Source organism: Haliotis cracherodii, unplaced genomic scaffold (assembly GCF_022045235.1).
Source record: "Haliotis cracherodii isolate W230 unplaced genomic scaffold, xgHalCrac1.p SCAF_10, whole genome shotgun sequence".
In the NCBI taxonomy this organism is placed as follows: domain Eukaryota; kingdom Metazoa; phylum Mollusca; class Gastropoda; order Lepetellida; family Haliotidae; genus Haliotis; species Haliotis cracherodii.
The window spans coordinates 46,518,333-46,662,511 of record NW_027266265.1 but is presented as its reverse complement, the minus strand read 5'-3'; the positions used below and the strand labels follow the sequence as shown (position 1 = coordinate 46,662,511).

The 144,179-nt window shown below is 41.3% G+C and overlaps 4 protein-coding genes across 4 annotated transcripts in view; 3 read left to right on the top strand and 1 right to left on the bottom strand.

Moving 5' to 3' along the window:
• Positions 1 to 50,824, top strand: part of LOC139451625 (metabotropic glutamate receptor 7-like) — a 63,250-nt gene extending 12,426 nt beyond the window's left edge. Inside the window, exon 2 of the mRNA XM_071232970.1 lies at positions 49,988 to 50,824. Coding sequence (XP_071089071.1) covers positions 49,988 to 50,629 — 642 coding nt within the window. The 3' untranslated portion in view covers positions 50,630 to 50,824. The remainder of the gene's footprint in view (positions 1 to 49,987) is intronic.
• Positions 50,825 to 69,934: 19,110 nt separating this feature from the next.
• Positions 69,935 to 70,747, top strand: LOC139451609 (uncharacterized). The gene is made up of 2 exons (XM_071232969.1): positions 69,935 to 69,984; positions 70,321 to 70,747. Exons 1-2 carry the CDS (start codon positions 69,935 to 69,937, stop codon positions 70,745 to 70,747), a joined length of 477 nt encoding a protein of 158 aa, XP_071089070.1.
• Positions 70,748 to 80,608: 9,861 nt separating this feature from the next.
• Positions 80,609 to 89,861, bottom strand: LOC139454453 (NADH dehydrogenase [ubiquinone] flavoprotein 2, mitochondrial-like). Its single transcript, XM_071236164.1, has 9 exons — positions 89,769 to 89,861; positions 88,152 to 88,211; positions 87,815 to 87,877; positions 87,222 to 87,309; positions 86,661 to 86,760; positions 84,436 to 84,539; positions 82,610 to 82,719; positions 81,651 to 81,727; positions 80,609 to 80,851 (listed from the first exon to the last, which is right to left on the bottom strand). Exons 1-9 carry the CDS (start codon positions 89,805 to 89,807, stop codon positions 80,749 to 80,751), a joined length of 744 nt encoding a protein of 247 aa, XP_071092265.1. The 5' UTR covers positions 89,808 to 89,861; the 3' UTR covers positions 80,609 to 80,748.
• A 243-nt stretch (positions 89,862 to 90,104) lies between these two features.
• LOC139454454 (ankyrin repeat, SAM and basic leucine zipper domain-containing protein 1-like) lies at positions 90,105 to 120,732 on the top strand. The gene is made up of 11 exons (XM_071236165.1): positions 90,105 to 90,517; positions 91,644 to 91,768; positions 95,319 to 95,484; positions 99,584 to 99,682; positions 100,380 to 100,573; positions 101,188 to 101,380; positions 106,680 to 106,755; positions 107,701 to 107,712; positions 113,208 to 113,342; positions 114,898 to 114,933; positions 117,439 to 120,732. Exons 1-11 carry the CDS (start codon positions 90,226 to 90,228, stop codon positions 117,719 to 117,721), a joined length of 1,611 nt encoding a protein of 536 aa, XP_071092266.1. The 5' UTR covers positions 90,105 to 90,225; the 3' UTR covers positions 117,722 to 120,732.
• The last annotated feature ends 23,447 nt before the right edge of the window (positions 120,733 to 144,179 follow it).

Sequence of the window (144,179 nt, the reverse complement as noted above, 5' to 3'; positions counted from 1 at the left end):
CGCGTCCAAGATTATTGCGCTAATATAGCGACGCGCCGGCACGTTTGTGTGTGTGGCTACTTGTACTAGTCCGGACTGATGCCGATTTATAGTGCTAGCTCACTGGGATACCATGCCGCAGTTTAACATGAATATCCCACTCAGACATAGTATACTGACTCCGAGCCGACCAGTCCTTGTTTTAGCCCCTTAATGCCGAGCGCCAGGCAGGTTAACAACAAGTACCATCCTTTAACGTCTTTTGGTAAGACTCGGCCGGGGATCGAACCCCGGACCTTCCGCTCACCGTGCGGGCGCTCTACCATTAGACCACAGAGGCGGCCGTTAACTATAAAATCCTTGCCGAACTAGGCTGGAATTTCAGGGCTCGATCGTCGCGCCACTAGTGGCTATTATGTTATGTCCCTTCTATTCCATCTCTCATATCACTTGCATTTGCTTCAAACTAACTGACAGCTCCCAGTCAAGACGATAAGATCGACGATCAAGATATATATTGTAATAAGACTGGTCTCACCTCGCAAAGCGCATCAAATCACGGGAGCACCTTGTGAGTAAGAACAGGGTGGAAACTGGACGTTTATAGTCAAATAACCCCCTTGCCTCGGGAAGATGCTCCCCGATCAGACGCTGTATCCACAAGACCACAAAGTCGGTCCTATTGGGAAAGAGTGCCCTATCTAGTTCCATGTATTTATACAAACTAACCTCGTGTGTCGTGGCTAGACAATGCACTAGCGCTATATCCTTCACCATGCATTGGTCATCCGGGTGTGTGGGTGTCACCTTGGAAGGAGCCAATTGTTTGGGGTGACCAGAACACGAACGTTTCAGAAACGAGCTCAAGCTATTACTGTTAGTGACGAATCGTGTGTGTGAACGCTGGAACATTAATCTACAACCGCCCCGAGAAGCGCGATGGCTTAGTGTTTATATGTAGGAAACGAAACGATGCAATTTTTAAGGTTTTTGAATTTGTCTTGCTTATCCACTGTCTGCGGTCTAAGGGCGCGGTTAGTGTTCTCGGTGATAGTTTGGAGTAACGCGCTACCGCCGCTGTTGTAGGTTGACAGCCTCTGCAGGACACTATAATGCTAAGAGCAGATTTTTGTTCTGAAAAAAGAGTCAGTTTCATTTATTGTTTTTTTTTCTAGCAATATTCTAGCTATATTACGACGATTTGTAGTGATTGACGAGTGAGTGAGTGATTTGGGTTTTACGCCGCTTCTTGCAATATATATTTGTAACGGCAGGGGCAAACACACATTGTACTCGTGGCGAGTACTCGAACCTTGGTCTGTTGCGTGATGAGTCAACGCTTAAACAACTTGGTAACTCGATCGACCATTTCTGACAGAAAGATTTTGTAGTAATTATTAATTTAAAAATTGTCATATAAAAGAAATTGTATGAATGTAATGGCACAGTAAATCGTGCGCCGTTCGAACGGTTTACAGTAACATCGTGTCAAGGCACTCCACAATGGAGTTTTGCAGTAACATCGTGTCAAGGCACTCCACAATGGAGTTTAACAGTAACATCGCGTCAAGGCTTTCCACAATGGAGTTTTACTGTAACATCGTGTCAAGGCACTCAACAATGGAGTTTTACAGTAACAGCGTGTCAGGGCGCTCCACCATGGAGTTTTACAGTAACATCGTGTCAAGGCACTCCACAATGGAGTTTTACAGTAACATCATGTCAAGGCACTCCACAATGGAGTTTTACACGTTGTATCATGCATGGTTTCAAAACCGCGTCTTCGGCGAGCACTGAAACAAATTCTGACGGTGGAATTGTGAAAACACAAAACTTTATTGGTTTTCCGATTCAGTGAACACATCACAGAAATGAAATGTTGCTCTTGCATCTTAAAAATACATACGTCATACATAAGCGGGATTGTGCGTGGTATTGACCCCTATGGTAACAAAGCAAAGTCTGTATCTGACATTGAATAGGGGGCACGGGTGGCCCAGTCTAAGGCTCCGCGTTTCGCTGTGCAGTGTTGCGTCCCTTGGGCACACCAGAAACCTATGATTGTGGGTTCGAATCCCGGTTCGCCCCGATTATGTTTCTAGGTTTTGCAACACCATACCCGTGCTCGTGGGTTTCACCGAAGTGGTAAACGTCTGAGACCTGCATCACTTCGGGCTTTCCTCCCACATTAAGCTGACACGCCGTGATATAACTGGAATACTGTTAAAAGTGGCGTTAAACCAAACTCCCACACTCACTCACTGACATTGAATAGGATTGTAATAACTGTCAGATTATATCACCAAAATCGGCTTCATTGTGTATTCAGAACAAAACCCAGCAGCTAAACCTGCATGGCGTTCCTCGCAATATCTGTACCTGTAAATACGATTTCTTTAAACAGGATCATGTAAAATAGTAGACGCATTCAGCAGCAATGCTGAAATTACAATTCTCAATACTTTTCACCTGTACTGAAAGACCAGGAGGAAACTCCACTACTCACCTTCTAGACTGATTCGGACGAGTAGGTGTCATTGGAACCAGAGTAGACAAACGCATGTGTCAGTGACAACACTTACCGTTGTACCCGTGAATATCAGGCTTAAAATTGATCTTCAGCAACCCATGCTTGTCGTAAAAGACGACTAACGGGATCGGGTGGTCAGGCGCGCTGACTTGATTGATGCATGTTATCGTATCCCACATTGCGTAGATTAATGCTCATTAAAAAACAAACAAACAAACACAGCTTACCATCGAGACCATGGGAGTTATGTGGACGTAAGTAGGTGTCCTTGTGATGGCGGTGGTCTATCCGTAGATAGATAGGTGTCATTACGGCCGCTGTTATCTTTGAAAACAAGGGGGTTAAGTGGACGTAGATAGGGTTAAAGTGACACGGCGTATTTCGAGATAGATCCGAAAGACACACACCAAGTCTTCAGACAGTATGGTGTTTAAAACCTGTCGAAATCAATGTCTCGGACACAATTACTCGAATCAGACCTTAAGCAAGACAGCGGTGGCGGTTGGAGGAGGTAAGCATGTCCTGTAATAAACCGATGTTCTTGTATGTTTACAAGCGCTAATGAACTGTCTCTCAAAATCACGCACTGATTACACTCGCCATCCGGTCCGGAGAGGATGTTGCTGAAACTGGCGCTGGCGTTCCTTGTCATTTGACTTAATAATTACCGGGTTAAATGTAAATTCATTTTTCTGTTAATTTTCTTTTCACGAATACGACTTAATAAGTGGCACACTCATGGCACTGGTGGTATCTACTAGTCGCTTAAGATGCTCGTAATTAATTTGGGATGTGTTTCTTTAAATCTCTAACCAATCGCAAACTGAATATATGAACCCACTGATAGAGACATCAGTTTTATACACACACGTGACTACATACAATTCCACGGGGTGGTGGGCTAGCCTAGTGGTTAAAGCGTTCGCTCGTTACGCCGAAGACCCGGTTCGATTCCCCACATGGGTACAATGTGTGAAGCCCATTTCTGGTGTCCCCCGCCGTGATATTGCTGGAATATTGCTAAAAGCGGCGTAAAACCATACTTACTGAAGCACGTACATTAACGATTTCCCCATGAAGATCCGGGTTACAATTAGTCTTCAGCAGCCCATGCTTTTCATAAGAGGTATCGGGTGGTCAGGCTCGCTGACTTGGTTGATGACTTGGTGGGTCATTTCCCCAATTGCGTAGAATCGATGCTCACGATGTCATTCACTGGATTGTCTGGTCCAGAGTCGACATTTACATATTGTCATCATATGGCTGGAGTATTGCTTTGTGCGGCGTTAAACAAATGAAAATCAACCGTGAAATAACATTTGCCCTTCCAAAGCACCGATTTCGGTGTGCTGGGTCAACAGTGAATCAACGTCACTGTTACGTAACTTGGTTCAGAATAACAACACGTTTGCGACTAGATCCTCTGTCGTATTTCTTTTCCAAAATGTAATGAAATACGCGTGAGCTGGATAATCTGATAATTGATATCGATCAGCGCCGCTGGGTGTACGACGAAACACTGCGAGTGAGCATGGGGGATTCTCTGTTACATTCTATCAACAAGCAAAACATCACAGTCACCGGAAGCAAGTCGTTAACCATAATCTGTTCATGATAAGCAATTACAAATCGGTATTCAATAAAATGGAAGCGACAAAGCCCTTTCCATAACCCCACTAAATATCTGCTGAAATGTACGATTCCAATTAAATCATGAGCATGTGTTTATGAATCACTATCAAATCGTGATGAAACCAGGTGTTCGCGAAAAGATGAGCGTATCCTACCGCACCGGTGGCACTCGTCACAAACACATGCAAAGGCAAGTCAATTTTCACCTGAAAAAAACCTCGTGAACATATAGTACAAGTTAAAATATATGTATGGTGACAAAATGACTCACTCGTGATGTGATAAGGTGGTGGGATAGCCTAGTGGTTAAGGCGTTGGCTTGTCACGCCGAAGAGCCAGGTTTGATTCCCCACATGGGTACAATATGTGAAGCACATTATCCGGTGTCCTCCTCCGTGATATTGCTCGATTTTAAAAGTGGCGTAAAACCGTACTCACTCACTCGTGAGGTGATGTTTGAAACAGGTACTGATGATCTGCATCGATGACCTTTATCGGTATCAAGCGGCCATTTCGATCTCTCTGTTCCCATTTGTACGATACAGTTGAGGTGATGGGGACTCTTTCCGACCACCGGAAACCACTCGAATATCGAAAACGAGGAGGTTATATTTCCAGTGATGACCGTGCCAAACGTTTTATACGATTTCACATTTCAAGAAGAGCAAGTGCCAGTGTGTGAGTGAGTGAGTGAGTGTGGTTTGAAGCCGCCTTGAATACTATTTAAGGTTTATCATAGCGTGTCAGCTTAATGCGGGAGGAAAGCCCGAAGTGATGCAGGTCTCAGACGTTTACCACTTCGGTGAAACCCACAAGCACGGGTATGTCGCTGACAAACCTAGAAACATAATCAGGGCAAACCAGGATTTAAATCCACAATCAAAGGTGTCTGGCTCGCCAAAGCGATTCAGTTGCAGATCCCCAGACGATTGGACCACCCGTGCCCGCACGTGAACGTGCTAGATGTTTTGCATGATGACACATGCTAGAAGTTGTGAACGTGTCGTTTCCAGGTCTTTTGCCAAGTAACTAAAAATGCAGGTGTTTTAAAGTTTAAGTTATAAGGATGAAGATTAGCATCTTATACAATGTGCATGAACCCAAACTAAAGCGTAAAATAAAAGCAACAAACCTTTTTCCATAACCGTAAGAATCCTTTATACATTTGCGACCTGTCACAAACACATGCAAATACAAGTCAAGTGTTGTGACAAAAAGCCACGGGAACATATGGTAAAGGTCAAAATATGGAATAGCATCGTACATCATATGCTCACTAATTCGTCAAACTTGGAAATGTTCTCCACAAGTCTGCCATTAAATGTTTTGACATGCTAGAAAAATGTTTTTTTCCCGTTTTAAAAGGATAGCATTTTTCACAGTCTGTTGCTATTGAAATATCGACCTACAGATCGACCTACCTGTGGTTTGAAGTATTTCGGTCACAAGGAGTCCTATCGACAATTTTACAAATGAAAAATTCGAACGAAAACAGGAAGTTCGGATTTATTCGGAAGTCCAAAGATGGCAGTCTAAAACGGACTATAGAAATAGGCGCACGTGATTCCTTTATAATGGTATTAATAATGTAGTCTTCCGAAAACATCTTATCAACTAAAAAAAATCACATGGGGAATATTCTAGATGTTTTCAATTCATTCCATCATGTCTACGGTATGATAAATATAATCTGAAAAGGTGTAGGGTGTGTAAGTGTGTGTGTGTGTGTGTGTGGAGGGTGTGTGTGTGTATGTGTGTGTGTGTGTGTGTGGGTCTCAAAAACAGAATCGGGCCGTAACAGGATAGTTGGAACAGGGCGACTAGGTGGATAGTGTACAAGCTATATGACCAGAAGGTACCCCCGGTGACCGAGCATTTTTCAGGGGGAAATATTCAACTCCGTCCATGAGATCCCATTACCTCCGCACCATTCTTAACTGTCACAGTCAGGGCTTCCAAATCACCCATGGAATCATCAGGTAAAGGTAATCGTGTCATTGTTTTGCACGCCGCAACCCGTGATCTGGGGCGTGTTGATGGATCTGTGCTTGTTTTCGAGGCGAAAAAGAAAACTGGTGATTTCCACAAGGAGATGTGTTCAAAGACTCGTTGGAACATCAGCTATTACCCATTTTAATCAACTTCAGTGTCATAGTCATGGATAACGCCAGTTAATACAACGTCCGGGAACCAGACACAAGGGCGCCAACCATGAGTAGTCTGAAGGCGACCATACAGAAAAATATGACATTGTCGATTTCAGACCATACGAAACGAAAGTTCATGGAGAACATTCGGCTGAATAAGAAACCAGTAAAGTACAAGACATATGTGCTGGCGGCACAACACGGTCACGTTGTCTTATGTACGCCAGTCAGACATTGTGAGCTTAACCCTGTTGAGCCTATCTTGGCTAACTGTACAGGGTTCATGGCAAGACATAACAAACTCACACATGTCAAAGGGAGGATCAACGCAGTCTTTACTAGCCATCAGCCTTGTTGAACCAGTTGTCATACCTTTGGGTGATAGTACAGATTCATATACATTATCAGCGAAGATAGATGCTACCTCATAAATGCTAAATCATCTGTAGAAAAACAAATACTTCTTGATTCCCAAACCGCAACCTTCCAGTACACATGAACATCGCGTTTCATAGGTTTTAACTATTACATCATATATACGTGCAAATATAATCCAGTACATTTCCTAAATTGTTACCCCATCAACGCACATGTCAATTAAGTACAATAACAGCAATATTTTGAGAACCCCCCCCCAAACTCGGGTGACATTTGCACCTGTGAGAATTGACAGGCTGGTGTTAGGTAGTGAACTCAGGTTATAGGAGGGGCGGTCGGGTGCCTAGTGGTAAAAAGCGTTCGCTCGTGACGCCGAAGACCCGGGTTCGATTCCCGACATGGGTACAATGTGTGAAGCCCATTTCTGGTGTGCCCCGCCGTGATATTGCTGGAATATGGCTAAAAGCGGCGTAAAAACCATACTCACTCACTCACTCACTCACTCAGGTTATAGGCCGTTTCATACAGGCATGCCAACACACGAATATTTATAAGTTTATCATCATTTTACCTGTAAAAGTACGTCTTAAGGATAATCACAGTGTCAGTTAGGATAGGCTAGGTTAGGTCAAGTTGCGTTACTTTGATAAATGCTATTTTCATAGTCCTATGACTTGTATTTATCAAATGAAAAAGGGAAAGCATTTCTCTAGCATTTCCGACATTACTTTAAGGCCTTGAATGTTGTAAACCTGACCAAACAACCTTTAAGAAAGATTCGTATAACGCTCTTTGAATCTTCTGAGAAAGAATGTGCTCTAATGTAATTATTTAAAAGTAAAGACTCATCGGGCATCGTATTTTACCAGTCGATACTTCCCAGACACCGTGAATGATTACATAGATTATTCAGCACTCTGACATCAGTCGTTGACCGTGGATGTGGATGACGTGTGAGGATGTTGGGGATGGTGGTTGAGGCTGAAGCAGAAGCTAAGTACATCAAAGCAGGCGTTATGAAAACTACTTCATAACAGAAAAACCTTTTACGTACCACAGGTCTTGCGCACGTTGATCCGACGTGTGATCACAAATTAAAAGGCAGATTCAAGAAATATTCTTACTTCCGTTAACCACGAGTCAGATCAAAGTACGAAAATTTAGCTATCCATATTATTAAAAGCTTTTGCAGTGAGTCTAATTACAAATGTCCGCGAGTACGCCTTTGTTCTTATGTGTAGGTGCACACGAGAGAAGTTAATTATGAGAGCTCAGAAATATGGCGTAGGCAGAGGAATATTATTTGTTTGTTGTTTAACGCCGCACTCAGCAATATTCCAGCTATATGACGGCGGTCTGTAAATAATGGAGTCTGGACCAGACAATCCAGTGATTAATATCATAAGCATCGATCCACGCAATTGGGATCGATGACAGCGAGCCTGACCACCCGATCCCGTTTGTCGCCTTTTACGACAAGCATAGTAACTTTTTTACGGCAAGTATGGGTTGCTGAAGACCTATTCAACCCCGGTGTCTTCACGGGTCCAGATGAATATTGGGTTCTTTTGACTTCATTTAAGAGCGATCCTTCATTGCTTGAACGACACGGTAATTAGTTTCGCCTATTTCCAATCTACTTCCAGACATTATAATGGAGATTTGTGTGTTTAAGTAATTTATTTTTAATTTATTTTACTTATTTCTAAATTGTTAACTCGCCTCATTTAACCTATTGTATCGATACATGGTCATGCATGTTTGAATTCCTTTTTAAAGATACTCAACTTGTTTGAACAAACCAACCAACTTCGAGTTAAAACGAGTAAGTGAGTTTGGTTTTACGCCGCTTTTACGCGAGTTTACCCCATCGCCCCTAACATAAGAGCATTCTTATCAGCTTCATCTGGGTCGGTCGGGTAGCCTAGTGGTTAAAGTGTTTGCTCGTCACGCCGAAGACCCGGGTTCGATTCCCGACATGGGTACAATGTGTGAAGCCCATTTCTGGTGTCCCCCGCCGTGATATTGCTGGAATATTGCTAAAAGCGGCGTAAAACCATACTCACTCACTCACTCACTCACTCAGCTTCATCTCTCCCAGCGTCTTCCTCTCCATCTTCTCCTGGACTATTCCGCTATATTAGTAATGTGGGTACTAGTAATTTGCCTTTCTGTTGTTTTAAGTAACTATACTGATGTTGGCGTGAAGTGATTATACAGTTGTTTTAGGGAACAACCAAGTAGAGACCGTGTTTCGATAGCGTTGTGTAATCTTCTATTGACATATTGATCAAGATGATAAAACCTTGTGGACAAGAAAAGTGTTATTTCATATTAAATTGCTGGGATTGCCAACTGAACACATCCTTTAAGTCTACATGGCTCAGATTTTCGATTCGACTTTAAATGTAAATAAAAGCGATAAAACCGTTACCATATTCATAAAAAAAACTGCCAAAAGCACATCGATTGTACGATTCCGACTGTATCATGACCATGCTTTGATGAATCACTATGAAATAGTGAAAATACCACGTGTTCGCGAAAAAGTGAGCGTTTCCTGCTCCACTGGTGTCACAAACACATGCATAGGCAAGTCATTTGTTCATCTGAAAGGAAAAACGAGAACATATCGAACAAGTCAAAGTACGGAACTGCATCGGACATCATTTTGGTCAGTGATACGTCAAATTTGGAAATGTCCTCCACATGTCTTCGATAAAACTTTTGGAAAGCTGGACTGAGGCCTTGCATGTTGTTTGGTCAAACAACTTCTCAGCAAGAGTCGTATGACACTCTTTGAATTCTTGGTAGAAATAGCATACTCGATTGTACTTCCAAAGGTGTGAAATGTAGACCTGGAGCTGATGGAATATTGCTCGACATAAAGGGAAAGTTGACTATGGGAAAGTTGAAGTCTGCCCGCTTGTCATACAGTCTTGTGTAGACCAACATTTCACATACTGTATTTTCAGTAAACTTCAGATAAAATTTGATTCCATTTTTGACAAATTTTCCTGAACCTCGGAAGACAGATAAGTAACTATATCTATGGTAAAGTAGACACAATTCATGGATAACAACTTCTCAAATACTGTAAAGGGGGCGTTTTGATAAATACCCTTATACCGTTGTCAAGCAAGACTGGTTTACAGAATGAAAGAAGTTGTTATCCATAAATTGTGTCTACTTTGTCATCCGTCATCTTCTAAGTAATGCCTATCAAACAATATACCTATGGCCACCACGTTTTGTAACAAAAGTCACAAAAGTGTTTTCGACATTTCATCTGAAACCTCTGGATATATAATTAAGCGGAAAACATATGTTTGTGATCCAAGTAAAATTGTCACTAAAATGATCTTTAATACATGTAATTGAAAATGTAATTTTCACCATTTGCTCAGTCACATTATTACCGAAATGGGATAAACAGTAATAATGTGTTGTGTGCAATTGTTGTGTGCAATCGTTGTGTGCAATTGTTGTGTTTTGTGATAGTTATCACACCCTCAACATCTGACCTTTCCGTACTGATATGACTGGTGACAGGTCCATGGTAACTCTGTCTCTCTGGTTTCTGTTCTAGCATACACGTATCTTTGGACCCGGGAAGATCCGGGGTAGAATAGGTCTTCAGCAACCCATGCTTGCCGCAACAGGCGGCTATGCCTGTCGTAGGAGGCGACTAATGGGATCGGGTGGTCAGGCTCGCTGACTTGGTTGATCCCAATTGCGTGGATCGATGCTAATGATATCAATCGCTGGATTGTCTGATGCAGACTCGATTATTTACAGCCCGCCGTCATATAGCTGGAATATTGCTGAGTGCGGCGTTAAACAATAAACCAACCAACCAACATGTATCTTTGAGTAATTTTATAAACAATCTGTAAGGATGTCTGTTTAGCAGATACTTTTGCTATTGCTTTTCCTTGCACGTCTTTGCCGTTGTATTAGCTTTCTGATCTGATGTAATATTCCAGAAAAAATCCCGTGAGCTACATGACCTTCTGGTTCCAGTTTTCTAAATATAGCAGTGTGCTTGTCTTGTCAGATATGATGTGCAGTATAGCATGGTAAGCAGAATCTGTCTCCCCCTCCTTAATCACGTGTTGCGGTACAGTGTCGTATGGATAATTACAACCTTAACGCTGTAGGTACCAGAACAGTGTTTTTAATGTCCCCCGAGTCTTGTTCTCTGTAGCACTCGTATAGTTTAACGACAGCTTTGTAGAACGGGGCCCCGATCGTGTCCCTTTGCGTGCAGATTGATCCTTCTGCTAACTTTGGGAGACTGCTGCCGGTTTCTACAACCGATGTTGATTTACATCCCACAAACTGTGTCCCAGTAGGGAATAGTATTTCAGTTGTAGCATGGTGTAACATATTAATCTGGAAAGGAAACTAATACTACGGTATGATGTTTGATTAAAACACATCTGTGACGTCATTTCATTGTTTGTACACTCCATTATTAACGCGTCAGCGGGGTTCGAACCCGCATCGTTAGATTTGACAAAATGTAATTGTCAATGTCAGCTACTGCGACACATGAAGGCATGATGTGAAATTAACTATTAAATATTTTCATAATTTTGCATAATGCTTAAAAGCACAAAATATATATATATAATGTATATATTTTGTGTTAGAGCAGGTTACCCACAACAATGTACATATTTATAGCAGTTAGATAAACCTTTGACGAGAAAAAACAAATAAGGTAACATAAATATCGCTTGTTCGGGGCTCTATATTTCCTCTGATACCCATCAGCATGTATTAACAATGTTCAAGCGATTCATAAATACTAGTTTAGGACCCAACGAAATTATGAAGAGCCGTGTACTATGCATTGTAAATGTCAGCACGCGACGGACCTTGGCGCACGAGCAACGGCGGCAGAGAACGCCTTACTCGTGCATCACGCAAGGTCGACTCACGCAGTATAAATACAGACAACAAAGAGTTCTGGTTTATTTTTCAAATGTTTTCAACTACAGAATATTTTGTCAAAGTGTGAAAGTGTAGCAGAATTATGTGTGTGCATCGATAAATGATGTCAAAAACACAGCTACGGGTGTGATTCGTTTATTAGATGACGAGTGGTATACCCTTTCTTTCACACCCTGAAATGCACAATAACACTCAATAAGAATCTTGTAAATCATGACAATTAAAATGAGAACATGATGCTTCATCAGGATTACATTATACATATATAGAGGATATGTATACGTCCTAACATGCTAGATCATTAGAATTACATTATACATACATATAGTATATGCATACATCAAATCAAAATACTTCTTAGGTGGTGTAAAACGTGATCAATAGATAAACATCATAATAATAATATATATTTACATGTGGTGATTAGTAAACATACCAGAAGTATGGCCTCTAGGTGTAGGTGACACTTTAGTCTGTCACGACTACATGGTCAGGGCTACAGTGACATCAAAGTACCTATAAATATGGAAGTTATTCTAAATGTACAATAAAACTAGCTTCCTTACACAATGCTCTTGCGCGTGTGGACATTATTATCAAATCAGTGCTATTGTTTATACATATTTACAGATCTGAACACAGCACTACCATAAAACACAATAAATTACTAAACATCCTAAAACTATCATAAGTGTCCACACACTTACAATACATTTAACACATATATGAAAATAGCCTCATAAACATAGTCAAACAACACTCTGTCCAGGAGAATCAGACATTGACTAAATCTCACACACATCATAACAAATACCTTATTTAACATACACCTATTTATATAATCTTATTTATGAAAAGATAGATTTATATATGATTGAGTATTAAATTGGAAACATACCTTGACTTTACAAAATCTTTAAAATGTGCCCACTTGCTGTCGCCTGTCAGTGACTTGTCTGTGTAGTGACTGAGGTGCAAGTGAGGGTTAAAAAGCATGCAAAGCTGACCCTAAGGAAAACAATAGGGTCAACCACTCAACCAGAACATTTGCCCTGACTGACACAAAGGAGCTGATAGGGTAGTGACTGACCCAAGCATAACTAAGTTAAAAGGAATTGTATCAAATCTTCATTAAAATCCCTAAAACCCATACTGCAAACTAATACTAAATACTAATACTAAATACTAATACTAAATACTAATACTAAATACTAATATTAAATACTAATACTAAATACTAATATTAAGCACTAATACTAAATACTAATATTAATAATAATAATACTAATGCTAATACTAACTACAGTATCTATTATTTACACTATATACTAATACTGACACAAATAACTAATGCTAATATTAATACTAATACTAACTACACTATGTATTATATACACTATATACTACTGGTATATTACTGTTTAGTTGACAGTTAAACAAAACCTGTAACTGCCACACACTTCCCCTCCCTGTTTAATGACGTCCTCGTCATTCTTGCTTACCAGCTACCAAGTTGACCAACGCATCCAGTGCCTTCTCTGATCTGCCTGCAAATACACCCTTAGCCATTAGGGAGCTGAGGTACTCTGCACGACCAAGCCAGTCTGATGATGGTGATGATGATGATGGAGATAATGCAGCCATTACATAATCTCCTCTGGTCTGCCATGCTGGTCTTGTTCTCTCTCTGGTAGATCTCCTTGGTGCTGGTATAGGTGGGACTGCGACCTTGGGTTGGGTCTGTGTGTCACCAGGACCGTCTTCAGGAGTCTGTGGTTCGTTCTGTGAAGAGTCTGCATCCTGCTCCATTCCTTGGGCATCAGAGCTGTGGACATCTTCAGCAGCATCTACCACTTCCTCTTCTCCTGTCACGACCTCATCCAGAACAGCACTGTCTTGTGCTTCTCCCTCAGTCGGCCTGTCATCTGGATTATCAGTTGACACTGACGGGTCTGATCGGTCACGAGAAACAACAATGGCGATATCTGTTTCTTCTTCCTGGTCCTGATCTTCGTCAGACAAGGGGCTCCTGTCTTCCTTGGGGGATGGTCCAAGCAGTGTCCTGTCTGAGTGTCTTGGCTTAGGAATCGGTGTCTCCAATGGTAAGGAACTGATGGGCAAAAGCAGATTCCTATGGAGTGTACGGGTTTTTCCATCTCCACGCTCTTTCTCTACAACATAAACTGGAATGCTAGGATTTGGCTGTTTAATTACGATATACACATCCTCCTCCCACTTGTCTGACAGTTTATGTTTCCCATCGAATGCCACCTTTTTCACCAGTACCCTATCTGCTTTTTCCAGTTGTGTTGCTCTCGCTCGGTAGTCGTAGTTTGACTTGTGCCTTGTCTGAGACCTCTTAGCATTGGCAGATGCCAGTTCATAAGCCTGTTGTAGATTGTCCTTGAGGTTCCTGATGTATTTAGACATGGATCTCGACTTCTCTGGCTCAATGTCTAAACCAAATGCCAAGTCTACTGGTAATCTTGGAGCTCTCCCAAACATCAGATAGAATGGTGAATAATTTGTAGCCTCATGCCTGGTGCTGTTGTACGCATGTACCAAAGGTCCAACGTGGCTCTTCCAATCCTTCTTGCTCTCTGGGTCAAGTGTCCCAAGCATGTTGAGAAGTGTCCTGTTGAACCGTTCGCACATGCCATTACCCATGGCATGATAGGGCGTAGTGCGAGACTTCTGCATGTTGGTCAACATACACAGTTCTTTCATAAGAGCTCCTTCAAAGTTGGCACCTTGATCTGAATGAATACGCACAGGTAATCCATAATGTACCACAAAGTTGTGAAAGAATACATCAGCAGTGGTCTTGGCAGTCATATTTCTGGTTGGATACGCCTGTGCATATCTGGTGAAGTGATCGGTGACTACAAGAATATGTTGTTGTCCGCCCTTGGATGGTTCCAGTGTCAAAAAGTCCATACAGACTAATTCCAGAGGTTGTGATGTTTGTACGTTCACTAATGGGGCTCTTCCTGGGGTAGTCTTGCGTCTAGTACACCGTTCACAATTCTGTACATGTCCCTCTATATCCTTTGTCATCCCTGGCCAGTAGAATCTTGCTTTTATCAATGAAGATGTTCGATCTCGACCAGGGTGACCCACATTGTCATGAAGACTATGCAGCGCTCCTTTACGGCATCTTGTTGGTAGCACTAACTGTTCCTGTACCTCTCCATTGTCTTGGATTACTCGGTAGAGCACACCTCTCTTCAGCTTGAAGTGGTCAAAGCTCTTCAATAAAGTAATCATCTCTGTGTTTCCAGTGTAGTCTGTGTAATGTGGTCTTGTCCGATAACTGCTGTCATAATCAATAATCGTAGGGGCTATGTCCAAATCTGTAGGAATGGATGAACTGTTTGTTGGCTGTAAAAGGGCACAAACTCTTGGACATCTGACTGCTTTGGTAACGTGGCCTCTAAGCACCGCACGGCTGTTGGCTGGTATGGTAACTCTGGAACCTTCAGCGTTGTATACTAGTCCAAGTCTCCAGTCATTCTTCTCCAAGTTCTTCTCACATAAAGTAATGGTTCTAAAAGCAAGGTACCAAGGCGTTATTAGGTTGGCATGCTGCAAGAATCTGGCACCATGTCGTACCTTGCAATCCTTCAAGAAGTGGGTAAGCACATTGGTTCCTAATAGCACAGGCACTTTCCCATTGTACTGTGTATCTGGTACCACCAGTAACAAACAAGGAATAGCTTCACTAGTACCAGAACCTATTGCATTGACCTTGACCTCAATGAAACCATCGTAAAGTAATGTTTCGCCATCCGCGCATTCGATATCCAATAGATCTCCTAAGGGCTCAATAGGAATACTTGAGAGATGAGAATTGTAGAAGGACCTAGACACCAAAGATACTGATGCTCCTGTATCCAACAATGATCTGACCTGTGTATCTCCCATATATAAATCAACCTCATTCGTATTCCCAACTAATCCCTCAGGAACTCTGTTCCTGGGCTGTCTTGAAGGACCTATGGCTTGCCCCTGCCCATAGGCCTGCATGAGTTTAAAGTCCTCCCACGACGACTGTGTTCGAGTCTCACTCGGCATCCATACTGGTAATGGCCTCTCTGTCCACATCGCCAACACTCTGGATCAGCTGCTTCACTTCCTGCTCGTTGGGATGAATAAGGCGAATATTCAGAATGGCCTTCTGGTCTTGGGTTAGAATAGTTGGAGGGCTGTCGACTCCTCCACTGGTTATCTCCCCTTGGCACTTGTCGATGGTCCTGGGATGTTCTCCAACTCTGTCCTCTTTGGTTTTTCATGTCGGCCATGTCTGTAGTAAGCTGGTGTAGGATAGTCTTCATATCAGACATTTCTTTCTTCCATTCTGGTTCAGACTCCATGGCTGTCTTGGCGGTACAGGCCTGTTTCCGTTGGCTAGCTGATGTGGCGCTATGTTGATCTGCCTCGATTTCACGTAGTGCTTCCAGTAAGTCCACAAAGTTATGGATGCTGTCAAACTTGTGGCCAGATATATTTTTCAAAGAGGGTTTAAGCCCAGTCCACAGCATATTATGGAGCATCTCATCCCGTGTCTCATACGTGATGGAGTTATCCCTCATGGCCCTTGAAAGAAGTTCCTCTAGTCTACAACTCCATACAGATACATCCTCTTTCTCTTCCTGCCGAGCGCTGTAGAAGAGTGCCATACTGCACTCTCTCCTCTCCACAACACCAAACACGCTTTTGAACTTCCTAAGTAAGTCAGTGGTGCTGGCGTCTGGTTGCATGTGAACGGCAATCTTGGCCGCCTCCCCCTTTAAAGAATCCCTTATAGCTTGGTCCTTAGCTTCAGAGGAATAAACCTTGTTGTTAATGAGACAATCTACATGGTATCTCCAGACTTCATAAGATGTATCTTTGCCGGATTTGTCACCGCTGAAATTTGGAAGTCTGGGGAACTTCTGATACATGTAGGTAGGCATGCCTGATGGTGGCTGTGGAGCTGTAGCTTGGGCTATTCCCTCCTTGGATTCCTTCTCTGATTCGACTGCAGAGTATTCATTCATCCATGTTGCAAAGTCCTCTGGGGTGTCTGCTTTGGGTTTAACACCTAACTTCTTGAAAGCCAGGACAATATTCTTCAATTCATCACCGGTGAGTTCCATCCTTATAAATAAATATTCGTCCAAGACTCAGAATGAATTGTTCACAATGACTATCAGAGTAAACAACTAAAACAAACTGAAAACCATTCTAAGTGTAGAACGGATACAACTGTCGTTTTATAAACGTACAGTGAAAAACAGTTACAACTGTCGTTTTGTTGACACACGGTGTGTATGTGTGTACGGTTTGGGTTTAAATTGGATTAGATGGTTTAATTTTGGTTTAAATTGGTTTAAGTAAATATAGTTGTCGTCCAACTATACAGCAAAGTACATTGTACAGTGTAAGTATAGAACAGTTTAGGTGGAAGCAGTTTCAAAAGTTACCTTTTCTGACCCGATAATACCACCTCTAAATGAACTATCACACAATTACACTGTCACTTAATAACAGCAATTACTTCACCTCACCACCCTCTTGTGGTTAAGGAAGTGTAATACAGTTATACCTGTGACAGCAACACATTGTACTTATTGTATGATAACTGAAACGGAAACACAATCTAAGGTAGGTATTAGTAGTACTAAGTAACTGTATAAGAATAAGTAACTTTAATTACTTAATGTGACTAAGTTACTTCATGGCTAACTACTACAAGGTTAAACTATAAAACATTAATCCTATCAGAAATACATGACCCAAAACAATACTAAATTACTAAATAGCAAATGTTAGTATGCAGGGTGAGTGATTAATACGTGCTTTATTGTCTGTTCAGTTCAGTGTTCTGTCTGTTGTCAATGAAAAAAACAATAAGGAAACCTACTAGCCTATATATAGGTGAAGGTATAAGTGTTTACGTAACTTTAGGGTAAGTTAGGTTTATGTTTCTTTGGAATGAAAGTTAATAATTTATTTACTCTCCCTCACAACACAAGATTCATTCACACTAAACTTGAAACTGAGATTGAATATGCCAGCATGACTATAATAAACCATGGTATACCAAAGCATGAAAACAACAGGAAATATATTTCAAATGGATCAAATTAAATAAACAACACAATCAGTGATCACCGGTATATTTGCAAATCACGACAACACGGCGCGTCAAGGGGATCCCGCGATCTGTGAAAGTGGCCAAGCATCTCGTTTCCACGTACTTACAACGAATAGTCCGAACATATATTTCACGAATGTCACAATCAAGAGTCACTAATCATGCCACGATAAACATGATAACGCGTAGGCCTATATGACAATACGTATTTTAGATAACGTGAAAGGCTGAATTAATCAACTATTCAAGCACTATGGCATCCCGGGCAAATCATCACTGTTCATTCCAACATGTAGACGTCAGATCCACACTCAGTCATCAAGGTCCTCACTGGGGGCTCCATTTTGTAGCAGAATTATGTGTGTGCATCGATAAATGATGTCAAAAACACAGCTACGGGTGTGATTCGTTTATTAGATGACGAGTGGTATACCCTTTCTTTCACACCCTGAAATGCACAATAACACTCAATAAGAATCTTGTAAATCATGACAATTAAAATGAGAACATGATGCTTCATCAGGATTACATTATACATATATAGAGGATATGTATACGTCCTAACATGCTAGATCATTAGAATTACATTATACATACATATAGTATATGCATACATCAAATCAAAATACTTCTTAGGTGGTGTAAAACGTGATCAATAGATAAACATCATAATAATAATATATATTTACATGTGGTGATTAGTAAACATACCAGAAGTATGGCCTCTAGGTGTAGGTGACACTTTAGTCTGTCACGACTACATGGTCAGGGCTACAGTGACATCAAAGTACCTATAAATATGGAAGTTATTCTAAATGTACAATAAAACTAGCTTCCTTACACAATGCTCTTGCGCGTGTGGACATTATTATCAAATCAGTGCTATTGTTTATACATATTTACAGATCTGAACACAGCACTACCATAAAACACAATAAATTACTAAACATCCTAAAACTATCATAAGTGTCCACACACTTACAATACATTTAACACATATATGAAAATAGCCTCATAAACATAGTCAAACAACACTCTGTCCAGGAGAATCAGACATTGACTAAATCTCACACACATCATAACAAATACCTTATTTAACATACACCTATTTATATAATCTTATTTATGAAAAGATAGATTTATATATGATTGAGTATTAAATTGGAAACATACCTTGACTTTACAAAATCTTTAAAATGTGCCCACTTGCTGTCGCCTGTCAGTGACTTGTCTGTGTAGTGACTGAGGTGCAAGTGAGGGTTAAAAAGCATGCAAAGCTGACCCTAAGGAAAACAATAGGGTCAACCACTCAACCAGAACATTTGCCCTGACTGACACAAAGGAGCTGATAGGGTAGTGACTGACCCAAGCATAACTAAGTTAAAAGGAATTGTATCAAATCTTCATTAAAATCCCTAAAACCCATACTGCAAACTAATACTAAATACTAATACTAAATACTAATACTAAATACTAATATTAAATACTAATACTAAATACTAATATTAAGTACTAATACTAAATACTAATATTAATAATAATAATACTAATGCTAATACTAACTACAGTATCTATTATTTACACTATATACTAATACTGACACAAATAACTAATGCTAATATTAATACTAATACTAACTACACTATGTATTATATACACTATATACTACTGGTATATTACTGTTTAGTTGACAGTTAAACAAAACCTGTAACTGCCACAAAAGTAGGGATGAGTTTTAAGTAGGGGAATATCCACTTAACTCTCCATTCCTTAAAAATAATGGGCCTCTGCATCTGCTCCATCATTTTTAAGGAATGGAGAGTTTCTCGGACATTCCCCGCCGCAGCACACGGTACTGATGTGAGGTGAGGTGAAATGGGGTTTAACGTCGCGTCCAAGATTATTGCACTTATATAGCGACGTGCATGTACATGTGTTTGTGTGGACTGATGCTGATTTATAGTGCTAGCCCACTGAGATACCATGCCGCGGTTTAACATGAATACCCCACTCAGAGACAGTATACTGACTCCGAGCCGACCTGTCCTTGTTTTAGCCCCTTAATGTCGAGCGCCAGACAGGGTTAGAACAAGTACCATCTTTTAACGTCTTTTGGTATGACGCGGCCGGGGATCGAACCCCGGACCTTCCGCTCTCCGGGCGGACGCTCTACCACAAGACCACGGAGGCGGTCTGGTAGTGCTGTGAGATGGTTCCTTACAATCCTAGGATTCATTAGTCCTGCGGCATTCTTAATCCCATGCTTGAAGCCCTTTGCTTTTGTTTGTTTGAATTGGCCGTATGAGGCGACTAACGGGATCGGGTGGTCAGACTCGCTGACTGTGTTGATGCATGTCATCGAATCCCAATTGGGAAGATCGATGTTCATGATATAAATCAATGGATTGTCTGGTCCAGGCTCGATTATTTACAGACCGATTACAACGATGTTTCCACGTAATACTACAAACTCCCATCAAAGTCAACACTAATCTTGCCAGTTTCACGGGATCGGGTGGTCAGGCTCGCTGACTTGGTTGATGCATGTCATCATATCCCAATTGTGTGGATCGAAGCTCATGATATCAACCACTGGATGTTCGGGTCTAGACTCGATTATTTACCGACCGCCGTCATAGAGCTGGAATATTGCTGAGTGCGGAGTTAAACAAAAACAAACAAACAAACAAACAAAACTCACCACTCACACAATTTGCATAAAAAAGTAACAACGCTTTGTTATACCTGACAAACACATCACGAGTGCCACGTGGACCTTGTACTAAGATCCTTGGCATTATTTCGAAATGCAAAGATATCAGTCATGTTCGTTACTGCCCTGTGTCCACCAATATCCCCAACCCTGACATCACGGCACTGGTAAAGCAAACATATTTCACTCCAAAGGGGATCTTAATACGTCAACTGTAATTACCGTGTAATACAAACACACCCGTTCTTGTAACCAAGGTCCAATAGTCCCTGAAATAGCCTCAGCCCGTACCTTGACCCTGTGGAATTAAGAGCGCTATTAATAGGAGATTGTAATGAAACCCACGATGCTGAGTGTTCCAGAAGCGTGAGGGACCAGTCTTACCGGTACGCCAATTTGTTGTTGTAATTACTCTCCTGGTGTCACTGGGGGCGTGTTGAGATTGATAGAGTAGCACAATGAATGATGGTGAATGGTATTGTACCACTGCCAATGCCAGTGTACCACAGTAAATGACACTGAACAATGTATCAAAATGTATGAGAGTGTACCACTGTCAGTGTCACTGGGGGCGTGTTGAGATTGATAGTGTAGCACAATGAATGATGTTGAATGGTATTGTACCACTGCCAATGCCAGTGTACCACAGTAAATGACACTGAACAATGTATCAAAATGTATGAGAGTGTACCACTGTCAGTGTCACTGGGGGCGTGTTGAGATTGATAGTGTAGCACAATGAATGATGTTGAATGGTATTGTACCACTGCCAATGCCAGTGTACCACAGTAAATGACACTGAACAATGTATCACAATGTACGAGAGTGTACCACTGTCAGTGTCACTGGGGGCGTGTTGAGATTGATAGTGTAGCACAATGAATGATGGTGTACTGCCGTGAATGGTATTGTACCACTGCCAATGCCAGTGTACCACAGTAAATGACACTGAACAATGTATCACAATGTATGATAGTGTACCACTGTCAGTTGTATGAATGACAGTGTACCACAAGTAACCAGAGTGTACCACCGTCTGTGGCAGTTTACAGTACATATTTAATATCGTTGTACGGCAGTGAATGAGAGTGTACCACTGTCAAGAGTAGTGCACCACAGTAAATAACGATCTAATGTAAGTGTCATGTAAAGAGTTTCAACACCCGTGAACATCCCGGGTTAGAAATATGGTGAGTCGCCTTTTACGACAAACATAGTCGCTTTTTACGACAAGCATAGTTGCCTTTTACGACAAGCATAGTCGCCTTTTACGGCAAGCATGGGTTACTGAAGACCTATTCTACCCCAAATCTTCACGGGTCGAGTGGTGAGTGCTTCCGGTAGGGCATGACATACTTAATGACCCTTTTCGCGAACACCTGGTGACTTCACTGATTGTTGGTGATCCATTCAAATAGTTTTCACCGCTGTTTTGCCTTTGACGCTGTTTCGGCGGATAATAGAGACCATTAAATTATTCCCTTGCGTTGACATTATATATTAAACATACACAGATTATTGTATTCCAAATCCGTAATCACATTGACGCGTAAGTACAAAAGCGTTATTGTATATTTGTAGGCTAGTTTAGTGACGCAAATTCTCAAATTCTCAGAAATGATTAGAAGGGGCAAGTATGAGATAACATCATACATTTCAGATATGTATCTTCATCATGGGGCCAAATGTTGATTGTCCATGTGCGTCTATATTACGTTGTCCCTTTGTTCTTACCCGGCGATCCTGTGTTACGAGCTGGTCTATATTGAAGTGTCTCTTCTGTCTGCTTCTTAACACCGTCATGGAAACAATTTCTCAAAGCACTCATTTTCATTACTTTTCTGTCGAATACAGTGCACTGAAATTCTGATTGTCTTCATCTTACTTATCACATACACGAAACAGTGTTATATTATTTCACCTGATTGTACGTGAGAATTTATAATGAGATCATTGTACAATTTATGGTTAGGCTCTCTGTTTTAGCGCTAGTAACGTTTTTAGTGAATGTGAATTCTTTTGTTATCTAGTGCTTGTGGGTGGTTTGATGATATCCCAAGGTGTAGACAAAGCAGTTCAGATGTTTGTGGTGTCTCCGAAATATAACAAGCATTTCTAGAGCTCTGCCGAAATAATATAACTATTGACCGTTTGTTTACGGGTGAGAGAGTGGAACCAAGGACCAAAGAGGAGAAAATCTAAGAACCAGTGAGACCATATTGAGACATTGAAGACATTTCCTGCCTATGAATACCCGAGAGAAGACGACTGAAACATGACGCACTCACGGAACAGGCCGGAGTGGCGTACCGGGGACCTGTGATGTGTAAACCTTGAATGCACACGGAGTTGACCAGCACAGAGTACTGGATACCCGAGCTGCCCATGAATAGCGTACTAGGCACCTATGATATTCATCCCATGAATCTCACAAAGTGGACCAGCATAGTGAACAGGGTATCTTTGCTACTTTGAATGCACACGTAGTAAACCAGCATAGTTAGCTTGGTATCGATGTTGTCCCCGAATGCTCACGGATAAGACTAGAATGACATTTGGGGTACATTAATGTATTCCAGCTGAAGGAAAAGAAAGTACCTAGTAGCTTCAATATCGGAAACAGGGGACCTATTCTGTCTAGGAGTACATATCGTACATTCAACATCGGAAACAGGGGACCTATTCTGCTCTGGAATACCCATAGTCCATTCAACATCGGAAAAAGGGGACCTATTCTGCTCTTGAATACCCATAGTCCATTTAACATCAGAAAAAGAGGACCTATTCTGCACAGTAGTAGCTATCGTACATTCAACATAAGAAACGGGACCTATTCTGTCCAGGAGTACCCATAGTCCATTCAACATCGGAAACAGGGGACCTATTCTGTCCAGGAGTACCCATAGTAGCTTCAACATCGGAAACAGGGGACCTATTCTGCCCAGGAGTACCCATAGTAGCTTCAACATCGGAAACAGGGGACCTATTCTGCCCAGGAGTACCTATAGTAGCTTCAACATCGAAAACAGGGGACCTATTCTGTCCAGGAGTACCTATAGTAGCTTCAACATCGGAACTTTTCTGCGCAAACTACATGCACAGTGAACTGGGGACCTACATCCCATTCAGTTTATTACGTCGAGTCACACTGATTCAATTCGGTGCTCTAAATGCATCGCAGAGCCAGGTCTTAAAGACAGGCTATTCTGGGACGGACGCCCCGAGCACCGTTCTGCTGTCCATCTGCAGATGCCTCCGTGATGACGTGCACGATGAAGCCTGGAGACTACTTCTCATTGATCAAGGAACAAAAATAAGCCTGAATACGGCGGAAGCACTGCCATCAATCAGGAGCTCTTCAACTACGGCGCTCATAAACATTTTCGTTTAGCTCATAATGTAGTGGGTTATCCTAAAACACGTCGCGAGTCCTGTGGGTTGCACTCATACATATTTAACACTTTCGACTTGTGGGTGGATGAAACAGAAGACTTTAATCATTTTCTTTTTAAAGGATATGAAACGTATTTCAAGCTTGGGCTTTTCACATTATCCCCGAGTGGCGAAGTGATCACGACGTGAGAGACAGCTTCAACCACAAGACCCACCGCCCTCTCTCTAAAGGATATTGAGTGATAATTAATGATGAGCGAATTGTTGTAGCATGCCAAGAAAGTTATCTTTTTAAATCCTCAGGTTACTTTTTTTATATGTCTAAATGGATATTTAAATATCATTGTAGTCTTTCAGTAAAAACAACGCTCGTACAGAAACGACTTATTAACAAACGCAAAACAAATAGACATTGGATTTCGTGTTGGTAGTAGGATATTAAACGGCCGTGAAGGGTTTAGCTTCGGGTGATTCATGGGTACAGTATAGCATACATGCTGGCCCTGAACATCGGAACACATTGACACATGCACCTTGTGGTTAACCTTATATAATGTCCATTGAGTGAGTGAGTTAGTGGGTGAGCGAGCTTTGGACAGTTAATCAGTATATCGGTCTCCTCATAAAATCAGATGTTTTACTCCTCGATTTCTCTCAAGCGTACCTGTTTTCTGCATGTCGAAAACGAACAGAAAAGACAACTTCGGTGTCTTTTATTGTAAAAAATTGGTGTGGGAGTATGCCTGCTAGCCAGAATAAACCATTATTTGTTTTTAAAAAAATGAAAAAAATGAAGCCGATTTGTTTCAGAAAGCTGGCATCGGGCTCAAGAACCCACGTATCCTTCGCATGATTGGGCGGTCAAACAAAGTTAGCTCAAAGTTCACGTGACATGACAGATCTACATGCAGAGCATTATCGCATCGGATTTGATAAGATTGGGTATGTCACGTGGCGATGAGAAACATAATTTTGGGAAAGACTAGAGTGACGCGGGTCTTTCACGTTTAGCCCTTTGGGAATCGAGCAGGGGTACGGTAGTGACAAACTAATGATGATGGATCATTCAATGGAACCGTTAACCCGAACTTATGAAGTACAGCATGAACTTGGTTCTTCAGATTTGTTCAATGATTCAGAGACACGAAAACACACACTTTTTTTTCGCGCATCGTAACATGATCAGTTATGAACTCTGGACACACAAACAGTGCCGCTTAGAAAACTGGGTTTCATAAGTATCCAATACTTTCATGCACACACTCCACTATATAGTGGAGCACGAGTGGCCCAGTCGTCCAAGGCGCCGCAATTAGCTGAGTCCCTTGGGAACGCCAGAAACCCATCATCGTGTGCTCGAATCCCGGTTCGCCCCGATAATGTTCGTAGGTTTGTCAGCACCATACCCGTGGGTTTCACTAAAGTGGTAAACGTCTAAGACCTCAATCACTTCGGGCTTTCCTCCAACATTAAGCTGACACGCCGTGATATAACTGGAATATAGCTCAAAGCGCCATTAAGCCCAACTCACTCACTCACTTACACGTACCAGTACGTCGCTCTCTGTATTGCCAGTCGTCCATCACATACCGGACACATAACGTCACTCATTTATTCATTTTATCCACAAACTGTACCTGTAGGCGCCACCACAGGGGTGAAACACCGACCGCCGGTCATTGACCGCCCAAGTCAGCCACGGTTACACAATATCGGAGTGTAAGAAACTGTAAGGAACCTTATCGATCCTTCAATATTTCATACTGCAGAGTTTAACTGATAATATCGTAATTACACTCTGTTGTATGTTCTCCTGCTAAGATTGGGAACATGTTCAGATTCTAAGGGTATTCTACACACACTGAGACATCTCTGGTTGGAGGGTCCCTGGTAAAGCGCCGCAAGTCGCTGTGAAGTTGTGTCTATGCACCCTGACAGATTCCTCTGGTCGTGAATTGAACCCCTTTGTGATCCTTATTCTGTCCGAACTTTCCGCGATCACTTTGGTTTCACCAGAGTGGTAATCGATCAGCTTCTCGTTGGACTTGACTTCCACATTAAGCTGACACGTGGTAATTGCATACAATACTGTGCCAAGCGACGTTAAACCCAACTCAAAATAGCAGCGTGGACCAAGAGAGCGGGTTGCATAACGAGTTGTCTGACGTCGTCTTCTATACCACGTTTCAAGTATATTTAAAATGACAAATATTTAAAAATTACATTTATGTATTTAACATAAAATACAACCGTGACATTCATAACACGCGTAAATATATGTTAAACACAATTCCAGTTGAAATAAACCTTACCATTATACAAAAAATAGTAAAGTGAAAGATTGGGGTACTATCGTTAACTTAACTTGAATCTATAACGTCGGGGAATAGCCAATCTCAATTATCTGACGAAACAGATTCCATTGAACGTAATGGGGCGGTCGGGTAGCCTAGTGGTTAAAGCGTTCGCTGGTCACGCCGAAGACCCGGGTTCGATTCCCAACATGGGTACAATGTGTGAAGCCTATGTCTGGTGTCCCCCGCCGTGATATTGCTGGAATATTGCTAAAAGCGGCGTAAAACCATACTCACTCACTCATTGAGCGTCAAAAGCAAAATAGCGGTATCACTTCTATGAATTGAGTTCTGAAAATCAGTGATGCGAGCAGGTGCGTAATCATGTCCTGCGAAAACCGGTAAAATACAATTCATTTGTAAATGCTGGGTAGTGTGTGTCGTAATACAAACTGTTATTTCAAAACACCCCCGCCTTTGATTTTAATATCAGTGAATAACATCTGCACTTGTGGCAGTCTTGTAATAACATTGACCCATTCCTACATGGCGATGAGATCGCCTTTTTCAGCAGTTTGTGTTTGTTTGTTGTTTAACGCCGCACTCAGCAATATTCCATCGGCCTTTAAATACTCGGCTCTGGACCAGACAAAGCAGTGATTGACACCATGAGCATCGATCTACGAAACTAGGATATGATGACATGGATCAACCAATTGAGTGAACCTGACCACCCGATCCTGTTAGTCGCCTATTACAACAAGCATAGTCGCCTTTTACGGCAAGCATGGGTTGCTGCAGACCATTTTTGCGGGACATCTTAACAGTAAATCTCTTATGTTTATCTCTTATGTTTAAGTGTGATCTGATTTGACAGCTAGCTTTAAAGTCGTGTCATTCGAATCGCTATGGTAGAGGATGGGTCTTGGGTGTTTATCATCATCATCATCATAAAAAAGAGAAATAGTACACGAGAGTGAGAGTTTGGTTGCTGTTTATAACTTCCATTTATGAGAAACACATTAATAGCAATGTGATTTAAACATCGATATTTGCTAACGGATGTTGTTTGTGTGGTTAACCTGTTTAGTTGAAAAAAAATACAAAAATGATGAGCTTGTCAAAATTACAATCTAATACCATTATTGATATGGCTTATATCCGTTAAGAACATTTTGCTGACGTTGGAACAGATTAAATTCGATATAACCGTTTTATATCATGGAATATTGCTTAAATCATATTGACAACTGATTACCTCGTGAAATTTCGCGCCTGAAAACCGAAGCTGATATATCTAAGTTTTCTAGCAATCAATATTCAGCTGCTGCAGCGAAAAGCCACGATAGGGCGGATTTAGAAAAAAACATACATAATGTCTAAATGAGGAAACTTGATGTTGTTAATCAATCTGCGATGGTTTATCTACATGTACCAAGAGCTTTGTCTTCAGTGCTTCCTGGGGTATGCTCCCAAAATAACAACATGTCCAAATTACTAGTCTATTAAAACAACAACTTTAATGGTCCAGTGGACAGCTAATCCCCTGCTTTTCCCTTTATCCTCAAGTTAACTAGTCTTACAGCATACAGATAACATGTATTTATAACATATGTTAATTATTGGACAGGAGTCATACTGTTTTATATTAACATTGTTACAAGACATATATTTGTATACTCAGCGTCGAGCCGCGATTCGCTGTGCAGAGTTGCGTCCCTTGGGCACGCCAGAAACCTATGATTGTGGGTTCGAATCCCGGTTCGCCCCGATTATGTTTCTAGGTTTGTCAGCATCATGCCCGTGCTCGTGGATTTCACCGAAGTGGTAAACGTCTGAGACCTGCATCACCTCTGGCTTTCCTCCCACATTAAGCTGACACGCCGTGATATAACTGTTATACTGTTAAGAGCGGCGTTAAACCCAACTCACTCACTCATTATCGATAGGTCACGCAGATAATAGGAGATAGAAGTATTAAAAAACCCTTCACATTTTCAGCTTCCAGTTGCATGTTTCAGTTGCATCTGGAATAAACCGTTATATACCCCCCTCGACTGTTATTTTCCCATGTATTTGCCCGTTGGTTGCATTGCGTTCAGGCGTGGGTTTTGAGTCTCTTTTTTCACCACTTTCAATCTTGCACTTTTCACTGGGATTTATTATTTGTCCATTTTTCCGGTTTCATAAACGCATCCAGTTTGACATAGGCATAAACAGCCCGTCCTTTAGTTGTTAATCACGGTGTTAACATACAAGTGTCAAATGTAAACGTGTACCACTGTGCTGAAACCAATGAGGACGGATCGTATTCAAAATCTTAATCAGGGCGGAGCTTGGATTTGAACTCATTATCATCGATCCTCGCACGGCTAAAGAAAACAACTGTTCACAGCGACTGAGCCCTCCATCATACAGAATTGTGAGCGGTGTGACGTCCTAATATTGACTAGCGTGTCGAAAACTCATATTTTTTCATATTCTACTTTTTGAGAATAATTGGTGTTACTTTTTCACATTTTAGTGTACTTTTACAAATTGTTAACATAGTCAGACCTATTGACGCTTGTTGGCATATGTTCATGTTTTCCACCCTATATACCTAGGTAGCCCTTCAAACATGACGCGGGGGCACGGGTGGCCCAGTCGTCTAAGGCGCCGCGATTCGCTGTGCAGAGTTGCGTCCCTTGGGCACGCCAGAAACCTATGATTGTAGGTTCGAATCCCGGTTCACCCCGGTTATGTTTCTAGGTTTGTCAGCACCATACCCGTGCTCGTGGGTTTCGCCGAAGTGGTAAACGTCTGAGACCTGCATCACTTCGGGCTTTCCTCCCACATTAAGCTGACACGCCGCGATATGACTGGAATACTGTTAAAAGCGGCGTTAAACCCAACTCACTCACTCACTCACTCACTCAAACATGACGCTGAGAATACATATCATATCATGTTTTAATCCTTTTAGCGCTACAACCTTGAAATGATCTTAAATTTTAATTTAGTTGTATGTAGTTGTTGTGGGAACAAACCTTCACAGTGGCGTCTTCACGGACATTAGGCCAAAAAGAACAATATGCGTGTTTCTGGCTTCTTGACCATCTCTAATCCGGAGCCAGAGGCTGTCGGGTAGCCTAGTGGTTAAAGCGTTCGCACGCCACGCCGAAGACCCGGGTTCGATTCCCGACATGGGTACAATGTGTGAAGCCCATTTCCGGTGTCCCCGCCGTGACATTGCTGGAATATTTCTAAAACCTTACTCACTCACTAATCTGGGGCCCCTGAACATTAACCACTGTTTTTTCTCGTTGAGCCATACCTTTCATCCTGGTATTGTCCGTATTTTATGTCACTAATGTATTTGTTGCGCTTCATTATGTATTTACTTGTCTATAACTAATAGCCGGTTTTTAATGACATACTGTAAATTACCGTCTTTCAAAAAGCAAAGAAACAAAACCAAAACACTATCTTTGGATGGGGTGAAATAGGAAGCACAGATGTATATTTGTTTGGCCTGTCCTCAAATTGTTTTAACAGGACCATAGCTAGAATATGACCCCGTAGCTGACCCTGACCCCTAGTATACTAGGAGCATATTAGCTTCGCAAGTTTCGCCCTCCAAGTAGACTAACATCTAGTCTCTGAAATGAACATATCGCACAGAAAAAGCAGTTGTTCAATTATCTTAATAAAAATATAATAAAAGGGAGCCCAGAGACTCTCTTCTTTTCCAGATACTGCAGTAACCTAGACTTGCCAAACACTATAGACTTGCATGGGCTGTATTTGATATATATTTGTATCAGGGTCTGTAAGACAGACTACCCTCCAAGCTGCGTTAACTGCTGCCCTTTTTACAGCGGAATTACGCATCATTCTAAATCAGTTTACCTCCTGGTGACCTAACATATTTGTATGTCAGGTAATTCAGCAATTGCAGACTGAGTTTTATTGTAAAGAACGAATCTTAGTGTTATACAACGTTTCTGTATTAGAGACAGGAGAGTGTGTTACAAGTATACGTTGTAGGTCTTTCGTCCACCTGAATGTTTAAATAGAGGACGGATTAAATTCTCTACCCCTTCATTTGGACGTAAAAAACATCTCTTGGAGAAGCCTCAAGGTCTTTTCTCGATTCGTATGTGATAGCCAGGCACTCGTGTGTCTTGATGAACAATAATAGTTCCAGCAAACAGTGTAAACATATCTGATAGTGTATAAACCTCTAATAGTGTATAAACCTCTAATAGTGTATAAACCTCTAATAGTGTATAAACCTCTAATAGTGTATAAACCTCTAGTAGTGTATAAACCTCTAGTAGTGTAAAAACCTCTATTAGTGTATAAACCTCTAATAGTGTATAAACCTCTAGTAGTGTATAAACCTCTAGTAGTGTAAAAACCTCTATTAGTGTATAAACCTCTAATAGTGTATAAACCTCTAGTAGTGTATAAACCTCTAGTAGTGTATAAACCTCTAATAGTGTATACACCTCTGGTAGTGTATAAACCTCTATTAGTGTATAAACCTCTATTAGTGTATAAACCTTTAATAGTGTATAAACATCTAATAGTGTATAAACTTCTAGTATTGTATAAACCTAGAAGTGTAAAAAACTCTTATAGTGTAAAAAGCTCTAAAAGTGTATAAACCTCTGATGGTATATAACTCTCCATGGAAACAAAATTTGCGCGTTAGGCTCAGCCTAGCCTTTACTCCTATATTAATACTAAAATCTAAAAAGCCATGTATCAACGACGTTCACAGCCATACAAGTCATAGCAAAAACATCAGGTGAACTATTGACTTGCCTTTGCATGTGTTTGTGACGGGTGCTCACCATTTCGCGAACACCTGGTACCATCAATATTTGACAATGATTCATAAACACATGATCATGAGTCGGAATTTTACATCTGATTCTGCTTTTAGGAGATATTTCTTAATGTGATGATGGGAAAGGGTTCTGTTGCTTTTATTCATTTACCAGAAAGTGAATAATGTAAACGATGGGGCACACGTGATGGTTCGGTGGTCGCAAATCATACAGGAAATGTTACAGTGAATATGGGGCAGTCGGGTAGCCTTGTGGTTAAAGCGTTCTCTGGTCACGCCGAAGAACCAGGTTCGATTCCTGACATGGATACAATGTGTGAAGCCCATTTCTGGTGTCCACCGCCGTTATATTGCTGGAATATTGCTAAAAGCGGCGTAAAACCACACTCACTCATTCACTACAGTGACTATTTTGTGGTCACTAAGTACCGCAGTTTTCTGCATTTTACAGTCGAGTTTAAGTAGTGCGTTGGTTTAACGTAGCTTTTAACATAATTTTAGTTATACCACGATGTGACCGCTTAACGTGGGAGGAAAGCCAAAACTGACCTAAAGGGTTACCACTTTGTTAAAACCATGAGCATGGATCATTTTCAAAATCTAATCATTTTCATCTATCCTCGCAAAGCCACTGTTCACGGCGACTGGGTCCTCCATCTTACAGAAATGTAAGCGGTGTGACGTCTGAACATTGACAAGCGGGTCGAAAATTTCGTATTTTTTCACATTCCACTTTTTGAGAATAATTGGTGTTACTTACTTTCACAATTTAGTGTACTTTTACACGTTGTGTCTGAAAAGTTTAGAGCAATAATTAGATTATTTACATAGATACTGAGACCAAGGCTGTAGTTAACTTTTTTGACAGGGAGGGCAAATATTTGTACAAGTATCACTTGTCCCCAACTTGATTCAAATAAAACTGTCTTCTATAAAAAAATCCCCCCCCCCCCTCCCCCCCCGCCCACCTTCCCCAACCACCCCCACCCCCATCCCTGCCGCCCCGGCTGGCTACGGCACTGGAGACTGTCCGAACCACTAATATGTGTACCGTGTACGGGTTAAAGTACGAAGTGTGGATTTGGAGAACTACTGAAAAGGACAATTTGAAAATAGTGTTCCACAGCCGGAAGTCATCGAACTGCGTTTGGGAATAACTTGACTGGTTTAGTTGTGTAGCGTCTCCACAGGGAGTTAAAATAAGCCGGATGAAACATCTTTGGTCTTGTCATTACTGAAGGTCGTGCTAGCGGCTCGCTGTTTACAAAGTTGAAAATCTGTCGATGTCGTAAAATGACACGGAATGGTATTATTGAGGCAATGTACATTTCATGTTAACAGGAACAATGCTTTCATTGGATAAGGATTATGATTGACATATCCAACTAAAATAGTTGACATGTCGTTAATCTGGTGGGAAATCGAATGACGTTGACCAGACGCATAAAACGTTCCTTAGGATGCGTCTTCTACAGCGATTCTCTGTGTCGTTGAAAGAGAACAAACTAAACACCATGAACGATTCTGGGACAGACAACCAGTGATTGATAATATCAGGAGGTCTATACATCATATAAAGATATTTCTGATGTAAGCAACGCTCACACCATCGGGGTGCTGTGGCAAGCAATCAACAAAGTCTGGCCACCTGATCAAAGTCAGTTGCCTCATACGACAGCTGGGACCTAGTCTATGTAAATAACTGCAAGTGATCCCATGTTATTTGATGGGGAAACGTGCAGTTTTTGCATTTATGCTTCCATATACCTAAAACATATTAGGCTACTCCCACTAGCGGACTCCTGTGTCCCGACCACCTGAATAGGGGGTGAGTTACTGACGAAACAGGCAGTCTGTGAAGTTATCATTGTTTACTTACTTATTTATAAGAGGGGCGGTCGGGTAGCCTAGTGGTTAAAGCGTTCGCTCGTAACGCCGAAGATCCGGGTTCGATTCCCGACATGGGTACAAGAAGTCCATTTCTGGTGTCCCCGGTCGTGATATTGCTGGAATATTGCTAAAAGCGGCGTAAAACAATATTCACTCCCTATTTATAAGAATTGACGTCAATATAGTTTTGAGTTTTTACGTTACTACCTCAATAAACGCCAAAACGTAAACGCTTTGCATATACCCGCTTTATACAAATGATTGCTTAACAGATCTGAGTCTAACCACAAAGGATGTATATAATCCATGTATTACGAGGGGTTATTGAGCCTCACATGGAAAGACTTGACCTAAAGACATTACAAATATTTTTTCAACATAAACCCCTTCCAGATTAATATGTTTTGCCTATGGTGTGTGGTGGACTTTATCAGTTTCGTAGAAGTCCTTCTCTCGGCTGTCTAAAAAGGCGCCCACAGCTGCTATGACGTCATCATTCGAGTCGAAATTGTTTCCAACTAGAGTTTTTTAATGTTTGGGAGCAGCTGGAAGTCCGACCGAGCCAGATCCGGAGATTGAAGTGGGTGGATTAAGGTGGAGTTGAAAGCTACACTCGTGGATTGTAGATACGGCAATGACTGATTTGTGCACAGGAACACTGCCCTGATGGAACAGACTACCTTTTCTCAGCTTCCCACTTCTCTTAGTCTTTATTTCATCACGTAATTGTTCATCAAAGTGCAGCATGATATGCTCTGTATGTTGTCTGGCCTTTTGGAAGATAGTCCACCATGATGACACCCTCGGCATCCCATTACAAGGATGCCTTAACCTTTTGGTTTGATTTCAGAAGCTTGGGTCCCAAAGAACCGATACTGTTTTCATCGCCAAAGTTTCTGTGATAATTGAATGTAGTCTCTCCTGGAACATGTCTACTATACTAGTCGTATGGCGCTTAGTCATTCGCCGCTCATCACTATATCGTAGTTTATTTCTGATGTCGCAGGTGGTATTCAAGGCTCTGGCACGCCTAAACTCTCCTGCTCACTTCCTTATGGTGGTATAGGAAGGGGCACCCTTCCATCCATCCGTCGTGTTGTACTCATATCTTCATGGATAGATTTTGGGGTTACCTATTCTACAAGATCATTGTACTTTCCTCCAGTTTGCGCATGTCCCGAAGGTCACGACCCCTGCTCAGTTTAATAACCAGTCACAGCGAAACAGTTTCCTCAGATGACCCTGTGGCTACTACTCTATGACATCGTGTATTGTCCAGAATGAAGGATTTCACATTTACGCAATACCTTCATTGTGGTGCTCGGAACACATCAATCAACCCCTTTCAGAACAATACTTCCCATGCTTACAGGCTACAATTTAACCGAATACACAACCAAGCAGCATGTAAGTGACTACGTATTCACTGTTGATGGAAATGGACATTGGTGTTCAAGAGGGGAAGATAATTGCTCGAAATGGATCCAAGAACAGGAAGACCTTCAACTACCACTACTAAGGTAAACGTTGATAAAATACATGATGTGATTATGGATGATCGACGACTCGCCACACGTCACATAGCCAATATAGTAGGCATTTCTTATGAGAGAGTTGAGACAATTCTGAGGAATGATCTGGGCATGACGAGCATGTCAGTACGCTGGTTCCAAGACTTTCTGACTCTTCTGGTTAGAATCGCTCCAGGTTCATCATCTCTCGCGAGACTTTACGTCATTTTGAAGCAGACCCATCTGATTTTGTTGATAAATAACCACGGATGAGTCTTTGGTTTATCACTACCAGACAGCGAATACACAACAGTCAAATCAGTGGAAACATCTGACGTCTCATCCGAAGAAGAAGGCAAAGTTTATTCCATTCTAGGATTCCAGAGGAATCCTACTGGTGGACTACCTCCCGAGAGGCCATACCATTAGTGGCCAACATTCCGCTAATCGGCCTAGGCAACTGCGTGAGAATATCAAGGTTAAACGTCGTGGAAAACTCACTGTAGGTGTTTTGTTCCAAGTATGTCGCCATGGCGACAATGCTTGGCTGTTGCTATGAATTATATGACCATCGGGGGAAAGAAAGTAACAAGCATGTTAGGCATCACCAGTAGGAAGCCCTCCACAGCAGTGGCATCCAGGAGCTCCAGCATTGTTGGCGGAAGTATGTACATAAATCTGAGGGTATTAAGTTGAAAAATATTTGCCAACCAACCCCTTCAACGCAGTCCATCATAGTTAGGCTCAGAACGTTTCAGCCACCCTACGTACCTCCATTAAAGCAAATGAGATTGCAAAGTTAATTCTTAAATTTCAGACATCTTTGATAAAGACCATTAAACAAATACTTCCTCTTTATTGGCTTTATCCTATTTTTTTTCCACAAAACACTTCGATGTCCCAAGTTAACCGAGTATCGGGTCACCGAGTCAAGGTGACCTTTAAAAGCACCCCGCCGTCTCTACGCAGATTTATGACACTGCTGGTATTAACCGTTTATTGGGGCCACATCCCATAGAGCCTGTAAGAGTGTGTAATTAATTTGAGCAAATTGGTTCGCCTATCACTACCTTTTGATGCAGTTAGTTTGGTGTGAGTTGCTGTAATTGTATCTGGGAAACAACATGTACTCTTCGATTACATAACGTTCAGCACATAGCTGATCGAATCCATTAACACAAGAGTGCGGCCCCGGGGCGCTGGTCAATACCAACAGTATTGTCCCAAGACTCTCCGTGATCGTGGGTAGGGTTGTTCCCTTAATAATACAGCCCCGTGTGGTGATGGATCACCACTCAACATATGTAAAACATTTTACTGTAATGGTATTAAATATCAAATCGATTTTTTCGGAATAATGCTGTATTGTATCGGTGACGGTGTTCTGTCATTTCTTCTGAAATGAATTGGGTAATAGCAAGGAATTCGGTTTATCGGTAATCATACCATTTCATATTGTATACATCCACAGTTATCACATACACCTATATAGTCACGTATGTCAGTCATTTGATTAGTCGGCCAAATTTTGCAAAATGTCGTTCTGACGTGACCTGTAATGGGGTGTCTTAAGATCTTTGTTAAGCGGTAGCGAGAACTAAAATCTGATTTAAATGAGATTGACTCTAATGCGTTGCGTGTGTGTGCCTGCGTGCCTGCGTGCGTGCGTGCGTGCGTGCGTGCGTGCGTGCGTGTGTGTGTGTGTGTGGCGCGTGTGCTGTGCGTACGTGCGTGTGCGTGTGTGTGACCAATAATCCACACAACATATCTGACACTACGTTTCACGGTCGCGCGCGCGCGTGTGTGTGTGTGTGTGTGTGCGTGTGTGTGTGTGTGTGTGTGCGTGTGTGTGTGCGTGTGTGCGTGCGTGCGTGCGTGCGTGTGTGCGTGCGTGCGTGCGTGCGTGCGTGCGTGTGTGTGACCAATGATCCACACAATATATCTGACACCAGTTTTAACGCTGCGTTGAATTAGACCTAGTATTTCAGAAAGGATGGCAGAGTCCAAAATGGCGCGCAAGTCTTCAACACCCATCACATGGTTAAACCAGTAGACCCATGATCAGGTTCAATCGGGGTCACAATCAGGGTCAACCTGGAATAACACGCGTACATGCAAACATACCGCCGTTGTCTTAATACAAGTATTGATTATAGATTTATTGGAAACCAGACTCCGCTAAGTCCAATTCAATGCAAGGTAATGTAAAGCGTCGTTCATACGACCACGCTGGGCGATAAATGCAATAAACGCCTCGGTGTTTCAGAGTTATAACCTCTCATTATTGATGATAAATTTACCAGGTATCTGGCGCCCCAAGACGCCGCGTCAGAGGTTCCATTACGCGCAGCAAAGTGTCATTATTTTATTCGGCAACTTGGCAACTATTCTTACATAGATTCATGTGACAGTATAACCTCGACCAGGGCCAGACGCCACCACTCCTTTGCCCGATCGTGTATACGTAATACTAACAGAGAACCCGGGTCCCAACGAACTGATACTTTTTTCATTGCCAAAGTTTCTGTGATAATGGATCATCACCATGTCGTAGATTATTTCTGACGTCGCTGGGCGGTCGGGTAGCCTAGTGGCTAAAGCGTTTGCTCGTCACGCCGAAGACCCGGGTTCGATTCACGACATGGGTACAATGTGTGAAGCCCATTTCTGGTGTCCCCCGCCGTGATATTGCTGGAATATTGCTAAAAGCGGCGTAAAACCATACTCAGTCAGTCTGACGTCGCAGGTGGTAGTCAAGGCTCTCCCTGTCACGCCTAAACTCTCCTGCTCACTTCCTTACGTAGGTACAGGAAGGGGCATCCTTACATCCCTCCGTAGTGTTGTACTCATATCTTCATGGATGGATGTTGGGGTTAAGCCCCTTGTCTACAAGATCATTGCACTTTCCTCTTGGCAACAATTCTTACATAGATCCGGGGTAGAATATGTCTTCAGCAACCCATGCTTGCCGTAAAAGGCGACTATGCTTGTCGTAAAAGGCGACCAACGGGTTCGGGTGGTCAGGCTCACTGACTTGGTTGATGCATGTCATCGATCCCAATTGCGTGGGTCGATGCTCATGATATCAATCACTTGATTGTCTGGTCCAGACTCGATTATTTACAGACCGGCGTCATATAGCTGGAATATTGCTGAGTGCGGCGTTAAACAACAAACCAACCAACCAACCAATCATGTGACAGTATAACCTCGACCAGGGCCAGACGCCACCACTCATTTGCCCGATCGTGTATACGTAACAGAGAACCCGGCATGATGTCTGACCTACGAATTCAACGTTGGTGTTTCATGAGACTGGTGTCTGTCAGTGGCATGGTAGTATTTATATTTCCAGTGAGATGGGCAAGTTTGGTATCTATTTTGAGATCATACAGTTTCTTTATCTGTGGTTAAACGGGCACCATGAAACTCGTAAATGTCTGCTACTTGGTTTTATAGGTCGTGCCTTTGAGAAGTCCCTTTCTTGGTGATATTAATCTTCAAGACAGTGTTATTTGAGCGTGGCATTCAGCATATATCCCACATGTCAATGTGAGGACATTATGTCTGTGTTAGGAGTTTCCCGGTCATTGCCTTCAGGGACTGTATCGACAACTTTGGTGTCTGGAAAACAAGATGCCCTGGAAAATCTCCAGATGTAACCTAACCTTTTAAAGTTCGGTTAGATTTTGTGGAACACTTGTAATGGACAAGCATTGACTATAAATATTTCTTCAGATTAATAACCTACCTGACATGTTTATTTTCAATGGAACAGCCTCCGTTTGTTTGTTTTTGTTGTTGTTGCATTAGTATTCATTGGTTCTGACGGCACTTTTATATCCACTAATCTCATACTTGAAGCTCTTTATTTTTGTTTGTTTAATTGTTTGTTTAACGCCGCACTCAGAAATATTCCAGCTCTATAACGGCGGTCTGTAAATAATCGATTCTGGACCAGACTATCCATTGATTCACATCATAAGGATCGATATACGCAATTGGGATATGAAGACATCAACCAAGTCAGCGAGCCTGACCACCCGATCCTATTTGTCGCTTCTTACGACAAGCATAGTATGGGGAAGACTAACCCGGATCTTCACGTATATGACATGATTAGTTTACCGCCGATATAAACTTGACCAAACCCTTTCAACTCCAAGAAACAACTTTCACATTGGAAAATAATCGAAATTAGTGAGTGAGTGAGTTTGGTTTAACGCCGCTTTTAACAGTATTCCAGTTATATCGCGGCGTGTCAGCTTGATGTGGGAGGAAAGCCCGAAGTGATGCAGGTCTCAGACGTTTACCACTTCGGTGAAACCCACGAGCACGGGTATGGTGCTGACAAACCTAGAAACATAATCGGGGCGAACCGGGATTCGAACCCACAATCATAAGTTTCTGGCGTGCCCAAGGGACGCAACTCTGCACATCGAATCGCGGCGCCTTATACGACTGGGCCACCCGTGCCCCCCTAATCGATATTAAGCAATCAACCTTAACCAGTGATTTTCTGCGATGGTATATCCATAGTCCCTGGCACCAGGCTTGTCAGGAGAGGCGAAGTGGAGATTGGATGGCCACAATGTCTGTTGAAATTAGGTCAATTTTTAGGGACGTAAACTTTTGACCTTTTCATTAAAAACAGCAATGTATTTTCATGTCATTATTTCATTACGTCCGCTGGACGATTAATATATGAAATCTCTCAAAATCGTTTCAATATTTTTTTTAGAGTTTGCCATCGATCCCACTTTCTTTACAAGACAATTGTGATTTACAAAAGACCCGTTAACTCGCTCAAGTCACATGTAATTACTTTTGAAACCACCCCCAAAATATATAATGCGGACCGATTGCTAGACTAGAGATGTAATCATCGTGTGCTCAAGCGTTTGATGAGCGTGCTCGGAACAAATTGCTACAGAATTGTCAGGGATATTTATATATAATCAATATATTATCGCCCAAAATAACTTCTTGCATAAAAATTGTATCCATGAGCTATCTCAGACGCCATTTACGCAAGATTAATTCCGATGACGCCGTTAAATCTGATTTTGTGACTAATTTAACGAGTGCCGATTGTTGGGCGATAATTTAATACCCTCAAAAACATACGCATTTGAATTAAGTTATTTAATTGACGAAGGGTCTAAAATTAACGGGGGCAGTCGGGTAGCCTAGTGGTTAAAGCGTTCGCTCGTCACGCCGAAGACCCGGGTTCGATTCCCGACATGGGTACAATGTGTGAAGCCCATTTCTGGTGTCCCCCGCCGTGATATTGCTGGAATATTGCTAAAAGCGGCGTAAAACCATACTCACTCACTCACTCTAAAATTAACGCTTTTGGAAATATATATCATGCAAACACATGTTAAGTCGTTAAGGATGAGATTATCTCCTCGATACTGAAATATTCAATTCCAAATTAACCATCCAATCATCGGGTTGATCAAACGGGCCTCCGTGGGGTACAATTTGTGAAGGTTTCCTACGTTTAGCATTACTTCTGCCCAGAAAGTAACAGAGTCGTAAGCGACATGTTCAAGAGGCAAGAGTGTCCGCTGGCCTATATCAAAGCCTAGTTTCTCGTTACTTTTCTGTGCTAAAATAAGAGAGGATTATCGAACATATTCCAATCAGAGAAAGGTTTTACAAAATCAACATTCGAAAACGTAATCGCTGCTATTCGCCATCGCATGTCCAGTTTTTGCCGAAATTTTCCAAAATTAATGAACTCAATAGTGGATCAAAGTATTCAATCAACTCGCCCAAGTACTTATATATATTTGAGTGCAAATATTTGTTTTTTAACTCGAACGACTAAATGCGTATCGCAGTGACTGACACGCATTGCTATTTTTAGACGACCCCATTTTGCCGCGATGTGCCGTGTTAACGGGATCGGATGGTCAGGCTCGCTTTACTGGAATGGTTGCTGGAGTGGAATGGTTGCTATAACGGAATGGTTGCTATAACGGAATGATTGCTTTACTCGAATAGTTGCTAAAGTGAAATGGTTGCTATAACGGAATTGTTGCTAGAACGGAATGGTTGCTAAAGTGGAATGGTTGCTATCCTTGAATGGATTGCTTTAGTGGAATGGTTGCTATACAGGAATGGTTGCTATTACGGAATGGTTGCTATACTGGAATGGTTGCTAAAGTGGAATGTTTGCTATAACAGAATGGTTGCTATAACAGAATGGTTGGTATACTGGAATGGTTGCTAAAGTGGAATGTTTGCTATACTGGAATGGTTGCTATAACAGAATGGTTGCTATACTGGAATGGTTGCTAAAGTGGAATGTTTGCTATAACAGAATGGTTGCTAAAGTGGAATGTTTGCTATAACAGAATGGTTGCTAAAGTGGAATGTTTGCTATAACAGAATGGTTGCTAAAGTGGAATGTTTGCTATAACAGAATGGTTGCTAAAGTGGAATGTTTGCTATAACAGAATGGTTGCTGTACTGGAATGGTAGCTATAATGGAATGGTTGTTATTATAATACTAAAATGGTTGCTAAATCAGAAACAAGCTCGCTGTTAGCAATCTCTTGCTAAAACCTTATATATGTTACATTAAAAACCGGACAAAAGGTCATGGAAAATCGATCCTCACACATCATAGCTTTACCGGTCTCGTCCGGTACTTTCATCAGCGATACAAACATGCGGCTGAACGGGTTAACTGCTGGCGTTAATAAGCAATGACTTTCTAATGCATGGCATAATCTCTCTCGTTAGCGGGATGGCAGGCGGGGGTCGGCGTTTCCTGGTATTTATGAAGATATGAGTTATGATTCCAATAGTGTCATGCACATCCATAACAATGCGCTCCGCCAACGCACGTGGGCGTCATACCCACCAGGACACTCTCTCACTGACTCGCGACCCGGGGGTTGCCAGCATCAAGAGCTGGTGTGTCGAAATTCCGACAGGGAGATTTAATGATATAATTGCCAGTCGATAATGACATTCAGTCTGTTCATATATAAAATTAAAAAAATAAAATAAAAAATAATAATAATTCCTGGACACCATTTATGCCCTAAGTAGGCTGTGCTTGTCACCCAGTGGGAATTCCAGGGCAAAATAGGTCCCCAGTACCCCATGCTTGTCTCCTGTGGGAATTCCTGGACGGAATAGGTCCCCAGTACCCCATGCTTGTCTCCCTGTGGGGATTCCAAGACGGAATAGGTCCCCAGTACCCCATGATTGTCTCCTGTGGGAATTCCAGGACGGAATAGGTCCTCATTACCCCATGCTTGTCTCCTGTGGGGATTCCAGGACGGAATTGGTCCCCAGTACCCCATGCTTGTCTCCTGTGGTGAATCCAGGACAGAATAGGCCTCCAGTAGCTGTGTACATCCTGCTTGTTCTCCATTTACATGACACAAAAGATCCCTAGTACCTTATGTTTGTAAGAATCGATATAGTTGCGATAATAAGTGATCTTGCTGGTTGCATCCCTCCTTACCGGACAGTGAGTGAGTGAGTGAGTTGGGTTTCTGGCGTGCCCAAGGGACGCAACTCTGCACAGCGAATCGCGGCGCCTTAGACGACTGGGCCACCCGTGCCCCCCTTACCGGACAGCGTGTTGCCTTGTTCATGCTATTGACCACTGGTTTATCATTTAAAGGACTTTACAAAATACGAATATCGTCAAAGGCCATCCCCTCACCTAAAGACAAGGTTCATTACATTTCAAAACTTCTGCCAATGAAATGAATGAGTATTGCTTTACGCTGCTTGTAGCAATCTACCAGCGATATCACAGCGGGGAACACTAGAATGAGTTAGTGAGTTGGGTTTAACGCCGCTTAGGGGAACAGGCTTAACGCATTGTACCCATGTAGAGAATCCAACCCGTGTCTTCGGCGTGACGAGCGAACACTTTAACCGCTAGGCTACCCAACCACCACCCCGCCAATGAAACGTAACTGGTTTATCGCGTCGGTCGGCATGCAATTGCTTTCAAAAGAAGAGCCAAACACAATAAACTTTTTTTCCGCAGGGGTTATGACAATTGTTTTACTACAAAGCTTGAGGGTAAATGTTTCTTCTTCAGTTTCTTCTGAAACACATTATGTGTTTCCCAAAATAATCAAATGATCGGTGCCCACTTCGGCGGTACTTAACGAAGTCGCAGATGACACAATGCTAATGAACAGCTCAACGACTGTCATCATTCATATTAGTTATGATTTATTAGCCTGTCAGAATTATGTCCTTTATCTGTGTAGGTTGATAAATTGAGGAGCTGGGTTCCACTTTGTCTTATATACTCAAATACTCACTGAAAGTGCAATAACCGATATATAACAGACACCATATTGGTAATGATCATTAATTATGATTAATGAGACCATTTTGTTGTTTAGTGCATGATTAATTTGATCTGGAAACCTGGCGACCTACATAATCATTTCACAACTCTCGGTCCTCATCACATGGACAGATATTTGTATTAATAAGGACATATTTTTATGAACCTGACATACATTCTGACAGTGCACACTCTCCATGTCACATTCATCAGACCCGTGAAGATCCGGGCTAGAATTGGTCTTCAGCAACCCATGCTTGCCGTAAGAGGCGGCTATGCTTGTCGTAAAAGGCGTCTAACGGGATCGGGTGTCAGGCTCGCTGACTTGGTTGATGTATGTCATTGTATCCCAATTGCGTTCATCGATGCTCATGATGTCAAACACTGGATTGTCTGGTCCAGACTCGATTATTTACAGACTGCCGTCATATAGCTAGAATATTGCTGAGTGCGGCGTTAAACATCAAATAAACCTTGCTATTTAATAATATATTATGTATTTCTTTAATATGCGGGCGGTCATGTAATGCCAAGAGTTTATGCAGGATTAACGGGTGGGTCGGTGCAGGTGCAAATGAGCATGGGAGATAAATGGGGGAAAAGAGCTTTTTGTCCCTATTTGTGTACTTCAAAGAAAGTTTAACCTTTGCTTGAAAACATTAGTGTACAGCTAAGTATGAGAGCCTTACTCGTAATGGGTGCTATCATATGGGGAAAATGTCGCCTTCGCAAAGTTAAAACATGACACATTTTATAATTGGGATCTTTTTCATTCCAGTTTGGGAAGTTTTAAACTTGCCGACATTGGTTGGGTTGATTCCAATATATCTCTGCTTATTTACGTATGACTCTTTCGTCACAGTCACAACCACGGCCAGCACATAAATATATGGATTAACGCCGCGTTCAGCAGTTTGCAAAACTCGTGATAAAATATGTCCGCTCCATGATAGTGCTGGCGAGTTGTGCAAAAGTATGTTAGTAGGAACAGTAAATTACAGTGCATGTTTAACATCATGGATTAATGCACTGGTATTTTAAACAGAAATAAATAATTGCACATAGGCGTGAAATTCTAAGGCTGAATTAGAACTTATTTGTTTCTTCTTCAGTTCAGTATTTATAATCATTATTGTTAAATCCGAAAATACATAAAGCAAAAATCACAGTAGTGAAAAAGCGAGCCGACGCGAATCGTTTAAACCTCCTTCACAGTGTAGAAATATATAGCATTTTAGCATGCAATGTTTTACATCATTTTTTTTTAATTTCAGCTCGACTAATCAATTATTCGTGTCATAAAACTCATACAAGACAAATATTTCACATAAAATATCCGATCTGAGGCACAAAAAGCATCAAGTGAATATGACAAAGCCCTTGGGCGTCAAAGTAACGAGGAAAAGACACTCTTTCACAGAAGCGCTTCGTCAATATGCCTCCTTGTGGCGGCCAAAAAAAAGAAACCGAGAACCGAGTTTTTAAAAACCATGTACATGTTGGTGTGCTCTGATTAGGTATCTCGACACCAATCGGAATGCGAGTGTGTCCCCATTGTCTCGCGATGAATCGTCTAAAATCATTTTATTCCAAATTAGCAGAGGTTGAATCGAGGGACATTCTCCTCTTGAGAGCGGTATGGAGGCGCGTCCACGGGTACGTCAGACAGTTTGTCATATATACTTTTGACAAAAACATATTTTTTTTGTATTGCCGCGCAAGGACCATTATTTGTGGGACTATGGTATCATTATATATAGGAAATATCGTGCGGCTAGAGGAAGAACTAGAGAGGCACTTGACTGTTTTGAAACATACATAATTTAAACCATATGTCTGACATCATAATATACTACTCAAAAGAAGTGAAAGATTTGACATGGCAGATTAACTATAGTCATATGAAAGAGGATGGTCTTAAACTTCATTTGCGTAGTATATAACAAGCCACTTATTTAGGCTTGATTATTTAGTGATAGATCATTTGTGGTAGAGTGGGTGCACATCCCAAGCATTGCGAAACTGTATTTATCAGGACCAAGAAACTATGGATTAAAACATTTCAATTTCCAAATTCAACCGAAACCTTCTCAAGTTTTGTCAGTGTCAAAATGTTCTTTTTAAACGGTTAGTTCGACGATTCAACGGCAAGAAATGATTTGATTAATGTATTCGGTGGAAATTCCCTAAAAACATACCTGCAACTTTATAAGAATATTATTTCCTTCAATTTATTATTATTATGACATTCTATTAAATACCCCACCGAACTAACCTAACGTAGCATCTGACATCTCTAATGCTGGCTTAAAATCTTGGCAACATTCTACACTGTTTGATGTAATGATGCGTCTTATCAACGAATCCCAAGGTACTACTGTACAGTTATATAAACATTGTCTAAACTATATAGTGTCTGTACTACCGCAAAGGAAATATATCACACGAACGCGATGATGGCCAATTTCGATGCAAATAACATTTGCTGTAAAACTGGTTGTGTATTAAGCAGTCGAGATGTTATCAGCGCCATGGCTGGTTGTCTGACTGTTTGCAGCAGATAAGCAATGCGTTGTGTGGAGGGAAAATTCTGCAAGGTTTCAGACAGGACTTGGCAACGGGAGCTAATGTTGTCGGCTACTTATCAAAGGTTTTCCTGTTGTTGATTAATCGTTGTATTCGCTTGATTGTTGTTTAACGCAGCACTCAGCAATATTCCCGCTATATGACGACGGTCTGTAAATAATCGAGTCTTGACCTGACAATTCAGTAATTGATATCAAAACCACGCAAAAGGGGTACGATGGTATGCATCATCCAAATCAGCGAACCTGACCACCCGATCCCGTTAGTCGCCTCTTCCCACAAGCAGTCTCCTATTTCGACAAGCATGCGTTGCTGAAGACCTATTCCGGCCTTCGCGGGTCCGATGTATTCGCGAATACTTTGTAACGTAACGCATGGTGTCATAATTGTCGTGCCACGTGTGTAAATGGTTCAAATGATAACCGTTGTCATGTTTGTTTCAAATACCAGAAGCAAACTCGAACCAATACAGCATCAGAAAACTTAAGAAAAAACACCACCAAGAGTTATTGTGAGTGAGTTGTGTTTAACGCCGCCTATAACAGTATTCCAGTTATATCATGGCGTGTAAGCTTAATGTGGGAGAAAAACCCGAAGTAATGCAGGTCTCAGACATTTACTACTTTGGTGAAACCCACTAAAACGGGTATGTTGAAACCTAATCGGGGCGAACCGGGATTCGAACCCATGATCAAAGGTTTGTGGCGTACCCAAGGGACGCAACTCTGCACATGAATTGCGTCGACTTAGATGACTGTGCCACCAGTCATTATGAGAATATTGACACTTTGAAACAGCGGCATTGTGAAATAAATGACAAATTCTACTCGTGAGTGATATGCAGCCATCATAAACGTATAAACATTTGTCAATCACCAGATGAATTTTATTTCATGTTTCTCAGCTTCGAGTTCCATAAAACATTAACTCCAGAAAATTCGGCTGTTTCCTACATGCTGAGTGAGTGAGTGAGTGATGAGTAATGAGTGATGAGTGATGGTCTTAGCAATATTCCAGCAATATCTCGGCGTAAACCAAGGATTTTAAGTAAATAGGATTTGGCTATTCAAGAAAAACGTTAATTTGAAGACGGTTAATTGTACTTACAATGGATAAGTGAATGTTGTTTAATCTGCAGGGGGGTGTGCGGTCACGCCGAAGACCCGGGTTCGATTCCCGACATGGGTACAATGTGTGAAGCCCATTTCTGGTGTTCCCCGCCGTGATATTGCTGGATTATTGCTAAAAACGGTGTAAAACCATACTCACTCACTCACTCACTTTAATCTGCAGGCAGCACTATTCTGGTCCGACGTGAAGCATCAAGACTCGGGTCATCTGGTGATAGTGTCCATAGTTTTGTAAGAAAACGCGAATTTTCGATTGTACAGTTATAAGTCGTAAAGTCTTATTAGTGTGTGAAAAGCGTTGTGAACCTTCAGGCAAAAGAAAATTGTTTATCTCTCTCTTCTCCCCCACCAGTTACCAGATTTCTATTTTCGGTTGCCCAAACGCGACACTGATATACTTACATCTATTTTTCAAACATTGAAAAAAAATTAAAATTTCAACAGATCAGTTCTTCAAGTCAGCCTCATCAACAACATGCATCCCCTCCGCCCATAACGTTGCTCTCAGGGTGGTTTTTTGACTGAACTATTAAGGGTTAATTATTTCTAGAACGTGATGTTTATTTAGAAACTGTGATCTATTTCTGAGTTAGAGTCGTATGGTGCTCCTTGAAATGTTGGTAGAAAGAGTATGCTCGATTATATCTCAAAAGTTGAGAAATGTAGACTCCAAGGACTGGAGGTGCAGGAATATTGCTCGACATAAAGACAAAGTTGACAATGGAAAAGTCCAGCATTTCATGTATTGTTTTCTCACTTGTTTTCGTTTTCGACAAAGACGCACAAGTGAAAACCCAACCACTCACAGACTCATTTAAGACTCTATTAGAGCCAGAAAAATATCTATCAGTTTTAACAAATAGTCACCTAAGAAATGGATATATTAAATACAGACTTGGCTTGTCAAAACTTATGATTAACTATGGACGGAATATATCACTTGAAAGAATACAAAGAATTTGTCCATTCTGTAACTCTGCAATAGAAGACGAAATACATTTTACCTTTGAATGTCCTTATTATGCAGAACTACGTACTAAATATATACCAGAATGTTTCTTATCTAAGACGAGTAGAATAGCTTTTGTTTCTATTTTGTCATCGAATGATGCCGATGTAATGTTTAAACTATCTTTATTTGTAAAACATGGGATGGAACTACGAAATAACATGTTGAGTGGAAATTCATAATTTTAATTACCTCACCCTAAAAAGTCCTCATGATTATCACCGATTGTTAAATGAATGTTATATTTATATATTTTTTGTTGTATCTCCCAATCTGTAAATTCTCACCCACTGTATTTATCTGAACTTGTATATGGGCCGATGGCCTTTGATACAATAAACATCTTTGACTTTGACTTTGACTCAAGTACTGTTAACTAAAGTGCTTGTAAATATACCTTTAACTGAGTTTATAACAGCTTAATGTGGGCTTGACATCGTCGTGGCGACCATTGATACTTAAAGTGGAGAAGGTGCAAGGTGAAATAACCGACATTAAGGGACCACACGCATTCAACACTGAAAGGTTACAAGACCGCGCCTCGTGTGATAATCGTCAATTAACATGTTGATTTTTTGTTAAGTTGAGGAGAAAATCAAAGTGGAGGAATTAGTTATAATCAGCTTCAGAAGGCTTGCTATAAACTTACTTCAACAAAAAAAGAAATCACCGACTGAGAGATCGACATAAGAGTTTATTTTTCTCCCCTTGAAACCACGTGTGCCGGTAAAATTAGTTAGTTTAGACTAAAACCATTTGGTTAAAAGAGAACTAGCATATAACGCTTCACCCACGTGTTCGGTATCCTAGCAGCACCACGTCCTCTGTATATACATTGCAAGACGGTGTTCCTTTGTATTGACGTAAGGGAACAAAAGGCGGGAGCAACAGTCTTTGAACACTTAAGGCTCTTAATGGATATCAATTGGTTTCGGGCGTAACATTGGAAAACTCAATAGAGATGTAAAATGTGATTGATTATTAAGAGAGAGGCCGTGTTGATATTGATCCTTGAAGAGGTTTCAAATGATTTAGACAAAATGAAGCGTTGTCATCATGTTTGTTTGTTGTTTAACACCGCACTCAGCAATATTCATGCTATATGACGGCGCTCTGTAAGTTATCGAGCCCAGACAATCCAGGGATTGATATCATGAGCATCGGTCCACGCAATTGGGATCGATGACATGCATCAACCAAGTCAGCGAGTCTGACCATCCGATCCCGTTTGTCGCCTTTTAGGACAGGCATAGTCGCCTTTTACGGCAAGCATGGGTTGCTGAAGACCATTCTATTCTAGCCCAGATCTTCACGGATCTGTTTAATATATATTTTCATAAAATATTAACATGGGAAATGATCTAGTTCAATGGCTGAAATACTATTTAAACTGACTCACTAACTCACTGTGATCAGGTCACTATTTAGCAGACTCGGTAACCATTAGGATACCCTCAGTCTTGTTTCTGAAAGGCAAAAGAAAATACAGATTTATCTCTCAGTTGATTTTATCATGCGTTTGAATTTCAATTAAAATGTACTGGAGCTCAGTCAACACTTCTACCTCGTTTTATTTTCTGAAATCTAATTTGATTTATCACTTTTAAAAATTCAAAAAATACAATTGCATAATACACAACTGTTGATGAATATCTTAGACATCATATCTTTGAAGTAAATAAATTTGCTTTTTTCTGCACAAATTTGCAACATTTCAAACATTGATTTCTTACCCCAGTCTTCATTGGACCAATATATTTTTACACAAAATTACCAAGCCATAGTTATAACTGAATATAAAAATCCATTTCAACCCTTGCCGAACTCGGCTGAAATTATGGAGTCACATGTTGGCTCAATCTCATTAAAATCAGACCTTAGTTCTTGCTTCTGCTAAACAAAGATATGAGGACATCGCATTACGGGTCACGTCAGAACGACCTTTCATCTGACCAATCAGAGTTTCGCTTACCAAACTTTCCATCCAATATCAGGCGCGTAGGACCGAATTTAGAATCATTATAAAGACATGTACATGTTTAGATTTGATAATATGCATTTTAGTTTTGTCTATTGACTTGTCTCTCGTGAAGATGCCTAATTTTGACTTGTTTCGTGAACATTCTGAATCTGACTTGTCTCTCCTGAAGATTCTGAGTCTGCCATTGATGATGACATGGGACATGAGCATGAACATCCTCATCCGTCCTCAAGGGGGCACGGGGGGGGCCAGTCGTCTTAGGCGCCGCGATTCGCTGAGCAGAGTTGCGTCCCTTGGGCACGCCAGAAACCTATGATTGTGGGTTCGAATCCCGGTTCGCCCCAATTATGTTTCTAGGTTTGTCAGCACCATACACGTGCTCGTGGGTTTCACCGAAGTGGTAAACGTCTGAGACCTGCATCATTTCGGGCTTTCCTCTCACATCAAGCTGACACGCTTAAAAGCGGCGTTAAACCCAACTCACTCACTCACTTACCCACTCAAGAAACCAGAGTATTCAGTATGCATCTTTTCATTTCAGGTAATCTTGGTGACTGTGTCGACGAGTCTGGCGCCTCCACGTGTTGCAAAGAGCATGCCTGTGAGAACTGAAAAATTTGTGGAGCTGTATTGCGATATGCCCTTGGTGGGCCTACTATCATCCCTGTCCTTCAACCTCGTTCTGGTTATAATCTGTGTATTTTACGCTTTCAAAACGAGGCGACTTCCGGATAACTACAACGAGTCTCGTTATATCGCGTTTTGTGTGGACACGACGCTTTTAGTGTGGATTTCCTTCGTTCCAACGTATTTCACCACATCTTTAGCCTATTATAAAGTCATCATACTATCTATAGCGTTAATTGTAAACAGTTCAGTGTGCTTGTTGTGTCTATTTATTCCAAAGGTCTATGCTCTTTACCAGCAGAAGAAAACGAACAGTGGAACGCAAGATCGTTGTTATAATCCATTGAACACCACCCAGAAAGAAACTGGAATCTGTCCCAACCGGTTCTCGAACAGTGACTTCTTTACGTCTAAGTCCTCTTTTAATATGACAGAACAAACGGAAAACAAGCAGCCCGCAAACGGAACCGGTTTATCCAAACATGTTGAGATTGTTCTCAAACCGGAATCGGATTCTTCTCCAGGCCATTCGGAGTTGAGTGTTAATTGCCAATAATGACACACATTATATGTTTTAAGATGCGTAGCCGTTTTTGTTGAAATATTCAACATTTTCAATGATTTGTTGGATATCTGTGTTAGGATGTTGTCATTGTCGGTTTGTATTTGTTGGCTGATTTACTGAATCTAAACTAAACTGATGAAGTAATTATATTTTCACCGCCAAAAGAAACGCGAAACAGAGAAACATAGAGAGAAGTATGTACGTTAAGAAGAGATGTTTCCAATGAGTACCAATTTAAGACAAAAATAACTGTTACCACAGTGTCATTATTCTCATTACGATATGCTGCACGTGTCCAAACTTACACGCTAATCCTGTGCGAGACAAAAGGTGCATTTCGAGTCATGGGTCTATGACGTCACATGTGATGCGTTCATGACCGTCGGTTCACACAACACACCAGTATGTTCGTTTGTGTGTCTAACGAATCTCATATCTCTTGAATATGAGTAATTCTTCATATACAGTAAACTACGGTTAAAACGAACTCAGGGGGACCACTAATTTTAGTTCGTAATAGACTTAGTTCGTTATAAACATATATACAGCATATATACAGCAAATGTCCGGGACTGAAAAATAAGTTCGTTATATCGGTCAGTTCGTTATAAGCGTGTTCGTTATAAACGTAGTTTACTGTAGTAAAATACATGTATGATATTAGCGTTTCTTTTGTCGGTGAGTATATAAACTGCTGGGCAAAAGAAAGTATACACTTGAAAATTGGATTTGACAAAAAAATACAAACGTTATCAAAGCCATTACCAGGCTGAAAATACAAATGTAAAAAATATGGACGAAAATATGTGCATGTGCACAGCATATATTATTCATGAAAATGAACTCATTCATGAATAAACTTCTTCTACTTCTACTAGGCTGTAAACAGTCCCTGAAACACTGTAAGTTTAAGGCCCCACATACAATACGGCACGGGTATCAAATACATCACCTCAAATATCCCTTTCTTCCTTGTTTCATTTTTAGCCGCCATTAAAGATGAGTGTGAACTTTTGCACGTCAGTTTATACCAGGATAAAGAGATCCTTCTCATCAGTCAGATTGGTGGAGCCAAGATTCTACGTTGATGTGAAGAACTTATCATTCAATTAAAGTTATTACCACTGCCTGTATCACGAGACTTGTGTTAAGATCATGAAAAGATCATTTATATACATGAAATGATGATGTCTGCAAATAATTTATGTCAATACGCACGGAACACCATCACAGGCAGGCCTGTGCATTGTGGGGGAAAACACACCAGTCTGTTTATTTGGCTTCATGACAAAACGTCGTTGTTAACCAACACAAAACAGCGGTGATGCAGGTTTCCGAGAACAGGCACTCCGTTATTTCGTTGGGGTGGAGGAGGCTGTAGGGAGTGTGGTATGTGGGGGTCGAGGGGAGAAAAATGTGTACGTGTCACGGTGTGTGTGGAGGTGTGGGGGGTGGGGGTGTGGGGGGATGGGGTGTGTGTGTGGGGGGTGTGTGTGGGTGTGTGGGTGTGTGTGTGTGTGGGGGGGGGGGTGCAGCTTCTACAGCAAGACGGATCATTTCGCAAAATGAAATAACGCAGTGGTATGAATGAGTAAATTAATGTTGTTTTATGCTTCACACATTGTACTCATGTGGGGAACAGAACCCGGGTCTTCGGCGTGACGAGCGAACGCTATTACCCCACCGCCCTCAGCGGTTTTGGAATTTGTTGTTGTATGTTGTTTAAGGCCGCACTCAGCAATATTACAGCTAGATGACGGTGGTCTATAAATAATCGAGTCTGGATTAGATAATTCAGTGATTGACATCATGAGCATCGATCAACGCAATAGGTGAGGTGAGGTAAGGTGAAATGGGGTTTAACGTCGCGTCCAAGATTATTGTACTTATAAAGCGACGTGCATGCACGTGTGTGTGTGTGTATGTGGCTGCTTGTATTTGTCCGGGCTGATTTATAGTGCTAGCACACTGAGATACCATGCCGCAGTTTAACATGAATACCCCACTCAGAAACAGTATACTGACTCCGAACCGACCAGTCCTTGTTTTAGCCCCTTAATGCCGAGCACCAGACAGGGTAACAACAAGTACCATCTTTTAACGTCTTTTGGTCTGACGCGGCCGGGGATCGAACCCCCGACCTTCCGCTCTCCTGGCGGACGTACTACCTCTAGACGAAGGAGGCGGTCTACGCAATTGGGATACGATGACATGCATCAACCAAGTCAGCGAGCCTGACCACCCGATCCCCTTAGTCGCCTCTTACGACAAGCACAGTCGCCTTTGCTGCAAGCACGGGTTGCTGAAGACCTATTATAACCCGGAACCTTACGGGTCGTTTTGGAATTAATCTGAATAAACATAGCCCCCTAACTAAAACTGTAATCAAGCAAGTATCACTGTATGTATATCAAGCAATGTTGTTAATGCAATCGACCCGTGAAGATCCGGGTTAAAAAAGGTCTTAATAAACAAACAAACAAACAAATGTTAAAGCAGTCTCTATTACAATGCTACATTTCCACACTCAAAATGATGTCTTCTATTAATCTGGCAAGCCTGACCACCCGATCCTGTTGGTCGCCTCTTACGACAACCATTGTGATGAATAAACACATTTGAATAGCTTCAAGTGTTCATTCAGAGTGACGCACTCTCAACTCAATTATTCGTTCAGATCTATACAACAATACTTATATCAAGGAGATCGGGGTTCACGGTGGGGAGTAATTACCAAATGTTGCATGTAACTTACCAGACACGGGCAATATTTGACCATTCATCGGTCAGCCACAAAAGCCAGGAATAACTGAAACAACATTGATGCGGTATAAAAGACCACTTACGCACCTGTCCGCTGTGCGAAATACGCATCAGTCGGAAAGCGCACGTTAAATCTCCAAAGTAAGTAAGTAAATAAGTACTGTCCGCTGGCATACAGGGTGACTCATTCTACCGACAGTTGTTTCATGGTGAAGCTTGTTGTAGAAGTCGTTGATGATATGCTTGCTGGGGGCGACTAGAAACGACTAATTCTGTCTTTAAATCACCATGTAACGTGCCCGATACCGCTTGTGATATCTATTGCCATCTTGCTTCTGGGACAAGGGAATTTACAACTGTGAATAGAAACAATATTTCATGTTGAGGACCAAGTCAATTTCCTTTTTAATTATATTTAGCAACGAGAAAACGCATTACTTATTCATCGGATTTGGTTGCGATTTTCTTATCAATTACTGGTTACAATATTAAGCTATTTCATCTACCTAGCCGTGAAATGGCGTTCAGTGTGTAGGTCAAAGAAAGAGTGAGTTGGGTTTAACGCCGCTTTGAACAGTATTTCCGTTATATGACGGTGTGTCCTCTTGATATAGGAGGAATATTTACTCAGTGTTATTCAATAAGTTGATGATATGACGTCTGCAGTGAGAAAACGGTATTTAAAAATATACAGATATAAAAAATCAAATGGGTAATAGTATTGTGTAGGATGTTGGTCCTGCTATCAATCGTCATATATCTGACATGTTACTGACTGCAGAACAACAATATGAATTAGATGTAAAAAATCAAATTGTGGTGGGGTAAAAGCATTGCCTGTGGGATCATGATCAGGCCATCAACCAGTCATTCATTTACACGTCATATAGCGGGAATATTGCTGATTCAACCAGGTCAACGCGACTTAGTCACCTATTGGTGGTCATAACTGTGGGGCACGGGTGGCCCAGTCATCTAAGGCGCCGCGAATTGCTGTGCAGAGTTGCGTCCCTTGGACACGCCAGAAACCTATGATTGTGGGTTCCAATCCCGGTTCGCCCCGATTATGTTTTTGGTTTGTCAGCACCATACCCGTGCTCGTGGGTTTCACCGAAGTGGTAAACGTCTGAGACCTACATAACTTCGGGCTTTCCTCCCACATTAAGCTGACACGCCGTGATATAACTGGACTACTGTTAAAAGCGGCGTTAAACCCAACTCACTCACTCACTCACTCATTAGAAACAGCATGATCTGCTGAGTATAACTGCCTCACTGCTTAACCCATCTTCCAAGTGAGTGAGTGAGTGAGTGAGTGAGTGAGTGAGTGACGGGACGAACAGGGATGTCCGCCGCTTCTACTGTCACAGCGAGTGACGCCAAGAACTGGATTCACACATTGTATCCTTGCTGGGATTCAAACCTGGATCTTTGGTGCGACAAGGTGTATACCATTGCCTATATATAGGGCCATACCCTCGTACAGATAGGTATCTTAACTTGTTATAATTTTGTTGAATAAAAACCCAACAAATGTGTTCCCGAAAACCTTGTTTGTCTTGAAGCACTGACTACATTAAGTATTACACTTCAATTATAAATCCCTCTCCCCCTACCTCCCCAAATCACGGTGATTTTTAAACGGTCGCTCCCTAACAAATCATGGGCATGGACTAATGTCCTTAATATAATAACGAGGGCGGTGGGGTAGCCTAGTGGTTAAAGCGTTCGCTCGTCACACCACAGACCTAGGTTCGATTCCCCACATGGGTACAATGCGTGAAGCCCATTCTGGTGCCCCCATCGTAATATTGCTGGAATATTCCTAAAAGCTACGTAAAACCTCACTCACGCACTCACTATATGTTAACGTTCGTAACAGCAATCTGATTTCAGGACTAACTGGATTTCATTGTTCAAAGCTGTCACTGTTCGTGTGATGGTTTCAGCAGACAAAAGCACACACCTAACGAGAAGCTATTCTTTCTGCCGCCAAGATCAACGCGACTTTCTCTGTGACCTAATTCTCCAAAGAAGCAGATTTTCCTAGTAAAGTATGAATAAAAAACAAACCTCTTGCAGGAATACCAGGATTAAACGCTTGATACGTGTCCAAATAACGTTGCCAAATGTTTTTTTGTGGTACAGGTGAAGATAGTCTACATTGATGTTGTTTAGATTTATGTCATTGTATGTCCTTAACGCATAACCATGGCAACAGCAGTTGAAACGGTTTTAGAACGAACCATGCGATACTGTCTGGTATATTTAACATATTGATGTAATGTGGGTCTATTTCACCATTGGATCGTAGCGTTGCAGTGAATGTACGGTTGTAGCCTAATGGGTAATGTGATCATGCATACCTGCTTCTGCCTGGTTGGGTTATGATCATACACTGAAAATAAAGCAGCGTATTTTTTACATCCTATGTTTGTCATGGAGACGCAAGGACTGAGTGAGTGAGTGAGTGTGCCGCTTTTAGCAATATCCCAATAGGGATACCAGTAATTGGCTTCACACATTGGACCCATGTGGGGAATCGAACCCGGGTCTTCAGCGTGACGAGCGAACGTTTTATCCACTCCATGTCGATGTTAAATTTGCCGGCCATGCAATTACAGCATGCGTCATATTTAACATCAACTGCGAGATGAGAGACAAATATATGATGAATCTATAGTTTTTATGTTCCCAAAGAAATAATTTTATCACAAATGGCTTGCAAAATCAGGGTTTTTTTATCCCTTCATGTTTGTTTGTTTGTTGCTTAACGCCGCAATATTCCAGCTATATGTCGGCAATGTGTAAATAATCGAGTCTGGAACGGTCAATTCAGAGATTAATATCACGAGCATCAATCCACGCAGTTGGGATCGATGACATGCATTAACCAAGTCACCGAGCCTGACCACCCGATCCCGTTAGTCGCCTCTTAAGACAAGCATAGTCGTCTTTTACGGCAAGCATGGGTTGCTGAAGACCTATTCTGCCCATGGGCCCACTTGCACAAAGCAATCTTAGCGCTACGACTATTGTAAGCCTATGTTAAAGTATGGGAGTTACGATCATCTTAGCGCTAAGATCGCTTTGTACAAGTGGGCCCAGATCCTCACAGGTCTTACAAGACATGCAAAGCTATTCCCATGGTTAAAAGTCTGCATTTGAATGGGGCTTAAGACGTGTTAACGACCCTGTCATGTGGAAGTGGAATAAAACAAGGGCCGTCAAACTCAAGTCACCCACTCGCTCCACGGATTTCCCCAAATTCCAAACTGACTCTTCACTGGCATGAACCACTCCTGCAGGGACGGCGTTCCCATCAAAAGAAGAATATCAGTGCCATTATCCATAAGTCTATTGCGTGTAACAAGTTCTATGTGGGTTTAATCACAACCTAGGGATAGTTATTCAACAGACAAACCATGAATGGAAAATAATATTGTATGTTCGAAATATCTCGTGTACATTAATACACAACCACAGATGGTAATTCAAGGTAGTACGATATGTTTGAGTAGGTCTGCTGGGAAGTTTGGATGACGTTTAGAGTAAGTGTGCATTATAGATGATATACGCCACTCTTAACTTGTGCCAATTCCCCACTCCCCATCCGACGAAATGTCGTGATAGCTATGTATCTTTCAGTTTCATTTTGAAATATCAGCGTGGACACTGCCAAACTATTTAGCTAGTACTAGCTGCTCATCTCTGCCCTTGTACTGAGAGTTGTCTGGAATGTTTGTTCGTTGTTTAACGCAGCGCTCAGCCAGCCATATTCCCGCTATATGACGGCGGTCTGTAAATAATCGAGTCTGGACCAGACAATCCAGTGTTTGACACCATGAGCATCGATCCATGTAATTAGGATACGATGACATGCATCAACCAAGTCAGCGAGCCTGACCACCCGATCCCGTCAGACGTTAAAAGATGGTACTTGTTGTTACCCTGTCTGGCGCTCGGCATTAAGGGGCTAAAACAAGGACTGGTCGGCTCGGAGTCAGTATACTGTTTCTGAGTGGGGTATTCATGTTAAACTGCGGCATGGTATCTCATTGGGCTAGCACTGGATCGATGCTGATGATATCAATTACTGGATTGTCTGGTTCAGACTCGGTTATTTACAGACCAAGTTAGCGAGCCTGACCATCCGATCCCGTTAGTCGCCTTTCACGGCAAGCATTAGTTGCTGAAGACCTCTTCTACCCCGGATCTCCACGGGTCTGTTGCCTGGCATGAATAAGTTAATACGAACACCAGTTTTTGTACATTTCATATATACACTTTACTGGTATCGATATAAAATCCAAGTGTTGGAACAGTAAATTAAAATGAGCCATAACGCACAATAAAATGATTCTCTTTCTCATCACCGAATTTTATATGTAAACCGAGGGGTTTGGAATTTAAAACTTTACCTACCTACCAACCTATTTTTATTTTAATAACGTTTTGAGAGAGAAAACAATTATGTGTCCAAACCAGTCGAAAATATATTAACTCTTACCTTGTTTGTTTATGTTTAACGCCGCAATCAGCAATATTCCAGCTATATGGCGGCGGTGTGTAAATAATGGAGTCTGGACCGGACAATCCAGTGATCTGGCATATGAGCATCGATCTACGCAACGACATGCATCAACCACGTCAGCAAGCCCGACCACCTGATCCCGTTAGTGGCCTCGTAGGGCGGTCGGGTAGCCTAGTGGTTAAAGCGTTCGCTCGTCACGCCGAAGACCCGGGTTCGATTCCCGACATGGGTACAATGTGTGAAGCCCATTTCTGGTGTCCCCCGCCGTGGTATTGCTGGAATATTGCTAAAAGCGGCGTAAAACCATAATCACTCACTCACTAGTGGCCTCGTACGACAAGCAAGGGTTGCTGAAAACAAATTCTAGTCTGGATCTTGACGGGGGACTTCCCTTGCAACAGGTGCTATAATCCCATGTTGTAATGGCATGGTGTAAAGAAATCATAAGCAATTCCGGGTTCGTATCTCTCCCCTAGATCGGTCATTAGTCCCTTCCTCAGGATACCTGGTTATTAATCAATCATTGCATGGTTTCACACCGTAACGTATTAAATAATATGACATCTCCAACTCATCAATGGAAGAAAATCGACACAACTGACACCCACACTAACGCAGCGTTGCCAACCATGATACAAATCTCCCCAGTGTTTGGTTTTCAGTAGCAACCATGATTAACGCGGCACCTCATCAAAATGCTTCGATCGTCCTAGTGGTGATCCTTGCTGCTTGCTGTCCTGTAACACTGGGGATAATATTGTTTTACTACCATGTTCACGTGTTTTCCCTGATAGAGATACATCAATATTGATACTCTCACATATGTTCCAATCCATCAGGTATGACAATGTTCTCAGTGGCTCTACTTGAATGTAAACTGCCGTTCATTAAATCTCCAATAAAATCGTTATGCCTACAATTCTCTATTTGTTCTGAATTGTTGCTCAGATGCTCTGCCTGGATGTTTTAAAAAGCCTATGATGTGCGCAGTGCAAATCTGTTGCAGCGTTGCTTTGACGTCCTTAGACGCGCAGCTCATACGTAATGTGAGAAATATGCACGTGAGAATACATCTAACAGACAATGTAAATGACATCATCCAAATGGACGCTGGTCGGATCCAGACGCCCGCAGCAGGTTGTGGGTGGGCGGATGTTGATTTGCAGCCCTACTGGTGCCAGTACATAGAGCTTAACCTGACACGTTGTTTACAAAGCCCTGAGTGTGCTGGTGTATAAATGCATATCAATTCAAATCGGTAGTCAAGTCACCTTGACGATGTGTTGCCATGGCTTTCATGTAACTTTAATTGAACGTCTTTGGGTAGACGGCTGACAATCTGTTTGTTATGTACTTGGTGTGTGGACTCCTTGGCGGGTGTAATGACGGTATTACAGAGAGATGAATACATACAGCGTCACTAAACCTTTGGCTGGTTATGTTTAACAATTCCCCATCAAGCAGTGTCCTGCAGTAAACATAACAACACTAAAACCTTCCCATGCGTCATGTGAATGAACACAGGCAGATGGGAAATAAAGGCAGACAAGGCGGTATATAACATCGGAGAGGCGGTGAACGTGCAAACCATGTAACTCTGGTAAAGTGGACTGGTTTTGGTTTATGAACACATACATACAGACATGAAGCGTACTATGTGAGGAGACATACACAGGAAGTGTACTGTTTTAAGCACGGACCTATACGCACACCAAGTACACTGATGTATGCACGGAGATATACACGTTCAATGCGTGCATACTCACGTGGGGAATGGAATGCTTAGTTTCACACTATAAATATCCGCAACGTGTGAAGTATCATATGATTAAAGCAACGAGGGGTCTCAGGGTTTAACCTGCAATATAGCAGCAATCGGGACACCAGAATCAACCTAAACATTGTACCCATGTAGGGAATCGAATCAGATCGAAACCTGTGATTGTGGGTTCCAATCCCGGTTCGCCCCGATTATGTTTCTATGTTTGTCAGCACCATACTCGTGCTCGTGGGTTTCACCGAAGTGGTAAACGTTCTGAGACCTGCATCACTTCGGGCTTTCCTCCCACATTAAGCTGACACGCCGTGAATGATGTTAAAAGAGGCGTTAAACCCAACTCACCCACCCACCCTCGTTTGCAATATGTAAGATTAACAGCTAGTCTCTGAAATGAACATATTTACAGAAAATAACAGTTGTTAAGTTATCTTAGTAAGATATAATAAGTAAATGGTCGTTGTGTTCATTGAAATTCTTGCATTCTGATGAGCTGAATTGGTCACGTGTTATTGCATTAATTTCCCAATGAATGTAAAAAAAACTTAAGCCATGCCCACGCGGATTTATCTAGTTTGCACATCGGCTTTTCGATTCATACCTCAATGAACCGAAATAAGTACACAGTCAATCCTCAAGAGACTTGACTTTCAGAAACTGCAGTAATCTAGACTAGCTTGGGCTGTTTTGGATATATTTGCTTCAGGGTCTGTATGACAGACTAAGAATATTAATATGAGCATATTTTCAGAAACAGAACGTGAAAAATTAAATACTAATATTAACGAGTATGGAAATAACCTCAGCTATTGATTTTTGAGTGAGTGAGTGAGTGAGTTGGGTTTAGCGCCGCTTTTAACCTATTAATTTTGAATATCGGTAGGTTCTGATTAATTCATCGTTCATGTCCTGTATATTAAGTGATGCCCTTCACGTGCGAGCCAGTTAAACAAGACGAAGACGTGCAGGCATACCGAGAACATTGCTTGCATGAAATCGAAACGCTATTTCTCGTTAGATGAAGCCAGGTTGGGAGTAATGAACTGTAAGAATATATCTCAATTTAGGTTAAACAGGGAAACCTTTGTAAAAAACGAGACAGTATTGTTGATATGGAAACCTTTTTCTCACGTCGAATTCAAACACGTGCCGATCATTAATCTTAAATAAACTGAAGAATGGCTCGCAACTGCAAAGGAAACATCTGTAGAAGCCCTAATAATATAAGCTGGACATCATGTCCAAATATATTTGTGGTATATCACGTCCAAATATCCTAGTGGTATATCACGTCCAAATATCCTAGTCGTACATCACGTCCAAATATCCTAGTGGTATATCATGTCCAAATATCCTAATGGTACATCACGTCCAAATATCCTGGTGGTGAATCACGGCCAAATACCCTAGTGTAAGCATCACGTCCAAATATCCTAGTCGTACATCACGTCCAAATATCCTATTGGTATATCATGTCCAAATATCCTAATGGTACATCACGTCCAAATATCCTGGTGGTGAATCACGGCCAAATACCCTAGTGGTGAATCACGTCCAAATATCACGGCCATGTACACCAAAAATGGATTTCACACATTGTACACATATGGAGAATGGAACCAAGGTCCACAGCGTAGATTCATTTGCAGATTCGAATAAGGGTCTACCCAGCCACCCCTGTTCTTTAAACATATCATGGTTCAGTAGTTCATCTGTTAGATGTGCCTTTATCTATTGTATTTTCTATACTGGTTTAACAGGATTCGATTAATAGGGGTTTATTTATTACATTACGAATGTGTTTTCGTGATCATGGAGACGTTGGTTAAAATAAAACTGTAGAATTGCAACAACTAAAAATACAGACGAAAATAAACCATTCCATGTATTGTGAATCAACATGATGTTAGCCTGAGAAAGCTGGTATTTAATCCAAAAATACCTCCAACAGAAAACTTTTAATACACAATTCGTGACCGCTTATGTCATTCCGGAAAGCGGCGTGTCGCGACGATGTTCAAACACTTTCCAAACCATTCGTCACCACTGGCCCCTTTCCGTAATCTGAAAGAAGACTCGTCCCCCTATGGATGAATGTTATATGTGAAAATACGACAAACCAATCAGAATGCGCGTATGACTTCAAGTTCTTTGTCAAAGAATCCCTCTGGAATAATTTTTTATTTTTCATGTCTTGCATCCGTTACAGTGCATATATTTCATTACACTTTTTATATTTTTAACAAATCAAACTTAAACTAGGAAATTCTAAAATTCGAAAGTCGCTAGACCAGTATTTCTCGTTTTTATTGCCACTGGTCGACCATGACGGCTGCTCCTTGGCAAGCTCATTCACGCGAACAGTAAATTACGTAATTTTTCGAATTTCCTAGTTTAAGTTTAATTTGTTAAAAATATAAAAAGTGTAATGAAATATATGCACTGTAACACATCTAAAAATATACCCAAGACATAGCTAAATGTGTTCAGTCATACTGTATAATTCAGCATGTCCCGATGTGCTTTAAATTGCATCTGAAATATATACAATACATGGGGAAATATATGGGAACTATTACGCAACGAGTTTAATGTGTGCCCGTTTGCGCTAAGACGTTAAAATGGCCATGAGAGGGGCACGAGTCGCTATTCCGCTTTTCCCGGAATAACACGATTTGGTCACGAATGTTTCCAAACGAGGCTGCGGCAGTGGCATTAATGAGATCAGGTTTGAACCATTCCTTCTCTTCCAAGGGGTTTCTTTAAGCTGCGGCCGAGCACAGAGACAATCAAAATATTCCACTGCTGTATTATAGGGGTGTACCCTAGCCCCATGAGGTAACCTGGTAACCATCCAAGATGGCAGCACTTCCGGTTATGGGAAGCGTGTGCATCCAAGATGGCGACTCTTCCGGTTCCGTGATGGCGGGGAGGGTTGGTTTCTTTTGATTTTTGTTTGCAATGATCAAAGTGGTCTTTCGTGACAGTTGTGTGTCCCTGAAAAGGGCCGTTGGATCGCGACTACCTCCTTACCAACATATTTGCTGTGCTGCACAGGCATGGATGGGTCGCCATCTTTCTTCTCACAGGACACTTACTGGCGTGGGTTAAACGCCTCACGTAACTGTCCTTCAGTTTGGAATGGCAATACACGCACTGAAATGACCCATCACATGCCACAGTGCCATGGGCGTACACTGACAGACAGCCTTTGCACATGGTGCATTGCCAAGCAGGCGATGGCAATGTTCTAGATGAAGGAGGTACCTCAGCCGAAACGAGCTCCAGAGCCCAATTCTCTATGTTGTCATTCAGTGCTAGGACTGTGATGGTGTTAGTGGCTTCGCTCTTTTTATAGGAGGGGAGTGAATCGAAATGTCCCATGTTTTGATTGGTCCAAGCTCTGCGCGCTGATTGGTCCAATCTCTGCGTTCTGATTGGTCCAAACTCTGCGCGCTGATTGGTCCGTTTCGGTGCCTTGTTTGAGACTAGGTTTTGGAAACCGACTCGAGCCTTGTGTTTCTTTTCCATAGTAAAATGCATTTTCAATGGGAGAGAAGGCACAACTCGGGTGCTGTCTTCTGTTTGGTCCAAACTTTGCGCGTGGATTAGTCCGTTTCGGTGCCTGGTCTGAGCCCAGGTTTTCCAAACCGACTCGAGCCTTGTGTTTCTTTTCCATAGTAAAATGCATTTTCAATGGGAGAGAAAGCACAACTCGGGTGTTGTCTTCTGATTGGTGCATTTTCGATCCTGTTTTTCAGGCGTGCTTTTGAATGATGCAACTGACATTATTTTCATTATCTATAAAAGAGGTGTTTGTGAAATGGATGGGCTATCCTAAACAGTTCAACAGTTGGATCCCAGAGGCAGATTTGCAAATAACATAAGGCACTTTCTCTTGTCTCAAAGTCAGTTGTACCGCGGACTCCATGACTACATACATACGTGGTTACCTCCCCACTTTGTATTAGCAACAACTTTGGTGTCACTTGTGTAGGACGTGTATCAGCACATACGTAGTGTCACTTGTGTAGGACGTGTATCAGCACATACGTAGTGTCACTTGTGTAGGACGTGTATCAGCACATACGTAGTGCCACTTGTGTAGGACGTGTATCAGCACATACGTAGTGCCACTTGTGTAGGACGTGTATCAGCACATACGTAGTGCCACTAGTGTAGGACGTGTATCAGCACATACGTAGTGCCACTTGTGTAGGACGTCTATCAGCACATACGTAGTGCCACTTGTGTAGGACGTGTATCAGCACATACGTAGTGCCACTTGTGTAGGACGTGTATCAGCACATACGTAGTGCCACTTGTGTAGGACGTCTATCAGCACATACGTAGTGCCACTTGTGTAGGACGTGTATCAGCACATACGTAGTGCCACTTGTGTAGGACGTGTATCAGCACATACGTAGTGCCACTTGTGTAGGACGTGTATCAGCACATACGTAGTGCCACTTGTGTAGGACGTGTATCAGCACATACGTAGTGCCACTTGTGTAGGACGTGTATCAGCACATACGTAGTGCCACTTGTGTAGGACGTGTATCAGCACATACGTAGTGTCACTTGTGTAGGACGTGTATCAGCACATACGTAGTGTCACTTGTGTAGGACGTGTATCAGCACATACGTAGTGCCACTTGTGTAGGACGTGTATCAGCACATACGTAGTGCCACTAGTGTAGGACGTGTATCAGCACATACGTAGTGCCACTTGTGTAGGACGTGTATCAGCACATACGTAGTGTCACTTGTGTAGGACGTGTATCAGCACATACGTAGTGTCACTTGTGTAGGACGTGTATAAGCACATACGTAGTGTCACTTGTGTAGGACGTGTATCAGCACATACGTAGTGTCACTTGTGTAGGACGTGTATCAGCACATACGTAGTGTCACTTGTGTAGGACGTGTATAAGCACATACGTAGTGTCACTTGTGTAGGACGTGTATCAGCACATACGTAGTGTCACTTGTGAAGGACGTGTATAAGCACATACGTAGTGTCACTTGTGTAGGACGTGTATCAGCACATACGTAGTGTCACTTGTGTAGGACGTGTATCAGCACATACGTAGTGTCACTTGTGTAGGACGTGTATCAGCACATACGTTGTGTCACTTGTGTAGGACGTGTATCAGCACATACGTAGTGTCACTTGTGTAGGACGTGTATCAGCACATACGTAGTGTCACTTGTGTAGGACGTGTATAAACAAATACTTGTTGTAACTCGTGTATACATACATACGTGTTGTCACTTGCGCAGGACGTGTATTTACACATACTTGATGTAACTCGTGTATCAGCACATACGTAGTGCCACTTGTGTATGACGTGTATCAACCAACTAATGAGAAGCCCGGGTTCTTAACCAATGAGAAGCTTGGATTTCGTCCAATCAGGAAGCAGGGTTTCAGTTCGTAACCCTCATGGTGCCTGGACGTCAGTAAGCCTGCATACCGCTCAGTGCTGCACTGTCATGACTTCGCGGTTTCCAAGACATATACATTGTATCTAAAGTGTTACAACGTGATTGACTTTCCATTAGTATCTAAAGTCACCAAATCCAAAAGATCTATGCACTGCCTAGCCCTCGATTAAAGTGCTGGTATTATAAGTTTCCTACTTGTCTACATTAATCGTACTATGGAAGCACCCGAATATGACAAGTAACGTCAAGTTAGCGCCTTTGTTTGAAATGTTGAACAAAAAACTTGTACAAAAAACTTCCTTTGCGGACTAACGTTGGTAGTCAAACGCCAATAACTGTACATTGGGGAACAGAAAATCTTTCTGACAAGTCTGATAGATTTCTTCTTTTTTTCAAATTGGCTGTCTGATATTATAATAGTTACGTGTATGTGACATGGGTGCATATTAAAAAAAATCGCCGTCATTCGCATGAAGTGCAATATGGCAGAAAAAGGTCGAGTGGCACTTTACTTATCTCGCCATATTTCGAAATCCGTAGCACGGCATAAAATATGAGTTACACGATATTAATGCTGAGATGATTACGGTGATGATTATAATTTCATTCAATGAACGTCATAAATGTTATGGAAATATACACTGTCGTTTTCGCATGTGTACCGACCATTCCGCCATTACCGATAGACGATAAAAAGATACAAAACGTGTAAATAAACTTGTTCATAAAGGAGTGAACAGAAATGTATTTACGTGAATAAGTATACAGTTGTGAGAAACATGTCTATCTAACCACTCTGGTCATATTATTTCTTATGACCAAGAATTTTGTCTGAAAATATTTACATTTAAATAGTGACATGGGTGCATAATCAAAATTTGCCGTCATTATCTGGTGTTCAAACATGGCAGAGAAAGGTTGAGAAGCGTTTTTCATCGTACACCGAACAATCTCATTAAAATCAGATATAAGTTCTCGCTACCGCTAAACAAAGTTGTTCAGCGGTAGCGAGAACTAAGATCTGATTTAAATGAGATTGTATACCGATAAAAGTACTGTACGACGATTTATTTTTATTTAGAAGCTTTACGGAAACTGTCAGCGAACAAAATACTGCTTATTATCTGAACGACATAACTATATATCAAATGGAGTTATATGCGTATGTATAACGACATACATTCAATGCCAAAAATAGCATGCAGTAAATTAGGACGAAAACTGATTTTTCTCTATGACGTCAAAAGGCGACAGAGAGGTTACACATGTACAAAGAAAAGGGGGCATAACTCCGCTATGCTTAGCACTAGTTTATTGTAACTCAGGTCACTTGGTGAGAATTAGCTGTGGGTAAGGATAATATATTTTCGTGGTGTTTTGTTCACGAAGAACCAAACTATTCCAACACAAATATCGATAAAGAAACTGTATACGTTTAGTCATAAAAAAACCCCAAAAGAAATGATGAAATCGTACTTTATTAAAAAGAGGTAATAGAGAAATAGATGGCCCTATCTAACCTATAACTTAGTCCTTAGATTCCAACATTCTCCTGAATGTGTAAGTATGATTAGACTAATGTTGCACCATTATTAATGGAGCACCAGCCTAATCATCAAATGTAATGAAATACCAAAAAGATAACATTCATTCTATTTGACGTCATGGCTGGTTTTATGGCTTTAATAACGTCGGAGAAAGACGACAATGGTAATTTGATTAATATATATTTCCCCTAATTTTCGTTCATGGTATGGAAAATCTCGATGTGTAAAACAGAATTTGACGCTTTTTCGACACAACATAAAATGACTGCTTTCACCAAGTAAATAATGTCTTGAATATATAAACAAGTAGATAGTTTATCGTGTATCTTAATTGGACAAGTCACGCACCTGTTTGGCAGCAATGTGCGTAATAAAATACCCAAAAGAATATTTCAAAACAACCAAAATTATATTCAATATTGGACACATATTTGTTCATTACTATGTTATTATTTCTCGTCATCTCGTCTCAGAATTACACAATAAAAGATGCGAAGACAGCTCTATTGGTATAAAATTATCAGGATAATCGTTTAAGGTTGAACCAACGGCCGGGGTACCTGGCATGGATTTTATTTTTATACACTTTACAATTCCTGGAGAAATAAAGTAAACAGTTTAAACTCCTGTGATCATAATATTGCAAAAAGAATGAACCCATTGATTATATAATGCAAAACGAGAGGAATAATTCGTAAATTGTTTGTGACTAACGCGCACCTGGCGAATCGTTAGATATCACTGTTCTGTGTATCAAACGACATAAAAAACAATTCCAAGACCAAGACAATTCTTTCAGAAATGTGTGCATATATTTTAACGAAAAATATTATCCATTTATATTCAGTTTTAGTAATGAAATAAAATGAAACAGCTATTCAAGGACATTGGTTTCATGAACTTATAATATTGACTATTACACATCCCAAGAAATACGTACATGCTGCAGTTACACTTCATCTTGTAACACTTGTCCAATGTTCAAACAAACAGGAGATTATCAAAGGTTCGTTCATACATGTTGTGGCCTATACTTACGTATGATATCATTTTGAACATTGACAAATATCCAAAGTGAACAACAATGTTGACGTATGACATCACTACCTGTGACCGACTTTTACAATGGCGTGTTCACTGTCAACAGTACGCGGGATTTTACGAGGGGACTTTCGTTGATTCAAGGATCGTATATACATAAATGTGACATGTAAGTAACCAGAAACAGTCTGACAAGCTATGTACTGTTATTTTTTGTTATAATTTTCATTGAAACAACCCGAAATAGTCCCATTACAAGGGATAAGTATTTCAAAGTTTCGTCCATCAAAGATCTTTTTAGTATCAGTGCTCATTTACTCATCGGTTTTTTAAAAGAAATAGAATTAATAGATAAATTCTGATTATAATATGTATAGTATATAGAAAGTGATTTTAATTTGGTAAATTGAATTCATAACTTAGATTGTTAGTGGCTGTATCTTCACAGGGGGTTGAAGTATCGTAAAACAATTGTCCCCCTGGGAAGGTACGTAAGTCCGGTATCATTCAAAGTATCTTTTCATTTTGCTGTGATTTTAATCGTAGCATTTTTGGTGATTTTAACTGTTTGGATAATCTTTCTGATCATCGCCAGTAGCCCGAGGGATGGTGTAAATCCAGCTGGGGACCATGTAGGTAGCAGAAGTACCGTAAGTCCCCATGGTCCCTAGTGTGGTGGCCTAGCTTTGGTTGCTGGCGATCTACAGCCCGTTTTTAGACTGTGTCGTCTGATATAATTTGATCATTTTATTGCTCTAAAATTAGTTTTTAAAATTATAATCTGTGATATATTGTTAATTGTTGTACTGTCCTTCGGCGACAGGTTTTTATATATAATATAAATGTATATCTTGTTCAAGTCACGATATGGCTGAAATACTGCCGATGTGACTTTAAATATTAACTCACTCACTCAGAAATTCCGATAAATGCGTTGTGCGTGATTTTGCGTCAGTCATGGCGTCACACAGGACGGTAACGTACTTTGACAATTTCTGTTGAAAATATCAAATCATTGCAATGTATCTATTTTAAATTCCCTTATTTTTCCTATTATTCTCTTCTCATGCATATTCTGAAAATATTGAGCCAATATCTTGAAAGAATAGACGAATGGATAGCTCAAAATAGGAGAAAATGCTACACTGTGTAAAATCTGTATTTTGCTTTGTTTACATTTCAAACAAATGCAGTTTTTCGAGCACAACGTTCATTTTCACACCTAACATATTTTGCATGATTTCATTCAGCCACTTTGTATTGTTGACAAAGACCATTGGTCATTTGATTCTAAAATGCATGAGGAATGCAAGGATGTGTGTATCGCAGTTAAGTTTGAAATATACGTGATGTTACAGGCGCCTCATACATAACCGGTGTACCTGAAACGTGATTTTGTAAACACTATCCAATATGGCGGAAAGTTCACTTCAGTGTTGATGTTTGCGTATTTTCCAAAACATTCTAAACGATTCTAGGGTTATCGGAGACGTTTTGGAATGATCATTGGTGATTTCATAAAAGACAGATACCCGTGATCACTGATATGCTATTTTTGAGATTCATTTCTCCGAGTAAATATCCGAAATTTAGATTTCAAAACATGCTGTAAATTACGCCGTGAGTGGTGATTTAGTAATGTGTAAAAAATGGCGACATTTACGATGTACCTAATTTTCAGAGGTCATTTTCAGTACTTTTGCTTGGCCTAAAATGCCAGTGGATGATATCACAGAACAGGGAATTTCCCACCTTATTCAAAACTGTGAAATGTATTTGTGAGGGTAATGTATTTTAAAATGTATTCGACTTCAAAGTGAGGGTTGTAGATGAGGGACATATATGTCCCTGTGGCATCCAGGGGGTTAACGTTGTGTTGGCTGTTTGCGTTTTATCTTGAAGAAATTTGTGTTTGGAGAGAGTTACCTCAAGTGTTCACTCAAATCCGTGAAAACTTGGAAGAAACAACGGTCAGAAAAAGTGGATCGGAATTCAACCAATGAGAAGCTTAAGTTTCCGTCCAATCAGGATGCAGGGTTGTGCCAAAACCAACCAATGAAAAGCCCCGGTTCTTAACCAATGAGAAGCTTGGTTTTCGTCCAATCAGGAAGCAGGGTTTCAGTTCCTTAAATACCACAGACGCTTTCGTGTCATCACTTTACTGCTGATGTCAAAGAAGCATCATAATGTCAAAGCTTTTGGATGTCAAGACACAGAGGGAAGTGTGCGATGAAGTGTACGAAATCATTGATCATCAGTTAGAACTTATCGTTGCGCTAAGGTTATCGCAACTCACATACTTTACACAGACTAATGACTGTCGTTTGCGTTACCTTGCACCTCAAAGTTTATCATCACGTCACAATGTCCGATGACGTAATTTGTCGAATTTTTTGTTGCATCGGCGAAACAATGCCACCTGTCGTCAGCCTGGCAACGATGTTGCTGGAGTCATCGTGTGTGCATAAGGTCCTCTCAGTGATCTAGCATCTCCACAGTCCCATTAGTATAACGAATGTATGAATTATTATCATTGGTATACGTAATGGTTCTTTTCTTGTATGATTGGCAGGACACCCAACCTTCCTTTCCCCGATGTCGGGTCAACACAGTCAGTGTTGGAACAGTGGTGGCAACCCTGTTTTACTGAGGGGCCCCGGGAACCAGCATATTCACCTACACCCCCTGTGATTATGATCAGTGATGATGAAGCACGCAAGTTGTCAGCACTACCTCCCATGGATGCGGACACACCCACCCTGCTTGATGTGCCACCATCACCGAATGATACCTTCCATGGCGACGACGACCGTGATGTGCCATGCGACGACGATCTTCTTTTTGAAGAAGATCAGTTCGGACGTGAATGTAGTAACTGTCGCCATAACAATGACGGAATACCTAACCACTGTCACTGGTCATGTGATGTGTACTGTTTGTTTCAGGGATTTGAATGGTTAAACGTGGCAATTAACATGGTCAGAACTTTTTGGATTTGAAGATTGAAGGTTTCGCGTTCTTTGAGGGACATGTTAAGCACTCCCTCCTCAGTTGTCCATTGATTCGTATTTCCTATGTATATATGTTGATGTGTTTTTTTTCATTAAACAGTGATTAATTGAACTGACTCTTTGTCTCTTGATATATCTCAACTCCAATATGGTGTCAAACCGAGGGTAGAAGCTGAGTAAACGCTGTCTGTTATTTCTGTGCTCGTGCTAGTTGAACAAGTTTGAGAGTTCTTTCTTTGCAAAACACTACTTTAATTTGACCAAAAATATAATTAATTTGGCTGGTTTTAAAAACAAACAAAAAAATACCAAAACCTGTGACTGTTCAACAAGGAAGAGCACAGGAATGTAAAAAAAAAGATAAAGGAGAAAGGTCATGCTTGAAAGTATCAGTTGCCTTGTGTCTGTCACCCAGAACACGTGATGTCACGTGATGAAGAGATCATGACCACCTTTGACCCTACGCCACCCTTTTACTTTGTTAATTGCTGGTCCAACGGGGCCTGGAAAAAGTTCCTTTGTGAAATCATGTATGGAGCACATGCATCGCCCTGAGATGTTTGATACACCCACACAATCCGATGTCAACTGAATTTCAAATGAACTACAGAGAGTTGTTCTCTTTGAGTAGTTGTCTCAAAGTTAGTTGTACGCCAATCTCATTAAAATCAGATCTTAGTTCTCGCTACCGCTTAACAAAGATCTGAGGACATCCCATTACAGGTCACGTCAGAACGACCTTTCGCGAATTTTGACCGGCCAATGAAATGACTGACAAGGAATCGACATAAGCCAGTCAGAAGGCAGCTTTCTCGGGCTTTACGACACTAATTTCAAACTGGCGACTACGCTTCGAAACATATTTAGAGGTATTCTTGATTACAAAAAATAAAACTGATAAGAAGAACATTCTGGAATGGCTTATAATTGGCCTATATGGATATAATCATAAAACCCGTAACTGTCGTTCGGAATACCCCGTGTTAAATATTTCGTGGTTGCATGATTAGAAAACACATTCCGACTGTCACTTTCAGGATCTGGTAAGCGACGCTCTGATTGGTTTGATGAAAGGTCATTCTGACGTGACCCTTAATGGGATGTCCTCAGATCTTTGTTTAGCGATAGCGAGAACTAAAATCTGATTTTAATGGGATTGGTTGTACGCCAATCGCCATGGAGACCACTTCGTGTCCAGAGTGTGAGAAACAGATTTCTAGGAAAGGTGCTATGCTGAGACATAGATGGAATAAGCATTCACCACTACCATCACCACCATCACCACTATTTCCACCACCATAAACACTGCCTCCTATCCTGAATATATACTCACACGCAAAAGAAACGCAAGTGGTTTTAAGCAAATAGGTAACAAACACGGAACCATAAATTGGTACGAGTTTTAGCATGTAGTGAAGCATGATGGTGATGATCGAAGCCCCGAGTGAAACGCAACATAAAAAACGAATCACCAAAACGCACCATTTCAATGAATATGTGGGTATCATGCACCCATTTCTCGCGAAATCGAAAATGCACGAACTGTCACGAACTGTAGTGGGTATAAAACTGTGGCCGATTCTCGGACCTACCACTCCTTGGTCAACAATGCCACGCCTAACTCAGAAAAAACAGGCTATCGGACGTTTGGAAGCTGGATAGTCTGTCCAATATGTTGCCCGTCATTTCAACGTTAACATAACCACAATTTACTGTCTCCTGCATCTATACAATGCTACACAGACCACAGATGACCTTCCACGGAGCGGTCGTCCTAGGGTCACCACACCTCGACAAGATCGGCAGATTACCCGTCAACACCAGCGACATCCGTTCCTAACTGCAAGTGAAAGTGCTCGACAGACCATAGGAACACATAATCGACACATTAGCCGGGACACTGTGATCTGACGTCTCCGTTCCAACAACCTCAGATGTCGTCGTCCTGTTCTCCGACCACGGCATCGACAAGCACGACTTCAGTGGGCACAGGGTCATCGCAATTGGCGTTATCGTGAGTGGAGGCGTGTCATCTTCTCTGATGAAAGTCGCTTTTGTGTCTCCCATGCAGACGGAAGAGTCAGAATTTGGCGGCGTCGAGGTGATCGTTTCGCTGACAGAAACGTTGTGGAAAGGGATCCATGGGGTGGACCTAGCGTCATGATATGGGCAGGGATTGGACTTGATGCGAGACTTGGACCCATGTGCTTTCTGAATGTTGGTCAAGGTAGGGGACACGGCGTCACTGCTGAGCGGTATATCGACCAAGTGATCAGACCCCACGTTAATCCATTTATTGCACAACATCAACAGCACATTTTCCAGCAGGACAACGCTCGTCCCCATGTCGCCAGAGCTACCATGGCCTTTCTGCAACAACACAACATCCGTGTTCTACCGTGGCCAGCCCTCAGCCCTGATCTGAACCCCATCGAACACTTGTGGGATGAGGTTCAAAGGCGTCTGCACAATGTGCGCCCAGCCCCTACAACTGCCGATGAACTACGCACAGCTGGTCTGGATCTGTGCAGGAGGATCACTAGGGCCTTCACAAATCGTCTGATCCACTCAATGTACATGAGATATGTGGCAGTGATCAATGCTAATGGTGGTCACACCAGGTATTGACTGACATTTTTGGTTTTGACCCGAAACTGCATGTGTAAGCCCTTAACATTTGAAAAAAAACAATTCTGTCATCTGCCTTTTAATCCATTAAACTGTCTTCAGTCAAAGTTTTGTCAGTCTTGCCCTATTTGTATTTCTTGTCTTTACTATTGAAAATAAATTACATGTATACTGCATACTCGACTTGTCAACCATACTCTGTATATCACTTGCTTGATAACGGTGTTAGAACCTACCCCGAAACGTCGCCTCATATTGTAATAAAGAAATTGTTCATCCATATATTTTATCCTTACTCATATCGATATAGAGATGTAAATTTTCTTTTTCGGGGTCTTAGTAGTGTATTTGACATGTTGTGATTTTGTGAATCTACTCTAAGTTTCTTGATTATAGTTGCTTTCAACTTTGAAAACATATTCCCAAGAATTAATAAACCAGTAAAACTGTCAAGACATTTCCGTTTTGCTATCAGATTGCTATGAGGGTTCTTTTAACCAGAGATCACACACATGTAAAGGTGGTGAGGTGAGGTGAAATGGGGTTTAACGTCGCGTCCAAGATTATTGCGGGCTGATGCCGATTTATAGTGCTAGCCCACTGAGATACCATGCCACAGTTTAACATGAATACCCCACTCAGACACAGTATACTGACTCCGAGCCGACCAGTCCTTGTTTTAACCCCTTAATGCCGAGCACCAGACAGGGTAACAACAAGTACCATCTTTTTACTCTTTTGGTATGACGCGGTCGGGGATCGAACCTCGGACCTTCCGCTTTCCGGGCGGACGCTCTACCACTAGACCACGGGCCACACATGTAAAGTCTCTGGTTTGATGCTTGTTGAGAAAGGTGTAGGTTCTATGACCCTGATTCTCAGTTTCTCATTCGTCTCACTGGAATAAATCGTCTCGTTGCCTTGATTAACCTTCAACACAATGCATTCATCATAATATGTCTCCAGCAATCACTAGATGGCGTGTTCGACGGTTATAGAAACATACCGGAACCGGAAGTTCGCGGTCAAAGGAAGGAATGGTAACCCGGATGTGGTCTGCCCCGTGTTTGGACAATAATTATGCACAGACATTTGTAACGTGACGTGTATAATTGTTGAGGGGTGATCATTAGGTTCCCAAGTTGCCGCGCAAACAAACTATATCCGTGTTTATATAATTCAAGCTATTTAGGATGAGACAAACGGTCAAGGACGATCACATACGGGTACAACTGTGTATTTAGGCAGCGGTTAACAATATTATAGCAACATCACAACGTATTCAGCTGTAACACAACATCACAGCATATTTAACAACAACACATCATGGGATCTCACGGTGTAGTCAGCAATATGACAGTACCCACTTGGTGTAATCAATTATTTTACAGCAACGCCGTGGTGTAGTCATTTATATGGATATGGTTTCAGTGTTGGAAGTTCGTTTCTAATTTATGTTCGATGTAATTTTTTATCTGTCTCATTCATGGCATGTACAACCAGACGTTTCTCAAGTCTTAGAGGGGGGCACGGGTGGCCCAGTCGTCTAAGGCGCCGCGATTCGCTGTGCAGAGTCGCGTCCGTTAGGCGCGCCTGAAACCTATGATTGTGGGTTCGAATCCCGGTTCGCCCCGATTATGTTTCTAGGTTTGTCAGCACCATACCCGTGCTCGCGGGTTTCACCGAAGTGGTAAACGTCTGAGACCTGCATCACTTCGGGCTTTCCTCCCACATTAAGCTGACACGCCGTGATATAACTGGAATACTGTTAAAAGTGGCGTTAAACCCAACTCACTCACTCAAGCCCTAGCGAATCACCGCACTGACATAATTCGCCACGCGTTAAACTTGGCTCAGCACATTTTTCTTGAATAGATTTAGAATTGGTCCACAGCAACCTATGCTTGAAGACTGAATGGTTCGGAAAGTCAGAATCGATATGTGCAAGTTTGAAAGGCATATATTACGCGCTTTGTTTACCTGCCAAATCAAAAACTTTTTACGTATAGCAAGACAGAGAATTTTACCCGAGTGCATTTCGATATAAAAATATCAACACAAGTCAATAAAAGTTTGAAACACCGAGGCCTGCCGACCCTTCCTGTCGAAACAGATTGTCATGGCTGAATAATTACGATTACCCTAATGGCACAGAGACATGTCCTAGTTTCACACTGGCACAGCCCACAACCATAAAGCATAGGCCCATGGTAGCAAAGCACATGGTAACTCACAGAACACTGGTGTTCAGTGTCCATTGCATGATGGACCAAGTGTCACATTGTTTACGAGTAACAATCCCCAACATTTAAAACGCTCCAACCATGAGAAACTATGTGTTTTACTGTTCAAACATGGGATGTATTTTACTGCCCAACCCTGCATTTAAATATTACAACGGAGGTAACATATGTATTGTATTGTTAAATACCTTTTACTGCATATTCTATTTAAGGCTGTAGTGTTTCATCGTCCCCCATAACTACGAGTGGTGTTGCACTATTTGTATGTATATACTTCTATTTTACGTATGCTTCTCATGATATACAGTACACGTGGTAGGACGTAAATAACATGTATGTCTGTATATTAAATATATTTATACGTACCGGCTGCTTCCATTCCCTGAGTCTGGAATTAACGCGCATCAAAAACTCGTGCAACGGAAGTGAGCCTCGATTTGGTTTAACTATGATATCACCATCACGTGATAAATCTGGCGAACACCTGCATGAAATATACAACGCTTCAAACCTGATTTGATATTTGTTTAAGTAAACGGTTTGAAGCGATGCAACATTGCAGGGATACTGCAATCACAACCGGCTCACCCATTACAATTGAATATAACTACTTGTGTGACTGTAGTCACACTGGTGAGAAGTAAATAACACGTGAGCTGGTTTGTTTTGTATCGGCCAACTGCTATTATATGCAAAATATTCCTTCCAGTTGAAGATATCAGTATTTTCTAGTTGTAACAATTTCACTAGTCTTTAACTAACTTTGAAAGCCGATAACGGAGCCTGTGTTTTCAGCACTTTCACTTGGACTTTTAAATATATACTTTCTTGGAATGTTTTGATTTGCTCCCTCCCTTAAAACTAGTTTAGGACGAAGAACGCCCCTTTGTGCCTACCAGCAAATGTTTTCAACCACGGCAGAAAAAAACCCCATACTAGTGTAATATTGATCATCAAAATGAGGACGGGGGCCACACAATTATGTACACTACTGGTGAGTGAGTGAGTTGGGTTTAACGCCGCTTTTAACAGTAAGCTTAACGTGGGAGGAAACCCCGAAATGATGCAGGTCTCTTTGGTGAAACCCACGAGCACGGATATGGTGCTGACAAACCTAGAAACATAATCGGGGCGAGCGGGGATTCGAACCCACAATCATAGGTTTCTGGTACACTACTCGACTAGGATTTCATCATTATTACTACCGTCTATTATAATCACCATAATCGTTATTCATATTCGGCAGTCAATGTTCTATGTACGCCATCAGAGAAATGGTAAATGATAGTCGGATAATGCAGTAATGAGACACCACGCGTCGGCACTGAAACAGCTTCCTCTGACTTCGCTTGTTAGCATGGCAATGGCGCGTCAGTGATACATATACCTGGCACGTGTGGCGAATATTTCACTGCCATTACCCACTATCAGATTCACTGGGATCCCGCAAACTGTCGTCGGAACGCGCTTCACAGCAATGCATTACATGTGATTGATGCTGGAGGGTTGACACACACGTTGCCGGTATCAAACTGGTCGATGTGAATACAGGGCGACCAACAGCCCCCGCAGTGACTTGAGCAAGACACATGACATGATCCGACTGCTGGCAAAGATGTGCATCTCTTTGAAAAATAAAATGCTTCCAATGACTGCCGTTTCAGATTTATGACATGTTTCATGACGAGACATTGGTTCAAGCAGCATGTGTTACGTCATACTTCAGACCTGGTAGATTGGACCCGTACAGATCCGAAGGTAGAATAGGTCTTAAGTAACCCATGCTTGCCGTAAAAGGTGACTATGCTTATCGTAAGAGGCGACTAACGGGATCGGGTGGTCAGGCTCGCTGTCTTGGTTGAAGCATGTCATTGATTCAAATTGCGTGAATTGATGCTCATGATATAAGTCACTGGAATGTCCGGACTCGATTTATTTACAGAACGCCGTCATACAACTGGAATATTGCTGGAGCGCGGCGTAAAACAACCAGCCAGCCAACCTGGTAGGCTGACATTTAGTCCAAGAAATAAAGTTATATTAAAAATATATGTCTACAAAATCAAAAATAAAATCTAAATGGAGACCAGGACAAGGTTTAATGTCAAAGCTTAGGCAATGTCGACTTGCCAAATCATTCTAGACTTGATTTGGGGCGGTCGGGTAGCCTAGTGGTTAAAGCGTTAGCTCGTCATGCCGAAGACCCGGGTTCGATTCCCGACATGGGTACAATGTGTGAAGCCCATTTCTGGTGTCCCCCGCCGTGATATTGGTGGAATATTGCTAAAAGCGGCGTAAAACGATACTCACTCACTCACTAAACTTGATTTGGATATATTTTTTAACTTTATTCTCTAGGGTCTGGAAGACAGACTACCGATCTCTAGCCAGTGTTCTTTTGTATTTCAGCAACCCATGCTTGCCGTTAAAGGCGACTATGCTTGTCGTAAAAGGCGACTAGCGGGATCGGGTGGTCAGGCTCGCTGACTTGGTTGATGCATGTCATTGATCCCAATTGCGTGGATCGATGCTCATGATATCAATCACTGGATTGTCTGGTCCAGACTCGATTATTTACAGACCGCCGTCATATAGCTGGAATATTGCTGAGTGCGGCGTTAAACAACAAACAAAACAAACCAAACTTATGTTTTTCACCATATGCCTCTTAATAACGCTTATAACTATTGTCCCACTGGGCGAGTCCGGGTTAGTACATGGCTGTCGTAAGAGCGACTAAATGAATCAGGTAGTCACGTTCGATGACTGCGTGCCATCTTACCCTGGATGTGTGGATCTTTGGTCATATTATCAATCACTGATGTGTCTGTTCCAGACTCGATTATTTACAGACTTCAGTCATATAGCTGGAATATTGTCGATTCTTTCATATTACTATGGTTGATATATGTCATGGCATGATATTCATCTGTAAATTTATAATAATCACCTCTAATTGAAAAAGCTGCCGCATCACCGCAGACGGTAACATTTATAGCAAAATACTTCTTTAACAATCAGATCCGGGAAGAGAATAGATCTTCAGCAACCCATGCAAGGAGCGACTATGCTTGTCGTAAAAGGTGACTAACGGGATCGGGTGGTCAGGCTTGATAACTTGGTTGATGCATGTCATGATCCCAATTGCATGGATTGATGCTCATGATGTTAATCACTGGATTGGTCCAGCCCCGATTGTTTACAGACCGCCGTCATAGAGCTGGAATATTGCTGAGTGTGGCGTAAAACAACAAACAAAACTTTATCAGTTCATGTCGGTCGGCATTTTGATATCATGACGTATAAGTTTGGGTTACAAACAGCAGAGCTGTGATTGCTACAATATTTTAAATATGTCTGAGAATATATTTTGGGAAGAACACACGATAGTAATTATCCACTTAGAGTGTATTTTAAGTTCAAAAGACAACGGAGAGCTTGAAACTTGGCGCACGAGCGGAATCACGTCATAATAGTGAAATGCGGTGTGGAACTAAACCTTTCATTTGTTTAGGAGTGTCCACTTCATGCCGGCTCACGAAGCCGACATGTTTTGTGACTATAGTTATATGACTGCCCTTTCAATTACTTCCTCCGCTACTTTGAAGAGGTCCGTCCTCCGGGGTGTAGAGGGTAGAGCGTCAGCCCGGAGTGCGGAAGGTCTGTGGGTCGATCTCAAACTGCGTCATACAACAGGTTAAAAGATGATACCCCTTGTTACCCTGTCTGGCGCTCAGCATTAAGGGGATAAACAAGGACTGGTTGACTCAGAGTCAGTATAGTGCATCTTAGTGGGTTAACCATGTTAGATTGCCGCATGGAATTTCAGTGGGCCAGAACAATAAAACCAACATGCAGGCAGCTGTATGAGTGCATTAATATTGGACTCAATGTTTACTACATTTCACCCCATCTCTTTCATCATATGACCCAGTACTTATGTCCATCTGAAGAAATATTGCAGTGATCATGCAATAACCTTTGAACCGGAAACGGCAGTAGACACTTTCAAAGATACAGGGAAGTTCAGGATATTGAAATTAATGAAGAAATGATGCTAAACATTTCCTGTGTTGTTTTATTCTGTAGTGCATATGTTGGATTCTGAGAACCACCCAATCCTCATCAGTCAGCTGTATGACAAGCAAAGGTTACTGGAGGTTGACTGCTGGGCCAGTGTTGAAACAAATGCCTGCCGGTAGGCCCGTGACAGGTAGATCTGGTGCCGGCCCATAGTTTCAGATTTGTATGGGCCCTTAGGCAGTAAATCTATGTGTCGATTTATTTGTTACAATTTTTATAAATGAGGGCCTGAAGAGTTGAGTCAGGGCCCGCAGCTTCTTAAGTCTGTGGGTCCTGATGGCAGCTTGGCAATTTATTTTATTTCAAACACTGCTGAAGGTTGATTGAAACACTTTATAAATACTTCCAGTTTGCATACACTACCTTCCTCCATCACCAGGGGCGGTCGGGTAGCCTAGTGGTTAAAGCGATCGCTCGTCATGCCGAAGACCTGGGCACAATGTGTGAAGCCCATTTCTGGTGCCCCTGCCATGATATTGCTGGAATATTGCTAAAAGCAGGGTAAAACCAAACTCACTCACTCACTCACTCCTCCATCACCTGTGGAGACATAGGCAGACATGCGGTGTAAAAGTTATGTCTATTTTAGTGAGGTAATTGGGCATGGTGTATAAATGACAGATGTCAAATGGCATGGACATTCACAAACTCTACCATTGCCTGACATTGAAGCAAGGTGTATAGTAGGGCACGCAAGTTTATGTCACGTGGTTGCAGAGAAATATTGATGTCCGAATGCTCTTTGGTGTAAGCGCTGGTTTTCCTCCCACTGGAACAAGTCATCTGCCTGATTCCTCGGTTACAGAGACTACACGACAGATGTCATGGGTGACAGAGGAACATACATACCCCTGAAGTATTGATGCAGATTGAAAAAAAGATCAATGCAACTAGAAAATATTCACAATATTTATTATTTTCTATCATACAATAAACAAACAACTGCCTGTATCTCCTCGATTCAACAGGTTCTGTTGATGGTCGGCAGCTCAGTTTTAATGTCAGTGCACTCCATATCACCATCTACACACCCACTCATAGCCCCTCTTGCAAGCCGAAGCCAGGTCCTTTTGGGGGTTCTGTCAGACTTGTCAGCCCTCCTTTAGGCTCTGAGGAAAAGCGCCAATCCTGTCCACTCCTGCACACAGGCCAAAGTAAGAACCTTGAATCACTGCCATTTCTTCAATGCTTCCGAAGTCGCATAATACAACATTATTTCTTGACCTTGACCTCAATCATAACAACTTCTTAAGATACAACTGCCAAGTCTCAAGTAAATGCACAACACATACAATCATGCTTCACTATAATCTCAAAGATGACCCAGGGATAGATATGGCCACTTCTCTGTTAGTCAAAGGCTAGTGAAAACCTGGGTTGGCTAGTTGTTTTATCCTTAAAGCTAGTTATTTTACAGAAATGTCTTGTCTGAAATGATCAGCAACAAGTTGGACATAATCAATGGTGTCTACCCTTGTGACCTTGACCTTTGATAGATCTAGCATCAACATTTGATGTGGTAGGATTATATTAGGATTATTGGCTGTAGACATGCTAGAGGTAAAATCAAAAAGAGCATTTCTGATTAAATGCAATGTTTTTATACTTACCTGATGCTACACCTATAGCACTGTGTAGTGTCAGGTAAGGTAAAACATGAGCATTTCTGATTAAATGCAATGTTTTTATACTTACCTGAAGCTACACAGTGCTATAGGTGTAGCGTCAGGTAATGTAAAACAATGTTTTTAAAAAGTGCCCCATCCCAGAGAAGTCGTAAACCACAGAGAAATGCACCAATACTTTTTTTTAGGTGTAACTTCAGGGTTTTTTCTGTTTCATGACCTTGACCTTTGATGACATGTGCCCAATAGATCCTCAGGCCATTTTGAGGAGTAATCTCTAATGTCATTAACGTTTGACAGACTTGTACTTACTGAGGCCCTGCCTGCGGCATCTTGCCTGACTTGATTTCATTCAGTATTTTGTCCATGTCAGCAACTGTCAGGTCCTCCTGTAACAAACATAAAAAACAAACTCAGACATATGTCCAGCATACAAGACATGTCAGTATCATTTGCGTGTGTTTGCGTGCATGTATGTCTTAACCCAACACTCAGCATTATTGCAGCTATATGACAGCGGCCTGTAGGTGATCAAATCTGGACCACACAATCCAGTGATTGAAATTGTGAGCAACTATCCACGCCCTACAATGACATGCCATCCACTAAGTCACCTCTCGTGACCTACATAGGTTGTCAGGGACCAATTCTAACCCAGAATCCCCACAGGGACCTGCTACCATTGACTACAGCAACATTTCCAATGATAGAAACTAACTGTTTTCATAAACTAGTCCTTATAATGATAACATATAGCAAAACCCTTAATAATTGCAAATTTCTACCAGTCCTTATGACACCTCAAATATTGGGCAGTTTGGCAAGGACTGTAGGACTAGTGCCAATTTCTAATGCTGATTTTATTACATGCATATACTGTAGATTAACTCAAACTGAAATATTGTGAAAACAATGCCAAATCCTAATCACTAATCACATTAAAGAAAACATGATGACAACTTTGTCTGATTATCTATAGCAAATTGTGACACCCTGCAAAATATGGTAGTAATTGGTCCAGTGACAATCCAATCACGCTTATGTAGCGGCCATAAAATTTCCAAGTCCCGTGATGGGATTCGTACCACAGACCTTCTGATCAGAGGTCGGACGCCTTGTCCATATGACCAAAGAGGTTAATCCCGTCAGCAAGCTGATAAGGTAAGGATGTCATCTGTGGGATGACTCCACGCCCTGCTACACTTATATCAGGCTTTTTAGTACAACATTATACAGCCACTAGAAGAGTCACTTCTCTGCCACCCACGTACATAGTAGTTATCGTTGATCTGTACCATGGGAGCGTTGATACAGGCTCCGAGACACTCCACCTCCATCAGAGAGAACATCCCATCTTTAGTTGTCTGACCAACATCGATACCTGCAGGTACATGGATAACACATGTGTTGGGGGTTGTACACTGACGTCAGTATATATTCCACATGAAGTGATCTTAGCGCTACCATAAAGTTACAATCACTTTTAGTAGTGTAACGATACATCAAACTATTGATTGATTGCAATTGCTTGTCTCACGATAGTACACTATCGATTGCAACTTGAAACAATCGATACTATTGGCGATAGTTTGTCTAACTATCGATAGTTTCAATAGTTAATTTGTTTGGTACATTTACTTTCTTAAAAAAACATAGAAACAACTCCTATGATCATCTAACCTCTGTCGTGCTTTCCTTTTGATTGCACTACTTTGTCTGCTTGATTTAGAATTACGTCCCTTAGCTACTCGTCGCTAGGCAACATTGACAAGATGGCGGACGCCACATGTCAGTTTTTGTCAACTTTGTTTCCTAATTGATATGTTGAATTGCATTTAGTCATTCAGTGAATGCCAATGTGACAATTAGTTTGACAGTTAGTATAGTCAAATTCTAGTCATTCAATCACATTCATTCACATTGGTGCTAAAACACTGCAGTAACCTAAGACTTTACAAGTTACATGAAGTGAAATTTTGTATTAAAATGTTTTTGAGAGGTCAATTTGAACTTGTTTTCTTCTCATTTCTTGTTTTCTTTACAAATAGTATCAGAAAGTTATAATTATTTTGATGGTGTCAATCAAAATGCTGAAATATATGCTGCTAAGCCTGCTATAATTGCAAGTGAAAACTATCGCAATAGTATCGCAATAGTAGGGCCACTATCGCAATAGTATCGCAATAGTAAAAAATGCCTCAATAGTCACCCGGTGACTCACCCCTAATCTGATTTCAATGAGATTGCAATTGAGCTTATAGATTCCAAACCCAAAAACATTCTGCTGAACGTACCTTATTTTTCACCATACAAAACCTGTGCATACAATAGATAAGGTCTCTTTCTTCCTGTTAGTTGGTTTACAGATTCTCTTTCGAAACTTGGACATTAGTGGTCAAAAAAAGAAGAAAACAAAACAAAAACTACCCCACACTTTCAAATTACTTTTTAGTCTTTTGTGTTATGTAAACATATGGTCAGTAGGTAATAAAATAAATAAATTATAATTCAATGTCATGATAGCCAAGACCCTGACCAATTATTTAAAAATGCTGTCAATTTGAGTTTACTATCTTGTGTGTGGGCATGCATGACAACAATTTGTGATATACGTTATTGCTGAATGGGGCTATAAGACACGGTGGTATTTTGATTTATTTTCTTCTTTCCTCATTTATCGTTTTTGTTTTAATTAGTTTACGGACCGTTAACATGGTTAAACTGTAACACAAGACAGTAGACATGACAGACTTATCCAACATTCCACACACGGCAACATGTTTGTGATACTCAGAAATTCTCCATATCATATTTTTCACATATAGGTCACAATATGATACGTACTTATTGTGATATGTATCATATCGTGACCTATATATTGTGATACATATTTGAATCATGACCTTGCAGTATCATTTCACCCATAGAAACAGTACACTGGATAATTGAAGATGAGTATTCGTGTATACTGTTTTCATGAGAAAAGTTTTAAGTATTCTTACACAGCCATATTGACATACACACATATTGTATCACATGTAAAGAGAGAAGGCACAATACAATATGTCCCACAGCCTGCAGGTATATAGAAATTTACCTAAATTTTTCTTGATACATTCTAAAATGACATCAGACCCGACTCCTCCAAGCTGGCAGGGTGTTGTGGTGCAGATCTGCACAAAGTACTTGCCGACAGGCTCCCTTGGGAAATATAAAGCATTCATTATTATATAATTAAATTTTCGTTGTGTTCATGGAAATTCCTGCATTCTGATTAGCTGAATTGGTCACGTGTTATTGCATTCATTTCCCAATGAATGTAAAAAATTAAGCCAGGCCCACCGCTGCGCACTACTTTTATTACTGCGGAATGTCGGGGAATCCCAATATTACAGTCGAGGGAATTCCCTTTCTGCTCACGTGTATCGTCATTCACAGGACATTTAGCGACTTTCATGCATATTCATTGTCCAATCTACCCTTTGAAACCGAAGGCCGAGAATGAATGAAACAGCAAACGTGCAGGCTCGCTCGCCAGTTTTTTTTCCCGCTCGCCTCGGTTCAACTTTCATGTCTTCGCGTTTCATTTCTAACTAGCATTTTTTCCAACTGTTTTACCGTAATCAGAGAAGTAATGTTTGAATCACGCAGTAAATGACCATGTTATTTGAAACAGCCGCCTTCTCTCGGACATATTTCTTCCGGTTCGTTACAGTCTGACTGTTGCAAGTCTTTTCGCCTCTTGCCTTAATTGACAGGTCAAATGAACATTGTTTTAATCCCACTCTCCGTTGATTGGCTACTGACTGTGTAGGCGTGTCAAGTTATGTGCATAAATTAAACGATCACCTGATTCATGTCACGCCACTGTATGTATTCCTACACCTGTAATGTTCATCAATGCCGTCATTTTTGTCTGTTTTGATATATGCAACTGTTTGGGGTTAAACTATTGTAGATAAAACATGTTTTACGTTGTTGAATTTAATTATAAGCATTGACTGTGTATTTTTTCGGTTCATTGAGGTATGAATCGAAAAACCGATGTGCAAACTTTTGTAAGAATCCGCTACGCAGATTCATACAGTTTGCAATCGGTTTTTCGATTCATACCTCAATGAACCGAAAAAAATACACAGTCAATCCTTAAATGCACTAAAGCGCGAAATAGTGAGTTAGGTTTAACGCCGCTTCTAACAGTATTCCAGTCATATCACAGCGTGTCAGCTTAATGTGGGAGGAAAGCCCGAAGTGATGCAGGTCTCAGACATTTACCACTTCGGTGAAACCCACGAGCACGGGTAAGGTGCTGACAAACCTAGAAACATAACTGGGGTGAACCGGGATTCAAACTCACAATCATAGGTTTCTGGCGTGCCCAAGGGACGCAACTCTGCACAGCGAATCGCGGCACCTTAGACGACTGGGCCACCCGTGCCCCCTGAACTAAAGATGTTCATTTGATACATGATAATTTTCCTTATAACACATGATGAATCATTAGAAGATAATCTGGATCAAGTGACAGACTACAGCATGTACACCTAACACAAAACAAAGGGTGGCTCATTGATGGTTGGAGGTGAGGTGAAATGGGGTTTAACGTCGCGTCCAAGATTATTGCACTTATATAGCGACGTGCATGCACATGTATGTGTGTGTGTGGCTGCTTGTACTAGTCTGGACTGATGCCGATTTATAGTGCTAGCCCACTGAGATACCATGCCGCAGTTTAACATGAATACCCCACTCAGACACAGTATACGGACTCCGAGCCGACCAGTCCTTGTTGTAGCCCCTTAATGCCGAGCGCCATACAGGGTAACAACAAGTACCATCTTTTAACGTCTTTTGGTATGACATGGTCGGGGATCGAACCCAGGACCTTCCACTCTCTGGGCGGACGCTCTACCACGAAGGCGGTCCATTGATGGTTGGATCAGGTATTGGGACCAAAAAGATCTTCACATTATGCTATCTCACACTGCATTGACACTAATGACAGTTACACCAGCCTGTTCGCGATAAGAAAGAGAATGATGTGGCAGGTGATCAGGTCACTTAAGGTCAGGTCACATGGGATTGCAGTGGTGCATGTACCATTGTTGAGATGGTGACCATGTGATGTGACTGGGTGTAATGGGTTTTTTAGGCTAGAATCTTTGTTTTAGGACGTTTCCACACCAGGATCAAAAGAAGAAGGAGAAATGCATAGTGTGCAATTTAGTTTCAAAATAATGACATTGTGGGCAAATGAAGAAATAACTTCACCTATATAGCAACCTCAACTGTTAAACATGGTGTAGAATGTAGCAACCTCACCTGTTAAACATGGTGTAGAATGTAGCAACCTCATAAACTCTCATCCGTGGCATTTTCAACATTTCAGCCACTGTGTGCATGGCAGATATAGGGAGCCAGCCTGGAACACAACGTTGTAGACACAAATATCATGATAGAACCTTTCCCACGGTCTTCTACTCTTCATTATGATATGCCTTTAACTTGCCTATTCTCAAGGGACAAAATTCTGTCCTATTATTACCATTACCATAGCATTTTTTTCTTAAAAATCTTTTCAATGAATTTGTGTTTCACTTGTCATGCTTGTGTCTGAAACTTATATTACATGTGTGCCATATGATTACTGGAATGTATCAACATGATCAATGTTCATCACATTTGTCAAAAAGGCAACCCTTGATAAAACATGCTCAATATGATATTGGCCTATGTTAAATTTAGTAGATTGAAAGGTTCTTGTTAATTGCTCTTTTCTTATCTCTTGATAGTTGATACCATAAATTGTTAAAACACATAGGGGATCTCAGGCATAAGTCAAATGTATGCTTATTGAGCAAAGGGGCATAACTCTGCAATTACCATGTTGCCTCTGGGCCAGGTCCAGCATGGGAATCACTGCAGCGGATTCATGACCTTCAGGGTAGTTGGCAATTATGACATTGCACCTCTGCCATGATAATATACAAATTTAGACTTTATATGAGCATTATAAGTTGTTAATAGACCCGTAAAAAGGAATAATGTCTGAAGACAAAGTTTATGGCCGATATTGCTCTTTTTTTAGCCTCTTTTCATGCTTATAAATAGAGACAAGAGCAGATTCAACATATGAAACAATGACATTAGGAGGTTCCGACCCTTAGAAACATTTCCAAGAAACTGATGTGATAACATAATTAACCAATCATCATCAACACTAATAGTTTGTTATCAAACAGTATTGAGTTTAATCTAAATCTTGATACTAATGAGTAAGTGAATATTGTTTTTGCGCCGCTTTTAGCAATATTCCAGCAATATCATGGCGGGGGACACCAGAAATGGGCTTCACACATTGCACCCATGTCGGGAATCAAACCCGGGTCTTCGGCGTGACAAGCAAACGCTTCAAGCACTAGGCTACCTGACCACCTTTTGATACTAATGATAGAACCATTTCTGTAATAACTTACATCTATATTCTCTTGTGAGAATTCAAACTTGATATCAGGATTGTTGATGGGTGTATCCCGGTGCTGCAACAAATAGACTATCAGGGTTAGGCCACTCATCACTTAGTCCTCATTGTCCTGAGACTACAGATAAAATGTAATAGTTTTGATCTTATTGGTATGGTTAGACAAAATTCTTATTGAGAAAGTAGGCATCGCAATGATGTATACTGCTTATGAAAAAGAATTCCTCCCATGTGATCTCATTTGCATATTTTATTATTACCACATTGATTTACTGTGTGGATAACATGATCCATTATGTTATAACAACCATGGTTACCTAATGTAAACTCACCACAAATAAATGATCACTGCATGCTGGAGCAGCTCGGTGAAAGCTTCTGACCTGCTGGCTCTGAATGTGAAAATCATGTACATTGTCATCATGGTCATCCATCAACTCACTTAGCGGTTGTTTATCATGTTTATCATGTCTATATCAATTGCTTTGTCATGATAGTGAAATGTGCATGGAACAACATGATAAGCGATAAAATAAAATGAATGAAAACCATTCTTGTTATAATCATAGAAGATTTATCTCCAGCAAATAACATATAATAACAAGATATTGTTAACTCCTCTGTGATGAGGTCAGTGGTCATGGCATGGTTTATGTGTGCCAAAAAACCATGCGAAATACAACATGAACAATAAACCCATTTCTCGTAATTCATTTCAATCCTTTCTTGAATCCTTGATGTTCTTTAGATAATATTATATCAGAAAATGATCATGCAGTGGTCTTCAACATTTTTATCATATGTTTTCATAGTATTGTTTTCTGTTTGTACTCCTATAACCATAAATGACCAGGTTACCTCACACTTATCATGCTAAAATAGAGATAGGTGAACTTGAAATGTACATTCTCCGGCCATTCGAACAACCCTTGCTTAGAGGTCAACATTTTAATCACACTCTTTGAAGTAGGACTGTCATTATACACCTTGGTGCAATACAGTACTTATCTTTATAGTCATAATAGTAATGTCATGATACAATACATGAGTGAGTATAGTTTTATGCCGCTTTTAGCAGTATTCCAGCAATATCATGGCAGGGGACACCAGAAATGGGCTTTACACATTGTACCCATATGGGGAATCAAACCCGGGTCTTTGGAGTGATGACTGAATATGAAAGGATAATATTCCATCAACGAGAAGGAAAAGAAATTCAACCGAAACATATTTAGCAGGTTTTACTTAGTTACTGAAACAGTGTGGCTACCTGTAAATACCACTTGTAGCACTTGGATGTCCTCTCCAGACATATTAAGGGTTAAAGGGACAGTATGTTAAACGTTCAGTATGTTTTAAAATCAGGCATAAAATAATGACGTCACATGCAACATTCAATTCTCAAATCAAAACAATTGAGCTCTGCACAGCAAAGCAGACAATGAAGCGATATGCAGAGTAAACAGGCTTGTTTTTTAATAGGGGCAAATTGAAGACCTTCCAATACATGTATAACACTTGAGTATTTGAATGCCTTTTAATATTGCATGTATACATAGGCTTTTGGTAGTGTTGCATTAGGGAGTACTGTACTTTACTGGCCTAACTTTTTCTGATTCCAAGGGGTGCTCATCGGAAAGGGGATCCAAGGGTTCATATAGAGATTGGGTAACAACCCCTAAAATGCCCAAATAACTACACCCGACATACCGCAGTCTTGTCAAAAATGATTATGGTAAGATGCACTGTAACTTTTCATGAAAGCGGTTTCCTTGTATACATGACAAATCAATGCACCAATTCGAAAAACATGTCTATCGGTAGAAAATACTCCTAGACTCGTACGTGTAGTTTAAAACGACATTGTCCATTCCCTTTAACCTATTTGATGGGAAAAACTGCATAGCTCATGCGAAACAGTTGCAATTTGTATCTCTGCGATTACTTACAACAGATGAAACTACTCTTCTGCAAGCTGCAGCAAACATGATGTCCTTCCAAAACACGACCTCCAAACTTTACGTAAATTCCGGACACTTCCGTTCAGTGTGTACCGGGGCAAAATATCGACTTAGTTTTACTCGATAAAATTGTCACGACTCTTTCTTTTTTTATAAAACAAAAACGAAAAAGACACGCCGTTAGTTTCAGAAATATATGTGTTAATACATGTATGTTTTTTAACCTCTGAGTTACTAAAAACTATTTGATAGATCCATTCATATTTTGAGTGCGGTATGTCCACAGCTATGGTCACACATAAACAATATGGCCGACTTCTAGGATTGAACAGCAGAAAGAAGAATTTCATCTTTGATTTAGATCGGAAAACATGTCTTAGAGACGTAACAATTGATTCATTGTAGAGATATAAATATCTGAAATTGGTGATAGAGGAAAACATGAATGCTAGGTATTTATTTATTGAATTGCGCCTGTATTAGACCTCCACTTGGCAGTTGCCGATCGTTTCTGTGCAGTGACCTTTTCACAATGGCGAACAAAGCAAGAAGCAGATCTCAATTTTCGAGTCGGGATAGAAACACTTATACTATTCATGTGAAAATTGAGGCCACAGATGAAGTATTTCCGCTGAAGAATGTTTACAGTGACATGAAAATATCTGAATTGAAGGATTACATGGAATTTGCCACAGGGATACCAATAAATATGCAAAGGATAAGTTACCTTGATGAAGGTAAGAAAATATTCTAGATTATCCTGATATCATCAATGTATCATCTCAGATAAGCCTTTGTAAAAGGTTTTGAATATGATGTGATACACATAATATTTTAAAGTGATCAAATAATCATGGGAGTCATGTACTTTGCCTATCCCCCTATCCATGCCCCTGACACCCAATCTATCAAACCTTATGATGAGGAGGTGGTGGTAAAACCCCCATCACCATGTTCACAACCCTATAACGTCCTTGTCATCACGGTCATAAGACATGAATTGAAAAATTATCAAACAACATATACAGTACAGAAAGATGGGAACCGGAAAAAGTACATTCTACACATAATCATCATCTTTGACTATGAGGAAGCAGGATTAAGTAAAAATGTTGAGATGGTATTAGTCAATGCTGTTAGACATGGCAGACAATACTAGAGATGACCAAATCAACATTGTAAATGCCTTCCACGATTTAATATGTTGTTAGTGTAATAAGCATTCCCAGTTTGAGGCTGCCCAGTGACAGTAGAGTTCACTGGCCTTGAAGAGTTCAGTTTGGAAAATGGTTTGAATCCCAGACTCTGACTTGCATCACCAAGATCACTTTGAGTTGTGTTTTATAAAAATTAATACAGTGGGATTTGACTGTGAATCAGCAGGCTAGGACACTCCTGTCAAGCTCCGTGTTTCGGTTCATGAATCAGACATCAGGGGAAATAATGATATAAGGGCATTGGACCCAACAACGATGCATCAGAAACAATTGACTACACGCACACAGTTTCCAGTCATCATGGTCATACTGATATAGAACGTATGGGATTTTTAAATGTCCCTTGAACCAGACAAGTACACTTGCTTACTAAATTACCCAATTTCCTACATGTGATTTAACAGTTATTAGTTGCATCCCTTTTCAGTACCAGTGTTGGCTTTACTTAAGTCACTGTCAGTTTTTATCTCTATCAGCACCTTGTTTAGCAAACCCTAGAAAGATTATCTTGTAGTAGAAAAAGCCAATAATTTTAGCATGTTAAGCTTTAAATCTTTAAATTGCAGGTGATTCCACATGACATGTTCCGAGTAGTGGACTCAAAGATGGCACTGACTACTCTACTTGCTTCAATATTATGTTGTAGGAGACTTGCTAGAACACATGGATATACGATCTAACGACATTGTACCTGGAGCGACACTTCTGTTGAGGGTGTGGTCTCAGTGGAGAGATTTACTGGAAGCAGTAGCAGCAAATGATGACGAATGGGTAAGAAACTGTGAGTGAGTTGGGTTAAACGCCGCTTTAAACAATATTCTAGTCATGTCACGGCGTGTCAGCTTAGTGTGGGAGGAATGCCTGAAGTGATGCAGTTCTCACACATTTACCACTTCGGTGAAACCCACGAGGATGAGCATGGTGCTGACAAACCTAGAAACATAATGGGTGTGAACCAGGATTGGAACCCACAATCATAGTTTTTTGGCGTTCCCAAGGGATGCAGCTCTTCAAAATCAATTGCGGTACTTTAATGAATGGGCCATCCGGGCCCCCAAGAAAATGTGAAGAACAGTTCAACACTTATCATTTCTTATTAATATTATGATTACTAAAACCAAGTTTAAGGCCAGACACGGCACCTTAAATTGACATAATTGCTTCAATATGTCAAAATCGAGATTTTGATTTTTTTCGCATATATAATACATGTACTTTGTGATGCAACATGTTTTTTACGATATTGTGTATATTTACTGAATAAAAAACGTTATTTAAATCATAATGTGTGGTATTGTTTTTAAATATGATCGTAATCAATGTGGAAAACCCTGAACTTTCACCCATGACAACGCCCCCGCAGCTGTAACGAACCCCTTCATGTTATACATCGATAGAAAGCTGATCGTTTCCGCCATCTTTCTGTGCAAAAACATTCTAAAAATAGATATTCCACGTGAGGCTATCGTCGGTTTTTCCCGCGAGTCAATCGTACGTAAATTACCATTTAAGGAGAAATATCCCGTAATGCAACATTCGGGAATATTCGTTCGATCCAAATAAAGTAAAACGTATCCCACAATGCAACATTCGGCTTAGCAACAAAACACCGGTCTTTTCCGGTAGGTATACAAAATGGCGGCTGCTTTGCGAAAGATTGACAGGCAAACATCGTTTTTGATATTTTCTTAACTGAAAATTGTTGTATTTTTTTAAAATGAGGTCAAAACACGTGTCACAACACGCCAATGGTTAGAATAGGAGGCGAAGGGCAAGTCAGTTGAAGCAGGCACGTTCGAAATGCGGTGTTAGAGTTACGACCCGTGTTGACAGCGCGATCATCCCCGTGTCAGATTCTGACAGCTTGGACGTTTTAGATGCATCGGAATCATCCGGGGACCACGCCGTTGGGGAAAACATGCCCGTTGGAGACAATGAAGGTGAGAATTCTTTTTTATTGAATGCAACTTCACGCAGCGACATAAAACTATCAAAATTTAAAGCTGCTGAAAATATCAAATCTCCCGTGCTTGACAATGATGAACCAAAACCTCAATGGATGTCTATTGACATGAGACAAATGAATTTTTTTTTTCAAGAGATTGAATGCCTATCATGTCACGAACAGGGGTCTTTTGTTGTTTGAAAAGAGTGACAATTTTGATAGATTTGGATTTGCTGTAAACGTTATGTTGACATGTCAAAACTGTCAGATGTGTGTTGCAAAAAATTACACTTCACAAAGGTCAGGTAATCAATCTGGTACCAATCCCTTTCAGGTCAATGACAGTTTTATGCTCTGTCAGAGGTAGGACTTGGTCATGCTGCAATGAAACGGTTTTGTCTGTTTTTTGGAATGGAAGGTCTCCATCCTAAGACATTACAACAAAAACAAAACATTCTTTCACAGGTTGTTGTTGAAAATACTAAGGAAGTTTTGTCAACATCAGACATTGTCTCGATGCAGAAATTGCAGAAAAGATGGTACCTGTGTATCAAAGAATGTCTGATGAAAACCTCCTTAAGAGGATGGTGAAAGGCAAGACACAGAATGCTAATGAATGCGTGCATTCCGTGATCTAGTCCCGTTGTCCGAAGACCGTCTTTTTGGGTGCAAGGCGGTTGCATCGGGCAGTGGCGTCTGCAATAGCTTCGTTCAATGAGGGTACATGTCACATTACTCAGGTAATGAACAAGCTTGCAATAGAAGCTAATGAAATAACAGCAACTTCTATTGAAAGACTTGATAATGTGAGAACCCTCAAAGCAAGGAAACAAAGCCAGGAGACATCTAAGATAGAACGTAGTGCAAAGTGGGAGGCTAAAAAAAAGGGACCGAGTTCATGTTGAGGCAGCTGAAGGCTTGTTGTATGGTGCTGGGGAGTTTTAAGTCCTGTTATTTCTTTGTACATGCATTGTTTTATGTATCTTGAATACATCCCATCAGTAAACTAAGATTTTGTAACTGTTTAATAGGTGCTGAAGGAAGAAAACCATATACAAACTTATTTCCTCATTTTCTCCATTAACGTCATTTTGGATCTTAGTGAACATAGATCTCAACCGTTATTGGCCCGATTTGGATGAAATTTAGTGTACATATAGGCAGAGGATTACTTTACGCAATAACAGAGAGACTTTTTGAAATTTGTTGGCCATTTTGATTTTAAAAAATAAATTATGGGTAAAAATCAACCTAAAAAATGGGAAATTTTGAAAAAATATTTTAAAAATATATGCCAGTCTTTTTTTAATTTTTCTTTCTGTCATTGCACCCAACACCATACAAGCTTTGTTATACAACTGAAATTTTATAAATATCTTTATTGGTCTTAGAGAAAAACTGAATCTAATTTCCATCTTTTTCAGGCTTGCGGCGGCCATCTTGGATGTTTCCATGGCAACCGGTGGCAACATCACCTGGAAAAGACTCTATTTCAATTGTTAATATGTATACCTCAAAGTTGTAACCAATTAAAACTAACAAATACTTGTGAAGCATTTTGTCAACTGTAAGGTGCAGTGTCTGGCCTTAAGACCACAATGGTATTAAAAATTAAAAGGTATGATTTGATATGATTTGATATTCAATATGATCAAATTTCAATGATATACACAATGTTTGTTTTAAGTGTACTAGTTTGCAGTTGGACATCTGTAAACAAGGTAACAGTGCTACAGTAGCAGCTTGCAGGGATGTGAAATCTCTGCGTAAACGTGGAAAATCACGTTTTTTAAAACAGTCGTCCTCGGGAAAAATCATCTTCCTCGTAAAAATGTAATCAAAGATTTAAAAAAAAACACTCAGAAAAATGTTATCGAAAACCGGACAACCGTCACGAATTGTCCTGTTTTCGGTCAGAGCTTTCAGCAGCATCATATGTTTTCGGACATCATATGTTTTCTATCACGAATACTTGCACTATAACGTGGGGTGTGGCGTCACACAGAAATGGTAAATACTCAGATGATAGCTTGTTTTTCAGATAAAGTTGTCTTTTAGCCTATAAGTGAATGAGATGTTTTACAGTTGTTCATGTGATAAGCGAGAAAACTATGAATGTTTCTTCAGCGTCCGAAAACCCATAAGACGGGGATATATGTTGTATTTATGTCTTATGTTTGCAATGGAGTTTTGTTTTTTTTCAACAAAAGGTAAGTAAGTACAAGGTATGCTTTTTGTCAATATTCTTCAACATGGGGAAAGGGTCAGACATTACACGCTTGTGACAGTTGTCCTTGTGTCTGGGGTATAGGGGTGAAGTTTATGGCAGTATTATATATATAGTATCTATCAGATGGTTATTTGTTTTTTGAACAGGTCTTCAGTCTGGGTGTGACTCATCCGAGTGATTATAAGACACCCAACAGTGAGTACATGATAAAGAGATCTCGAAGAGCTTGGTACGAGGAGAGAGCTTTTGTTGCCCTCTGCATAGCTGCCCACAGAGGCCATGACAAGCTGTGTGCCAAGCTGATCCAAGCAGGTCTGTATTGCCACATCCACGTTACCCATTCTATTAAAACAGAAATACCTATCTGTGTTTGAAATTAAGCATGAAAGTGAAGAGGTCCTTGTTGAAAGAATATTGAAAGACTGTTGAAAGACTGTTGAAAGACTGTTGAAAGACTAATGTTCAGGGTCCTTGGGAGAAAACCTTTAGCCTTTAGGCTTTAGGACCCTAGCACCCCCTTTTACAAATGTTTAATTAGGAGATAAACCAAAAGTGTTTGAAAATTAGATTAATGTTAGACAAAATTGATATTCTCCTAATTTCATTTAAAACTGAACGTGTAATAAGACTTACAGTCAAAGCTCCGACTGTCCTGTCCCGCTGTTCATTCAGCCCATGCAAAATGTTATACATGTCATGGTGTCCAGCGAAGTGTGCCACATGTTGCCAGTCTGTAGATGTAAGTTGGTCACTGCGGTCATCCTCGGACTCCCATTTTCATGCCTAGGATCCACCCAAACTATTCTGAACACACAGGACACAAAACTAGTTAGACCCTGATTCTTCAGACATATAACAAAGTGTAGGGGGTGTTTTGATCGTCCTAATTCTTTCAGTTTTTTTAACTTATCCTGCATTACTCCTTAATGCCTTTACTGTCGATTTTTGACAGAAAGACGAGGCTGTGTGAGGTCCAGCTGAAGAAGTTGTTCCAACTTGTGTGGAAATTTCCATCACAACAGTGCCCACATGTCTACAGAAGTGATGAGGTCAGGTATCTTCATATTACTGCTTGTCACCTAGACTGTCCTGTATACTAAGGTGTCCAGCTTTGTAACTGGCATTCCTTTGATTGCTGATGTATTCAGCTTTTATTGTGAATTTTGTGACTCTTATCCACTCTTGTGTCTTCACATATTTTCATATATTTTTGCTGCCGCATCAATATTGGTGTGATGATGGCTACAGGTCACTGTAAAATCATGTACTGGTACTTTGAAGTTAAATGTCTTTGGAGGAGTCTCTCGACAGAGGTAGCGCCAACCTCATGCCTGTTCGTAGATACCTCTCTACAGGGTTGGAGGTCCAGACAACCACAGCGCTGTGTTCCGATGATCAGCGCACAGGGCATATAAACAACTTGGAACTGGAAGTGCTCATTCTGGCGATATTCTACTAGCAGAATTGTCCCCAGAACGCCCAGTGGTTTGGTGTCTGCGCAACCAGGGGACAACAAGTGGGATTCCTTGATTTCTTTTGCAAGGAGAAACATCAGGATCCTGCTTCAGTGTCTTCTCAATTCTTAGCTGAATTCCTTCTGTTCCTGTGCAGCTAATGACAACTCAAGGGCAGCACCATCACTACCTACTTGCTGACCATTAACTCGTTGTTGGCAGTTCTGGAGGATTGTAACATGACCATGATACCAAACTGCAAGCTTTGCTGCGCTCTTTCAGATCTCCTGCATGGGATCTGGACATGGTTCTTAGGTTTCTGCATGGTCCTCCATTTGAGCCTATCCACTCAGCTTCTTCTTTAACCTCACCAAGTAAACGTTTTTTCCTCTTGGCTCTGGCTATGGTGGCAAGGGTTAGCATGCTGCACATCACCTAGGTGCGATTTGAACACAGGGTGCAGGGAACCATTCACCTTGGGCTGTACTGGGACTCCTTTGCAAAGAATTAATACCCAGAACATCCTGACATGTACGTCACCATCCCACCACTCTCCTCGATTATGGGTGTTGAAGATGAGGTGGAACTCCTGTGCGCAGTTCATGCACTGTAGGTTTTCATCCGCAGATGAAAGACTCAACGTGGTGCCCAGATACGCCTTTGTATCCTCGTCTCAAGGACATCCAGGACAGGAGTCAGTCTTAACACATTATCCTTATGGTCACAAGCAGTCATCCTCCAGGCTTATGAGGCTGCTGGCCTTGATCCTGCCAGGGCCTACAACCCTCACGGGATCTGAGGGGTCGTTTCTACGATAGCTCTCCACAGCAGTTGCTCAATGAGATCCATCATGGAAGGATGCTTCTGGAGATCTGACACGGTCTTTGCCTGCCACCTGAGGGACATGGCCTTGGAAGGTGTCAGAGGCGTACACAGTCTTGGCCCTCTGGTCATTGCCAAGCAGGTCACCAATCCCAGATGCCATTGAACTTCTCTAGTTGTCCATAGCCAGCATTTTCCAACTCGGGCAGTGTTCGCACACCAAAGAGGGAGGTCTCTATGCTACAATCATTAGCTCGGTAAGTCAGTCTTAGACTTAAGTGTATGCCATTTTCTACTGCTTACCTGGACTTACATTCCTCATACTCCTGAAGGGAATGGTCTCCTGGTTTCTGATCATCGCAAAAGAATGTCGAGTTTATTCTGAGGATCCAATCATAAATTCCAAGACGGAAGTTAGTTGTAACACAATCTTTTTGATGTTTAGCTTATTAGGCCGCTGGTCTGGATCCTCGTACTGCAAACAACCCTCACGAGATCCGGGCGTTCGCATCTGCAATGGCTCTCCACAGCATTTGCTCTATCAGATCCATCATGGAAAGGGTGTTTCTGGAGGTTTGTTTGTTTTTTGCCGATGCCTGAACTGGCCTTTCTGACGCTCTGGTGCTTGCACCCCAGATAAGAAGGCTTACATGCTGCAAGCATTTGCTTGATAAGTCAGTTTTAGACTCTAGCGTAAGCTATTTTCTACTACTGTTCTTTGGGGGCGGTCGGGTAGCCCAGTGGTTAAAGCGTTCGCTCGTCATGCCGAAGACCCGGGTTCGATTCCCGACATGGGTACAATGTGTGAAGCCCATTTCTGGTGTCCCCCGCCGTGATATTGCTGGAATATTGCTAAAAGCGGCGTAAAACCATACTCACTCACTCACTACTGTTCTTTGCCTGGACTTCCTCATACTCTCGTTCTCCCTATGGCAGGAATGATCTCCTGGTTTCCGATCATTGCCAAAGGATGCAGTGATGGTTGCCTGAACATTTGATGAGGGTATTCTGAGGATCACATGTGAAGGTATGCTCACTTCCGTACCATCCAATTCAGATGCATTAAGGAGTAATTCAGGATAAGATAAAATATTTAGTAAAATCTTAATATTTTTTACTGCATCTAAGGGGCCAGCTGTCGCAGAGCTGCCTCCCCGCGATGTCTTCAGATGTTACGATCAAGCAGTAATGTGAAGATATGTGTCATCATCACTTCCAAGGTCATGTGGGCACTGTGTGATGGGATTACCCACACAACTGGTTGGGACAACTTCTTCTTCAGCTGGACCTCACACAGCTTCATCTTTCTGTAAAAATTCAGCAGTAAATACATCAAGGAGTAATGCAGGATAAGTACAGAAATATAAAAAAATATTTAGGTATTACTAAGTTTCAAAACATTTGGACAATGATAAAGTTAAGGACTTTTTCACATAGAAGGATAAGGGACAGTGTACCAACAATTAATTGAGTCTCATTAAGATCAGATCATATTGTTGACTACTATCTCTACTCTTACAGCACTAAGATCCATCTTCCTGAGGCAAGGGAGTTACCTGACTTTAATACTCCAGTTTCCACCCATCCTGAATAAGGGTGGAATTTCATGGTTCAATCGAACTGCCACAAGTGGCTATTTTGAGTTAGCTCCCTAATATGTCCGTCCTATTGCCCAATCAAGGTCGACCTGTCATATTACTTGCAATTCCCTCAAACAAAATGGCGATGCCCAGTCAAGACGATCTGATTGATAATCAAGATCTATATTGTCATGAAGTATGTTTTATCTTGGAAATGGCATCAAATTACTTGAGCACCTTGATTAAGAACATGAAAAGTTTTGGAAAATATCTGTCGATGCCTATTTGATGGTACACATGGTTTGCAAATCCAGCAATTGACCGAAATCTGCCTGGCTGTTTACACAGCAATTTTGATTGGACTATGCATATACAAAATTCCCACCTAGTTAGGCAAGGGAGGAAATTCCATGTTTATAGTCACTTAGCTCCCTTGCCTCTGGAAAATGACTTAGATCTGATGTTGTCATTGTCTTTGAGTCACCTTATTTTTAGTGTTGTCTAAACTTAAAAACTTCAATTAATTTTTTTAGTGTGTTTGTTTTTGATTTTCAGGTGCAAATGTAAATGCCACATCTCCCCTCGGCAGAACGGCTCTTCATGTGGCAGCAGCTCAAGGTCATGGTCATATTGTTGACCTCCTCTTGGAAAAAGGTCAGCCTCTACAACATGAAAACTTATTAAACCATTACAGTACTTCTTAGCTCATCTGGATTTGGAAACATTTTGGTTAAAGAAAGGACAATAGCTACATTTTTTTCAAAGCTGACACGCCGCGATATAACTGTAATACTGTTAAAAGCGGCGTTAAACCCAACTCACTCACTCACTCACTATATTTTTTTCAAATGTAAAAGATGTGATATTCTTCACATAACAAAGGAATTTCTATTTTGAATAAATTGATGCTACAAAGAAGAAGAAATAGCATTTATTTATGAAATATAGACGTGATTGCTGTTATTGTAATAACTTTGAAGTCAAGAAAATTGATATAAATTTTCAGTCCATTTAAGAAATCTATAGGACAAAGTCATAACACTTTTTGTTTTATAATCAATTTATGAAGAGAATCAGAAATGTGAGGACCATGAAATAACATAGTAAATATGGAAATCATTTTTGAAACAATTATGCCACAATAAATTAGTGATAACATTTTCATCACAATTTATATGAGTCAAATAATTAATTTATTATGGCCTAACAGTTATACTACTTTCTTTACATGATGGCTAAAGACTTCACAACACACGGCACACATGGAATGCACCTGGTGAACTACAGTGCTGTGATGCTATTTTGGTATTATGTCATACAATGCTGACAGCTACTATATTCTCGTCCCCAGGAGCCGATATTGATGCTGAGGATGATGATGGCAACAATGCTTTGACAATTGCCGACAAATTTGGACACAAGAGCTGTGAACGTCATTTGTTCTTGTTCCGATGGCAGCAACGAGCCAAGAAACTGCGTCCGTCGAGACAGGTCCCTCTCAAGCCACACCAGTATTATGACTCCAAGTTCCCAGTCTGGGTGGAGGTCAGTTTGTATGCCGAGATCAGTTACCGTAGATACTCCAATATGTAGACACAAGGTATTCAGATAAGCGGTTCCACTGTAAATTATTTCTTATCGTGACACAACACATTGCAATTTTTCCCTTCTTTATTTCAATTAAATAATCCACATACGGATTGAAAGAAGAAGGAAGAATTGCAGAGTATGAGAATAGGATAAGTATATTAATATACAATTTAATGTCAAATTTACAATATGTTTTTATTTTTTTATTTTTGCATTATTTTTTTCATGTGTTGGTGACAGAATTTTTCCCCCAATGAAACACTGTTCTTTTTATGAGTGAGTGAGTGAGCTGGGTTTAACGCCGCTTTTAACAGTATTCCCGTTATATCGCGGTGTGTCAACCTTATATGGGAGGAAAGCCCGCAGTGCTGCAGGTCTCAGGTGTTTACCACTTCGGTGAAACCCACGAGCACCGGTATGGTGCTGACAAACCAAGAAACGTAATCGGGGCGAACTCAAATTTATTCACAAATTTAGTTTGTCATTGGGAAGTTTTGAGATGCTAATATTTTTAGGACTTGAGATATGATTTAATGGTTTGAAAGTATGCCCATATGTCCATATGACAGGGAGGCCAGTGCCAGCTCTACCTGACAAACATCGCCCCTCCCGAGGAGTTTGAGGGGACAGCTCTCAACTCCCCAATCAAGCGCCCCCACCCAGGTGTAGTCAGGCGGAATCAGTTCCACTTGGATGACACAGGGGACAGGCCCCAGATACGCATCAGCGACTACGACGAAGCTCAGCCAGCAGAACATGCAGGTATTATTTGAAATAGATGTTAATTATCATGGTTACTTGTAGTCCTATCAGAAATTGAAGTAGCTTGACTGTGTGTGTTGATCAAGCCACTGATTTCTTGACTGGCAGAGTTGAAGTTGTTTTCGGGGTTAACAAGCAATTTCCCACGTGTGTTCTGCACGGCTAAGGAGACAAAAAAAGGCCTGGGGGCAGGCCACATGGGTTGCACGGATGGGTTGCATTCGGGAGAAGTGTTTCAGTTCTGCAGATGTGTCTGCGAGCAGTGTTTCCACTGATTTTTTACATATCCTGCATTACTTCTTAATGCATATTACTGCTTGTTCTTGACAGAGAAGTTGCTTGAAGAAGTTGTTTCTACTAGCTGAGAGGCCCACCCTATCACACAGCTCCCATGTGACCAGGGGAAGTGACATCACGGATCACCACATTACTCTTGTCACTTGCTAAGTGAAGACCTGTTTTTTTATCTGTGGCATAAAACTTGTTGAAACCCTTATGTGTTTTGCTTCTTGTGTTAATGTTTCTTATGCTTGTGTTGTGCATACGGTTTGTATCTTGTACATTCTATATCTTTTAACTTGTGCATAACATTTTTTTTCTAGAACACAATGGTAAGTCTCAGGTGTCTTGTTGTTTCAAGTAGCCATCTTGAATATGAAGTGGCCACGCGGTTGATGAACATGGTTCATGTGCTATATTCTTCTCACCTGGTATCTCCTCATTGTCGTACCCTTGCAAGTGTATTGATTGTCTTTGTATGTTGTCTTATGTTTTTCGTAATTTTGTTTTCATAAACCCAGGTAGTTGGGAAAACAAACTATAGCATACAAAATCGGGCGGGGAGCCATTGTGATTTTACACTGCTTCATTGCAGATAACATGCCATCCTGTTCCAAGTGGCAGCGCAGTATGTCGGCGTTGGATCCCCATCCCTTGTGCTTAATTTGTACCTCCCCTTGCCTCCAGTCTTCTTAATGCTTTCCCCCACAGATTTCAGGCAATACATTTGTGTGTCCAAAAAACCTAGGTTACAGAAGGTTTGGAAACTCTGGCGTAAGATGTCTGACACATCACCTTCTGAGACATCACCTAGGGTCTGCTTCATCAGCTACCTTGGACAGGGACTCCCCGGCCTCCACTATGGCCATGATGTCATCCCACAGGGTCTCCGTCTCTACCCAGAGCACCCTGCTGATGACTACTACGTCTGTCAACGAGGCGGTGGCAACCACCACGACGCCTGGCATGGAGCTCACCTACCAGATGGCGTCTAGCCAGTCCACCGGACAGATGCCCTTGGGCTACAGCTTCCACCACACCCCCGCCTACAAACCCAGCCGCCCATGAGGGACGCCTCTCTCCTCCGGTACATTCAGTACTTGCAGGCCATGCAACAGACGCCGACGCCCTCAGCCATGGCCTCAAACAGACCCCCCTACAGTGCCTGTGTCTCTTTAAGCGCCTATACAGACAGCACCTATCCACCAGATATCTCCTATACAGAAGCCCACGCCGCCTCCAGTGTCTCTGTTCCTCTCTACCACCCGTTGTGGATCTATCAACTACCTCCCATTACTCTTTGGACTCTCGCCCAGTACCTCCTCCTGTCTGAGTGACAGTCGCTCGTCGCTCTCCTGTGTATCGACGCTCTAGCAGGTATCGCTCTGATTCCTCGGAGGGTGACTTCATCCCATGCTACGATGATACTCCCACTGGTTGCGAATCTCACTTTGGACTAGACCAGGTGGCAGACTGGTTGGCGGACAAACTTGAGGCAGTCGCGCCTACCCCTGGCCATTAGATTGGACCTTACCTCTATCCCACCGCCTTCAGCGTGCCCTGGGCATACTCTTTTCCCCTGCCTGTACTCCTTCCCAGGATCATCCAAAAGACTTTGGTCTTGCCCTGGTAGCTGGCGAGAGCCTAGTTCGTCGACCTCAGAGATGCCGACCTGCTACTACTCCCAGACTGGCCAAACCTGTTGAACCATCCCCACATCAGGCAGCCACATCCGGGACCAGACTGGTTATGTTTTCAAATCTCGTCCATCTGCAGAGAGCGTTAAACGCTTAGGAATACTCAGCCAGAGCAGCGAAGGCCATCACGATGGCACATCTTCCATCCCTTAGAAGCCTATATGATGACATGTGGCTGTCCTTCGAGAGTTTTGCAGGGGCAAACATCAGGACCTCACCACTGCATCGCCTCAATTCCTGGCACGTTCCTGCTCTATCTTCGCCACAAGCATCGGCTCAAGGGTAGTCCCATAATGACCTTCCTTGTGGCACTCAACTCCTTCCTAGTGGATCTGGAAGATCAGTGCATGCCTAAATTTCCAGAACTACAGGCCTTGCTGAGAGACGCGCCTTTCGAGTCCCCCGAAACGGTGTCGTTCTACCATCTGACGAAAAGGACAGTCTTCCTCCTAACATTGGCTACAGGTGCCCGTGTCAGTGAACACACGCCCTAGACGTCACGCCATTCACCTCGGACTGTGCTGAGACTTTATTGCGAAGAATCAGCTTCCAGGACAGTCCGATGGGTCGTTCCTCATCACCCCAATCATTGTTTGTGGGTGCAGAAGACGAACAAGAGCTCCTCCTGTGCCCAGTGAGGGTGTTGCGTGGTTACATCTGTCAGTCCAAGGAACAGACAACAACAACAACGCCTCTTCGTACTGGTATCACGAGCAGAAGTCATCCGCAACACGATCACCCTCTGGCTGTGAGCCATCATTCTCCAGGCCTAAGAAGCCTCTGGATTGGACCCACCAAGCTTCAACAACCCGTATGAGATCCGGGCGGCTGCCTCCACCATGGCGCTACACAGTAACTGTTGCATACTATTGAGGGATGCTTCTGATGATCAGACACAGTCTTCACCAGTCACTACCTGTGAGATGCCGCTTTGAAGGACATGCAAGGCATGCACAGTTTTGGTCCGTTAGTAGTGGCCAGGCAGGTCACGACTACTAGACACCACTGATCTTGCCCCCAGTCCAGAGCTGGCCTCTCGACCTCCGTGGCTTAAATGCCCTGGAATAGAAGGTTAATGCTCCACTCATACAGCTCTGAATAAAAGCCTTCTGAAATGAAAGCCCACATCTGAAGGTATGCCCTCCACTGATTCCATCGGATAAAGATGAATTAAGGAGTAATGCAGGATAAGTAAAAATGTAGTAAAATCCTAGATATTTTTCATATTAGTATACTTATCCTGCATTACTGCATCTAAAGGGATCCACCAATCGCAGAGCTGCCTCCCCACGATGCCTTCTGATGTTCCGGACTTCAGAGTAATGTGGTGATCCGTGATGTCACTTCCCCTGGTCACATGGGAGCTGTGTGATAGGGTTGGCCTCACAGCTAGTAGAAACTACTTCTTCAAGCGAGATCTTCATACAGCTTTTCTCTGTCAAGAACAAGCAGTAATATACATAAGGAGTAATGCAGGATAAGTATACAAATATAAAAAAATATCAGGTCTTTGAAAGGTATTTAGAAGTGATGCACATAAGGAAGTGAATATATTTGGATGTCAACTTCTTTATTATGAGGAACACAACGTTTCGGAGTACATGTATATGCTTACTCCTTCATCATTCACCTGATGAAGGAATCACCTGATGAAGGAGTAAGCATATACTCCGAAATGTTGTGTTCCTCATACTAAAGAAGTTGACATCCATATATTCACTTCCTTATAAAAACTATCTATGATTTGACTTGTTTGTTAAAAAAATGAGACATAATGTAAAAGTGTGAGACATGGATGACAGGGTAGATTAGGTATTCGTATGGGGAGCTTAATGGATTAGGTGGTCAGGCCTAGTAACTTGGTTGGTTGTGTGTCATTGTACCCTAACGGTGTGGGATGGTGCTCATAATATCAGTCACTGGATTGTCTGGTCCTGACTTGATTATTCATAGGCTGACATTATATAGTTGGAATATTGCTGATTGTGGCATTAATCAACAAACCAACAAACTGGCCTACAATGCGGGCAGGTTAGCTTCCATGGTAGGATGCAGCTTGATCACCTTGGTTAGGGGGGGGGCCAGGGTGGCCCAGTCGTCTAAGGCGCCGTGACTCGCTGTGCAGAGTTGCATCCCTTAGGCACGCCAGAAACCTATGATTGTGGGTTCGAATCCCGGTTTGCCCCGATTATGTTTCTAGGTTTGTCAGCACCATACCTGTGCTCGTGGGTTTCACCGAAGTGGTAAACGTCTGAGACCTGCATCACTTCGGGCTTTCCTCCCACATTAGGCTGACACGCTGTGATATGACTGGAATACTGTTAAAAGCGGCGTTAAACCCAACTCACTCACTCACCTTGGTTAGGAGTGAGTGAATGTTGTTTGATGCAGTAAGCAGTCCAGCTAAACTGCCTGGCAAAAGAAACTATGCACCCTTGTTTGATGGTGGCTAAAAATGAAACATACAAGAAATGGTTGTTCGATGGTGATCTATTTGATATGGCTATCAGTGCTTTGGCAACTGTTTTCAGCCAAGTAACGTTTTCACGATGTTTGTAATATTTTTGTTAAATCCAATTGTCAAGTGCATACTTTCTTTTGCTCTGTGGTTTATATCACAGCCTGTATATAACAGTGTTGGCAATGCAACTAGTGGCTTATATCACAGCCTGTGTATAACAGTGTTGGCATGGCAACTAGTGGTTTATATCACATAAACAACAGTGTTGGCAAGGCAACAGTGGTTTATATCATATAAATAACACTGTTGGCAAGGCAACTAGTGGTTTATATCACAGCCTGTAAATAACAGTGTCGGCAAGGCATTTAGTGGTTGATAGCATGAGCAGTGATCTATGCTGTCAGGTTACGATGACATGCCACCACTCAGGTCACCCAACAAGCATGGGACACTAACAGGAGACCTATTAGGACCCGGCATGGGCGGAAACAGCTTTTTTGAAAAGGGGGGGTGCACAATTAAGATCTATTTATTGTCTTTGGTGGTAATTTATACAGAAATAAAGATTTTTTTTCGAAATAAAAAGGGGGGGGTGCACCCCCCCGCAGCCCCCATCTGTATCCGCCCATGCCCGGGATGCCATGCAACTCACATCGGGTCATCGTCAATGCTTCACAGTCTTGTAGACACTGTTCCTGTGTCCACTGTGTTGATGGAGGGATATAGTGTACATACACCTCCAATGAGCATCGAAGATCACATCATGTATGAGTTAATATCATTAAATATGTAAATATTTGTCTTTTAGAATGATATATGTAGAAGAATAACATGGAATTGAGTTTGGCAACATTTCTTTTAGGAAAGAAGTTACCCGCCATTCAATCTGTAGATGCTGCACGGACACAGAAGCTTCAAAAGGCATATGCCTTCTACATGTAAGTGTTCCTTGTTTTACTATTCAGCACTGGGAATTCTAGTTGCCGCGTACTTGCAGCACTGGGTCCTGTTTCACAAAGAGATCATAGCGCTAAGACGGTCATAAGTCGGTGTTAAAATATAGTAGTTAAGGTAGTCGTAGCGTTCGATCACTTTGTGAAATGGATCCTGGGACTGTATTTTGTTTTTAGCAACATCAACTTCGTGACTTGTCATCTCAGCAGGTTAAGTAACGTGAGCAAGCTCCAAGTGTTATATTGTTTGTTTGTTTGTTTGTTTGTTGTTTAACGCCGCACTCAGCAATATTCCAGCTATATAACGGCAGTCTGTAAATAATTGAGTCTGGACCAGCCAGTCCAGTGATTGACATCATGAGCATCGATCTAGACCATTGGGATAAGATGGTGTGCATCAACCAAGTCAGCGAGCCTGACCACCTGATCCTGTTAGTTGCCTCTTACGACAAGCAAAGACGCTTTTTTCAGCAAGCATGGGTTGCTGAAGACCTATTCTACCCCGGGGGGCACAGGTGGCCCAATGGTCTAAGGCGCCGCGATTCGCTGTGCAGTTGCATCCCATGGACACGCCAGAAATCTATGATTATGGGTTCGAATCCCGGTTCGCCCCGATTATGTTTCTAGGTTTGTCAGCACCATACCCATGCTCGTGGGTTTCACCGAAGTGATAAATGTCTGAGACCTGCATCACTTTCCTGCCCCATTAAGCTGACACGCCGTGATATAACTGGAATACTGTTAAAAGCGGCGTTTACCCCAACTCACTCACTATTCTAGCCCGGATCTTCACAGGTCCCATATGTAATGGAGTAGATCCTATGGCTATAAGGATATAATTGATCCTTGTGTCTCCATTAGCATGATTAGTGTATGTGCATCATGTATTTGTAAATCAATAATCAACTTGTTGCCTTATTTCCTCGACAGTAAAAATAGAAGGTATGTATAAAGTATATCAAACCAAGGCTATCATCCTCTTATTCTTTGTTAACTAACTTTCACGTTTGTTTACTTTGATACTGAAGCACAACACGTTTGTCTTGACTGGTCTACTTTATTTGACGATAAAGTGTCATTACATTTTATTTGATGTTGGATATAAATCACTGAGCTGCCTTTGCTTGAGAAAGAGGCCAAATATAATTCAAATCAAATTTGTAACGTTGGACGTTATTTCTTACAGTAGACACATTCAAGATAAATGTATTTTACAGTTTCACTAACGACCCTGTTTCCTGAAATTATCCCTGCGTGAGCAAACATTTCTTGGAGCATCCAAAGCTTGTTAAATAATGGTATAGATGTATGTATTGATGCATTTGTTAGCCAACCCCAACAATTTTCATGAGTGTTTGTGAGATACACTTCTGTCTGTATACCATCTTCATCAGTTGTTATTTATGTGTCGCTAAATAAACCCAAGGTGAAAGATAAGAACAGTATGTCAGGTATGTTTTGAGTAAATACGGTGGCCCATTAGTACGGTGGCCCATTAGTACGGTGGCCCATTAGGGACATGGAGTATTTTGATATTTCACTTTTATCGTAACCTTTTGCAAATTAACACAATTAGTCATACAAATATGTGATAAATCATGTATAGAAACAACCGAAAACATGGAAAATGTACTTTCAAGTAGCTATTGAATCGCTGAAATGTGAAGCAAAAATGTCAAAAACTAACATGGAGAAGAAATGGCACAAACAAAACCGAAAAGGTCAAAAACTAAAATGAAAATGGCAAAAACAAAAACGAAAATGGCAAAAACAAAAACGAAAATGGCAAAAACGAAAATGAAAATACAGAAAACTATTTCCACCGCGGTGAAAATAGTTTTCATCACGGAGGAAATATTATCACCACGGTGGAAATAGTTTTTTGTATTTTCATTTTAGTTTTTGACCTTTTCGCTCTTGTTTTTGACATTTTCATTTTAGTTTTTGACATTTTCGCTTCACTTTTAAGCGATTCAATATCTTCTTTACACATGATTTATCACATGTGTATGACAAATCGTGTTAATTTGCAAAAGGTTACGATAACAGTAAGTGAAATATCAAAATATTGAAAAACAAGACTCCATGTCCCTTATGGGCCACCATAACTAAAGAATCAAGGCTGGGGCATGCTTGTTGCTAACCACTCAAGTTTTACTCGATATATTACCGACAAAAAATAAGGGAGCTGATGAAAGGATATCGTGAAGGTATAGTGACAATAAATGTTTGTAAATTAAATTTTTAAACTTATCCTATTTCACACTATGCATCGCTTCTTTCTTCTTCGACTGCCTCCGTGGTGTAGTGGTAGAGTCTGGAGAGCGGAAGGTCCGGGGTTCAATCCTGTCATACCAAAAGATGTTAAAAGATGGTACAAATTCCAAATTAGGTTTAATGGATATTGATGCTTATTATTTTTTTTATACTGCATGTCACACATAATTGTTATCTTGTATTTGTTACTTATTGTTTCTAACCCTACCTTCATGTTGTCACATACTAACTTTGAATTCCTAAAATAATAATTATAACTCCTCTGTTTTCAAATACAGTAAATGCGAACTGCTGTTTTTAAAACTAACCATTTGTAATCTTTATGTGTTTGATCTGGGATTTTATCAAATGCTCGGTCTAGGGATGGGACGGGTAACTCGGGTACCCGGGTCAGGTGGGTACTCAGTAGGACCCGGGTACCCACAGGACTACCCGGACCCGTGGTTAGTCACATGATATATTGCTTAATGACAAAAATTATCTAGAACTCTATGCTTACACTACAAGTCACTAATGTTCGCATTTCTTTCTGACTATGCACCCATTCCTTCTGACTTTTCGTATGGTTGAAAAAATATATAACTTAAGTCAACTTCACTGTTTGCATGACCAGATTGTTTAATACAAGTATCTAAATACGTTTTGCGTGTGCTGTGGAAATACATTCCCAATCAGACATTTTGTACCTCTTGAGACCAACAGTAGGTATCCGGGTAGGGTCGGGTAATAGGGGGTGGGTACCCGGGTAGTAAATTTGGATTCGTCCCAGCCCTAGCAGTGACAGTGTATGTTGTACAGGGCTGTATGACAGTGTCTGTTGTACAGGGCTATATGACAGTGTATGTTGTACAGGGCTGTATGAGAGTGTATGTTGTACAGGGCTGTATGAGAGATGTATGTTGTACAGGGCTATATGACAGTGTATGTTGTACAGGGCTGTATGACAGTGTCTGTTGTACAGGGCTATATGACAGTGTATGTTGTAGAGGGCTATATGAGAGTGTATGTTGTACAGGGCTGTATGATAGATGTATGTTGTACAGGGCTGTATGATAGATGTATGTTGTACAGGGCTGTATGACAGTGTCTGTTGTACAGGGCTATATGACAGTGTCTGTTGTACAGGGCTGTATGACAGTGTCTGTTGTACAGGGCTGTATGACAGTGTCTGTTGTACAGGGCTGTATGACAGTGTCTGTTGTACAGGGCTATATGACAGTGTCTGTTGTACAGGGTTGTATGACAGTGTCTGTTGTACAGGGCTGTATGACAGTGTATGTTGTACAGGGCTAAATGACAGTGTCTGTTGTACAGGGCTGTATGACAGTGCCTGTTGTCCAGGGCACCAACAGTAGGTATCCGGGTAGGGTCGGGTAATAGGGGGTGGGTACCCGGGTAGTAAATTTGGATTCGTCCCAGCCCTAGCAGTGACAGTGTATGTTGTACAGGGCTGTATGACAGTGTCTGTTGTACAGGGCTGTATGACAGTGTATGTTGTACAGGGCTATATGACAGTGTCTGTTGTACAGGGCTGTATGACAGTGCCTGTTGTCCAGGGCTATATGACAGTGTATGTTGTACAGGGCTGTATGACAGTGTCTGTTGTACAGGGCTATATGAGAGTGTATGTTGTACAGGGCAATATGACAGTGTATGTTGTACAGGGCTATAGGATAGATGTATGTTGTACAGGGCTGTATGATAGATGTATGTTGTACAGGGCTGTATGACAGTGTCTGTTGTACAGGGCTGTATGACAGTGTATGTTGTACAGGGCTACATGACAGTGTATGTTGTACAGAGCTGTATGACAGTGTATGTTGTACAGGGCAATATGACAGTGTATGTTGTACAGGGCTGTATGATAGATGTATGTTGTACAGGGCTGTATGACAGTGTCTGTTGTACAGGGCTATATGAGAGTGTATGTTGTACAGGGCTGTATGACAGTGTCTGTTGTACAGGGCTGTATGACAGTGTATGTTGTACAGGGCTATATGACGGTGTCTGTTGTACAGGGCGGTATGATAGTGTCTGTTGTACAGGGCTATATGACAGTGTATGTTGTACAGGGCTGTATGACAGTGTCTGTTGTACAGGGCTATATGAGAGTGTATGTTGTACAGGGCAATATGACAGTGTATGTTGTACAGGGCTATAGGATAGATGTATGTTGTACAGGGCTGTATGATAGATGTATGTTGTACAGGGCTATATGACAGTGTCTGTTGTACAGGGCTGTATGACAGTGTCTGTTGTACAGGGCTATATGAGAGTGTATGTTGTACAGGGCAATATGACAGTGTATGTTGTACAGGGCTATAGGATAGATGTATGTTGTACAGGGCTGTATGATAGATGTATGTTGTACAGGGCTATATGACAGTGTATGTTGTACAGGGCTGTATGACAGTGTCTGTTGTACAGGGCTATATGAGAGTGTATGTTGTACAGGGCAATATGACAGTGTATGTTGTACAGGGCTATAGGATAGATGTATGTTGTACAGGGCTGTATGATAGATGTATGTTGTACAGGGCTGTATGACAGTGTCTGTTGTACAGGGCTGTATGACAGTGTATGTTGTACAGGGCTACATGCCAGTGTATGTTGTACAGAGCTGTATGACAGTGTATGTTGTACAGGGCTAAATGACAGTGTCTGTTGTACAGGGCTGTATGATAGATGTATGTTGTACAGGGCTGTATGACAGTGTCTGTTGTACAGGGCTATATGAGAGTGTATGTTGTACAGGGCTATATGATAGATGTATTTTGTACAGGGCTGTATGATAGATGTATGTTGTACAGGGCTGTATGACAGTGTCTGTTGTACAGGGCTATATGACAGTGTCTGTTGTACAGGGCTGTATGACAGTGTCTGTTGTACAGGGCTGTATGACAGTGTCTGTTGTACAGGGCTGTATGACAGTGTCTGTTGTACAGGGCTATATGACAGTGTCTGTTGTACAGGGCTGTATGACAGTGTATGTTGTACAGGGCTGTATGACAGTGTATGTTGTACAGGGCAATATGACAGTGTATGTTGTACAGGGCTATAGGATAGATGTATGTTGTACAGGGCTACATGCCAGTGTATGTTGTACAGAGCTGTATGACAGTGTATGTTGTACAGGGCTATATGACAGTGTCTGTTGTACAGGGCTGTATGATAGATGTATGTTGTACAGGGCTGTATGACAGTGTCTGTTGTACAGGGCTATATGAGAGTGTATGTTGTACAGGGCTATATGACAGTGTCTGTTGTACAGGGCTGTATGACAGTGTATGTTGTACAGGGCTGTATGACAGTGTCTGTTGTACAGGTCTATATGACAGTGTATGTTGTACAGGGCTGTATGACAGTGTATGTTGTACAGGGCTGTATGACAGTGTATGTTGTACAGGGCTATATGACAGTGTATGTTGTACTGGGCTATATGACAGTGTCTGTTGTACAGGGCTGTATGACAGTGTATGTTGTACAGGGCTGTATGAGAGTGTATGTTGTACAGGGCTGTATGACTGTCTGTTGTACAGGTCTATATGAGAGTGTATGTTGTACAGGGCTGTATGACAGTGTATGTTGCACAAGGCTGTATGACAGTGTATGTTGTACAGGGCTGTATGACAGTGTCTGTTGTACAGGGCTATATGACAGTGTATGTTGTACTGGGCTATATGACAGTGTATGTTGTACAGGGCTATATGAGAGTGTATGTTGTCCAGGGCTATATGACAGTGTATGTTGTACAGGGCTATATGACAGTATATGTTGTCCAGGTCTATATGAGAGTGTATGTTGTCCAGGGCTATATGACAGTATATGTTGTCCAGGGCTATATGACAGTGTATGTTGTCCAGGGCTATATGACAGTGTATGTTGTCCAGGGCTATATGACAGTATATGTTGTCCAGGGCTGTATGACAGTGTATGTTGTCCAGGGCTATATGACAGTATATGTTGTCCAGGGCTATATGACAGTGTATGTTGTCCAGGGCTATATGACAGTATATGTTGTCCAGGGCTATATGACAGTACATGTTGTCCAGGGCTGTATGACAGTGTATGTTGTCCAGGGCTATATGACAGTATATGTTGTCCAGGGCTATATGACAGTGTATGTTGTCCAGGGCTATATGACATTGTCTGTTGTACAGGGGAGACCTGGACTTGAGCCGCCACAAGCCACCCACGTTTGACCAGTGGCTCAATAAGATACAGGATAAGGAGAAGAAGCACTCAGAGGCCAAGAGGAAGGCAAGGGAGATGAAGAGACAAGAGGAGGAAGAGAGGTGAGGAAATGGTGAACTTCAGAAGTCTGTGACCCTGTCATCAGTTATCTGTGGACTGCTCATGTTCAGACCATCAAGGTTTAACTGTAGACAGAGCACTGTATGCCATCAAGGTTTAACTGTAGACAGAGCACTGTATGCCATCAAGGTTTAACTGTAGACAGAGCACTGTATGCCATCAAGGTTTAACTGTAGACAGAGCACTGTATGCCATCAAGGTTTAACTGTAGACAGAGCACTGTATGCTAGGGAGACTCTGCTATGTCAGTGAATGCACGCTGTCATGTCAACATTCTGTTCTAGAATAAGGATAGGTCGAGAGTGTACGTCATGTTATTAAGAGGTAGTTTGATGCAAGCCTCATGGTGTTAATTGTGCACACTCTTAAGTGTTAAGTGTTGACAGCTTGCGGCATTCATTGTGAACGAGGTGCTTTTCACCATGGTAACAGAGCAGAAAAGGGTTCCAGTACCAATACACGCATTCCCTATTATCCAGTATTATATATCTCCATATTATTATAAATAGCCTGGATATTTTCTCTACTGTAGCTTCATTTTGAGTTGAATGACATGAGGCTAAATATGGGCGTCCAGTGAAATTACTCCAATGTGCAGGAGGGGGATGTGTGGGATGTCACTCATAAGCAAAATGGAGAGGTCACTTTCTGAGAGAAGCCGTGCAGTGATGGGTCAAGGGAATTGTCATTAGAGTGAGTGAGTGAGTGAGCAGCATTAGAAATTGGCACTAGTCCTGTAGTCCTTACCAAACAGCCCAATAGTAAAGGTATCCTAAGGACTAGTAGAAATTGGCCCATTTTAAGGGTTTTGCTATATGTTATCATTATAAGGACTAGTGGACAAAAACTGTTAGTTTCTAACCCTGGTGAGTGAGTGAGTGAGTGAGTTGGGTTGACGCCGCTTTTAACAGTATTACAGTTATAACACAGCATGTCAGCTTAATGTGGGAGGAAAGTCCGAAGTGATGCAGGTCTCAGACGTTTACCACTTCGGTGAAACCCACAAGCATGGGTATGGTGCTGACAAACCTAGAAACATAATCAGGGCGAACTGGGATTCGAACACACAGTCATAGGTTTCTGGCGTGCCCAGGGGATGCAACTTGACACAGCGAATTGTGGCACCTTAGACGACTGGGCCACCTCTGCCCTCATTATACAAAGGAAATATGAAAAGAATGACACAGTTTTATATTTTCAAATAATGTTTTATAAATTCCAACATTTACAGGGACTTGTCATTTATTATAGGGATAGGTGGGGGGTTGGGGGGGACGGTGGTCAGCAAAATATGATACAGTCCTAAGACTAATATATGACCAGTCCCTAGTAGATTATTGTCTGGAAATGGTTCCTACTTATGAATTTATTAAAAGCAACATCGGAGAAGGGTAATCCCCACACCCCACCATTCACTTGCCATTCACTGCACAATGCTGCTGCTGCTGCTGCTGTTGCTGCTGCTGCATGCTATTGAGCTTCCCACAATGCACCTGATGCAGCACACAGCACACTAACCTGCACAATTTTTTTCAGCGCACATTCCGATTCGGACAGTGAAAATAGCAGATGGTAAAATATGAAAAGCTTTGTGTGTGTACTAACTCCAGACTTGTACTATCAGCTATGAAGTACTGTGTTTAAAGGAAGGACTCTTCAAGAGCGAACTAACACTGCTCTCAGCTTTCTATCTGACAATGTCTGCTTCATGGGAGCTAACCTTGTGTCATCCTTTCTTTACAAACCTAGACTGTTTCTTATCAGAAGTTATTAAATATCATCAGGCAGTCAAGCTTACACCGGACAGTTACAACTATTTTTGGTTAGGCCAAAAACATTGAAAAGCAACCATTGCAAGGAAGACAATGCCACCTTTATAAAACACAGACAGTCCTGACATTCACAGAACTAATATTAAAACCAGATGTTTTTAAAGCCAGGAAAAAATAATTTCACAGGTCATGTTCCAGGAAATGCAAAGGCGGATATTTAAAAGGAGGGGTCCAAAATATCAAAATCCTTTCTCAGATCATTTTACTGCCTGTAACATACTACATTTGTTTTTCAAAAGGTGGTGTGTGTGGGGGGTGGGTGGCGGGTTGGGGGGGCGTGGGGGTCCAGAAATAAGAAATAAGAACATATAAAATATTTTCAGGTTTCCTACATGTTGCATGTGAAACCATTCGGAACAAGTCCAAAATGTGACGTTGGCTCAAAAATATTCGGAAATTGTCAGAAATAATAAGAAGTAAAATCATGAACATGTTCTCCTGCATGTGTATCCTTATCTTGTTTTTATACATTAACTTCTTGTATCCGTGTTACCGTTAGCATGAAATGCTGTTTTCAGATGTCTGTGCCGACTGGTTAAGACAAATTCAAACTGAAATAACTACAACAAAAGTATTTTCTATATGCTTTCCCATTTAGTGCCAAGTTTTGGAAGGGATGAATGGGAAAAATTAACCACCAGTTTCCTATGTTTGTAAGGAGATGTGACTTAAGTTATGGTCACAATGGCTTCATAGTAGGAATAAGAATCTGACGGTTATCACCCGAAAATACAAGCACTCACCTGGGACTTGACTGATGAGGCACTTCCTGTTATTTGTCCTCATCATTACCCGACAGACTTGCATACACTACAGTCCTCCATCTTTGTGTATACATGCTGCCACGTTGGGATGAAATGGTTTTTGACCAATGAATTCAAAGCCTTCAAATTCTAGGGCGAGGGAAGTGAGCGCTCAGATTACATTAATTTTCTAAGTAATATTTCTCAGTCATCATCTGTCTGGCTAGCAACCTATAACAACCTACAGCAACCTTTAACAACCTATAACAACCTGTGCTTGTCAAGGGGGAGCGACTTAATGGATCAGGTGGACAAGCATTGTTACCTGGCTGCTCATTGCTGATAATATCAATCACTGGTTTCGTCTGGTCTGCACAGTTATTTACAGGCCACAACATATAGCTGGAATAATTATGAGTGCAGGGTTAAACAACATACACACAAAACGAAAGTATATTTGTCTGTGTTTAGATTGAAGGTGTATGATATGTACTGATTAAGCCAAGGTGTGCACTGACTCTACTAATGCTTATCCATCTTGCTGCAATGTCTTTATTCTCCTATGAAGACCCCCAAGGTGGACAGGGGTCGGAACATTTTGTACAAGTTTGTTAAATTAGGGATCAGGTAAACAAAATAGATACTGAACAATTTTTTACTCAAAACAGTGAATTATCTTTAAGCCAAATGACCACTTTGTTCACTACTTAGGTAAGTTCACTTTTGTTTCTTGTATGGATCAGTCTACCTACATTTTGCGAAATAAAATCATCTTTGTGTTTGTCTTTTTGTCCAAGACTATGTTTGAAGTTCTTTTTATGGCAATTAACCTCAGTTCAACACTTCTGACATTTTTTAAACTTTCTCTTTGTCCAGTGACTCCTGGCATTTTAACCAAAGATATAGAAAACAAGAAAAATTGGTCAGGGTCCACTTGCACAAAGTGATATAGCGCTTCAGCGCTCAAAAGTCCCTTACTTTAACATTGACTTATGACAGTCGTAGTGCTAAGCTGCTTTGTGCAAGTGGGCCCAGGGCCCCGTTCCACAAAGCGATCTAGCACTAAGGTGATCGTAAGTCCCATACTCTAACATAGGTTTACGATCATCCTAGCGCTAAGATCACTTTGAGGAACGGGGCCCAGGTCTCAGTTGTTTAGTCCACCCACGCTAATAGCGCTGTCAGGAAATCGATTGCCGTATGACGTGAAGAGTGTTGAGGCTCTGCACTGCAACACAATGCTGTGACAACTTTAAGGGAGAAGACATTCTTCCCAATATATAGAATTGACGTCCATGTTTACAGCATTGATCATGCTTGTGGTGATACTCCCCAAAGAGGATTGGGTGTACACATGTGATCTAGTGCTCACTCCATCAGCCACTGGGTTGCCTGCTTCAGTGCTAATGCCTTTGACATGTTCATAGGTATATCGGAGATAAGTTTTAATACCCATTCTCTCACTCACTCACTCACTCACTCACTCACTCACTGTTATGCAGGAGGAAGATGGAGGAAGACAAGGCCACAAACTACGAGAACTGGCTGGCTCAGAAAGAGGCTGAGAGGAAAAAGGCTTCACCATCACCTAAAGATGCTTCAAAGAGCGCAAGTCTGGATAAGAGAGGTGGCAGCGCGAAGCAGAGGAGTGCAGGTGCCCTGCGACTATATCTGCGATCTCTCGGGAACGATCGGGCGGGGCAGCCGTACGAGAACTGGCTGATTAAGAAGGAGATGGAACTCCTAGACAGGGCCAAGTCCGGCGACCCTCTCTTCTCATTTTAGACAAAGGGAAAGGCAGGCATGGTTCCTTGTTTCTGTAGGCTCGAGATCCTTTGATTGAGTTGTGGGATTTATGCCTGTAAATAGCCTGTACAGTTAGGGTGCTCTCTTATGGGTTTTCATAGCTCTGTGTCTTTTGTTGTTCTGATTAAAATAGGGATATATTTGAAGGGATTCGTTGGCTGGACAGTTCTGATATGTTTATTGTTGCTGAAGGGGAACAGATGCAGAAGAAATGTCATCACTGGTCTAAAACTCTAGTCATTTCTCTTGTATTCTTTACACAAGGAAAAGTGACTATTTATGTCTTTGAAGTTTGGTAATCTCAAAGTTTGGTTTACTCATAGTCTTTTTAAGTATTTAAAATGATATGTAAGTAGAAAGGTAGAAAATATGTTTTGTATTATTGTTCAACAAAACAAATGCGGCCCCACCTTGTGCCAGACAGGCTTTGTGTCCTGGTGATAGATGGACATGTTGTTATGGAGGAATTAAAAGAAACTCTCTTCAGATGTTTACACTCCGAATATCTAATACCGTATTCGACGTAATAAGCGCCCAGGGCGCTCTCACAATTAGAAATAGGGGGCTCTTATTAGAATATTATTTTGGTTAAAAAAACAGAGTTAAAAGATAAATTTCGTGGTTTATGCTGAAAGCGTGAAATGTTTATGTACGAGAGATACATTTTCCAGAATTTAATTGCCCATAATTAAGGGTGCATATAACACACGAGTACGTATTATACGCGAATAAATAAGTGTCGTGTACATTGATCAATCGGAAGGGGTACTAATTGGTATTGTTCAATAGCGAATATATTAGCAAATATCGCCGGGGGCGGTTATTAGAGCGGGGCGCTTATTACGTCGAATACGGTAGTCAGGCCCTAAGTAAAATTATGATACAGAGTAGGGGCCAGTAATGGATAGAGAACTGCTTGAAGGATGTTTAGTAACTGAATACCTTTCATTTAGCTTTGAATGCATGCTGGGAGGTCATGTATACATATATTTATCTTCATGTCCTTTGTAAAACTGAGTATTGTATTTATTGATTTGTGGGACACTCACTGTTTATGGTTTTACATTGTCAAATGTATCAAACTTGTGACCAGTTTTCAAAGAAGGTAAACTTTCGAATGGTTGTTTGTCTATATAATATTGATTATATATGCCAACTTTTGTATTTACTTTCATAAACATATTGTTAGAATAATATTTCGAGAATCCTACCATATCAAATGTATTACCAGTAGGACAGGACATTTTCCCTTTTCTCAAACAACATTTACAACAACTATAATTTCACCAGTATTTTGCCTTTTACTCAAAATTGAATCTGTTTTGGCAGATAATCGAGACTGCTTATTCTCTCGCAATGATGCTTTGTACTTTCATAAACTTTCATTAGAATCATTATATTTAGAGAATCATAACTGGATCACTTTGTTCAGATGTTTTTGCTTCACAGTGAATGTATTATGTGTTGGTGGGACATTTTGTTGTTGATTGAGTATCAATACTGGCAGTATTTGACGATGGCTGTAAGGATTCAGCAAGGAATCAATACTGTGTGATATATCTCCTTCTGAAAGTGTGTGTCAGTACACATCTCATTAACATTTTACCAACCAATCAAATGTCAAGATAATGAAAAATGAAATTGATAAGGGAGGTAACTTGTATTGCCTAGAAACCAAAGTCACCGCCAGTTTTAATGGACTTGAAGACATGAGGACATCAAAAAGATTTTTCATGATTTCGTAGTTTTTCGCGAAGTCTATCATAACCATTGGGACTGGCCACCATGTTTTTTGTACCCTCAACTCCATTCGTCACCACTCGCCCCTTTCAGTAACCTGCAAGAAGACTCGTCCCCCTTCCCCCTGTCGATGAATGTTATGGGTAAGAATACGACAAACCAATCAGAATGCGCATATGACTTCAACTCTTCGGTCAAAGATTCCCTCAGTAATAATTTTGAACTTTACATAGGTCTTGCATTTAAAAACATAACCAAGATACAGTTAAATGTGTCCAAACATACTGTATAATACTGATGTGTTTTCAATGGCATCTGGAACATATATGATATATGGTGAAATATACGTGAATCATAACGTAACGAGTTTATAATTCTTTAAGCTATGCCCGTTTGCGCTTAGACGGATACCAGTCGCAAAAATGGCCACGAGACGGGCACAAGTCGCTATTCGATTTGTCCCTGAATAACATGAGCTTCTCACGAACGCGCCAACCCATCATTGTGACTGGTTTGTAAGTCACATTCTGATTGGTCCGTTAGACTGAGTAGGGTAGCAAATCAAATTTGCTGATAAAAATCAAAGGTAGGTAATTTGATATCACGAGAACCACGGGAATGGATCAAGGGGGTAGTGTTTATTGAAATATGAGCACTGGAGACATAGAGGATGACATCGGCAGTTCCTAAATATCATGTTGTCATGGCGCAGTTTAGTTTCCATATCAATGGAAATTGATGCACCTGGGATATATGTTTGAGGTAGAATATAAACCCCTCTCTGAAAGGAGTGTTTTTATGTTTTCAAAAACATTCACCAGGTCCGTTGAACAATACATTTCCTTAAATCATAAATTTTGTTCATCAGTTTTGGGAACAGATTACCGGGTAATTCATTTCATTCATTCATTCACCTATATTCCAATTATTTTTACATATATTGTAATAGTATTGAAAATTTGATTTGAAATAGGGTTTTGTAACAATTATGATAATATTGCAACAGTAGACATGCCCTTGATAGTTCTCCCGAATCATGACAAGGTATTTCCTTCAGCCCTATATTTCACCTAACCAAAGCATTCTGTGATAAAAAAGAATCTGTTTTAGGTTTGTATAACGTTACTATTTTGTTACATTGAACTGTTTCTTTTTGTACTTTAGTATCAACTCCGTACATGTTCTGGTTGCATTGTCATAAATATTAGGTGGATAGTGAAACCTGGAAGTATTTGTTTTTTAAAAACATGGAGAGGAAGTCTTATTTATATTTCAGATGAAAATGTTTTGAAGTTTATTTACACTCCTTCAAATTATTCTTTTCTGAATTTTTATTTTGAAAAATAATCTAAATTCAAGTAAACCAGTAACAATTCTTTTTGAATTCTTATTGATTGTTATTCAGTTGTTATCCACTATCTTGTGGCGTTAATAATTTATGTAGCAGTTATATGGATGAATAAAAATTGGTATGTGAATGATTGCGTATATGTTGTTTATTCGACCGAGGGACATATCATATATACCACAGTCAACTGTTATTAATCGAATTTGGACCATAACCACCAGTGGTTTGGGGCCATGGGTGGCCCAGTCATCAAAGACACCGCAATTCGATGTGCAGAGTTGAGTCTCTTGGGAATGCTAGAAACCTGTGATCATGGGTTTGAATGTCGGTTCACCCTGAAATGTTTCCAGGTTTGTCTGCACCATAACAGTGCTTGTGGGTTTCACCGAAGTGGTAAACATCTGAGACCTGCATCACTTTCGGCTTTCCTCCCATATTAAGCTGATATGCCATGATATAACTGGAATAATGTTAAAAGCGGTGTTAATACCAACTCACTCACTCACTCACTCACAGATACAGTTTACTTTGATGACATATTTACAGTTACAATGTATCAATAAACAGAATATGTATTGTGAAATAAAATCATACACCCAATATTACAACTTAAAAAACATTTGATCTGAAACAATTATTTTACCAGGAATAATATATTCATATAACTTTTTATTTTAATTGCAGCTTTTACCACATATACCCTTGAGAAAAATAGGTGTACTCGGAAATAACAAAATTTCAAAATTTTAAGAGATTGAGTTTCTCCTCCCGGTAGTGCCGTTGCTTGCGTTATATGCATGTGTTATTTCCACCCCGTACACAGCTGTATGTTTTGGGGAAAATGTGCACTATTCACAAGAAAATACGGTAAAAAGAGGACTAATCCTAGAAAGTCAAAATGCAGAGAATGACACCTTTACTTCTTCGCGTGAGTCAGTTACTATACTTCTCCATGGGGCGGTCGGGTAGCCTAGTGGTTAAAGCGTTCCCTCGTCACGCCGACGACCCGGGTTCGATTCCCGACATGGGTACAATGTGTGAAGCCCATTTCCGGTGTCCCCCGCCGTGATATTGCTGGAATATTGCTAAAAGTAGCGCAAAACCATACACACTCACTCTCCATGGGAACATGAGTCTCATGTTATGTTGTTTGACATGCATTACTTAGATGACGGGTGACAATGACATCACGCCTGTCAAGTTCAAGTGTAAAAAACAACACGTGACTCAGTACACACAAAGACGTTGCTTTTCTCAGTATTAAAGAAGTTGTGTCTGCTGAGTCACAGGTTGATTTTCATACTTGAACTTGACAGGCGTGATGTCATTAGGATGCTGTTATGTGTGAATATTGACAAATTTATCACCATGGAAACCCGTAGGCCTGTATAGCTTGTCAAACTGCACCCAATCATTGTTAAAACGTCTTCGTAAATTTCATTCATCCCCTAGCGCCAGTGAAGATTTCATACTCTGCAAAACTACACTCACCCTATAACACAAATACCACTGAAACTGGTTTAGTACCTCCATGATTAACATCCACCATATCTTGATTGGTGTGGAAAAGAACACACCAATTGAATTATGCATTATCATTTTATTGCATGTCACATTTTATAACAAACAACAGGATACATTTAACAAGAAATTGAAATACCTTGTAGAAAATAAAACGTAATTAAATAATGTAGTATGATAATATTGCAACCGTAGACATGCCCTTGATAGTTCTCCCGAATCATGACAAGGTATTTCCTTCAGCCCTATATTTCACCTAACCAAAGCATTCTGTGATAAAAAGAATCTGTTTTAGGTTTGTATAACGTTACTATTTTGTTACATTGAACTGTTTCTTTTTGTACTTTTGTATCAACTCCGTCCATGTTCTGATTGCATTGTCATAAATATTAGGTGGATAGTGAAACCTGGAAGTATTTGTTTTTTTAAAAACATGGAGAGGAAGTCTTATTTATATTTCAGATGAAAATGTTTTGAAGTTTATTTACACCCCTTCAAATTATTCTTTTCTGAATTTATATTTTGAATAATAATCTAAATTCAAGTAAACCAGTAACAATTCTTTTTGAATTCTTATTGATTGTTATTCAGTTGTTATCCACTATCTTGTGGCGTTAATAATTTATGTAGCAGTTATATGGATGAATAAAAATTGGTATGTGAATGATTGCGTATATGTTGTTTATTCGGCCGAGGGACATATCATATACACCACAGTCAACTGTTATTAATCGAATTTGGACCATAACCACCAGTGGTTTGGGGCCATGGGTGACCCAGTCATCAAAGACACCGCAATTCGATGTGCAGAGTTGAGTCTCTTGGGAATGCTAGAAACCTGTGATCATGGGTTTGAATGTCGGTTCACCTTGAAATGTTTCCAGGTTTGTCTGCACCATAACAGTGCTTGTGGGTTTCACCGAAGTGGTAAACATCTGAGACCTGCATCACTTTCGGCTTTCCTCCCATATTAAGCTGACATGCCGTGATATAACTGGAATAATGTTAAAAGCGGTGTTAATACCAACTCACTCACTCACTCACTCACTCACAGATACAGTTTACCTTGATGACATATTTACAGTTACATTGTATTAATAAACAGAATATGTATTGTGAAATAAAATGATACACCCAATATTACAACTTAAAAAACATTTGATCTGAAACAATTATTTTACCAGGAATAATATATTCATATAACTTTTTTATTTTAATTGCAACATTTACCACATATACCCTTGAGAAAAATAGGTGTACTCGGAAATAACAAAATTTCAAAATTTTAAGAGATTGAGTTTCTCCTCCCGGTAGTGCCGTTGCTTGCGTTATATGCATGTGTTATTTCCACCCCGTACACAGCTGTATGTTTTGGGGAAAATGTGCACTATTCACAAGAAAATACGGTAAAAAGAGGACTAATCCTAGAAAGTCAAAATGCAGAGAATGACACCTTTACTTCTTCGCGTGAGTCAGTTACTATACTTCTCCATGGGGCGGTCGGGTAGCCTAGTGGTTAAAGCGTTCCCTCGTCACGCCGACGACCCGGGTTCGATTCCCGACATGGGTACAATGTGTGAAGCCCATTTCCGGTGTCCCCCGCCGTGATATTGCTGGAATATTGCTAAAAGCGGCGTAATAACATACACACTCACTCTCCATGGGAACATGAGTCACATGTTATGTTGTTTGACATGCATTACTTAGATGACGGGTGACAATGACATCACGCCTGTCAAGTTCAAGTGTAAAAAACAAGACGTGACTCAGTACACACAAAGACGTTGCTTTTCTCAGTATTAAAGAAGTTGTGTCTGCTGAGTCACAGGTTGATTTTCATACTTGAACTTGACAGGCGTGATGTCATTAGGATGCTGTTATGTGTGAATATTGACAAATTTATCACCATGGAAACCCGTAGGCCTGTATAGCTTGTCAAACTGCACCCAATCATTGTTAAAACGTCTTCGTAAATTTCATTCATCCCCTAGCGCCAGTGAAGATTTCATACTCTGCAAAACTACACAGACCCTATAACACAAATACCACTGAAACTGGTTTAGTACCTCCATGATTAACATCCACCATATCTTGATTGGTATGGAAAAGAACACACTAATTGAATTATGCATTATCATTTTATTGCATGTCACATTTTATAACAAACAACAGGATACATTTAACAAGAAATTGAAATACCTTGTAGAAAATAAAACGTAATTAAATAATGTAGTATGATAATATTGCAACCGTAGACATGCCCTTGATAGTTCTCCCGAATCATGACAAGGTATTTCCTTCAGCCCTATATTTCACCTAACCAAAGCATTCTGTGATAAAAAGAATCTGTTTTAGGTTTGTATAACGTTACTATTTTGTTACATTGAACTGTTTCTTTTTGTACTTTTGTATCAACTCCGTCCATGTTCTGATTGCATTGTCATAAATATTAGGTGGATAGTGAAACCTGGAAGTATTTGTTTTTTAAAAACATGGAGAGGAAGTCTTATTTATATTTCAGATGAAAATGTTTTGAAGTTTATTTACACTCCTTCAAATTATTCTTTTCTGAATTTTTATTTTGAAAAATAATCTAAATTCAAGTAAACCAGTAACAATTCTTTTTGAATTCTTATTGATTGTTATTCAGTTGTTATCCACTATCTTGTGGCGTTAATAATTTATGTAGCAGTTATATGGATGAATAAAATTGGTATGTGAATGATTGCGTATATGTTGTTTATTCGACCGAGGGACATATCATATACACTACAGTCAACTGTTATTAATCGAATTTGGAACATAACCACCAGTGGTTTGGGGCCATGGGTGGCCCAGTCATCAAAGACACCGCAATTCGATGTGCAGAGTTGAGTCTCTTGGGAATGCTAGAAACCTGTGATCATGGGTTTGAATGTCGGTTCACCCTGAAATGTTTCCAGGTTTGTCTGCACCATAACAGTGCTTGTGGGTTTCACCGAAGTGGTAAACATCTGAGACCTGCATCACTTTCGGCTTTCCTCCCATGTTAAGCTGACATGCCGTGATATAACTGGAATAATGTTAAGAGCGGTGTTAATACCAACTCACTCACTCACTCACTCACTCACAGATACAGTTTACCTTGATGACATATTTACAGTTACAACGTATTAATAAACAGAATATGTATTGTGAAATAAAATCATACACCCAATATTACAACTTAAAAAACATTTGATCTGAAACAATTATTTTACCAGGAATAATATATTCATATAACTTTTTATTTAATTGCAGCATTTACCACATATACCCTTGAGAAAAATAGGTGTACTCGGAAATAACAAAATTTCAAAATTTTAAGAGATTGAGTTTCTCCTCCCGGTAGTGCCTTTGCTTGCGTTATATGCATGTGTTATTTCCACCCCGTACACAGCTGTATGTTTTGGGGAAAATGTGCACTATTCACAAGAAAATACGGTAAAAAGAGGACTAATCCTAGAAAGTCAAAATGCAGAGAATGACACCTTTACTTCTTCGCGTGAGTCAGTTACTATACTTCTCCATGGGGCGGTCGGGTAGCCTAGTGGTTAAAGCGTTCCCTCGTCACGCCGACGACCCGGGTTCGATTCCCGACATGGGTACAATGTGTGAAGCCCATTTCCGGTGTCCCCCGCCGTGATATTGCTGGAATATTGCTAAAAGTGGCGCAAAACCATACACACTCACTCTCCATGGGAACATGAGTCACATGTTATGTTGTTTGACATGCATTACTTAGATGACGGGTGACAATGACATCACGCCTGTCAAGTTCAAGTGTAAAAAACAAGACGTGACTCAGTACACACAAAGACGTTGCTTTTCTCAGTATTAAAGAAGTTGTGTCTGCTGAGTCACATGTTTATTTTCACACTTGAACTTGACAGGCGTGATGTCATTAGGATGCTGTTATGTGTGAATATTGACAAATTTATCACCATGGAAACCCGTAGGCCTGTATAGCTTGTCAAACTGCACCCAATTATTGTTAAAACGTCTTCGTAAATTTCATTCATCCCCTAGCGCCAGTGAAGATTTTAACTCTGCAAAACTACACACACCCTATAACACAAATACCACTGAAACTGGTTTAGTACCCCCATGATTAACATCCACCATATCTTGATTGGTGTGGAAAAGAACACACCAATTGAATTATGCATTATCATTTTATTGCATGTCACATTTTATAACAAACAACAGGATACATTTAACAAGAAATTGAAATACCTTGTAGAAAATAAAACGTAATTAAATAATGTAGTATGATAATATTGCAACCGTAGACATGCCCTTGATAGTTCTCCCGAATCATGACAAGGTATTTCCTTCAGCCCTATATTTCACCTAACCAAAGCATTCTGTGATAAAAAGAATCTGTTTTAGGTTTGTATAACGTTACTATTTTGTTACATTGAACTGTTTCTTTTTGTACTTTTGTATCAACTCCGTCCATGTTCCGATTGCATTGTCATAAATATTAGGTGGATAGTGAAACCTGGAAGTATTTGTTTTTTAAAAACATGGAGAGGAAGTCTTATTTATATTTCAGATGAAAATGTTTTGAAGTTTATTTACACTCCTTCAAATTATTCTTTTCTGAATTTTTATTTTGAAAAATAATCTAAATTCAAGTAAACCAGTAACAATTCTTTTTGAATTCTTATTGATTGTTATTCAGTTGTTATCCACTATCTTGTGGCGTTAATAATTTATGTAGCAGTTATATGGATGAATAAAATTGGTATGTGAATGATTGCCTATATGTTGTTTATTCGACCGAGGGACATATCATATACACCACAGTCAACTGTTATTAATCGAATTTGGACCATAACCACCAGTGGTTTGGGGCCATGGGTGGCCCAGTCATCAAAGACACCGCAATTCGATGTGCAGAGTTGAGTCTCTTGGGAATGCTAGAAACCTGTGATCATGGGTTTGAATGTCAGTTCACCCTGAAATGTTTCCAGGTTTGTCTGCACCATAACAGTGCTTGTGAGTTTCACCGAAGTGGTAAACATCTGAGACCTGCATCACTTTCGGCTTTCCTCCCATATTAAGCTGACATGCCATGATATAACTGGAATAATGTTAAAAGCGGTGTTAATACCAACTCACTCACTCACTCACTCACTCACAGATACAGTTTACCTTGATGACATATTTACAGTTACAACGTATTAATAAACAGAATATGTATTGTGAAATAAAATCATACACCCAATATTACAACTTAAAAAACATTTGATCTGAAACAATTATTTTACCAGGAATAATATATTCATATAACTTTTTATTTTAATTGCAGCTTTTACCACATATACCCTTGAGAAAAATAGGTGTACTCGGAAATAACAAAATTTCAAAATTTTAAGAGATTGAGTTTCTCCTCCCGGTAGTGCCGTTGCTTGCGTTATATGCATGTGTTATTTCCACCCCGTACACAGCTGTATGTTTTGGGGAAAATGTGCACTATTCACAAGAAAATACGGTAAAAAGAGGACTAATCCTAGAAAGTCAAAATGCAGAGAATGACACCTTTACTTCTTCGCGTGAGTCAGTTACTATACTTCTCCATGGGGCGGTCGGGTAGCCTAGTGGTTAAAGCGTTCCCTCGTCACGCCGACGACCCGGGTTCGATTCCCGACATGGGTACAATGTGTGAAGCCCATTTCCGGTGTCCCCCGCCGTGATATTGCTGGAATATTGCTAAAAGCGGCGTAATAACATACACACTCACTCTCCATGGGAACATGAGTCACATGTTATGTTGTTTGACATGCATTACTTAGATGACGGGTGACAATGACATCACGCCTGTCAAGTTCAAGTGTAAAAAACAAGACGTGACTCAGTACACACAAAGACGTTGCTTTTCTCAGTATTAAAGAAGTTGTGTCTGCTGAGTCACAGGTTGATTTTCATACTTGAACTTGACAGGCGTGATGTCATTAGGATGCTGTTATGTGTGAATATTGACAAATTTATCACCATGGAAACCCGTAGGCCTGTATAGCTTGTGAAACTGCACCCAATCATTGTTAAAACGTCTTCGTAAATTTCATTCATCCCCTAGCGCCAGTGAAGATTTCATACTCTGCAAAACTACACAGACCCTATAACACAAATACCACTGAAACTGGTTTAGTACCTCCATGATTAACATCCACCATATCTTGATTGGTATGGAAAAGAACATAGCAATTGAATTATGCATTATCATTTTATTGCATGTCACATTTTATAACAAACAACAGGATACATTTAACAAGAAATTGAAATACCTTGTAGAAAATAAAACGTAATTAAATAATGTAGTATGATAATATTGCAACCGTAGACATGCCCTTGATAGTTCTCCCGAATCATGACAAGGTATTTCCTTCAGCCCTATATTTCACCTAACCAAAGCATTCTGTGATAAAAAGAATCTGTTTTAGGTTTGTATAACGGTACTATTTTGTTACATTGAACTGTTTCTTTTTGTACTTTTGTATCAACTCCGTCCATGTTCAGATTGCATTGTCATAAATATTAGGTGGATAGTGAAACCTGGAAGTATTTGTTTTTTTAAAAACATGGAGAGGAAGTCTTATTTATATTTCAGATGAAAATGTTTTGAAGTTTATTTACACCCCTTCAAATTATTCTTTTCTGAATTTATATTTTGAATAATAATCTAAATTCAAGTAAACCAGTAACAATTCTTTTTGAATTCTTATTGATTGTTATTCAGTTGTTATCCACTATCTTGTGGCGTTAATAATTTATGTAGCAGTTATATGGATGAATAAAAATTGGTATGTGAATGATTGCGTATATGTTGTTTATTCGGCCGAGGGACATATCATATACACCACAGTCAACTGTTATTAATCGAATTTGGACCATAACCACCAGTGGTTTGGGGCCATGGGTGACCCAGTCATCAAAGACACCGCAATTCGATGTGCAGAGTTGAGTCTCTTGGGAATGCTAGAAACCTGTGATCATGGGTTTGAATGTCGGTTCACCCTGAAATGTTTCCAGGTTTGTCTGCACCATAACAGTGCTTGTGGGTTTCACCGAAGTGGTAAACATCTGAGACCTGCATCACTTTCGGCTTTCCTCCCATATTAAGCTGACATGCCATGATATAACTGGAATAATGTTAAGAGCGGTGTTAATACCAACTCACTCACTCACTCACTCACTCACAGATACAGTTTACCTTGATGACATATTTACAGTTACAATGTATTAATAAACAGAATATGTATTGTGAAATAAAATCATACACCCAATATTACAACTTAAAAAACATTTGATCTGAAACAATTATTTTACCAGGAATAATATATTCATATAACTTTTTATTTAATTGCAGCATTTACCACATATACCCTTGAGAAAAATAGGTGTACTCGGAAATAACAAAATTTCAAAATTTTAAGAGATTGAGTTTCTCCTCCCGGTAGTGCCGTTGCTTGCGTTATATGCATGTGTTATTTCCACCCCGTACACAGCTGTATGTTTTGGGGAAAATGTGCACTATTCACAAGAAAATACGGTAATAAGAGGACTAATCCTAGAAAGTCAAAATGCAGAGAATGACACCTTTACTTCTTCGCGTGAGTCAGTTACTATACTTCTCCATGGGGCGGTCGGGTAGCCTAGTGGTTAAAGCGTTCCCTCGTCACGCCGACGACCCGGGTTCGATTCCCGACATGGGTACAATGTGTGAAGCCCATTTCCGGTGTCCCCCGCCGTGATATTGATGGAATATTGCTAAAAGTAGCGCAAAACCATACACACTCACTCTCCATGGGAACATGAGTCACATGTTGTTGTTTGACATGCATTACTTAGATGACGGGTGACAATGACATCACGCCTGTCAAGTTCAAGTGTAAAAAATAACACGTGACTCAGTACACACAAAGACGTTGCTTTTCTCAGTATTAAAGAAGTTGTTATCCATAAAATTGTGTTTGCTGAGTCACAGGTTGATTTTCATACTTGAACTTGACAGGCGTGATGTCATTAGGATGCTGTTATGTGTGAATATTGACAAATTTATCACCATGGAAACCCGTAGGCCTGTATAGCTTGTGAAACTGCACCCAATCATTGTTAAAACGTCTTCGTAAATTTCATTCATCCCCTAGCGCCAGTGAAGATTTCATACTCTGCAAAACTACACAGACCCTATAACACAAATACCACTGAAACTGGTTTAGTACCTCCATGATTAACATCCACCATATCTTGATATGTGTGGAAAAGAACACACCAATTGAATTATGCATTATCATTTTATTGCATGTCACATTTTATAACAAACAACAGGATACATTTAACAAGAAATTGAAATACCTTGTAGAAAATAAAACGTAATTAAATAATGTAGTATGCACTTTCAAGTGGAAGAGAGAACGCGCCTACAATGATGAATTTTCTAAGAACGACTTACAGTTTATCAAAATATCAAAAACAATGGGAAACATTCAATAGGAACATGACATCGAATAACCAATACGTTCTGTATCTTCCCGAGATAAGGCTGTCCAGGAGCCTATATCAAGGCTAGTTACTAACAAGACTTTGATAAAAAGGCTAGTGGACGCTCTTGCCTCCGGAAGATGTACATTCTGATAAAGACGTTTTTACTTGCAACAGAAGTACAATAATTGTTCAATCTTATGTGAAGCAAAGTACAATTATGACATTTATTTCAATAACAATATCTGAGCTGCAAAATCATTAAAAGATTCAAAAGTTTAGAAAACATAACAATACAAACAAAACATAGGTGAACCAGAAACAAACTGTGAGATTAGTGTGGAAGAAAGACGAAAGTTTTGTTTAATTGTTTGTTGTTTAACGCCGCACTCAGCAATATTCCAGATATGTGATGACGGTCCGTAAATAATCGAATTTGAACCAGAAAATCAAGTGATTGACATCATGAGCATCGAGCATCATGAGCAATTGGGATACGATGACATCCATTTACCAAGTCAGCGCGTCTGACCATCCGATCCCGTTAGTCGCCTCTTACGACAAGCATAGTCGCCTTTTAGGCAAACATGGGAAGCTGAAATGACAGTTTCGGTACTGTTAATTATGCCACGTACTTATCCTAGGCATAGTTAATGCAGTTATGGCGTAACAAGGTCACAGACCATAGGGATCGTACATGAGACATACGTCTTTTTGTATGTAGAGCCTTTTTTGCGGACACTGGTAGGCACTGACCAAGATTGTGACCGTGGGTTCTGAGTCTCTTGAGTCTCTTTCCCATACCAATACAAACATACAGTTTAATACATGATAATGAATTAATACTAGTACGCATTTACTGAACGTACTACATTCTGTTTGGATAATCTTTTTCAATGAATAATATACAATTTTCTTTGAATGGATACGAATAAATTGACTTGACCTGATTGACATTTATGCTTATGCCTCTCTATATAATGAAGCTAAGACTTGACATGCATGGCGCGTGGCATGTCCATTGGGGTGTCAATAAGCAATCCTTAAGGACAAATTAGTGAACGTATACACCTAAAAGTATCTGTATTAATTAGTGATGCGGCTTTCAACCTTTAAATAGTTAGTGAGCAATCCTAATGAAAGACGCCGTAGGTAATTGGGTTGCAACTGTGTACTAGGTCAGTAATTACTTTCTTCCAGAAAAAGCGTTAACCTTTAGCAATGAAATGTTTAAAGGGCATCCATAATCGTTCGATTGTTTATGATGAACATGAAAGGATTGACGGCAAACAGTAGTAGAGACAAGCTCTCTGTCAGAGGAGACAGGGCAGTAGCGTCGCCATGAATGTCAAAGAAACTCAGGCATTTGATCACAAAGTCTGGCAGAAGTAGCAGAAGGACCACCAGGATCTCAAGGAGAGGCTTGCGCATAACCTTCTTCATATGTTGCAACCGCCGTGACACAAACGAGAACTCGGTAGTCGAGCTCATACCTGGCGATGAAATGAAGTCACTGTCTGTTCTCGTGGGAATAGGTGGTGATAGTCCAAAACTTGAGTTATCTACAGGCCGCGATAAAGTGTTTGAATCAACATGGTCCTGCTCTACCTCATTTGCAACACCGCCCTTGCTTCGCTGGGTGTCTTCTAGGTGATCACAACATGATTCTGAAACAGAGATTTTTCTCGTCAAGTCGTTATCTGTGTTGTCAGAGGTTATTCGAATTCTGACTGGCCGCGGGCTTGGGCTCAGAGCATGTGAGTCTAGGTTGTTGAGGGGCGGAGAGCATGCCATTGTAACACATGTGTTGTCATATGTGTTGTTTTCATCGGCATTATGAGACTCGCACTCCTCCCCCATATGACAAAGCGTTGCCAGGACTCTGTCCTGTGTAGCGAGGTGTATGTCTGCTGATCCATCGCTGTCCGATGGCAGGAACCTCCTCACAACTGTATTCTTCCTTATACTACCGGGACTACGTACCCCACTGTCTTGATCCAAATTAATGTTATCTTGACTGTTAAAACAGACCTCGTCGCCAAGTCCCAAAGGTCGATCCTCGTCATTACATGGCTCAGTCTTCACCTCACTGGATCTTTGTTCATTAACGTCATTACCGTGCTCATCAAACGAACAAGTCCTGGATAGGCAATGCTGGTGATCAAGGGACAACATACTGAGTAACCGTACAGAATGATCCTGTGACCTTTTCCAAATCAGTCGCTTCGATTTCTTTGGGCTTGAAGAAGCTGAATGCATAGAGTTTAGTGTTGAATTTATCAGATAAGTTGGCAGAGACAGAGGGGAGTGTAAATTAAGTTGTCTGCTTCCTGCGTCCTCATCAAAGTGTCCAGGGTTGCAAATATCAGAAAAAGCAAGGCCACTGTCTGTCCTTAGATGAAACAAGGCCTTCCTTGTACGCGAATAGAAGCGTGAGGTAGGAAGGTAATTGCTGAAGTCTCCAATTGATGGACATCGTTCCAAAGTATGATCCATGTTTTCTTGGATATTCGGCATCTCGGCTGAATGTGTCTCATCACCCTGTTGACATATCCCCTCCATGCCTTGTCTCTGGAATTCCTCATCAAAAATCAACTCAATCTGGGGTCTGACATTTCCAGTCCCACATCTTGTCCTAAAGGGAGCTACTTTAGGGGCTCGGAGAAACATCAACATAGATATCCAGCTGCCAAGCATCACCATGCAGGTTACAACGAGGACAACAAATCTGATCATGTAAAATACAGACACATGTGTCATCTTGACAGTGTTGACATTGACAGTGCACACCAGGGAAGTCTCATCCCATATTCCTCCATCATACTGACCGGCACCAATCAAGAGACAGCACCCAATACCTACGGCGAGTCCAACACATACAGACACCGCTTCCGTCTTGAAGTATTGATTTCGTTTTAATGACTGGACGTTTCTAGAGCGAATGACCGTCAAGACACAAAGACTGATCATTTGTGAGATTTCGAGAAAACCTTTAATGCTCAAGACAGGTGTGCATAATGACGTCGTGGTTCTTTCCACCATGTAGCCGCGGACAATCTCAATCACCTTGACGGGAACAAGGACGAAGCAGGCTACGAGCCCCAAGGCAGCCAAGACAAAGGTCGATGAGAACCGGAGAAACACCCTAGGCTTCTTGAGAGCTTTGTACATCAGGAAGGAGGTGGACGGTATCCCAAATACTCCACACACAGACAGCAACACCAGAGACAGCACTGTTAAACCATAGTCGCCTTTATCCATTGTGGATTTGTGTGAAGGAAGAATTCTGACAAATACCTCACTTTATGGGGCATCCAATTCTTTCAAAGCGCTGTCTGGGGATCCGCTTTGACTTGTGTTGGGGGTCTGGTTCTCTGTATCCTTGAGTCTCGGCACCTGTTGTCTGGTCCTCTTGTGTCTTTGGGCCTGTTGTCTTGTCCTCTTATGTCTCGGTACCTGTTGTCTTGTGGCCTTGTGTCTCGGGACCTCTTGTGTCTTTGGACCCGTTATCTTGTCGCCTTGTGAATTTGGACCTGTTGTCTTGTCCCCTTGTGTCTCGGGACCTGTTGTCTTGTCCCCTTGTGTCTCGGGACCTGTTGTCTTGTCGCCTTGTTGTCTCGAGACCTGAGAGTATTTTTTCCCTTCGTGTCTCGGGGTCTGCCGATCTTTCCACCAACACCCACACTGTGTGTTGACTGCGTGAGCTCGGTTCATGGACTGAAGTGTGAGTTGTAAACACGACACTGTGAAAAATGCCATAGCACGTTATGTACATAATCGGAAAGTACAGGATGACGGAATCATGGCTCACGTGATCAGCTCCATTCCAACAACAATTTACGCGGCTGCAAATTATCAACTCAGTCATTGATGGCTTGCTCGTTTTGGAAATAATACTCTCGTTCTGGAAATAATACTCTCGTCATACTATCGTAAGCCAGTATTAAAGTATGGGAGTTACGATCACCTTAGCGCTAAGGTGGCTTTGTGGAACGGGGTCCAGTTCAATAGGCAGACCTATCAGATTTGATTGAGGTATTTTAGAAATTAGCTTTTTTTTAGCTTAACTTTATTATGTCACTCAATAGCTGTTAATGAGTACTTGAAGTTCACAGACAATGTCCCAGTTTGACGCAAGTCACTGGACATAGGGCCATCCATATCTTTTTATGTGTTTTTTTCATCTCTAAACTCAATCAGCAAGAGAGCGGGTGTGCGAAAAATAATAATTAAAAAAAATAATACTAACTGTGTAACATAGTTTAACAAAACTTTAAAGTTTAGAAAACTTGCTTCCAGGCTTTAAATCAAGTTATGACATTGGCAGAGTTGCTTTTTGCTTTTAAAACAGATTTTTAATATATATTGCTAACGGAATATCAAGCTGATCTGTTTGGGGTTTTTTCACACATATAAATGTACGATGGCATGAGTTCTTTTCGGGGCATAAATTTGCACACTGGTGGGGAAAATTGAAATTATAAAACTGTAGTAAACTGACGTCCAAAAGAAACTTTACCAGAGTTTGAAATCCCTCTTGCTCAAAAACAACAAAACATACATGCATGAAGTAAAGTGTATTGAGAAGATCAATATACCAACATAATCAACACAGAAAATGACAATCATACCGCGACCGAGAATGACGTCAGAGCCCCCCCCGCCCCCCCACCCCCCCACCCCCCAAAAAGGGAATAACAAATGGGTGTGGTACAAAACTCGAGCTTTCAGAATCATGGACAATAGGCAGAGTACATAAACAATCGCTCACATTCAATAACAAGTCATCAGTAGCGTGTGTGACCACCAAATGCCTCAATACACCCAAAATCTCTTCAACGCACAGAAAATGTCAGTCGTCTGATGAGGTCACGTGGGATTTGACGCCATTCTTCTTGGAGGGCCAAGATCAGTTCTTGCCGGTTCGCTGGAGAGTGCGGTCGTTGTCGAACACGACGATCCATCAAGTCCCAGAGGTGTTCTATGGGGGACATGTCGTGTGAGCGTGCAGGCCACGGCATGATGTTGACGTTGTTTGCTGCGAGTAAGTTAGTGACAATTCTGGCTGTATGGGCTCTCGGTTGTCATGCTGATAAATGACACCACGTGGCTGCTGTTGGAGAAATGGTAGGACAGCTGGACGAAGAATGTTATCTATGTACCGCTGAGCTGTCAAGTTTCTGCAGCAATGACCCTGCCCACAGATCCCTCCCCACACCATGACACTCCCTCCGCCATATGGTACGACCCAACACGCCGCCGTTCGTTCACCCCTTCGGCAGTAAACACGTTGTCTTCCATCAGCCCTAAACATACAGAATCGACTTTCGTCAGTGAAGAAATCCCTCTGCCAGTCACGTCGTTGCCAACGTCGTAAAGTCTGGGCCCATCTTAATCGTAGACGACGATGTTGCGCTGTCAATAGCTGTCCTTTGTTTGGTCTAAAAGCCCTGATTCCATGAGCCCTGAGTCTCCTGGCCACTGTCTGTTGACTAACCCTGTGACCTAAGGCATTTGTCGCCGATGACGTCACTGTTGGGAAGCGATTTCGGAGGTCCGAGGTACGCAAGTACCGGTCATCATGGGGCGTGGTCACCCTGGGCCTGCCTGTTCTTGGCTTGTCAGTGGTCTGCCCTGTCTGTCTGTAACGGCAAAATGGGAGCAACCGAAGGTTCGTGCAATATTGGCGTGGGTGGCTCCCATTTCGTTCACGTTGTTCGACTGTGAGTCGTGGCATTTCTTTTGTGTCTTTTTATCACTGTGGATGTCTGACTTGCCGTTGCAATCGTTTTATACCCTTACACGCACGTGCATTTGCAGTTGTCCGTGGTGCACGTGTTTTTCACTTTTAGCGTGTTATGTCGCAAACATGTAACAGACGATTAACATTTTCTGCATACACTATTGTTGTATTTAGTAAAATCCTCCTCTTTCATTTTTTCTTTATTTAAAAAAAAAAAAGTGGCGGTGGTGGCGGCGGGGACGGAGAGGGAGGGGAGGGTGTCGGCGGCAGTGGAGGGGGGGAGGGAGGGAGGGAGGGAGGCGGAGGGTACCATTGAAGAGAGAGACGATCCTGGTGAAGGGTTCTTCTGAAAAGCAGAGGTCACAAGTCCCTGTAGCGATGAGGGGAAGACCATACTGGCATAGACATCATTCATCATCTCTTGGTCTTTGTTCTTTCCCTTCGTAGGATGAACCTGTTTCAGTCTTTGCCCAATGATGACTGTTGCTCAACTGAAGGAAGGTCAGTGGGTTCGCCTGCTTTTATGAAAGTCTCTACATCTCATAGGTTTTGCACATACACGAGGGGCATCTCAGATCTCGAAAACAGGCGGGCGCGTACGCGATGGTCTTGCAACGTGGTGGGTTTCAAGTCCAAGAACAGATAAGTGTAAGGCTCTCGGGTGGCGTCTTCATCAAAAGTTAAATCAAGTTATGACATTGGCAGAGTTGCTTTTTGCTTTTAAAACAGATTTTTAATATATATTGCTAACGGAATATCAAGCTGATCTGTTTGGGGTTTTTCACACATATAAATGTACGATGGCATGAGTTCTTTTCGGGGCATAAATTTGCACACTGGTGGGGAAAATTGAAATTATAAAACTTTAGTAAACTGACGTCCAAAAGAAACTTTACCAGAGTTTGAAATCCCTCTTGCTCAAAAACAACAAAACATACATGCATGAAGTAAAGTGTATTGAGAAGATCAATATACCAACATAATCAACACAGAAAATGACAATCATACCGCGACCGAGAATGACGTCAGAGCCCCCCCCGCCCCCCCCACCCCCCACCCCCCAAAAAAGGAATAACAAATGGGTGTGGTACAAAACTCGAGCTTTCAGAATCATGGACAATAGGCAGAGTACATAAACAATCGCTCACATTCAATAACAAGTCATCAGTAGCGTGTGTGACCACCAAATGCCTCAATACACCCAAAATCTCTTCAACGCACAGAAAATGTCAGTCGTCTGATGAGGTCACGTGGGATTTGACGCCATTCTTCTTGGAGGGCCAAGATCAGTTCTTGCCGGTTCGCTGGAGAGTGCGGTCGTTGTCGAACACGACGATCCATCAAGTCCCAGAGGTGTTCTATGGGGGACATGTCGTGTGAGCGTGCAGGCCACGGCATGATGTTGACGTTGTTTGCTGCGAGTAAGTTAGTGACAATTCTGGCTGTATGGGCTCTCGGTTGTCATGCTGATAAATGACACCACGTGGCTGCTGTTGGAGAAATGGTAGGACAGCTGGACGAAGAATGTTATCTATGTACCGCTGAGCTGTCAAGTTTCTGCAGCAATGACCAGCGGTGTCCTCTCCTGCCCACAGATCCCTCCCCACACCATGACACTCCCTCCGCCATATGGTACGACCCAACACGCCGCCGTTCGTTCACCCCTTCGGCAATAAACACGTTGTCTTCCATCAGCCCTAAACATACAGAATCGACTTTCGTCAGTGAAGAAATCCCTCTGCCAGTCACGTCGTTGCCAACGTCGTAAAGTCTGGGCCCATCTTAATCGTAGACGACGATGTTGCGCTGTCAATAGCTAAATGTTTGGTCTAAAAGCCCTGATTCCATGAGCCCTGAGTCTCCTGGCCACTGTCTGTTGACTAACCCTGTGACCTAAGGCATTTGTCGCCGATGACGTCACTGTTGGGAAGCGATTTCGGAGGTCCGAGGTACGCAAGTACCGGTCATCATGGGGCGTGGTCACCCTGGGCCTGCCTGTTCTTGGCTTGTCAGTGGTCTGCCCTGTCTGTCTGTAACGGCAAAATGGGAGCAACCGAAGGTTCGTGCAATATTGGCGTGGGTGGCTCCCATTTCGTTCACGTTGTTCGACTGTGAGTCGTGGCATTTCTTTTGTGTCTTTTTATCACTGTGGATGTCTGACTTGCCGTTGCAATCGTTTTATACCCTTACACGCACGTGCATTTGCAGTTGTCCGTGGTGCACGTGTTTTTCACTTTTAGCGTGTTATGTCGCAAACATGTAACAGACGATTAACATTTTCTGCATACACTATTGTTGTATTTAGTAAAATCCTCCTCTTTCATTTTTTCTTTATTTAAAAAAAAAAAAGTGGCGGTGGTGGCGGCGGGGACGGAGAGGGAGGGGAGGGTGTCGGCGGCAGTGGAGGGGGGAGGGAGGGAGGGAGGGAGGCGGAGGGTACCATTGAAGAGAGAGACGATCCTGGTGAAGGGTTCTTCTGAAAAGCAGAGGTCACAAGTCCCTGTAGCGATGAGGGGAAGACCATACTGGCATAGACATCATTCATCATCTCTTGGTCTTTGTTCTTTCCCTTCGTAGGATGAACCTGTTTCAGTCTTTGCCCAATGATGACTGTTGCTCAACTGAAGGAAGGTCAGTGGGTTCGCCTGCTTTTATGAAAGTCTCTACATCTCATAGGTTTTGCACATACACGAGGGGCATCTCAGATCTCGAAAACAGGCGGGCGCGTACGCGATGGTCTTGCAACGTGGTGGGTTTCAAGTCCAAGAACAGATAAGTGTAAGGCTCTCGGGTGGCGTCTTCATCAAAAGAACCAACCTTTCTACCCTTATTGACCTGACACTTGTTCACTGAACCTACGATCACCTGACTGTACATACGTTCATTGCGTGGTAGGAATATACCCCTGTGGTACACCCTAGTGGTAAAAAAGAAAAAAAAGGTTCATGTTCACAAAAATCACAGGGACGCCCCTTATCCTGTGGCTTTTGTTTTGTTGTGTTGGTTCATGTGAGCGGGGATTAAGAAAGTTGAACCAAAATAAGTGCTGTACACATGTGTTGTCTTTTTAGGATGGGAATCGTCATGCACACCCCAGAGAAAAATAACAAAACAAGATCGACATCCCACCGCTCCCTGCATTCCTACACCACGTCCATGTCTGTGCATGTTGATTCACCTTTAGAATTCAGGCGTCCGTTCCACAACATGATCGTAGCGCTAAGGTGATCGCCACTCACATACTTTAACTTAGACGAACGACTGTCATTGTGCTACAATACGATCGCCTTGTGGAACGAGACCTTGCACCTCAAAGTTTACAATCACGTCATAATACCCGATGATGTCATTTGTGGAATTTTGTTGCAAGATTCTTTGACGATGTGACGTCTTCGACTGTGTATAAGCTCGTCTCAGTGATCTATCATCTCCACACGCAATCGACACACACACCTTGCCACACCAACGGCCCTTTTCAGGGCCACCCATCTCTCCCGAAAGAACGCTTTCATCCATTGCTTTGACTACCCTCAAACCAAAACAAAGAACTCACCACCTCCTCCTCCTCCCTCCGCCGCCGCCGCCGCCACCACCACCACTTTTTTTTCTTTTTTTTTTAAAAATCCTAGAAGGTCAAAATGCAGAGAATGACACGTTTACTTCTTCGCGTGAGTCAGTTAATATACTTCTCCATGGGAACATGAGTCACATGTTATGTTGTTTGATATGCATTACTTCAGGTTGACAGTCGACAAGGTACACACAATTTTATAGATAACGACTTCTTTAATAATGTAAAAAGCGACGTTTCGGTATAGATCCTTATACCGTGTGTCAAGCAGGATCTGAACCGAAACGTGGCTTTTTACAGTATTAAAGAAGTCGTTATCCATAAAATTGTGTGTACCTTGTCATATGTTGTTTTATACCCCTGAACTTTACACTCGTGATTTTCACAGATCATGATGTTTATCATCTCTATGGAAACAACAGGCTTGTTAATTTAGGGAGCCTTAGTCAAAAGGATGCTGTTATGTGTGAATATTGACAAATTTATCACCATGGAAACCCGTGGGCCTGTATAGCTTGTCAAACTGCACCCAATCATTGTTAAAACGTCTTCGTAAATTTCATTCATCCCCTAGCGCCAGTGAAGATTTCATACTCTGCAAAACTACGCACACCCTATAACACAAATACCACTGAAACTGGTTTAGTACCTCCATGATTAACATCCACCATATCTTGATTGGTATGGAAAAGAACACACCAATTGAATCATGCATTATCATTTTATTGCATGTCACATTTTATAACAAACAACAGGATACATTTAACAAGAAATTGAAATACCTTGTAGAAAATAAAACGTAATTAAATAATGTAGTATGCACTTTCAAGTGGAAGAGAGAACACGCCTACAATGATGAATTCACTAAGAACGACTTACAGTTTATCAAAATATCAAAAACAATGGGAAACATTCAATAGGAACATGATCGAATAACCAATACGTTCTGTATCTTCCCGAGATAAGGCTGTCCAGGAGCCTATATCAAGGCTAGTTACTAACAAGACTTTGATAAAAAGGCTAGTGGACGCTCTTGCCTCCGGAAGATGTACATTCTGAGAAAGACGTTTTTACTTGCAACAGAAGTACAATAATTGTTCAATCTTATGTGAAGCAAAGTACAATTATGACATTTATTTCAATAACAATATCTGAGCTGCAAAATCATTAAAAGATTCAAAAAGTTTAGAAAACATAACAATACAAACAAAACATAGGTGAACCAGAAACAAACTGTGAGATTAGTGTGGAAGAAAGACGAAAGTTTTGTTTAATTGTTTGTTGTTTAACGCCGCACTCAGCAATAATCCAGATATGTGATGACGGTCCGAAATAATCGAATTTGAACCAGAAAATCCAGTGATTGACATCATGAGCATCGAGCATCATGAGTAATTGGGATACGATGACATCCATTTACCAAGTCAGCGAGTCTGACCACCCGATCCCGTTAGTCGCCTTTTACGACAAGCATAGTCGCCTTTTAGGCAAACATGGGAAGCTGAAATGACAGTTTCGGTACTGTTAATTATGCTACGTACTTATCCTAGGCATAGTTAATGCAGTTATGGCGTAACAAGGTCACAGACTGACCATCGATCGACCATAGGGATCGTACATGAGACATAAGTCTTTTTGTATGTAGAGCCTTTTTTGCGGACACTGGTAGGCACTGACCAAGATTGTGACCGTGGGTTCTGAGTCTCTTGAGTCTCTTGAGTCTCTTGAGTCTCTTTCCCATACCAATACAAACATACAGTTTAATACATGATAATGAATTAATACTAGTACGCATTTACTGAACGTACTACATTTTCTGTTTGGATAATCTTTTTCAAGGAATGATATACAATTTTCTTTGAATGGATACGAATAAATTGACTTGACCTGATTGACATTTATGCTTATGCCTCTCTATATAATGAGGCTAAGACTTGACATGCATGGCGCGTGGCATTTCCATTGAGGTGTCAATAAGCAATCCTTAAGTACAAATAAGTGAACGTATACACCTAAAAGTAAGTGAGCAATCCTAATGAAAGACGGCATAGGTAATTGGGTTGCAACTGTGTACTAGGTCAGTAATTACTTTCTTCCAGAAAAAGCGTTAACCTTTAGCAATGAAATGTTTAAAGGGCATCCATAATCGTTCGATTGTTTATGATGAACATGAAAGGATTGACGGCAAACAGTAGTAGAGACAAGCTCTCTGTCAGAGGAGACAGGGCAGTAGCGTCGCCATGAATGTCAAAGAAACTCAGGCATTTGATCACAAAGTCTGGCAGAAGTAGCAGAAGGACCACTAAGATCTCAAGGAGAGGCTTGCGCATAACCTTCTTCATATGTTGCAACCGCCGTGACACAAACGAGAACTCGGTAGTCGAGCTCATACCTGGCGATGAAATGAAGTCACTGTCTGTTCTCGTGGGAATAGGTGGTGATAGTCCAAAGCTTGATTTATCTACAGGCCGCGATAAAGTGTTTGAAACAACATGGTCCTGCTCTACCTCATTTGCAACACCGCCCTTGCTTCGCTGTGTGCCTTCTACGTGATCACAACATGATTCTGAAACAGAGATTTTTCTCGTCGAGTCGTTATCTGTGCTGTCAGAGGTTATTCGAATTCTGACTGGCCGCGGGCTTGGACTCAGAGCGTGTGAGTCTAGGTTGTTGAGGGGCGGAGAGCATGCCATTGTAACACATGTGTTGTCATATGTGTTGTTTTCATCGGCATTATGAGACTCGCACTCCTCCCCAATATGACAAAGCGTTGCCAGGACTCTGTCCTGTGTAGCGAGGTGTATGTCTGCTGATCCATCGCTGTCCGATGACAGAAACCTCCTCACAACTGTATTCCTCCTTAGACTACCGGGACTACATACCCCACTGTCATGATCCAAATTAATGTTATCTTGACTGTTAAAACAGACCTCGACGCCAAGTCCCAAAGGTCGATCCTCGTCATTACATGGCTCAGTCTTCACCTCACTGGATCTATGTTCATTAACGTCATTACCGTGCTCATCAAACGAACAAGTCCTGGATAGGCAATGCTGGTGATCAAGGGACAACATACTGAGTAACCGTACAGAATGATCCTGTGACCTTTTCCAAATCAGTCGCTTCGATTTCTTTGGGCTTGAAGAAGCTGAATGCATAGAGTTTAGTGTTGAATTTATCAGATAAGTTGGCAGAGACAGAGGGGAGTGTAAATTAAGTTGTCTGCTTCCTGCGTCCTCATCAAAGTGTCCAGGGTTGCAAATATCAGAAAAAGCAAGGCCACTGTCTGTCCTTAGATAAAACAAGGCCTTCCTTGTACGCGAATAGAAGCGTGAGGTAGGAAGGTAATTGCTGAAGTCTCCAATTGATGGACATCGTTCCAAAGTATGATCCATGTTTTCTTGGATATTCGGCATCTCGGCTGAATGTGTCTCATCACCCTGTTGACATATCCCCTCCATGCCTTGTCTCTGGAATTCCTCATCAAAAATCAACTCAATCTGGGGTCTGACATTTCCAGTCCCACATCTTGTCCTAAAGGGAGCTACTTTAGGGGCTCGGAGAAACATCAACATAGATATCCAGCTGCCAAGCATCACCATGCAGGTTACAACGAGGACAACAAATCTGATCATGTAGAATACAGACACATGTGTCATCTTGACAGTGTTGACATTGACAGTGCACACCAGGGAAGTCTCATCCCATATTCCTCCATCATACTGACCGGCACCAATCAAGATACAGCACCCAATACCTACGGCGAGTCCAACACATACAGACACCGCTTCCGTCTTCAAGTATTGATTTCGTTTTAATGACTGGACGTTTCTAGAGCGATTGACCGTCAAGACACAAAGACTGATCATTTGTGAGATTTCGAGAAAACCTTTAATGCTCAAGACAGGTGTGCATAATGACGTCGTGGTTCTTTCCACCATGTAGCCGCGGACAATCTCAATCACCTTGACGGGAACAAGGACGAAGCAGGCTACGAGCCCCAAGG

Excerpts from the sequence above, each read along its gene's own strand:
- LOC139451609 (XM_071232969.1), top strand. The coding sequence starts at position 69,935 with ATGTCAAAGCTTTTGGATGTCAAGACACAGAGGGAAGTGTGCGATGAA. Across the intron at positions 69,985-70,320 it reads AGGGAAGTGTGCGATGAAGT|GACACCCAACCTTCCTTTCC; the intron begins GTACGAAATCAT and ends TATGATTGGCAG.
- LOC139454453 (XM_071236164.1), bottom strand. The coding sequence starts at position 89,807 with ATGTTTGCTGCAGCTTGCAGAAGAGTAGTTTCATCTGTT. Across the intron at positions 87,878-88,151 it reads GCAGTGATCATTTATTTGTG|CACCGGGATACACCCATCAA; the intron begins GTGAGTTTACAT and ends TATTTGTTGCAG. Across the intron at positions 84,540-86,660 it reads TTCTACACCATGTTTAACAG|GGAGCCTGTCGGCAAGTACT; the intron begins GTGAGGTTGCTA and ends ATATTTCCCAAG.
- LOC139454454 (XM_071236165.1), top strand. The coding sequence starts at position 90,226 with ATGCTAGGTATTTATTTATTGAATTGCGCCTGTATTAGACCTCCACTT. Across the intron at positions 99,683-100,379 it reads TGACCTCCTCTTGGAAAAAG|GAGCCGATATTGATGCTGAG; the intron begins GTCAGCCTCTAC and ends TCTCGTCCCCAG. Across the intron at positions 101,381-106,679 it reads TCAGCCAGCAGAACATGCAG|GAAAGAAGTTACCCGCCATT; the intron begins GTATTATTTGAA and ends CATTTCTTTTAG.